This window comes from Schistocerca piceifrons, chromosome 2 (genome assembly GCF_021461385.2).
Source record: "Schistocerca piceifrons isolate TAMUIC-IGC-003096 chromosome 2, iqSchPice1.1, whole genome shotgun sequence".
Classification (NCBI taxonomy): Eukaryota; Metazoa; Arthropoda; class Insecta; order Orthoptera; family Acrididae; genus Schistocerca; species Schistocerca piceifrons.
This window is the reverse complement of record NC_060139.1, coordinates 560,181,354-560,318,598: the sequence shown is the minus strand read 5'-3', so window position 1 is coordinate 560,318,598 and position 137,245 is coordinate 560,181,354. Positions and strand designations below refer to the sequence as shown.

The 137,245-nt window shown below is 39.9% G+C and overlaps 1 protein-coding gene across 1 annotated transcript; it reads left to right on the top strand.

Moving 5' to 3' along the window:
• Window positions 1–37,621: 37,621 nt before the first annotated feature.
• LOC124776734 (dnaJ homolog subfamily C member 3) lies at window positions 37,622–112,200 on the top strand. Its single transcript, XM_047251854.1, has 11 exons — window positions 37,622–37,829; window positions 56,406–56,516; window positions 61,107–61,231; window positions 73,065–73,139; window positions 84,135–84,278; window positions 97,534–97,715; window positions 99,475–99,625; window positions 99,740–99,932; window positions 102,363–102,531; window positions 102,611–102,720; window positions 109,901–112,200. Exons 1-11 carry the CDS (start codon window positions 37,751–37,753, stop codon window positions 110,029–110,031), a joined length of 1,470 nt encoding a protein of 489 aa, XP_047107810.1. The 5' UTR covers window positions 37,622–37,750; the 3' UTR covers window positions 110,032–112,200.
• The last annotated feature ends 25,045 nt before the right edge of the window (window positions 112,201–137,245 follow it).

Here is a 137,245-nt window from a genome sequence, read left to right as displayed (position 1 = left end):
AATATTACCATGCTCTGCCAAACACTAGCAAAATTGGGTTAATGTTAATCGTGTCAGGTAAAGCACCACTTCAGCAGGGATTCATCCATCATTGGCTTGAGATGCTTGCGTTAATAGGTATTATAAAACCAGACTGTCTCACTTTGAGTTGTAGTTTCTTAAGCATTCTCATATAGTGTCCCAGGACACAAGATTGTTGAGTTTTTTAGCTGTATTGAGGTATATAAAATGCCTGGCATTTAGGACCATTTGTGTTGGATGTTTGATGTACAAAGGTGGTGCTTTTTTTGATTGGCTTATGAAAGAGATGAGTCTTGAATAAGAGTGAGAACAGTAATTGTCTATTTAAGAGGTAGTTCAAGACAGGCAAAACAAAGCCAATGATCTTAGTGATTTAATAAGAGCCGTATGTTTGTACACTTCCAGAAAAAAAGGCCACACTGTGATTATAGTCTTAAAACTACTTGATAGTTGATACCTTAACTGTTGTAGTGGGTTTCTTCCAATCAGAGTGCTCAGTGTCGTGCCCAAACCATTTGATGTTTGCAAACTGCCTCAACACTTGGTTCACTTCCAATGCCTTGTCCTGCTTGCTATCTTTTCTTTATGTGTTTGGATCCTGGGTCTCACCCTTTTTATTTTGTATTTCAAAAACACACAGATATATATATATATATATATATATATATATATATATATATCTAAAAAGAAAGATGATGAAACTTACCAAACAAAAGCGCTGGCAGGTCGATAGACACACAAACAAACACAAACATACACACAAAATTCTAGCTTTCGCAACCAATGGTTGCCTCGTCAGGAAAGAGGGAAGGAGAAGGAAAGACAAAAGGATATGGGTTTTAAGGGAGAGGGTAAGGAGTCATTCCAATCCCGGGAGCGGAAAGACTTACCTTAGGGGGAAAAAAGGACAGGTATACACTCGCACACACACACATATCCATCCACACATACACAGACACAAGCAGACATTTGTAAAGGCAAAGAGTTTGGGCAGAGATGTCAGTCGGGGCGGATGTACAGAGGCAAAGATGAAGTTGAAAGACAGGTGAGGTATGAGCGGCGGCAAATTGAAATTAGAAATTAGCGGAGATTGAGGCCTGGCGGATAGCGAGAAGAAAGGATATGCTGAAGGGCAAGTTCCCATCTCCGGAGTTCTGACAGGTTGGTGTTAGTGGGAAGTATCCAGATAACCCGGACGGTGTAACACTGTGCCAAGATGTGCTGGCCGTGCACCAAGGCATGTTTAGCCACAGGGTGATCCTCATTACCAACAAACACTGTCTGCCTGTGTCCATTCATGCGAATGGACAGTTTGTTGCTGGTCATTCCCACATAGAACGCTTCACAGTGTAGGCAGGTCAGTTGGTAAATCACGTGGGTGCTTTCACACGTGGCTCTGCCTTTGATCGTGTACACCTTCCGGGTTACAGGACTGGAATAGGTGGTGGTGGGAGGGTGCATGGGACAGGTTTTACACCGGGGGCGGTTACAGGGGTAGGAGCCAGAGGGTAGGGAAGGTGGTTTGGGGATTTCATAGGGATGAACTAAGAGGTTGCGAAGGTTAGGTGGACGGCGGAAAGACACTCTTGGTGGAGTGGGGAGGATTTCATGAAGGATGGATCTCATTTCAGGGCAGGATTTGAGGAAGTCGTATCCCTGCTGGAGAGCCACATTCAGAATCTGATCCAGTCCCGGAAAGTATCCTGTCACAAGTGGGGCACTTTTGGGGTTCTTCTGTGGAAGGTTCCGGGTTTGAGGAGATGAGGATGTGGCTCTGGTTATTTGCTTCTGTACCAGGTCGGGAGGGTAGTTACGGGATGCAAAAGCTGTTTTTAGGTTGTTGGTGTAATGGTTCAAGGATTCCGGACTGGAGCAGATTCGTTTGCCACGAAGACCTAGGCTGTAGGGAAGGGACCGTTTGATGTGGAATGGGTGGCAGCTGTCATAATGGAGGTACTGTTGCTTGTTGGTGGGTTTAATGTGGACGGACGTGTGAAGCTGGCCATTGGACAGGTGGAGGTCAACGTCAAGGAAAGTGGCATGGGATTTGGAGTAGGACCAGGTGAATCTGATGGAACCAAAGGAGTTGAGGTTGGAGAGGAAATTCTGGAGTTCTTCTTCACTGTGAGTCCAGATCACGAAAATGTCATCAATAAATCTGTACCAAACTTCGGGTTGGCAGGCCTGGGTAACCAGGAAGGCTTCCTCTAAGCGACCCATGAATAGGTTGGCATACGAGGGGGCCATCCTGGTACCCATGGCTGTTCCCTTTAATTGTTGGTATGTCTGGCCTTCAAAAGTGAAGAAATTGTGGGTCAGGATGAAGCTGGCTAAGGTAATGAGGAAAGAGGTTTTAGGTAGGGCGGCAGGTGATCGGCGTGAAAGAAAGTGCTCCATCGCAGCGAGGCCCTGGACATGCGGAATATTTGTGTATAAGGAAGTGGCATCAATGGTTACAAGGATGGTTTCCGGGGGTAACAGACTGGGTAGGGATTCCAGGCGTTTGAGAAAGTGGTTGGTGTCTTTGATGAAGGATGGGAGACTGCATGTAATGGGTTGAAGGTGTTGATCTACGTAGGCAGAGATGCGTTCGGTGGGGGCTTGGTAACCAGCTACAATGGGACGGCCGGGATGATTGGGTTTGTGAATTTTGGGAAGAAGGTAGAAGGTAGGGGTGCGGGGTGTTGGTGGGGTCAGGAGGTTGATGGAGTCGGGTGAAAGGTTTTGTAGGGGGCCTAAGGTTCTGAGGATTCCTTGAAGCTCCGCCTGGACATCAGGAATGGGATTGCCTTGGCAAACTTTGTAAGTAGTGTTGTCTGAAAGCTGACGCAGTCCCTCAGCCACATACTCCCGACGATCAAGTACCACAGTTGTGGAACCCTTGTCCGCCGGAAGAATGACGATGGATCGGTCAGCCTTCAGATCACGGATAGCCTGGGCTTCAGCAGTGGTGATGTTGGGAGTAGGATTAATGTTTTTTAAGAAGGATTGAGAGGCAAGGCTGGAAGTCAGAAATTCCTGGAAGGTTAGGAGAGGGTGATTTTGAGGAAGAGGAGGTGGGTCCCGCTGTGACGGAGGACGGAACTGTTCCAGGCATGGTTCAATTTGGATAGTGTCTTGGGGAGTTGGATCATTAGGAGTAGGATTAGGATCATTTTTCTTCGTGGCAAAGTGATATTTCCAGCAGAGAGTACGGGTGTAGGACAGTAAATCTTTGACGAGGGCTGTTTGGTTAAATCTGGGAGTGGGGCTGAAGGTGAGGCCTTTGGATAGGACAGAGGTTTCGGATTGGGAGAGAGGTTTGGAGGAAAGGTTAACTACTGAATTGGGGTGTTGTGGTTCCAGATTGCGTTGATTGGAATTTTGAGGTTTTGGAGGGAGTGGAGCTGGAAGTGGGAGATTGAGTAGATGGGAGAGACTGGGTTTGTGTGCAATGAGAGGAGGTTGAGGTTTGCTGGAAAGGTTGTGAAGGGTGAGTGAGTTGCCTTTCCGGAGGTGGGAAACCAGGAGATTGGATAGTTTTTTAAGGTGGAGGGTGGCATGCTGCTCTAATTTGCGGTTGGCCTGTAGGAGGATGCTCTGAACAACAGGTGTGGATGTGGGAGAGGAAAGATTGAGGATTTTTATAAAGGATAGGAGTTGATGGGCGTGTTGATTGGCTGAGTGGATGTGTAGGTGAAGGATTAGGTGGGTGAGGGCAATGGATTGTTTGATTTGGAACTGGTATAGGGACTGATGGAAAGAAGGGTTGCAGCCAGAGATGGGAACTTTAAGTGTGAGGCCTTTGGGGGTGATGCCAAATGTCAGACAAGCCTGAGAAAATAAAATATGGGAGTGTAATCTGGCTAGGGCGAAGGCATGTTTGCGGAGGGAATGTAAATAAAACTTAATGGGGTCGTTGTGAAGGTGTTGTGAGGGTGACATGGTACTAGAAGGTGGAAAGTGGAACACGAGGCTGAAATGAAAATGAAAATAAATATGAAAAAATATATGGGGAGAGATAAAGGTAAAATTAGAAAGCAAATCGAGATCTGGTGTGAAAAAAGGCGAAAAAGGGTTGGTTAGGGCTGGGCTATGTTGATCCTGTGGTGAACTTGTGTAGGTAGATAATGATGTGCATAAAGGTTAGGTGGTTGTGTTGCCGCCAAAACACGTTAAGGGTGGAAAAATTCGGGAAAATTTCGAAAAAACTACGTGAGGATGTATTAAAAGGAGTGGTTTGGTGGTGGCAGATTATAGAAATGAAGCTAACAATTGTTTGATGAAGAAATAATGACGTTAAAACCTGTGGGAAACGGCTAAAAATGATCGGTGATGTGAGAAAAACGGAAATGGAAATAAAGCAAAAGTTATTAAAACTGCCGAAAGGGTTGTTTAATAGCTAAAAGGAACTGTTTGTGGACTGGAAACGGTGGATTTTATAGCAGCAAAGCGGAAGGCCAGACATACCAACAATTAAAGGGAACAGCCATGGGTACCAGGATGGCCCCCTCGTATGCCAACCTATTCATGGGTCGCTTAGAGGAAGCCTTCCTGGTTACCCAGGCCTGCCAACCCGAAGTTTGGTACAGATTTATTGATGACATTTTCGTGATCTGGACTCACAGTGAAGAAGAACTCCAGAATTTCCTCTCCAACCTCAACTCCTTTGGTTCCATCAGATTCACCTGGTCCTACTCCAAATCCCATGCCACTTTCCTTGACGTTGACCTCCACCTGTCCAATGGCCAGCTTCACACGTCCGTCCACATTAAACCCACCAACAAGCAACAGTACCTCCATTATGACAGCTGCCACCCATTCCACATCAAACGGTCCCTTCCCTACAGCCTAGGTCTTCGTGGCAAACGAATCTGCTCCAGTCCGGAATCCTTGAACCATTACACCAACAACCTAAAAACAGCTTTTGCATCCCGTAACTACCCTCCCGACCTGGTACAGAAGCAAATAACCAGAGCCACATCCTCATCTCCTCAAACCCGGAACCTTCCACAGAAGAACCCCAAAAGTGCCCCACTTGTGACAGGATACTTTCCGGGACTGGATCAGATTCTGAATGTGGCTCTCCAGCAGGGATACGACTTCCTCAAATCCTGCCCTGAAATGAGATCCATCCTTCATGAAATCCTCCCCACTCCACCAAGAGTGTCTTTCCGCCGTCCACCTAACCTTCGCAACCTCTTAGTTCATCCCTATGAAATCCCCAAACCACCTTCCCTACCCTCTGGCTCCTACCCCTGTAACCGCCCCCGGTGTAAAACCTGTCCCATGCACCCTCCCACCACCACCTATTCCAGTCCTGTAACCCGGAAGGTGTACACGATCAAAGGCAGAGCCACGTGTGAAAGCACCCACGTGATTTACCAACTGACCTGCCTACACTGTGAAGCGTTCTATGTGGGAATGACCAGCAACAAACTGTCCATTCGCATGAATGGACACAGGCAGACAGTGTTTGTTGGTAATGAGGATCACCCTGTGGCTAAACATGCCTTGGTGCACGGCCAGCACATCTTGGCACAGTGTTACACCGTCCGGGTTATCTGGATACTTCCCACTAACACCAACCTGTCAGAACTCCGGAGATGGGAACTTGCCCTTCAGCATATCCTTTCTTCTCGCTATCCGCCAGGCCTCAATCTCCGCTAATTTCTAATTTCAATTTGCCGCCGCTCATACCTCACCTGTCTTTCAACTTCATCTTTGCCTCTGTACATCCGCCCCGACTGACATCTCTGCCCAAACTCTTTGCCTTTACAAATGTCTGCTTGTGTCTGTGTATGTGTGGATGGATATGTGTGTGTGTGCGAGTGTATACCTGTCCTTTTTTCCCCCTAAGGTAAGTCTTTCCGCTCCCGGGATTGGAATGACTCCTTACCCTCTCCCTTAAAACCCATATCCTTTTGTCTTTCCTTCTCCTTCCCTCTTTCCTGACGAGGCAACCATTGGTTGCGAAAGCTAGAATTTTGTGTGTATGTTTGTGTTTGTTTGTGTGTCTATCGACCTGCCAGCGCTTTTGTTTGGTAAGTTTCATCATCTTTCTTTTTAGATATATTTTTCCCACGTGGAATGTTTCCCTCTATTATATATATATATATATATATACACACACACACACACACACACACACACACACACACACACACACACACACACACACACACACACACACACACACACACACACACACACACACACCCATCCACACACGTGTGTGTGTGTGCGTGCGTGCGTGCGCGCACACTACTGTATACCTGTCCTTTTTTCCCCCTAAGGTAAGTCTTTCCGCTCCCGGGATTGGAATGACTACTTACCCTCTCCCTTAAAACCCACTTCCTTTCGTCTTTCCCTCTCCTTCCCTCTTTCCTGATGAGGAAACAGTTTGTTGCGAAAGCTTGAATTTTGTGTGTTTGTTTGTGTGTCTATCGACCTGCCAGCGCTTTCGTTCGGTAAGTCACCTCATCTTTGTTTTTATACACTCCTGGAAATGGAAAAAAGAACACATTGACACCGGTGTGTCAGACCCACCATACTTGCTCCGGACACTGCGAGAGGGCTGTACAAGCAATGATCACACGCACGGCACAGCGGACACACCAGGAACCGCGGTGTTGGCCGTCGAATGGCGCTAGCTGCGCAGCATTTGTGCACCGCCGCCGTCAGTGTCAGCCAGTTTGCCGTGGCATACGGAGCTCCATCGCAGTCTTTAACACTGGTAGCATGCCGCGACAGCGTGGACGTGAACCGTATCTGCAGTTGACAGACTTTGAGCAATGGCGTATAGTGGGCATGCGGGAGGCCGGGTAGACGTACCGCCGAATTGCTCAACACGTGGGGCGTGAGGTCTCCACAGTACATCGATGTTGTCGCCAGTGGTCGGCGGAAGGTGCACGTGCCCGTCGACCTGGGACCGGACCGCAGCGACGCACGGATGCACGCCAAGACCGTAGGATCCTACGCAGTGCCGTAGGGGACCGCACCGCCACTTCCCAGCAAATTAGGGACACTGTTGCTCCTGGGGTATCGGCGAGGACCATTCGCAACCGTCTCCATGAAGCTGGGCTACGGTCCCGCACACCGTTAGGCCGTCTTCCGCTCACGCCCCAACATCGTGCAGCCCGCCTCCAGTGGTGTCGCGACAGGCGTGAATGGAGGGACGAATGGAGACGTGTCGTCTTCAGCGATGAGAATCGCTTCTGCCTTGGTGCCAATGATGGTCGTATGCGTGTTTGGCGCCGTGCAGGTGAGCGCCACAATCAGGACTGCATACGACCGAGGCACACCCGGCATCATGGTGTGGGGAGCGATCTCCTACACTGGCCATACACCACTGGTGATCGTCGAGGGGACACTGAATAGTGCACGGTACATCCAAACCGTCATCGAACCCATCGTTCTACCATTCCTAGACCGGCAAGGGAACTTGCTGTGCCAACAGGACAATGCACGTCCGCATGTATCCCGTGCCACCCAACGTGCTCTAGAAGGTGTAAGTCAACTACCCTGGCCAGCAAGATCTCCGGATCTGTCCCCCAATGAGCATGTTTGGGACTGGATGAAGCGTCGTCTCACGCGGTCTGCACGTCCAGCACGAACGCTGGTCCAACTGAGGCGCCAGGTGGAAATGGCATGGCAAGCCGTTCCACAGGACTACATCCAGCATCTCTACGATCGTCTCCATGGGAGAATAGCAGCCTGCATTGCTGCGAAAGGTGGATATACACTGTACTAGTGCCGACATTGTGCATGCTCTGTTGCCTGTGTCTATGTGCCTGTGGTTCTGTCAGTGTGATCATGTGATGTATCTGACCCCAGGAATGTGTCAATAAAGTTTCCCCTTCCTGGGACAATGAATTCACGGTGTTCTTATTTCAATTTCCAGGAGTGTATATAATTTTTCCCACGTGGAATGTTTCCCTCTGTTATGTATATACAGGGTGATTCAAAAAGAATACCACAACTTTAAAAATGTGTATTTAATGAAAGAAACATAATATAACCTTCTGTTATACATCATTACAAAGAGTATTTAAAAAGGTTTTTTTCACTCAATAACAAGTTCAGAGATGTTCAATATGGCCCCCTCCAGACACTCGAGCAATATCAACCCGATACTCCAACTCGTTCCACTCTCTCTGTAGCATATCAGGCGTAACAGTTTGGATAGCTGCTGTTATTTCTCGTTTCAAATCATCAATGGTGGCTGGGAGAGGTGGCCGAAACACCATATCTTTAACATACCCCCATAAGAAAAAATCGCAGGGGGTAAGATCAGGGCTTCTTGAAGGCCAGTGATGAAGTGCTCTGTCACGGGCTGCCTGGCGGCCGATCCATCGCCTCGGGTAGTTGACGATAAGGTTTCATAAGTAACCTTTTTCGTAGGACTCTCCATACAGTTGATTGTGGAATTTGCAGCTCTCTGCTAGCTCTGCGAGTAGATTTTCCTGGGCTGCGAACAAATGCTTGCTGGATGCGTGCTACATTTTCATCACTCGTTCTTGGCCGTCCAGAACTTTTCCCTTTGCACAAACACCCATTCTCTGTAAACTGTTTATACCAACGTTTAATACACCACCTATCAGGCGGTTTAACACCATACTTCGTTCAAAATGCACGCTGAACAACTGTCGTCAATTCACTTATGCCGCACTCAATAACACAAAAAGCTTTCTGTTGAGCGGTCGCCATCTTAGCATCAACTGACGCTGACGCCTAGTCAGCAGCGCCTCAAGCGAACAAATGTACAACCAAATGAAACTTTATAGCTCCCTTAATTCGCCGACAGATAGTGCTTAGCTCTGCCTTTTGTCGTTGCAGAGTTGTATATTCCTAAAGTTGTGGTATTCTTTTTGAATCACCCTGTGTGTGTGTGTGTGTGTGTGTGTGTGTGTGTGTGTGTGTGTATATATATATATAAATAAATAAATATCTTTCCTTTCTCAGACCTTAGGTCTGGTTCGGAATGAAAGTGACGCGGACCTTGATCAAGCGTCACTTCCTTTTAACTGTACGGTATATGTTACATTGCGTTTAGGAACTTTCGGGTAATTGAACATGTATCAATAATTACGGATTTCTGAAGTTGTATATATATGTTTGGATGTAGCTGTATTGCATTGATGTACTGGTGGATATTGCGTGGTATGACTCCTGTAGTTGAAAGTATAATTGGTATAATGTCAACTTTATCCTGATGCCACATGTCCTTGACTTCCTCAGCCAGTTGGATGTATTTTTCAATTTTTTTCTCCTGTTTTCTTCTGTATATTTGCTGTATTGGGTATGGATATTTCAATTAGTTGTGTTAATTTCTTCTTTTTATTGGTGAGTATGTCAGGTTTGTTGTGTGGCGTTGTTTTATCTGTTATAATGGTTCTGTTCCAGTATAATTTGTATTCATCATTCTTCAGTACATTTTGTGGTGTATACTTGTATGTAGGAACGTGTTGTTTTAAAAGTTTATGTTGTAAGGCAAGCTGTTGATGTATTATTTTTGCGACGTTGTCATGTCTTCTGGGGTATTCTGTATTCGCTAGTATTGTACATCCGCTTGTGATGTGATCTACTGTTTCTATTTGTTGTTTACAAAGTCTGCATTTATCCGTTGTGGTATTGGGATCTTTAATAATATGCTTGCTGTAATATCTGGTGTTTATTGTTTGATCCTGTATTGCAATCATGAATCCTTCTGTCTCACTGTATATATTGCCTCTTCTTAGCCATGTGTTGGATGCGTCTTGATCAATGTGTGGCTGTGTTAGATGATACGGGTGCTTGCCATGTAGTGTTTTCTTTTTCCAATTCACTTTCTTTGTATCTGTTGATGTTATGTGATCTAAAGGGTTGTAGAGGTGGTTATGAAATTGTAGTGGTGTAGCCGATGTATTTATGTGGGTGATTGCTTTGTGTATTTTGCTAGTTTCTGCTCGTTCTAGAAAGAATTTTCTTCTTCTTCTTCTTCTTATTATTATTATTATTATTATTATTATTATTATTATTATTATTATTATTATTGGTGTTTTGCCCTTAAAGAGCGCATTTGGACTAAACTACATGGCCAGTTCCTTTTGCTGCCTTCCTTGCTGCCCAAACTTCCCTCATTCGCTCGCTGTGTTTCTGTTTCCGGTCCTCTGTCCATGCTTCTTGTCGGCTTCGTGTCTTCGGCTTCATCTTGATTGCCTTTTTGGTTGCCCATATTTCTTTCATCTTCTGGCTGTGATCTTGCTTTCATTCTTCGGTCCATTTTATGCCTGTTCGTTTGTCGCATTGTATCTCATGTAGTTTACTTTTCTTAATGATGTTTCTGAACTTTATTCTGTCGTTTATTGTGTCTGCTGTTATGTTGAGCTGGTTCAGGTCGTTTTCTACCTCTGCCACCCATTTGTTGTTTCTAGTGGTTACCCAGTCAAAGATCTGTTTGGTCAGCCTGTGTGATGGCATTCTGTATAGGTGTCCATAGAATTGTAGTCTGCGTTTTCTAATCTTTTCTGTGATTGTCTCCGTATGTTTGTACAGTTCCTCTGTAGGTTTCTTGATCCATATTCCATTGTTGTTAGTTGCGCCAAATATTTTCGTAAGTATTTTCCGTTCTACTTTTTCTAATTGTCTGATACGTGTATGCCCTCGGATTAGTGTGGTCTCTGCTGCATATAGTGCCTCGGGGAGCACCACCGTGTCGTAATGGCGTAATTTGGCTTTTTGTGAGATAGACTTCTTGTTGTAATGATTCCACACTACCTTTGTATGCCTTGTCCAGTTTAGTCTTTCTTTCTTCATTTGAGTCTGTTATGTCCACTCATTTGTAGTGTTTCACCGAGGTATTTGAAGTTTGCTGTTTTGTAAATCGTGCCATACTTTGTGTTCAGAGATGAGTTTCTTTGTGCTCATAAACTGTGTCTTTTTGTAAGAGATCTGTAGTCCAGTTTTGGAAGCGATTTCGTGCAGTTTTTCAATAGCGTCTTTTGTTTCCTTTATACCTTTCGTGACAATCGCCAAATCGTCTGCAAAAGCCAGGCATTTAATCTGTAGGTTTCCTAAGGTTATCCCCTGTTGTGATGTTTCCCATTCTTTTATGACCTTATCTAACACCAGATTGAAAAGGAGAGGTGAGAGGCCATCGCCTTGTCGGACACCTGTGCGAATTTCGAAGGGCTCTGATAGTTCCCCACAGAACTTTACTTTGGAGGTCGTGTTGGTTAAAGTTTGCTCTATGATAGCCCGTGTTTTGTTGTCTACTTTGTATTCTGCTAGAATTTTGAAGAGAGTTTTCCGGTCGATAGAGTCGTACGCCTTTTTGAAGTCAACAAAGGTAATGATCAGGTTCTGTTTGTGTTGTAAAATCAATTTCAGGTTCCAAATTTGTTCCGCACAAGACCGCCCTTTACGGAAGCCTGCTTGGTATTCCCCAATCAAGTGGTCGGTTAGGCATTCTAGTCTGTTCAGTAAAGCTTTAGAGAGGATCTTGTATGTGACCGGTAGTAGGGATATTCCTCTGTAGTTGTTCGGGTTAGTCTTGTCACCTTTTTTGTGTAGTGGGTGTATCAGGGCAGTTTTCCAGTCGTCAGGAATTTTCATGGTCTTCCAGATGTCTTCCAAGATCCTGTGGATGTCTTTGGTGATTTCCGCGATGATGCAATCTTCTCCTGGTGCTCTACGATTCTTGAGTGACTTTATTATTTCTTTAACTTCTTCTAGAGTTGGAGGTTCACTATCTGGATTGTATGTGCTTGTTTCTGTCATCATTTCTTCCATGGGGGGGTCCGTGTTGAGCAGTTTTTCAAAGTACTTTGCCAGAATGTCACAATTGTTTTTGGTATTGGTTTCTAGGGTTCCATCCGGTCTTCTGAAGCACAAGTTGACATCCAGTCATATTTTCTCTGAACGTTCTGTAGAAGTTTCTTGTATTGTTCTTCATGAAGTCCGATTCCATCTCTGTCAGTCGCCGTTTGTCATACTGTCGTTTTTCACTGCGAATGATTTTGCTTGATTGCTTCTGTGTTTTCAAGAAGTTCATCCAATTCTCTTGGGATTTATGGCAACTAAATTTTTTCCATGCACTGATTCGTTGGTCAATAGCTTGGTCACATGTGTGGTTCCACCAACGGTGTTTCCGTGTTCGTGGTGCTTGTGCTAGTTTCATGGCCTCTCGGATTCTTCGTGAAAGTTGTGTCCAGTCTGTCGTTTTCTCCATTTTAATTTTGTGTAATATTTGTGTCTGGTTTAAAGTAACGTATTCTGGATCTGGTCTAACAATTTTGTTGTTCTGGAGCTTTTTCTTGGGCAAAAGACGAATCCTGATCTGTAGTAGGTGGTGGTCTGAGTCGAAGTAGACTTTACGGGTGTCTATGTTCAAAATTTCTTTTTGTGAGTCTTTCTGCACTATTACGTGGTCGATTTGTAGTTCTTGCTTTCCGCTGGGGAATTTCCATGTGGTAAGTTTTCGTGTTGGTTTCTTGAATTTTGTTGACATAATGGCGAGGTCGTGGCTTTTGCAAAAGTCTATCAGATGTTTTCCGTTTTTGTTGGTGTCCTTGTGTGGAGTATGTTTTCCTGTGATATGTCTGTATATCTTTTCTTTTCCGAGTTTGGCGTTGAAGTCTCCCAGTATTATTTTGATTCTATGTGCAGGAATTTTTCTGATAGTTTCTTCCATTGTCGTCCAGAAGTCATCAATTTCGTCCGGGTTTTTCCTGTTGTAGTCATTAGTTGGTGCATGTGCGTTGATTATTGTGTAGGATTTATTGGCTGATTTCACTGTGATGGTGCTGATTCTTTCGTTTGGTGACGAAAAGTCGATTATGCTGTCCGTGATGGACCTGTGTACTGCAAATCCTGTGCCAAAAGCCTTAGGTTTTTCAGTTGTCTCGATGGTTTTCCTTTGTATATTCTGAAATTCTCCGTGTTGAAATGGTCTTCGTCTGTGAATCGTGTTTCTTGCAGTGCACATATTTTGATTTGAAATTTTTCGAGAGTGTCAGTTGTTTCATCTTTCCTGTCTTCATCAGTGTGTTCACGTTGAGTGTGCCGATGTAGTGTTTGCGTTTGGTCTTGAGGGAGTTTGAGAAGCTCCGATTCTTCTCATGATGTCCGTGAGCCCCCGGAATCCGATGCTCACGACAATCCCAGCCTATTGACTGGGGCCCGGGGTAATGAGATTTTTCTCGTTGTACCATCATGATGTTTAGTAGTTGGATGTATGGCATGCTGCCGAGTACAACCTGACTTGCCAGATCAGGAGGTTGGTTGAGGCCGCCACTGACATGTGGAGCAGACACCTTTTGTAGCTGCCCACTGTGGGAACAGACGCTATTAGTAGTTTTGGTCTGCCCCGAGTATTTCATTTCCTCGGTACCACCTATATCTAGGAGGCATTCCCCTATCCGCCACCTGGGGAGGCGCTCGGTTGCGGGTCTACTAACCGCCCCGATATATATATATATATATATATATGTATATATATATATATATATATATAAAACCAAAGATGAGGTGACTTACCGAACAAAAGCGCTGGCAGGTCGATAGACACACAAACAAACACAAACATACACACAAAATTCAAGCTTTCGCAACAAACTGTTGCCTCATCAGGAAAGAGGGAAGGAGAGGGGAAGACGAAAGGAAGTGGGTTTTAAGGGAGAGGGTAAGGAGTCATTCCAATCCCGGGAGCGGAAAGACTTACCTTAGGGGGAAAAAAGGACAGGTATACACTCGCACACACGCACATATCCATCCACACATACAGACACAAGCAGACATATATATATATATATATAAGCACTAACCACACAACACTGGCTCCATCTGCACAAGACAGAATTCAGCATCATTTATACAGTTGCTATAACCACTCAGATTGATGTGTTTTAGATAAGCTTTGCATGGCATTACATGAAGCCAAATTTCTTAAAGCTTTCAATAATGGGAATTGGGCACCACATTTATAAATTCAACTAACCTTGGGAGCGTAAGGGTATAGTGTAGTGGCTAGCATAGAAACTTGATGTGGAGAAGGATGAAGGTTCGAATCTCGTAAAGTGCAAAAATATATTTATTTTTTAAATCCAATCAAAAGATGTCATTTTTGTTCAATTTATTGGTTTAAATGTTTTTTTATATAGAATAATTTGCCATGTTATTTTCATGATTGTATTGATTTTTTTATTTGCTTTTACGTCCCTCATGTTATTCTTTGAGTTTGGAATGTGCTTGTGTCAAATATGATCGGCAACAAAGTGCCAACAAGGACTCCTCATAAATTGGTAATGCAGCATCCTTTGTAAACAATGTCAGAATAGTTTCAGGTAACCAATGACAGTGAGAAATAAGTACACTTTTACTGCTAAAACTGAAACTTTTCTGCAGAAGATACAAATGAATATGTAAAATTTTTCCGACTTGAGTTTGTAGATGTTAGCCGTAGATGCCATGAACACGCTTTTAGATGTTAGCCTTAAAAGCTGTGAACATAGCGATGGTGATTTTAGTTCTGCCGCAGATTGTCGACCACGTTTTATCGTATATGTGGGAAAATTGCGAGGTTGTGGTTAGGTTAGGACACAAGTTGAAATTCAGTGCTACAATACCTGACATCTTCTGCAGTTCAGTCATTGGTCACTCAAAATCAAGATGTAAACAGAACATCCGCTATTTCCATCATACCTCACGGAAGTTGCTTCCATTACACATTAACAGCATTTGGGAAGTGGCCTGCTGTGTTAATTTCTGCCTACTACTGAGTGGTAGCAGGCAGCAGATGCAGCAACACTGTAGCAGTGAATGACAGACGTCAAGTATCAAGTAATTTTGATTGGACTGTAGTGCTTATTGCAATGATAGATAGTAAGGCAATTGAAGCCTACCGTAGATTGAACCACCGAGTGCTTCTCTCAGTAGGGGTACTGAAATGAAATGAAATGTCGTGTGGGTAGGGCCTCCCGTCGGGTAGACCGTTCGCCTGGTGCAAGTCTTTCGATTTGACGCCACTTCGGCGACTTGCGCGTCGATGGGGATGAAATGATGATGATGATGATGATTAGGACAACACAACACCCAGTCCCTAAGTGGAGAAAATCTCCGACCCAGCCGGAAATCGAACCCGGGCACTTAGGATTGACAGTCTGTCGCGTTGGCCACTTGGCTACCGGGGGCGGACAGTAGGGGTACTGTTGCTCCTTGACAGCATACTACCCAAGATATTGCTTGCACACTTGGTCGTTGGCACCCATAGTGACGCTGTAGGTGTGAAATGGGTTTAGCCTGTAAAATGGATGTAGACCAATGTTTGTCAATTCTTTTTGCATAAGAGCTGATACTGATATTGTAGGGCAACAGCTTGGGGTGCACAAGAAGAGGGTGGTGGTAAGTGGACACCCGTAGAAGAGAAAATTAAATTTTCACCAAGCCACTGTAATTGATGGCTTACTCCTTACACATTTTGGATCTACATGTTATAAGGTATCACACCAAATATTTTTAGGTGAAAATATATTGAAAATTAATGCATTTTTCTGAAGGCTTATGCAGTGGAAAATTTTCCATACCTACGTGGGTACTTTGGTCAGTACCATTGCAACAGGAGCTCATGTTTGTTTTTCTGACTGCTGAGTACGTATTCTAGGCATCTTGATGACCTGTTACTTGAAAGAATACAAAGTGGCTGTTGTAGACTGTTTTAATTGGACTGTGTTTTTGTGTAACATAACATGTTTTGGAATATAACTTTATTAATTCAAAAATTGACACTAAGGGATAGAATGGCAGATGATTGCTTTGAATATAGAAAGGTTTAAAAGTCTTTTATCTGTTTCTCTCCAAGTAACTAGCTCTTATTGGGGTGAACACCTTGGCCACTTTTCCTGATTAGCGGTGTGGCCACTTTTCCTGATTGGGTGCCCTGTCAGCATTAGTGATCCAAGGAAGAAATTGTCAAACTGAAGTAAAGAATAAATAACATTTCTTGGGCAAAATTTGTTATTTAAACATTGATATTCGAGGAAAATATTCCTCTCCATACAAGTGAGGGAACAAGGATAATGTAAATTACTTGATTTAAATCAGACGACCCAAACAGAAAAAATTACTAAAAATATCAAAACAAGCTCCATCTGTCAAAATCACTGACAATGGCGTTCTAAAGGGCAGCTATGACTAAACGTTCGCTACTTGAGCTAGTTTAGATGCTCAGACTGTTAGTGTTAAACCTAAAACGGTGAGTTTCGGATCCGACCCAGCCATTGTTTTCACCTACACTGCTCTAGCCACTCAGTGCAGGAAGTAGAGCTGGCCAGGAACCCTGCTGGCGAGTCGTGTTCCGCCTATTGGACTGACTGCATTTATTGCGTTAGTGACCTTGGCTTGCTACGTGTATTCCTGGTCGTATCCAACCCGACCGTACCAGTAATGTTACTAATATTGCTGTACATATTTTTCAGTTGTTATACAAACATGTCTTCGAAACAAGTCACACGCATCTGAGGCAGTTCTTGCTGTGTTACGCTGCCAGGAGGATCCTTCAGACCAAGAGGACGGTGACGCCTGGAAGAGTGTCTCAGAATCTGACGATGGGAGTCTTCTCAACAGAGATATGTTTTCGACTGTGATCATGTGGGTAAGAAGTACAGGAGAGAAGGAACAGATAGAAATTTTGAGTTAGGGACGAGCAAACAATCTGAACCGACAAGCCTTCACGTTCAAAATATTCATGAACCCCTTCTTCAAATGTGATTACACGCCTGCCTGTACGTAAAGGGAAGGCGCGAGGGATTTCAGATGCAAAAACATTCACTTTATCACCGATGAAGTACAGTGACCGCTGCAATTCACTTTTACATCAGACAGACGTAACTGAGACAAAAGCTTTTATTGGTCTCTCGTTTATGAGCGGTGTCTTGAAAGATTGTAGCTTGTGCCAAGATGATATGCTTTGAGATGTATGGATCACCGATCTTTCGCTGTGCTATGTCGCAGAAACAATTTACATTCCTCTTTCAAAATTTGAGATTTGATGATAAAGGTACCAACGAGTCGAAAAGGCTAAAGATAAATTGCTACATTATGGAGATATTGGATACATTTGCAAGTCATTGTAGTGTTATAGCCCTGAGTTTCTGTGGTCAGTGTCCTTTTAGAATGTTTATACCGTCGAAATCTGATAAGTACGGTCTGAAAATAGTTTCATTATGTGACGCCAGAACGTTCTATTTCAGTCATCCCGTATATTGGAAAACGGACTGTGACAGAGAGCATTCGTAATGTGATAACTGGCCCACTTCGTATGAGCTGGCAGAGAAATTGTCTGACCGAAAACTTACGTTCCTCGGTACATTACATAAAAATAAGCGTGAGATAGCACTACGCGTGTTGTCACCGGCCACAGCTGTAACCGTAACGTTCGTCTGTCAAGACAGCAAAATTTTGATTTTTCACACCTGCAAAGATTATAAAAGTTATCCTAATGTCAACCATGCTCCACATTGGAACAATAAGCGATGAATCAAGCAAGCCAGAGATTGTTAAATTCTATAGCCTAACAAAAGGTGGAGTGTACGTTTTGGAGAAACTTTGCAAAGGCAAGACTACCAAATGAAAAATCCGAAGGTGGACATTGAGATACTTTTTTGAATTGTGAGACGTAGCAGCTGTGAACAGTTTCGTATTATTCAAATTTAATACGAACCAAAATTTATTCCCAGTATGTGAAGGGGCCACGTTTCTGAAAAAAATCCTGCGTAGGGTTTGACCACACTCCCGATGGAAAAAAGAATGCTCAGCCCGCCTATTTCGAGAGCTCTTCGTATGACAATTGCCAAGGTGTTCGGAAAAGGGGATCAAGCCATTATCTCACACACAATCAGAATTTGCGATCAAAACGATGATCCTTCGAAAGACAGAAAGGGAAATGAATGTTGTGTCAAATGCAACTCGTGCGTATGTGGTCAGCATAAGCATGTGTTAGGTGTGTGACTGATGATTCTATTGAGGAAACAGATACAGGACATGCCTTTCTATATCTGGAAAAAATTTCATTTTACTTTATATTACATTGATTTGTCTAAAAAGACAGCAATTGTTTCATTTCGTGTAGGTTATTTGATTTGGATGTGTGACGCAATTGAGTACCACTAAGAGCTAATGGTTATGTTATGTCTACAAAAAGGATTTTTGTCGTGTAGCATACTATAGTCAGTAATACTGTGTACCTATATGCACACAAACCTCATCGAAGAGGGATCGGATCCGACCCGACAGTACCATTTATTTCGTTACAGCAACCGTATCGTTTGAGGGTTAATGTTAGGACTAGCTGATAGGCGCCGGTAATAGTCTGTCTACATGGTCTTGACAAAGTGAGCAGGACTCACTCGTAATACTGTTTCGTCGAAACAGCAATAGTGCAGCTGCTCTTAACTAATATTGACGTATTAGATGAAAACAGATAGGCCCTCCTTCCGCACTGCGGTTGAACATGATTCGTAAGTTAGAATTCTTAATTGGCGGCTTGGGAATTGTCTCTGGGAGAGGCTGATGGCCAATTGCGTCACACATTGAAGTTACTTTTGCCACGGCTGAGAATGCTCGACACACTGTGCTTTCCAAGCAGTGCATGAGTTTTATCATGACAGCTAAACATTTCATGGTCCACCGTTCAAAAAAATGCTGTGAACAGTTGTGAAATGGTATCTCTAGTGCAATTCCAGGCTGTCGCGGATACATGTGATCGTCGCAAAGGTGCAGTGTTCGAAACCTGGATTGTAAACATGTTATGCAGTTAATAAATGCTGCTTTCTCATTTGGAAATTAAAATGCCCTATCAATGGTTTATTCATGATGTCTTCCATGTCCTTAGGAACGTTTCCACAAAGTATCATTGTTCCATTATCAACCGTTTCCTGTGGGGCTCTCTGAAGTAGCGAAAACCACACTATATATTAAAACTAGTCTGACCACTAACGCTCAGGCAACAGCTGTGTTCAGGGTAAAAAATATGCAATGGCCACTTTCGCCGTCCTGGCCAATTTACCATACCTTCCTGTACCGATCCTATTATTAATCGATAATCTACACAAATTAGTGTGTTATATACATTAACAGCAATATGAGACACTATCACGTTTTCTAAATGTTTTGAATATCATTTTCCTTTCACTCATTACACTGTGTTAAACACCTTTAATTTGATTTCATGGTACTTACTACAAACATGTACCACATTTAAAGATGACCGTCTCTATGATGTGCTTTCACGAATTCATATTATTACCGTTTCACACTTTTACTATAGCGGCTAATGGGTACTAGTCGTTGGACGACAAACAATAAAATACTTCTTCTCCCACTGCTATTAACCGCGCAGTGTCCACGCTACATATCACTCTGCCACTGAGGTAAGCAGCAAACATAGCCCGCGGTCAAATTCACGAGCGTTAATTACAATTAACCGCATCTTAAAATATTACAACCTCTGAAGTATTTTTGTTTTTTACTGAGCATGAAAGACACTATTAAGCTCTTAACGTTAGCGGAGGTCTTCGGATTGGCTGTTAATTGTTTGATGCATATTAATATAAAATACGACCGAGAACCGAAGGTAGCAGTTTGGCTACCACTGATGTAGCAGGGTGCTTAACAAACCAATGGGTGTGGCAGATCTCAGTCCAGCCGAGCCTGCTCTGCTTTCGGCTTGGTCCTGCACGCCCCGGTAGCTGAGTGGTCAGCGTGGCAGGCTGTAAATCCTAAGGGCCCGGGTTCGATTCCCGGCTGGGTCGGAAATTTTCTCCGCTCAGGGACTGGGTGTTGTGTTGCCCTAATCATCATTATTTCATCCCCATCGACGCGCAGGTCCCCGAAGTGGCGTCAAATCGAAAGACCTGCACCAGGCGAACGGTCTACCCGACGGGAGGCCCTAGCCACACGACATTTCCATTTCCATACCCCAACGATGACGCTGTCCCTAGCGATGACAGCTAACAACCCGGAGGACTTGGAATTGTGTGGCATAGTCAACGCTTCCCGTACCAGCACCAACGGACCAGAGGGCACACCGAAAAGTTTGCCAGCGGAGTAACAAGCCACTATCATGGCGGGGTAAGCAGATGCTCGACAACGGATAGAGCAACATGAACAGCCGACCACCCGGCCTCAGAATTGAAACTCATTAGTGTGCTTGCGCGTAGTTTGCCATATTCATACCGAGTAAACAGCTGCGTTCGAAGCCAAAGGCGAACGGATACGGGGTTTTATTTTATTTTATTTATTATTCGTTTTAGCTGGTGGGCTTATCTATAAGTAAACAGCTGTTTACTGTACAACAGTTGAACAGTAGTGAGAGAAAAGACTACACAGGAAAGTAACGAGCGATTTCCGTGAAGTAGCTAATAGTACATGAGGAAAAGTTTTCCCATATTCTTGCTGTAAACGATAAAAGTTAAATTGTAAAAAAAAGTTCTATATTTAAAACGCAACAAAGCAACATCCACACCTGTAGTAAGTTTTTTCAGTAGAGGTCCTCCTTTTCCTTGCAAAAAAATTAAGACTTCGCTCGCATTTGTGTGTCTACTTCACTGCTGTTCATATCGTCTCCCATTAGATCCTGAGGAAAATAATTGGCATCCGTATAAAACTGATATCTCCTATAGTTTCATACCACAGCTTGATGATGCAGTGTCTACCTTTTCGTTATGAGTCATAGTATAATAATTTCCAGGTACTCTTTAGCATAAAACTTGAATGGTTTGCAATGTAAGATGTGGTCCATAGCAACTTTGTTTCGTTCACTTTAGGTGATTCGTTGCTGTATACTAAATGTAGCTAGCATATAATTACTTTTAAAGGTGGAACACCATATCTCCCTACAGTATGGAAAAAATTGAAATTATTTTGAGTGTGCCGCACGCATGTAGCCTGCAGCTCACAAGAGAATCGTGCCTACTCGTCTTCACAGATTTCGTCCAGATTTACCATATAAGCCAGGCTTGATCCGAAATGAAAGTGACAGAAGTAGGAGCTCCAGGCGCCGAAAAGAAAACAGCAGTTTTGGTGCGCTAAGCGGAGGGATGAACCATTTATGGCGGCAAACCTCGTAAGTAATGGGTGGCACAGTGCAGAGAGGAAAACAGTAAGCTGAAGCCATTTGAGGAAAATTTTTCATATTTTAATTTTCAACTTTTACATTACTTATATTGCAAAATAAAAAATGTTAAATATATTGCATTTAGTAATACATTAAAGGCATGAAAAGGAAAAACAAACAAAATTTGGTGTTGGACATAATTTTCTGGGAAGTGGTTGTAAGCTGTACACAAGAACTCAGTATATAAAATTACATGCTTTCATTATTTTACAGTTGATTGACAATTTATGGTGTGATACTTATAATAAAAACAGGGAAGGCAGTAATTTTGTCAGCATGTTGCACACATTATAAACGTAGCATTTTTAGAATTACGTAAGTGTAAAAAAACACCAAAATCTTGGCTTAGTCATAAAATGTTCTGTCGGCGCACAGTTTGGCAGTAAACCACGCATAATGCCACAAAACATTGGCGAAGGTTGCTGGTGATGTACAGTAGAACGTATTTTGATGTAGTTTACTTGAGATATGATTTCCTTCCTTGTCCCAGTGAGGTAAGAGAAATTTTGAAGGTTTCTGATCAAATTCTTTACCTGCCGATAAAAAAAAATCGTAGTTTTTGCTAGCATAGTGCATTTGGGGAAATCCCTTTAACACTGCACAATGGCAGTCCTTTGTCTTGAAAAATGGGTTTGTTTGTTCTGAAGAGTCAGTTAACAGAAGAAATTAGTTCTCCTGCACGTTGGGCTTCAACTTGACAGTCAAACTAATTTTGTTGTATAGGGTTGTTATAAATTTCACAGAATTTTATGGGTATTGTTATATTTTGTTTTAACCTTTCATTTTCATGCCTTTTATGAAAAGACTGATAAATGTGATATACTGAGCATTAGTTAGGATTGTTTACAATGTAACTAACGTAAAAATTGAAAATAAAAAAAATAGTTTTCGGGTAGTGTCTCGTCCTTCTGATTACCGTTTCGCACTCTTTCCACTGCGCCAACCACTGTCTAGAAACTACGTAAACGTAAATGGCTCATGCTCACTATCTAGAGCAGGTAGTTAAGAACCCCACTCATGATAATATATTGGATTAATGGCAACAAATAGACCTGACCTCATTGAGGATGTCGACACAGGAACTGGTATCAGTAACCATGACGCAGTTGTGGCAACAATCATTACCAAAGTACAAATGACAACTAAAACAAGCAGAAAGATGTGTGTGTTCAGTAAACTAGATAAATCAGTAGTGACATAACTCTGAGGAACTTGATGTTTTGAGCACAGTGCAGGAGCATGTAGAGGAACTATTCCCCAAGTTTAAGAGAATAGTTGACCATGCACTGGATATTCATGTACCAAGTAGAAAATTTCATACTGGGAGGGGCCTCCATGGTATACAGTCACTGTACAGAAACTTCTAAAGAAATAGAGATTACTGCAGAATAGGGTAAAACAAAGTGTAGGGGTACAGGTAGGCAGATGCTGAATAAACTGCATTTGGCTATCAACAGAGCAATGGCGTGAGACCTTCAGAGACTACTGTAGCGGAATATTAAGTGATATTTCACAAAACCCAAAGAAAGTTTGGTCATACACTATGTGATCAAAAGTATCCGGACACTCCCAAAAACATAAGTTCTTCGTATTAGGTGCATTGTGCTGCCACCTACTGCCAGGTACTAAATATCAGCGACCTCTTTAGTCATTAGACATCTTGAGAGAGCAGAAAGAGGCGTTCTGCGGATCTCACGGGCTTCGAACTTTGTTATGCGACTTGGTGTCACTTATGTCATTCCTCTTGCGCGAGATTTCCACACTCTTAAGCATCTGTAGGTCCACTGTTTCCGATGTGATAGTGAAGTGGAAATGTGAAGGGACACATACAGCACAAAAGTGTACAGGCCATCTGTTGACTGACAGACCACCAACGGTTGAAGAGGGTCGTAATACGTTATATGCAGACATCTATCAAAGACCATCACACAGGAATTACAATCTGCATCAGGATTCATTGCAAGTATTATTACAGTTAGATGGGAGGTGAGAAAACTTGGATTTCATGGTCGAGTGGCTGCTCATAAGCTACACATCACGCCGGTAAATGCCAAACGTTGCGTTGCCTGGTGTAAGAAGCGTAAGCATTGGATGATGGAACAGTGGAAAAACGTATGGAGTGACGAATCACGGTACACAATGTGGCGATCCGATGGCAGGATGCGAGTGTGGCGAATGTTCGGTGAACAACATCTGCCAGCGTGTGTAGTGCCAACAGTAAAATTCGGAGCTGGTGGTGATATGGTGTGGTCGTGTTTTTGCACCCCTTACTGTTTTGCGTATCACTATCATAGCACTGGCCTAAATTGACGTTTTAAGCACCTTCTTGCTTCCCACTGTTGAAGAGCAATTCGGGGATGGCGATTGCATCTTTCAACATGATCTAGGAACTGTTCATAATGCACGGCCTGTGGCGGAGAATTTACATGACACTAACATCCCTGTAGTGGAATGACCTGCACAGAGTCCTGACGTGGATCCTATAGAATGCCTTTAGGATGTTTTGGAACGCCGACTTTGTGCCAGGTCTCACCGCCAACATTGATACCTCTGCTCAGTGCAGCACTCTGTGAAGAAAACTTCCAGCACCTGATTGAACGTATGTCTGTGAGAGTGGAAGCTGTCATCAAGGCTAAGGGTGGGCCAACACCATGCTGAATTCTAGCATTACCGATGGAGGGCGCCATGAAGTTGCAAGTCATTTTCAGTCAGGTGTCCGAATACTTTCGATCACGTAGTGTATGTAAACGCTGTTAAAGTGCGCGTCATTTATGTTGGCGGCCGAGTTTAGGTTCGTTCTGCGCATCTGACGCAACAAAACACAGTCAGCCAATGAACAGAGAACGACGTTGCCACATCTCGACTGCAGTGCAGAGCATGGACGCGAGTGTCTTCAGTTTTAGAAACGTTCAGTCATAAATAAAGTAATAGAACAAAAGCTTTTTATAGAAAGTTTGGAAAAAGCATTCTTTATACCAATTGCTTCATATTCTATTAATTAATTAAACCAAACAAGCAATAAGACTCCTAATTCAGGCGATAGCAAGGAAAGGTGTTTGTATCACTCTCACGAACTGCTTTTTCGCAATAAAGAACAGCGGTAATTGTTTATTTCCTATTGCACTTCGACGAAGTGTGAGTAATTCAGTCATACCAACAGTGTTTGTCAGTATTTTGCATAACGTGTTATAGTCCTCACGGTGTTATGCAGACAGATGAGGTGCGTTAGCGTAACGGTTAAGGTGTTGAGCTGCTACGTGAAAGGTTATGAGTTCAAACCTTGTGCGATGCTTAGTATTTTCATTATTTAAAAACAATATCGAAGTGCCTTACTTCACGAATTATATTCGTTTGAATGCAGTTTTTTGAAATTTCTAGTGCTTTGTCTCTTCATTAACCCTTTCGCTGCTACAGACACGTGCGCGCCGCATTCCACGCTGCGCGATTTTGACATCACTGCACTGCTCGCCTGTGCAGACACATGGTGTTCCCACTGCTTTGACACACTTATCATTCGATTTCACAAAAACTATTTGGCCCAAAAATTTGATTTTTATACGTCTTCTTGACTTACACCTTCCCCCCATAAATGACTTAATTTTGTTTCGATGTTCAACGCAGTTATTATGCAGCATTAAATGTAGTAAACCATTGTACGAAATTTTGAAGAGTTTGCAGAGGTAGAAGTCCATAGCGTATACTTTCCGTATGGTCGATTTTAGTTGCCACAATGTTTAGAATGAAATGTGGACAAGATACCTAAATTTCATATAAAATTTACTGTATAACGATATCTCATTTAATTTAAGTACGACATAGATGTCGTATGTAATATTGAGAAATATTCGGTCTTTCGTAACTGTAATAAAAGTATTATTTACACCGGACGCGTTTGGCTTTATTTTAAAGCACTTCAATCAAGGAAAGGTATGGCACATACACAATGGTACTCATGTTCTCTTTCTTTTTGTTCCACAGTCGCAGTTTTACCAATGGTACTGAAATATATTCCTCTTCTGCAACTGTAACAAGGGGCTTATTTAGATCAGACACGTTTCTCTCTTTTGAAGCATCTTCAGTGGACAGTATTTTGTCTCCTCCATTGCCAAGTCACCTTTCGTAGTTTTGTGCTGCGGTAACACAATATTCAACGTTTGTGTTGGCAGATCAGTGTTTTAGCAAATAAATGATGTTTGTGTGTGCCACACAAAAATTATATTTGACATAGCTCAGAGCACTTCACTGATAGACGGTATATTCAAGTCCTAATGTTTTTGTAAGTCCACAGTTTTGTTTAATGTATTTTGTCTACTTCCTTTTGATTGATTGAAGTGCTTTAAGGGGCTCCGGAAAGGCTCAAAATCATGAAAAGTTCAATTTTTACTTTTTTGCGTTTTCTGAATCTGCAGACTATTACCTTTTAATAGATATATAATTTATTCAATTCCGAAGACTACAACTATTTTTAAATTTTTTTTGAAATGTGTTCTACATGGGCGTGACCCAGTGTGGCGCTGTTAAACTGCTGTCAAACGGTGTTATTATTAACGTCCGTGTTCATCAGATACATTTTAGTGATGTGAGATAAAGTATGTGTTGTGGCTAACCTGTGATGGTTCAATATATATCGCTGGTGTGATTGTCGATTGTTTCATGTTTATTTACTCTGTTGTTATCTCGAAAATATTCGTAATTAATTCCGTTTCTTGAGTCTCTGTTTTGTTGAAGTATAATAATGAGTAAAAGTAAAGTTATTAGAAATCCTCTGAAGGCTTTTAAGAAAAGGAGAAATGTTGGAAAGCCAAAGGTATGTGTTATTACTGTAAACAACAAAGACGATAACCAAGTGAGTGAACCTAACCTCTCAAGTACACCTGCCCATAGCAGTCAAAGTGGGAAAGAAAATACTTCACAGAAGAAGCTTGGTTCAGTGAGTGAAAACTATGAATGTTTTATGGGCGAATCGGATGTGAATGAAATATTTGATATGTCGGTTCTCAAAGGAATTTTACACAGTTTGAAAAGATGTATTCATTGTAGTGAAGTTGGTCTGGAACTCTCCATAATAAAGCATGTAGGACTTGCTAGTGAAATACAACTGAAATGTGATAAGTGTTCATACATGACCACCTTTTGGAACAGTGTTGCAGTAACTGCAACTGAAGAAAATGGTAGCAAAATCTATGAACACAACAACGAGCGATGCTTGCTTTAAACAAGGAACGCCTTCGGGCTGCAGACAGGGCTGTAAAGAGTCTAGAAATACAAGCAAGAGTAAACAGGAGGAGGAACAAGAGGAAGCTGGAGGAGGAGTTTGCAGAGGATGAAGATAATCCATCCTATGGACCTGGAATGCACTAAAAAGTTAATCCAATCTTTGTCGCTCGATTCCCAAAACTTTTATTTTCTCATACTAATTACATGTTTTCTAAGGATCTTCCAAACATATTTGTTTCAAACTTTCAGTAAATGTTACACAGTACCTTCTGCATAATTTAACACAGCCTTTTTCCAAAAAACTGTATATTTTTGAATATATAAATAAAAAATTGCAAAAAAATGTTGTGAATTTTCATTACAATTGAAAAAAATCATCTTTAATAACTGAACTAAAATTTTGTAAAATCCCTGTGTTAAGTTGTAGCCCATATTCCAGTAAATAATCTGTAAAAAGTTCAACTTCCTACCTCAAATACTTTGTGAGGAAATATGTAATTTATAAGTGTTATTTTAACATTGCAAGTATAGGGCGTTCCGGAGCCCCTTAAAATAAAGCCAAACGTGCTCAGTGTACATAAAACTTTTGTTACAGTCGCGAAAGACGGAATATTTCTCAATATTACATACGACACCTATGTGGTACTTAAATGACCTATTGTTATACAGTAAATTTTATATGAAATTTAGGTATCTTGTCCACATTTCATTCTCAACATTGTGGCAACTAAAATCGACCATACGGAAAGTATACCCTGTGGACTTTTACCTCTGAAAACTCTTCAAAATTTCGTGCAATGGTTTACTGTATTTAATGCTGCGTAATAACTGTGTTGAACATCGAAACAAAATTAAGTCATATATGGGGGAAAGTATCAGTCAAGAAGATGTGTAAAAATCTAATTTTTGGGCCAAATAGTTTTTGTGGAATCGATTGATAAGAGTGTCAAAGCAGTCGGAACACGATGTGTGTGCACAGGCGAGCAGTGCAGTGACAAAATCGCGCACAGCGCGGAATGCAGGGAGCACGTCTTTGTAGCAGCGAAAGGGTTAATGCGGCCGTGGTGGCTTTACTTCATGAACTGCGCGCTCCCCCCTAAACGTAAGCTTCCGAACTACGCTATACTATGGCGCTGCTTCTATTGGCGCGTGCGTCGTGTGCAACTGGCAACGCAGCAATCTCCCGCATCTGGGCGGGCATGCCCGAGCCGCCAAGATAAAAGAATTGAACTATAGTGGCACCAAAGTTAAGTGTCCAGTTCATAGTGAATGAGACAGGAACTGAGATTGAGGGTAGCAAAGCAAAATGTGAAGTGCTCAACCTCGTTTTCAAATGTTCCTTTAAAAGGAAAACCCAGCAGAATTGTTCCACTTTAGTTTCGTACCACTGAGAAGATGAATGAGAAAAGTATTAGCGTCAGTGGGGATGACAAACAGCTGAAATCGTTAAAGTTGAACAAAACTATAGAGCCTGATGTAATCCCTGCCAGACTTTATACTGAATTAGCAGCTGAATTAGTTAACTATATCTATCGTAGGTCCCTCTAACGAGAAACCTTGTCCAGTTGTTGAAAAAAGGTGCAGGTCACACCTGTCTAGAAGAAGGGTAGTAGAAGTGATCCACAGAACCACTGTCCAAAATCTTTGACATTGATTTAGTGTAGAATCTTAAAACATATTCTGAGCCTGAACATAATGAGGTATCTTGAACAGAATGACCTCCTTAGTGCCAGTCAGCATGAATTCCGAAAACATCGATCATGTGAAACCCAACTCGCACTTTTCTCACATGACATGCTGAAAGCTTTGGATCTAGGCAATCAGGTAGATGCAGTAAACCTTGATTTCTGAAAAGCATTTGACTCTGCGTACCACACCTGCACTTATTGTCAAAAGTACGATCATATGGGCTATCAAGTGAAATTTGTGACTGGATTGGAGCTTTCTGATAGGGAGGACGCAGCATGTTATCTTGGATGGAGAGTCATCATCAGATGTAGAAGTAACTTCGGATGTGCCCCAGGAAGTGTAGTGGGATCCTTACTGTTCATGTATATTAATAACCTTGCAGACAATATTAATGGTAACATCAGGCTTTTTGCAGATGATGCAGTTATCTATAGTAATATACTATCTAAAAGAAGCTGCATAAATATTCGATCAGATCTTAATAAGATTTCAAAGTGGTATAAAGAAGATTGGCAAATTTGCTTTAAATGTCCAGAAATGTAGAACTCTGCACTTTCCACAACGAAGAAAAAGGAAAATAAAAAAAAATGGTGTCCTATATCAGTCAGTCACTGTTGGAGTTGGCGAACTCGTACAAATACCTGGGTGTAACACTTTGTAGGGATGTGAAATGGAACGATCACATAGGCTCAATTGTTGATAAGGCAGTTGACATACCTCGGTTTATTGGTGGAATACAGGTGCAATCAGTCTACAAAGGAGGCTGCTTACAAATCACCTGTGCAGCATGTCCTAGAATATTGCTAAAGCGTGTGGGAGTCGTACCAAGTAGGACTAAGTGGTAATATTGAACATACAGGGTGTTACAAAAAGGTACGGCCAAACTTTCAGGAAACATTCCTCACACACAAAGAAAGAAAGTATGTTATGTGGACATGTCCGGAAACGCTTACTTTCCATGTTAGAGCTCATTTTATTACTTCTCTTCAAATCACATTAATCATGGAATGGAAACACACAGCAACAGAACGTACCAGTGTGACTTCAAACACTTTGTTACAGGAAATGTTCAAAATGTCCTCCGTTAGCGAGGATACATGCATCCACCCTCCATCGCATGGAATGCCTGATGCGTTGATGCAGCCCTGGAGAATGGCGTATTGTATCACAGCCATCCACAATACGAGCACGAAGAGTCTCTACATTTGGTACCGTGGTTGGGTAGACAAGAGCTTTCAAATGCCCCCCATAAATGAAAGTCTAGAGGGTTGAGGTCAGGAGAGCGTGGAGGCCATGGAATTGGTCCGCCTCTACCAATCCATCGATCACCGAATCTGTTGTTGAGAAGCGTACGAACACTTCCGACTGAAATGTGCAGGAGCTCCATCGCGCATGAACCACATTTTATGTCGTACTTGTAAAGTCAAATGGCTCTGAGCGCTATGGGACTTAACAACTATGGTCATCAGTCCCCTAGAACTACTTAAACCTAACTAACCTAAGGACATCACACAACACCCAGTCATCACGAAAGGCACATGTTCTAGCAGCACTGGTAGAGTATCCCATATGAAATCATGATAACGTGCTCCATTGAGCGTAGGTGAACGAAAAAAAAAAAATGGCTCTGAGCACTATGGGACTTAACATCTATGGTCATCAGTCTCCTAGAACTTAGAACTACTTAAACCTAACTAACCTAAGGACATCACACAACACCCAGCCATCAAGAGGCAGAGAAAATCCCTGACCCCACTGGGAATCGTACCCGGGAACCTGGGCGTAGGAAGCGAGAATGCTACCGCACGACGACGAGCTGTGGGCAGGTGGACGAAACTAAAATGAGCTCTAACATGGAAATTAAGCGTTTCCGGACACATGTCCACATAACATCTTTTCTTTATTTGTGTGTGAGGAATGTTTCCTGAAAGTTTGGCCGTACCTTTTTGTAACACCCTGTATACAGAGAAGGGCTGCACGAAGAGTGATATGTTTGCTTAATATGCACGTGAATGTCACAGAGACGAAGGAACTGAACTGGAAGACTCTTGAAGATAGATGGAAACTATCCTGAGAATGTTTATTAACATAGTTTCAAGTACTGGCTTTAAAAGATGACTATAAAAACACACACTACAACCCTCTATGTATCACTTACATAGGGAGGGATCGTGATGATAAGAATTACTGCACACACACAGGCATTCAATCACTCATACTTTTGGTGCTGCAAACGTGAATGGAGCAGGAACAAATGGTACAATGAGACGTACATTCTGCCATGTGTCTCATGGTAGTTTGAAGGGTATAGATGTAGATGTGGTAGTAAGCAGCTATCATTTCGCATTTGCACATCGCTTGGCTTCATACAAATCAAAGAAGCCACCCTCCGCATTCCTTTCTGTATACACACTATTCTATGACCAGGCCGCAGAGAGGAAGCACCGCACACACCTAGCAGCATGCTGAGCCGCTACAAGGGGAGAATATGCAGCAGTGCAGAGAGCAGAAAGGGTGCCACAAGTACCCCGTGCATCAATAAGTGTCCATCCATAAATTACATCACTCCAATTTCATGTTTTTTTGGACCCACTCTCCTTGTCACAGGTGGCCACATTTGTGTGACCTCTTCCACTGGTGGGATGTAACACATTGTATAATTTCAAATTTAGAAATTATGAAATTAAAAGAACTTACAAAATTATTTATCTATTTCTATGTAAAGAGCTTTTTTTCATAAATTCAAGAATAACTCAACTGTTTTTGAAAATTTACAAAACAACAAAGCAAATGAACTACACAAAAATTTTATCATCTTGTGTTCAAGGATTTTGAACCGATTGCCTTTTATTGTTTGTGATTGGCACAGCAGTCACTTCATTCTCAATTTGGGTAATATTAAGAACATTCAACCATACAGCATCACTATCGTGTATCAAAGAACTCCCCTGGCACTTCTAGCTGCAGTTCTTTGAGGATGAATCTTCGTTATGGGCAAACCCTCTTGTTAGTAGCTCTTATGCTTGTGTTGGTTAGTGGCTTTGTATGATGAAAAATGCAGGCCACAGATGTCACACGATAGGTTGAATAAGTATGCATCGACACTGCGACAATAGCCATCATACGAACTTGCTTCAAATGTGATTATCCAAAATAGCTCTAGTAACAATGAAGCAAATTTACCTTCCGACTCATAATTTATTATGGGTACTCGTCTGAAGTCTGTTTAACCAAAACAGGTGGTGGTAAAATTTCCTCTCGTAGTAATCACCACAGGCTAGATCGTTGCACATCGGAAAGTGCGACAACGTCGTTTTTTATAATTTGTAAAAAAAATTGTGATTCACATATGTGATTTGCGTACCAAGTACCGTCATTTTCCAGTGTCTTAGCCTGTATGATATCCAGTCTGGTTTCTGTTGGCACAATGTATTCGGAAACCACAGGAAAATCGTCAGTGACAAATTGTCTCCAAATATTATATTTATATATCTTTTTTATTCTATCGAGTGAAATATATAAGAAATAGCGTATACCTTCATTGTTTTAATACAGATCTCAGAAAAACAGTGGAGTTTTAAATCAGAAACTTGCTTATATACATTTGTGAACAGGCTTAATTCTTGTAACGTCTTTATTGATTTTCGGTAATTTAATTGATTTATTCTAGCTAAAGTATTATTTTTGCCATGAGTGACAAGTGCCATAGAATTGTTAGTTCCGGGGTTTGGTATGATGGATGCAGTAGTTTTTTTCACTGGGGGGACTGCAGTGGCGTGGGTGTCGGGAAAGTGGATCAGTCTCATCAGTGGTTATGTAGGATTTGTAGCAGAGATAGGAAGATAGTGGAACAGGAGGGGAAAATTGCTGCCCTTCAGGCTGAGCTAGATCAGGCTAGGGAAGATCTGGACAGGTTAAGGAGGGAGAAGAGCAAAGAGAGGTGGGAAGTGGCAACAGGTAACAGAAGGAACAGGCCTGGAACTAAGTCTGACAGTTTTGCGGTGAATGTCAAAAGTAAGTTTGACCTGTTGCTTCAGTTAGAAACTGATGAGCCTCAAGCAGAGGCAGGACACAACAAACTTTCAATAGGAAATTGAAAAAGAATGTAGGAAAGTCATCGAAAAGGAAGAAAGTTTTGTTGTTAGGCAGTTCTCACGCCAGAGGTGTAGGCCAACTTCTGCAGGAGGAATTAGGACCAGAATACCAGGTCGCAAATGTTTTCAAACCAAGTGCTAGTCCGCATCAGGTGACAGAGGATTTAGGTTCACTCTGTAAAGGATTTACCAGGGAAGACACCGTGGTTATTGTGGGAGGGCCAGGGAACAGCATCAACAGAAATCCTGGGTACAGTATAGAGTGTGAGCTGGTAAAGATTGCGTCGGCATCGAGACACACCAATGTTGAATTTGTATCTGTCCTGAGACGCCATGACCGGCCTCATTTGAACTCTTCTGTTGGGAGAGTTAATTTGGAGTTGGAACGGCTGCTTGGGTCAGGTGCGGGGGCTCATATTGGTGTGGTTCCTGTAGATTCTCTCAGTAGGTGGGACTATACCAGGCACGGCCTACACCTCAACAGGAAAGGGAAGGGGAAACTGGCTGGGGTAATAGCAGGAAATTTAAAGGGGGAGGAACTGCCATGAATGGTAAAATACCAGTGGTTGCAGGTGTTGGAGCAGCACCTTTTTTAGGATAGGTAAGACAGAAAGATGTCAAGTTCTGCGAGAGGTCAGGATTGAATCAAATCTTCAGTTTAGGAAAGAAATTCAACAGCACAATTCTAGCACATTGGATCAACAATCACAGCTGTCAATTATAAATTTTCACCAATCACCAGAAATTTTATCTCCACCAAGTTGTATCTCAGTCCTAGGTAATTGCATTGATGAATTAAAGTCACCCAACCCAGTTGACATAATCTGCCTCTCTGAACACCATGTGACCACTGGTATAGGAACTAGGCCTAAGCACAATGAGAAACTCAGATAGGAGAGTACTGCAAATGTTAGAATAAGGAAAGGTTCTCATAAAAGTATAATTAAAAATAATGTAAGTATATTTCATCAAAATATTGGGAGTTTAAAGAATAAAGTAGATGAGCTTCTGGTTTGTTTAGAAGATTTAGAAGCTGAGGATTAAATAGATATACTATGCCTGTCTGAGCATCACATTGTTATTGATATGGATAAGGTAAATGTAAGTGGATATAAGCTCTCTGCACATGTAATGAGAGAAAATATGGAGAAAGGAGGAGTTACCATATATGTCAAAAGTTATCATTGTGCAAAAAGTATAGAGACAAAAAAGTTTTGTGTAGAGAAACATATAGAAGCATGTGCCTGTGAGCTTAAATTAAATAAAGGCACATTTATAATTGTAACTGTCTATAGGTCCCCATCAGGAAATTTTCATCTATTTCTGAAAAATTTGGACTCCTTGTTGTGCTATCTGTCAGACAGGGGGAAGCAAATTATTATTTGTGGGGACTTCAATGTAGATTCTCTGAAAGAGGGTAATAGGAAAAATGACCTTGAAGTATTTCTCGGTTCTTTCAATTTGACACCTGTTATTGGTTTTCCTACTCGGGTGGTAAAGGATAGCAGCTCACTGATAGATAACTTCTTTATAGACCAAGATTAGTTTAACCAGATAAATGCTCAGCCTGTTGAGAATGGTCTTTCTGATCATGGTGCACAGCTAGTTACAATATATGACATAGCTCCATTCAGCAATACTAAACAGTCCTCCAAAGTAGTATGTTCAGTCAACGATTTAACAATTGCAAATTTCAGGGAAAGCCTACAGCAGTTAGACTGGGATGAGGTGTACCGTGAACCTGATGCCAATTTAAAATATAATTTATTTCATGACATTTTTGTAAATGCATTTGAAAACTGCTTCCCCAAGAAAATAGTTAAATATACTCATAAGAAACCTTGTAACAAACCATGGCTTACTAAGGGTATAAAAATATCTTTTAACCGGAAAAGGGAAATGTATCTGACAGAGAGAAAGAGTAGTGACCCAGAAACTATCAAACATTATAAAAACTACTGTGTTATATTAGGAAAAGTTATTAAAAAATCCAGAAGTATGTGTATCATGTCTGAAATCAGCAACTCTGATAATAAAATTAAAACAATTTGGAATATTATTAAAAGAGAAACAGGTCAACCAAGAGCTGAGGAAGACAGTATTACCATCAAATTGAATGAAAACTTTACGAACAAAAAGTCACAAGTTGAAAATATTTTTAATAATCATTTTCTAAATGTTGTGGATATAGTAGGATCCAGGTGTTCATTAGAAGATGCTAGGCTGTTAATGGAAGAGGCCATACCTATACAATTTGATACAATTGAAATCTCACCCACTTCTCCCTCTGAAATTAGGAAAATAATAAACCTGCTTAAAAGCAAAAACTCACATGGAATTGATGGCATTTCCAGCAAAATACTGAAAGCTTGTTCTCAACAGATAAGCAAGATTCTCAGCCACCTGTGTAATAGCTCTCTGGAACAGGGCATTTTTCCCTGATAAACTGAAATATGCTATTGTTATACCTTTGCATAAAAAGGGGGATGGATCTGATGTCAACAATTACTGTCCAATCTCCCTTCTAACAGCTTTATCCAAAATTTTTGAGAAAGTAATGTATTCAAGAGTAGCTTCACATATCTGTAAAAATGAAGTACTAACAAAATGTCAGTTTGGTTTCCAGAAGGGTTTTTCAACAGAAAATGCCATATATGCTTTCACCAATCAAATTTTGAATGATCTGAATAACTGAACACCACCCATTGGGATTTTTTGTGATCTCTCAAAGGCTTTTGATTGTGTAAATCATGAAGTTCTGCTAGACAAGCTCAAGTATTGTGGCATGAGTGGGACAGTGCACAAATAGTTTAATTCGTACCTAACTGGAAGAGTGCAGAAAGTTGAAATAAGCAGTTCTCATAATATGCTAAGATCAGCACATTCCCCAAACTGGGGAACTATCAAGAATGGGGTTCCACAAGGGTCAGTCTTGGGTCCTTTGTTGTTCTTAATATATATTAATGACTTGCCATTCTATATTCATGAAGAGGCAAAGTTAGTTCTCTTTGCTGATGATACAAGTATAGTAATCACACCTGACAAACAAGAATTAACTGATGAAATTGTCAATACTGTCTTTCAGAAAATTACTAGGTGGTTCCTTGTAAACGGACTCTCACTGACTTTTGATAAGACACAGTACAGTGAATGGTATGACGCCATTAATAAATATAGACCTTAATCGGAAGCATATAGTCAAGGTAGAATATTCCAAACTTTTAGGTGTGTCCATTGATGAGAGATTAAATTGGAAGAAACACATTGATGATCTGCTGAAACGTTTGAGTTCAGCTACTTATGCAATAAGGGTCATTGCAAATTTTGGTTATAAACATCTTAGTAAATTATCTTACTACGCCTATTTTCACTCATTGCTTTCATATGGCATCATATTTTGGGGTAATTCATCACTGAGAAATAAAGTATTTATTGCACAAAAGCGTGTAATCAGAATAATAGTTGGAGTCCACCCAAGATCATCCTGCTGACATTTATTTAAGGATCTAGGGATATTCACAGTAGCTTCTCAGTATATATACTCTCTTATGAAATTTGTTATTAACAACCAAATCCAATTCAAAAGTAATAGCAGTGTGCATAGCTACACTAGGAGAAAGGATGATCTTCACTATTCAAGATTAAATCTAACTTTGGCACAGAAAGGGGTGGATTATACTGCCACTAAAGTCTTTGGTCACTTACCAAATAGTATCATAAGTCTGACAGATAACCAACAAGTATCCAAGAAGAAATTAAAAGAATTTCTGAATGACAACTCCTTCTACTCCACAGAGGAATTTTTAGATATAAATTAAGGGAAAAAATTTTAAAAAAATAAATAAATAAATAAAAAACACAAAAAATAAAAAAGTTGTTATATTAACTTAAGTATGTTGTTAAATTAACTTAATTACGTAATGTATTGGAAAATTTGACTCGTTCCACATCATTACGAAATATGGTATTCATGATCCATGGAACTAGTATTAATCTAATCTAGCTAGCACGACGCTTGCACTTCAATGTTCGGCTTTTGTAGCTCGAAGTCGATTAATGGAATCGAGATGTGAGGCGAAACTTTTATGTTTTGACACAACACCTATAATTTCGCGAGGAAGAGATGCCATTCGTTGCTCCATTCTGTTAAATGCATTTCTTCGTGGCAATGTCGATAGTATCTAAGTCAAAATCTGTAAAATGTTGTACAGTTGAAGCTATAGCTCGCACGTATGGTGGATTTTCGTTGGGACCATCATCGCAAGTGAAAATAAACACAGTTTTTACAAAACCTCTAGTTCTCATTAGCTTTTTGAAAGTTGGTAATTCACAAAGTCTACATACGTCTCCGGCACGAGTTTCTGTGATCGAAGGATGCGTTCCCCTACGAAAGCCGAGAGTGTGTCATAGCTTCGGGTTTCCCTTCACCATCTTTCTTTCTTACAATACCAACATAAACAGAGGGAATAAGTTTGTTTTGTTTTACCACGAAATCGTGGTACAATAATTTTATACAGTAGTCAAGATGCATTAATATTAGTGCTTGAGCGTTTGCTGCCGTAATACGCTATAGCACACGTGCTTTGTCATCCATAGATAAAAAGAATACTTGACCAGGACCAAAATTGAAGCGCAAAGATTCGATCTCGTGACGAAGCAATTGACGCACCACCACCACGCCACTGTGTCTGCGCCAGAAGACCAACAACTGAAAAAGGACCACATGGAGCAGCCACAACGAGAATCTGTAACCGATCACCAAGCATGCGTAACAAAGGTCTTCAGAGTTCTAACATTCCACCAATCACAGAGGCAGAAGGGGACTCCGAGAAGACACTCTTAGTACATCTCGAGATGACTGTACACACTGAGAAAGCGCAACGTGATCTTAGATTTTGGCAACTGAGAGTTTTTATTATTGTTCTTAACTAAACGTTTGTCACCAAATCTCTTTAGGCATCTTGAGTGCTTTCGAATATTTTGTACTGTCACTTCTGTGGTTAAGTCAGCTCTGCTTCAGAGACCATATCTTTGATGTGAAAAAACGTATTACATCCCAACGGAAAAAAAGTTATTAACCCTGTCTCACGAATAATAGAGGCACTGACGACTTTTACTATTGAACTTGATAATGGCGTAAAAAAAGACAGGCCTTTTCTTTACCTTATTTTAGTCAAGTTCTAGCGAAACGCTTGCGGGATGACACTGAGTGTGTGAACATGTGCACCCGTAAAAGAGTTAGCAGGTAGCACAGCATTTTCTTTCTAAGTTTAACATCTGTTTAATAGAACAACTTCACTCCGACTTTATGTTAGACCTTGGAGCTTGGAGACACGTATGACTACAGTGAATCGACGAAGTTTAACTTTATGTTATCTCGATTGTTGTGGAACGTCAAAACATACGTGACAGGTGGAGTCGTTCGAATCACGATCCATCGACTCATGTGTCGACCTTGAATATGCGCTACCTCCGCCAATGGGCAAAGACCACGATTGTCATGGAACCGTCCTGAGCTTACGTTTGTAAGAATGGCAAATACGTGAAGAGGCGGTGGCGTGTATCCTGAGCGTCAAGCGATTGCTTGAGGATTGAAGGAATGGAAGCTCTACAACCGTCTTCGATAAAAATCTGGCCTGCATGGTTATCGGTTTTGGTGCTAAGTTCTATGTACAAAGGTTTGTGTTAATATCATAACCTCTAATTTTGCAATTGTGAAACTGAGTGAATGACTGACAACAGTTGATACACGTTCTTTATTTTTATTGTAAAATTACTGTCTGTTGGATAGCATGAAATTCTTGAGTCAGCACAGACTTACTTACTTGCACAAAGTATTCAACATTGAATGTTGTGTATAAATAATTGAAAATTCTTAAGTTTGTACAGTGGTGATTGGACCCTAGCAGTCGTAAGGATTTGATGGTTCTAAAAAGACGATAGGCGACGAAAAACTGATATCATACCGAAGATGAATCAAAAGAAAAACATCCCATGTAGGTGCAGTTCAAGACTGTTGACAACTTTTGTACTGCTGAATGAACAAAATGTATACACTATTAGCTGTGAGAGAAGCCTTCAAAGAATAATGCAGAACATTTCATCAGATATAAAAAGCAGATGTCTTGAACTTGTTTTGTGTAAAGTTACTAATCATGCAACGAAAGCATATATATACTAAAGAGCATTTGTTGTTAATGGGACATAACACATCCTTTCTGAGTAGCATTATGTGGTGCATTAAAGAAAACGCATTCATTTTATATCCCCCTCCTGTGTAACAGAGATTAATCCACATTTGGTGTTATTAATGGAAATATTGTGGCTGTTTGTATAAGATTAATGTATTGCCAATCAAATTTTTTGGAATCAGTTAATATAAAAATACAGCAAAAATCATCTTATTTACTGTGGCGTGCCAAAGCAATACAGTGTCATTTTGTTGTTGTTGTGAAAAGCTTTTCAGTGTTTCACCTGTAAGATGTTTTAAGTCTTAAAAGTATTTACCATATTTATTATTGTGAATGTACATGTATAGTACTGACTGAGAAAAAAAACTTTTGTCAGTACCAGTGCAGCAATGTTTTTATATGACAAACTGAGTGTAGAAAGTGGGGAAGAAAGGTAGATAAGGGCGACTATGCTGTGGTGATTTAAAATGAAACAGTTTTGGTCTCATTTCGCTAGGGATGCACTTTCTGTCATCAGATTGTTATGATGTGTCTGTGTTACAGTAAACATAAACAAATATTTACATGTGCTATGTTGTGTATTGTTTTTTAATAGAAGTAGTTTGTCAGCCATGCATTTACAATCACAATTTAGCATTCCACTTTCTGTGTAGAGACTGAGAAAATCTTCATTATATAACATTTGTCAACGGGAACATCAAATTCCACCGGTCTGCTTTGACCCGTGATGTAATCATGTTGTGGTGTGTGACATCACTACGGAGCAGAGTTTTTGAGTTTGTTTTGATTGTAGACATTGTGTTGTTGTATTTCATGGTGTCCTCTGGTGGTAGATGTGGACGTGCTGAGTTTGATATGTGGTACTGAGTTCATTTAGGTTTTGGTTGTCATCATGCTAACATGGTTTTGAATTTACGTAGTTGGTGTGGGTATGTGAGTTGTGGAAGTATATTTGTGTCAACTGAAGAGTGGGATACAACCTGTCGGCTTTGACCAATGACTTTATAGTTTACTCATAGGTATTAATGTCTTTATTTTTGAGTCATAGATAATATATCGGTTATCTTTTGTGGTGAAGCAGCATCATCATAAATTAAAATATATGTTGTTGTTGTGGTCTACATTCCTGAGACTGGTTTGATGCAGCTCTCCATGCTACTCTATGCTGTGCAAGCTTCTTCATCTCCCAGTACCTACTGCAGCCTACATCCTTCTGAATCTGATTAGTGTATTCATCTCTTGGTCTCCCTCTGCAATTTTTACCCTCCACGCTGCCCTCCAGTACCAAATTGGTGATCCCTTGATGCCTCAGAACATGTCCTACCAACCGATCCCTTCTTCTAGTCAAGTTGTGCCACAAACTCCTCTTCTCCCCAATTCTTTCCAGTACCTCCTCATTAGTTATGTGATCTACCCATCTAATCTTTAGCATTCTTCTGTAGCACCACATTTCAAAAGCTTCTATTATCTTCTTGTCCAAATTATTTATCGTCCATGTTTCACTTCCACACATGGCTACACTCCATACAAATACTTTTAGAAATGACTTCCTGACACTTCAAGCTATACTCGATGTTAACAAATTTCTCTTCTTCAGAAACGCTTTCCTTGCCATTGCCAGTCTACATTTTATATCCTCTCTACTTCGACCATCATCAATTAATTTGCTCCCCAAATAGCAAAGCTCCTTTACTACTTCTAGTGTCTCATTTCCTAATCTAATTCCCTCAGCATCACCCGACTTAATTCGACTGCATTCCATTATCCTCGTTTTGCTTTTGTTGATGTTCATCTTATATCCTCCTTTCAAGACACTATCCATTCCGTTCAATTGCTCTTCCTAGTCCTTTGCTGCCTCTGACAGAATTACAATGTCATCGGCGAACCTCAAAGTTTTTATTTCTTCTCCATGGATTTTAATACCTACTCCGAATTTTTCTTTTGTTTCCTTTACTGCTTGCTCAATATACAGATTGAATAGCATCGGGGACAGGCTACAACCCTGTCTCCCTCCCTTCCCAACCACTGCTTCCCTTTCATACCCCTCGACTCTTATAACTGCCATCTGGTTTCTGTACAAATTGTAAACAGCCTTTCGCTCCCTGTATTTTACCCCTGCCACCTTTAGAATTTGAAAGAGAGTATTCCAGTCAACATTGACAAAAACTTTCTCTAAGTCTACAAATGCTAGAAACGTAGGTTTGCCTTTCCTAAATAAGTCGTAGGGTCAGTATTGCCTCAGGTGTTTCAACATTTCTACGGAATCCAAACTGATCTTCCCCGAGGTGGGCTTCTACCAGTTTTTCCATTCGCCTGTAAAGAATTCGCGTTAGTATTTTGCAGCTGTGACTTATTAAACTGATAGTTTGGTAATTTTCACATCTGTCAACACCAGCTTTCTTTGGGATTGGAATTATTATATTCTTCTTGAAGTCTGAGGGTATTTCGCCTGTCTCATACATCTTGCTCACCAGATGGTAGTTTTTTGTCAGGACTGGCTCTCCCAAGGTCGTTAGTAGTTCCAATGGAATGTTGTCTACTCCCGGGGCCTTGTTTCGACCCAGGTCTTTCAGTGCTCTGTCAAACTCTTCACGCAGTATCGTATCTCCCATTTCATCTTCATCTACCTCCTCTTCCATTTCCATAATATTGTCCTCAAGTACATCGCCCTTGTATAGACCCTCTATATACTCCTTCCACCTTTCTGCTTTACCTTCTTTGCTTAGAACTGGGTTTCAATCTGAGCTCTTGATATTCATACAAGTGGCTCTCTTTTCTCCAAAGGTCTCTTTAATTTTCCTGTAGGCAGTATCTATCTAACCCGTAGTGAGATAAGCCTCTACATCCTTACATTTGTCCGCTAGCCATTCCTGCTTAGCCATTTTCCACTTCCTGTCAATATCATTTTTGAGACGTTTGTATTCCCTTTTGCCTGCTTCATTTAGTGCATTTTTATATTTTCTCCTTTCATCAATTAAATTCAATATTTCTTCTGTTACCCAAGGATTTCTACTAGCCCTCGTCTTTTTACCTACTTGATCCTCTGCTGCCTTCACTACTTCATCCCTCAGAGCTACCCATTCTTCTTCTACTGTATTTCTTTCCCCCATTCCTGTCAATTGGTCCCTTATGCTCTCCCTGAAACTCTGTACAACCTCTGGTTCTTTCAGTTTATCCAGGTCCCATCTCGTTAAATTCCCACCTTTTTTCTGTTTCTTCAGTTTTAATCTACAGTTCATAACCAATAGATTGTGGTCAGAGTCCACATCTGCCCCTGGAAATGTCTTACAATTTAAAACCTGGTTCCTAAATCTCTGTCTTACCATTATGTAATCTATCTGAAACCTTCTAGTATCTCCAGGGTTCTTCCATGTATACAACCTTCTTTCGTGTTTCTTGAACCAAGTGTTACCTATGATTAAGTTATGCTCTGTGCAAAATTCTACCAGACGGCTTCCTCTTTCATTTCTTAGCCCCAATCCATATTCATCTACTACATTTCCTTCTCTTCCTTTTCCTACTATTAAATTCCAGTCACCCATGACTATTAAATTTTTGTCTGCCTTCACTACCTGAATAATTTCTTTTATCTCATCATAAATTTCATCAATTTCTTCATCATCTGCAGAGCGAGTTGACGTATTAACTTGTACTACTGTAGTAGGCGTGGGCTTCGTGTCTATCTTGGCCACAATAATGTGTTCACTATGCTGTTTGTAGTAGCTGACCCGCACTCCTATTTTTTTATTCATTATTAAACCTACTCCTGCATTACCCCTATTTGATTTTGTATTTGTAACCCTGTATTCACCTGACCAAAAGTCTTGTTCCTCCTGCCACCGAACTTCACTAATTCCCACTATATCTTACTTTAACCTATCCATTTCTCTTTTTAAATTTTCTAACCTACCTGCCCGATTAAGGGATCTGACATTCCATGCTCCGATCCGTAGAACGCCAGTTTTCTTTCTCCTTATTACGATGTCCTCTTGAGTAGTCACCGCCCGGAGATCCGAAGGGGGGACTATTTTACCTCCGGAATATTTTACTCATACATATGACTATGTTGAAATATATGACTGTCTTTTAAAGACAGTGCTAGACATTGTGTTTGTCCCAATTCATTCTGTTCTTAATTTCATCCTTAGTGAGTTTGAGATCTTTTGGAAGAATTATTTTTTCATTCTGGACAATTTTTGTTTTTTGATTTTCATTTATATAAGTGTGGATTTATCTATCATAACTGCAGTACAGGGCACAAATTTTACAGTTGTCACTTTTTTTCGCCTTCGCTAGCACTAGTATTACTATGATATTTTCAGTTGATGCTACTACTATCTAAGGCAAAAAGACCGACATAATGAAAAATTTGTATCACATAGTATACTAGTGCTAGTGCGGGATACAAATGTTATTTAGGATACAAATTTTTGGAATGTTGCTTTTCTTTGACTTCGCTAGCACTAGTATCCTGTTCTTTGGTTGCCTTAAATATCACAACTGAAGAACAGGATACTATCTTTGCAGTTCAACTGAGCTACAAGATGACAATGTTACGTATGTTGGTTTTTTCATTTTTGCTAGCAGTAGTATCCCATTCTTCAGTCGGCCTAACTAGATTAACTTGGAGTATGGAACATATTTTACAGTTGTCAGTTTTTTCACTGTTACTGGTAATACTATGATACTTTTCAGTCAATACTATTAGTACGGTATATTGATAAGTTTCACTTATGGACCGTCTGACAGCAACTGAATAAAACACAATTTTAGTGCCATACGCGTTTCGCCTTTATTTCCTGCAAGGCATCATCATCATCATCACACATAACACAGAAAAACCCACAAGCACCAACACTCCGCAGCCAACCGAAAGTACATAAAGACGGAATGCCAATGAGACCTGTTATCAACTTCAAGAAAGCCCCAACATACCGCATAGCCAAACACCTCCAAAAGTTAGTTACAAACCACTATAAAGTAGAAAACAACAGAACAGTGACAAACACAGGAAACCTAATAGAAAACCTACAGAACATACAGATACCACAAACAGCATCACTGATTTCATTCGATATAGAAAATATGTATACCTCCATCCCTATCACAGAAACAATAGAAATGATAGAACAAAATCTCTCGTCCCACAGCAACCTCACCACAGACGCAATAAAAGAAATAACAGATATGCTCAGACTGACAACTGAACAAAACTACTTTCAGTTTGAGGAAGAATATTATCTACAAACTGATGGACTGCCCCTGGGATCCCCAATATCAGGAACACTAGCAAACATTTTCATCAGTCACCTTGAAAATCAGATATTTGATAAGATAACCACAAATGAAAGTTTCAAAATCATATATTGGTACAGATACGTGGATGACATTATTTGTCTGGTAGACAAGCCAAGTGGAAAAATAGATGAACTCCATTCAGAAATAAACAAAGCGCATAAGAACATAAAATTCACACTTGAAAAAGAAAAAGAAAATCAAATAAATTTTCTTGACATTACAATTAAAAAAGAAAATGGAAAACATACATTTAACATCTTTAGAAAACCAACAGCCACGGACACAATAATACATTCCACATCCAACCACCCCCAAACCCAGAAACTTGCAGCACTAAGACACATGTTACATAGATTAAACAGAATCCCACTCAGCAAGAGAAACTATGAACAAGAAATGAACACGATCATACAAATAGCTAGGAACAACGGGTATGACACACATGTGGTACACAGGCTCAATCAAAAAATAAAAACACAAATAAAAAACAAACACAACATTTCCACAATACAAAAGAACTCACAAGCTGAAAACTTACAAACACACGCAATGACAACACCACACAGAAAAGAACCAGATGGTACACCATGACCTACACACATAAACTAACACACAGAGTTGCAAGCATCCTAAAGAGACAGGGCTTAAAAATAGCATATAAGCCTGGGCAAACCCTTCACTCACACCTAAGCCAGCCAGCTACCAAGAGGGACAAATTCCAACAATCAGGAATATATAAACTTGAATGTCAAAGTTGTGATGCAGTATACATAGGCATGACATGCAGGAATTTTGAAACAAGATACAAAGAACATATCAGATGTTGGAAGTATGAAACAAACCATTCCACATTTGCAGAGCATTTAAAACACTACAACCATCATCCTACAAACATGGAACACGAAATGAAAATAATGAGAATAAGCAACCATGACAAACACCTTATACAAATGCAAGAAAACTTCCCCGTCCAGAAAGCCATAGCAGAAAACAAACATGTGATAAATGAACTAACACACATTAGAACAGGTTCCCTACTACACTTAATAAAGGATATGATAACATGAATATATAAATACAGACACACACACACAGACACCACCACCCCCTCCCCCCAAAAAAAAGAAAATACACGAACAGACCACAGATACTTCAATAGTTACACTCATAAGTTTGGCAGTAATATTCGATCTTTGACAAAAACATTTGACAGTCGGCAACAGAAACCAAAACATTGCAGTAAAACAAGCGTTCAGTGCATAGTGCTGTGGAATGTGGAAAAAACAGCAAATTGGCACTCATAGGAAGAAGAACAACACAAAAAATGCAACAAGAGCGTAATATGTAAGAAACTGTCTACGCAACCTGTAAGTACAGTTCAAAACATTGCTACTTAATAGGAAATACCAACCACCAGAACTGTTTATAACCTATAGGCACAGTGACAAAAATGTAAATAAAATAGCTAACATATGTACATATTCCAGGCCACTGATGATGCCTTGCAGAAAATAAAGGCGAAACGCGTATGGCACTAAAATTGTGTTTTATTCAGTTGCTGTCAGACGGTCCATAAGTGAAACTTATCAATATACCGTAGTATTACGCGCAACTGAGGAGGACAGGATCACAAAAGTTGAAAATGTCAATACTACTAGTATTGAAGGCGAAAAAAGAATGTATAGGTCAAATGAAGTATGGGATACCAGTGTTATGTATGTCGCTTGTTTTCACCTTTGCATAGTTCAACTGAGGTACAGGATGCCAATGTTACATGCATCGATTTTTTTAATCTTTGTTAGTATTAGTATCCTATTCTTCAGTTGACCTATATAGGTCAGCTCGAATACGGGATACAAATTTTTCGTATGTCAGTCTTTTCGCATTTGATTGTACTAGTATCAACTGCACATTAGGATACTAATAGTAGCGGAGGAGAAAAAAGCAACAACTGTAAAATTTGTATCCTGTAATTCAGTTGACCTGTACAGATCAACTGAAGTTCACGGTACAACTCATATTTGTCAACTGAGGTAGTGCACACTAACGTTACTTCACTCCCTTTTCCTTCTGTTTTTCCACTAGTATCCCATTCTCTGGTTGAGCTCCGTAGGACTCAAAGAAGCGATATGCCTAACATTATGTTCGAAATATCGATGTACATGATATATGTCTACTATCTGTTTTCCCTGTCTTGCATTCCTTTGTTTCTCAACCATTCATCTTTGCTGTAAAATCTGTGCAATACATCATCTCTGGTAACTTCTGACGTCATTGGTCACAGCTGACTGGCTGTATCCCGTTCTTCAGTAATCCCGTATTTTCAGTGAGTTATTAAGGGTGTTTTGTATGTGTTTGGTATTGTTTTAGTCTGATTAGTTTGGTGTTTGTTATGCAGAAAGATGTCTAATCTTTTTTAATTGCTTTTGTGTTAGGTGTGGCTATGGCAGATGGATATGACAGTGAAATTCAGGGGTGTATCATTACATTCTGAGATGGGGGATGACATGATGGCTGCCATATGGTTTCTGCAGATGTTCGATCTTATTGCTGAATGAATGTTAGGTGTCATGTTTGAGGCAGCAACATGAGGTTGACAAAGATTTTGGCAGTTTGGACTAGGGATAATTTTTATTTTGCCTTTATTCTACAGTAATTCTGATGTTTTGCAAATATTGTATATTTATGGGATGTCAGCTATTTTTAAATTGATATAGTGCAGTTATGTCTTAATTTTTGTAGTGAATATGGAATATTTGGGTTTTTGAGTTGTTGGGTGTTGTTTCCACTTTTCGGAGTTGTAGGTGTTGGTTTTTTGGTATTGATAGCTGCGGTTGAGCTATACAGGTCAAGGGAAATGTCTGATTCCACTTTTGGGGGTTGGAGACATTGGTCCTGTTTGGTATCAAAAAGTTGCGGTTGAGCTACATATGTCAAGGGAAATATCCAATTTCTCTTTTCGTGGTTGTAGATGTTTTTTTTTTTCGGTAGCTGCGGTTTAGCTATATAGGCCAAAGAACTTTTTCAATTTTTTATTATTATTATTATTTTTTTTTTTAAATTGTATACTTAGTTTGTTGCGCACCCTAAACCCCCAGTTTCCCGCAGTTGCCGTAAATTTCATTTTGAGTGAGATGTTATTCTGTAATTTTTATTTTTGTTCACATTATTGGCATGTGTATGTAGTGATGTCATTGTTGTCATTTTGTATATGCTGGAAGTAGCCGTTTCTGCCATGTTGATGATCTCATGGGTCAAAGCAGATGGATGAAATCGGAAGTGTCTATAATGCCCAATGTTGAAAAAAATTGAATGTCGCAGTGAAGAGAATATAATTTATTTGTATTTTTCAGGCTACAGGCCCCGAAAAAGCTTGTGCTTGAGATACATTTATTGTAGGTGTCCAACAAGGAAAAAATGGAAAAAAAATGTCAGTTGCCTTAAGAACATTTCTCCTCAACCTGCTTGCTGCTTTATTGTAGGAAGGTCTCTCATTTTTTTACCATTCAGCAATAATTACTTAAAATAACAGTGCTCCATTTCCATTTGTACTTGTGCTCCATCAGTGTAATATCATGGCGGAAGTAATTGCTATCTTCTCATTCTACACTGCCATATTTTGGTGAGAAGATGCAATCAATATACATGTGCAATTGCAATGACATGTTACTTTACTTTCTGCAAGCTTGACATTGAGCAAAAGTCAAAACTTTTTTTCAAAGTCTCCTGTGGAAACCATTCAGAACATATCTGTACTGTTTTACTGTTGTTTGTTAGCACCAGTTCATACTGAGTGTGTGTATTTAAAAAAGAAATCAGATCTTTGGATCAGTGAAAACACTTGCCTTCATTTTTTCAGTACTGAGAATGCAGAAGTTTTGATGTAAGTGAATGCAAGCTATTTCCAGCTCAAGTTTTTACAAAATTCTTCGTAAGTGTAAATCTGTATGTAATGACAAAGCAAAACTTTGTTTGGCTCCATCAGTGATTCATGCAGATTTTGATTCCAAGAATTATTGACTGTTTTGTGAAACAACTTTTTATTGCTCGAACATTGTTTGTCCTTAGAATGGATATCACACCTACAAGAAATAACATACTTAGTGAAGTCGGATTACAGTCCAAATAATATGACAAATAACTTAAACATCACCGGCAGTCTCCAACCAATACTTAATACAGCCTACTCCTATCAACAGATTTCTCATATATTGAATTGCTTCTTTTGTAATGCTAGCATATGCCTCCGGAATGAAAGCAAACTTGTTATTGTTGGGTAAAAGTGCAACTTTGTCATTTCATTGAAGTGTCAGTGAAGGTCGTCATTGAGCTACACTAAGCATCACATTCTGTGCGTCAAATTTAATTTTGTCTATGTCTGTATTATCTGAAGATGCAGCCTGTTTTAATAATGATTGCAGTTCTTTAGTTACAATGTGGAATGTAGATACTTTCATATAGTCATTTAGGTAGCTCCACTGTTTTACCCATGATGCTGAAAGTTCTCTCTCTCTGTTAAGAAGTTCTAGAGCCCTTATGAATTCATTGGGCCTACCTTGTTATCTTGTAAATTTAATTTATTAGAGGTTACAAAAACCTTTGCTAGAGGTTTACAAATAGGAAGTTCTTTGTTGTGGGATCCAAGATAGATTTGCAGAATGTATAATTGGGTATACAATTGTTTTCATCCCTCTCACAGAGATTTTATTGTTTAGTGGGAAAATTGTACAAAAGTAAGTTGGGGTGAGGTTTAAGGGTTTGCTCCACGTGATCAGCTGTCAAGATTTCCTTTTATCCATGTGTTGAGGTTGCATGTACACACACTACAGCATTTAGATGGTGCCCTTTGTTGTCCTGATTTCTTATCTTACAGCCAGAAGTACAATAAATATTTTTATGCGTGAAATTCTGCACCTATAGAGAGATACATGATACAAACGAGTCTGGCGATTTACTGTCTGACTTTCGGAAAAAATATCATCCACACAACTCTGAAAATTTCAATAGCTGACAGGTGTGAGAATTATCACACAATCAGCTCTTCAGCCCATGCATCCAAGTTTCTGACACGGATAATATGCAGAAGAAAGGGAAAAATTGAGGACTTGTTGATGACAGTCAATTTGGCTTTAGGAAAGTGAAGGCACCATAGAAGCAGTTCTGACATGTGACTGATAATGGAAGCAAGACTAAAGAAAAATAAAGCATTCGACAATGTCAAATGGTGCAAAATGTTCAAAATTATGAGAAAATTGGGGTAAGCTATAGGGGAAATACGGTTAAAAAGAGTGTAAGGCAGAGATGCAGTCTTTCATCCAACCTGTTCGATCTGTACATCAAAGAAGCAGTGAAAGAAGGAAAAGAAAGCTTCGAGAGTGGAATTAAAATTCAAAGTGAAAGGATATCAAAGATATGATTTACTGATTACATTGCTATCCTCATTGAAAGTGAAGAAGAATTACAGGATATGCCGAAGGGAATGAACAGTGTAATGAGTATGGGTTGAAAATAAATCAAAGAAAGGCGAAGGTACTGAGAAGTAGCAGAAATGAGAACAGCAAGAAACTTATCAGGATTGGTGATCAAGTAGATGAAATTAAGGAATTCTGCCACCTAGGCAGCAAAATAACCCAATATGGATGGAACAAGGACAGCAAAATCAGATTAGTATTGGCAAAAAGGGCATTTCTGTCCAAGAAAAGAGTACTGGTATCAATTAGATCTTAATTTGAGGAAGAAATTTCTGAGACTGTACATTTAGAGCATAGCATGTTATGGTAGTGAAAAGATGGACTGTGGGAAAACTGAAACAGAAGAAAACCAAAGCATTTGTGATACGGTGCTACAGAAGAATGTTGAAAATTAGACGGACTGATAAGGTAAGGAATGATGAGGTTCTCTGAAGAATTGGTGTGGAAAGGAATGTGAGGAAAAGACAGAGGAGGAGAAGAAGGAACAGAATGGTAGGGCATATGTTAAGACATCACAAAATAACTTTCATGGCACTGGAGGGAGCTCTAAAAGGTAAAAACTGTACAGGAAGACAGAGATTGGAATACATCCAACAAATAATTGACGACATAGGTTGTAAGTGCTATTCTGAGATGAAGAGGTTGGCACAACAGAGGAATTCCTGGTGGGCTGTGTCAGACCAGTCAGAAGATTGATGATAAATAATTTAAAAAAACTTGTGTCGGTTTTTTCAGGCTTGGAAGGCCTTCTCTGAGCTGTAACACGAGCTTAGATGTTTTCAATTGTGTCCCTAATGCTTCCTTTCCAGACCTTCTTTTAAGTGAGGAACTGAAAAATGTCTTGGGGGAGCCAGCTGGGACTGTAGGAAGGATGGGGAAGCAATATGGTGTGGGTCCAGGTCAGAAACTCGCTGACAGTGAAGGTGCTGTGGCTTGGTGCACTGTCATGATGCCATTTCCACTCATCCTCCTATTCAGTTTGTTGAGCACTTTTGAGTAGGAAGCTGTGTTCACTGTTGTCCTGGTGAGTAAGAATTTATGATGAACAGTGCATCTGACGTCAGAGAAGACAATGTGCACGGTTTTGATCCTTGACTTGCTCATATGTCTTCTTGGGGCAGGGGGATGTGTCTACTTGAACTCTGCCTTTTTTTCTCCAGGTTGTGCTCAAAAGTTCATGACTATGATAATTGAGTTTAAAAAAATTAGGATAATTTACACACACATTCCAAGTGTTCTTGGTACCAGAGCATTTGTATGGCCATTTATTCATCGGTCAACACTTTTGGACCAGTTTGATGCATACCATATTCATGTCCAAATCCTCAGCTGCAATGCATTAAACAATTGTTTTCATTATGTTTAAAGTTTTTGCAATCAATTTGATGATCCAACTGTCAGTCAGAAAGTAAGAATTCAAACAATCTAGCTCACATGTCTCATTCTTGTTGATTCGGGATTTTGATACGCGCCCATTGCGGGGGTTCATTGGTGACGTCCTCTTGGTCCTCCTTGAATGACTTGTCATCTGAGAACTTGTGATTTGGACAGTCAGTCACTCCCAAAGACCTGGTGAATTAAAGGAAAAGTTTCAGTGGTGTAAGAGGTGGAGAGATTGAGCAGATGTTTGACGACATAAAGGAAATTATTCAGATAGCCCTAGTTAATGGAGACAAAAGTTTAATTTGATGGTTGAGAGGAAGTCAGTCGTAGGGAGAGTTGGAAAAGTAGGAGGAGGAAATGGATTGGGGAAAAGGAATGAAAGAGGAAGCTGCCTGGTAGAATTTTGCACAGAGCACAACGTAGTTATCGTTAAAACTTAATTTAAAAATTGCGAAAGATTGCTGTATATTTGGAAGAGACTTCAGGACTCTGTAGGAATTGTGAAAGATCACTGTATATTTGGAAGAGACTTCAGGACTCTGTAAGGTTTCAGAAAGATTACAAAATGCTAAGACAGATTTTGATACCATATTTTACACAGTAAGACACTTCCAGGGACAGATGTGGACTGTCACAATAATTTATTTTTTATGAACTGCAGGTTAAAACTAAAGAGATTATAAAAAGGTAGCAAATTAAAGAGATGGGGCCTGGGTAAATTGAAAGAACTGGAGGTTTTTGGGAGTTTGAGGGAGTGTTATGCATTGTTGAGCTGAAATGAGGAAATGGAAAGAAAGATGAAATAGTGGATGTAGCAGAGCATCACATTGCTTAAATCCCTAGATAACTGAGACGATATTGAATTAATTGACGAAAGGAGATAGTATAGAAATGCAGCAGTGCTACATGCAATGGTGAATACTTGCCCAGAAACTGAGATTGGCAGAAAATGCAAAATGGGTAAGCAGAAGTGACTAGAGGACAAATGCAAGGCTGTAGAAGTAAGCATGACTAACGGAAAGGTATGTGCCACCTATACGTAAATTAATGAGACCTTTTGAGGAAAGGGAGTATCAAGAGTTCGGGTGTCAACCAGTGAAAGAAGCAAAGAATAGAACACTGAAAGGTGGAAGGTACATATGGAGGGTCTGTATAAATGAAACAAACTTGAGGATTATATTGGAGAAAGAGAGAAGGAAGTAGATGAAGATGAGATGGGAGATATGATACTGTGAGAAAAATTTGACAGTATATGAAAAGACCAAAGTGAAAACAAGACCCCTATAGTAGACAACATTCCCTCAGAATTACTGAGATTCTTTGTAGAGCCAGACATGACAAAATTATTTTTTCAGGTGTGCAAGATATATCAGGCAGGTGAAACACCGTAAGATTTCAAGAATCGCAATAAGGCTGGTGCTGACATGTGAATATTACTGAACTATCAGTTTGATAAGTCATGGTTGCAAAATATTGACGCACATTGTTTACAGAAGAATGAAAAAACTAGAAGAAGCTGATCTTGGGGGAAATGAGTTGGGGTTCTGGAGGAATGAGGAACACATACAGCAGTACGGACCCTGTGGCTTGTTCTAGAAGATAGGTTTAACAAAGGCAAACCTACATTTATAGAAAGCTTTGGATTGCTCACTTTGAAATTCTGTAGATAGCAGAGATAAGGTACTTAGGGTGGAGGGTTACTTACAACTTTCACCAAAACCATAGTAGAAGGTTATTTGTGAATTTCACCAAAACCAAGACTGCAATGGTAGGAGTTGAAAGATATAAAAGGGAAGTTGTAGTTGAGAAGGAAGTGAAGCAGTGTTGTTGCCTATCACTGATATTATTCAGCCTGTACATTGAACAAGCTGTGAAGGAATCAGAGGAGAAATCTGAAAGATTTAAAGTTCATGTTTGAGGTTTGTCAGTGCCATTGTAATTCTATTATAGAGATGGCAGATAACTTGGAAGAGCAGTTGAACCAACTTGGTAATGGAAGGAAGGTTGAGGGATAAAAAATTGTAGGAGGTGACCAAGTTTTCAATACAGTAAGCAGGTTGGAATGGTTGATAGGACACATACTGAGACATTAAAAATTTGTCAGTTTGCTGATGGAAAGAAGTGTGGGTGAAAAATTTTTTAGACAGAGATCTAGGCTTGAATACAGAAACAGGTTCAAATGGCTGTAGGTTATAGTAGTTATGCAGAGATGAAGTGGCTTCCATGGATACACTGGCATGAAGAGCTGTGTCAGACTGTGGATTAAAGACAAGAACAACAACAAACACTTTAAGTGATCATCTTTTTTGTTGTGAACTATTTCCGTTTAACATCGATGGTCAGAAAGCTACCTAGAGAGAGAAAGTTATTAAGTGGAATCAGAAATAAACATTCTTTTGAACAGAACTTTGCAGACAGACTGACAGACATTGAACAAGCATTGTGACTGTGCTAGTTGAATGCAAACCAGCGATTGACAAACATAAAATGTATGTAATGAGTTATGGATGATGTTGTCTATAGAAGACCTTTTGAATACCAGGTGCTGACTGACTGCTCCTGTGTGTTGGACAGCTATTTATAGATGCGCTATTACAGAAATTACCATTGATTAAAAAATAAAGCAATTGCATTTTGGCTATTAATATAAAGACAGAAAAAGTAAAAGATGTGAACATACTGTAAGCAATGAAGTAAACTGAACCGAAAACGAAATAATTGAAAGTAGCCAGATGAAAGGTGCTCTATTATTTTCATATGCTTGAGAATTTACAAAGCCTGCCACGAATTTTCTGGAAATTTAAATTTTCTAGCTAGTGTATTTTCTTAACAAACATGTTATTTTCAGAAAATTATACATTTTTGAAATTAGAAGAATTTGAGCTACAAATTGATGCAATAGAATTGTGACAGAATCACATCTTAAGGTAGAAACATACTGGAGTATGAAAATTTTAAGTATGAAAAACTTTTGTAATAATAAGTTTTAAGAAAAAATGGGTATGAAAGACGTGATTAAGGGCTTTCAAATAAATTATGTCAGTCGAAAAACATAATTTTTAGCGGGGTTGAATTTTCAGTTGCACATGGTTTACAGGTATCGTAACTTTATATTATTTCTTTAAATAAAATGTTTCTACATGAACTATTTATATCATTGTCATCAGCATCAGTAAAATATATTGTGAATAATGGAAGTTTAGCAAGATAAATGTGTAGATAAGAAATTTGTTATTTTACATACAAGGTGTATAATTTTGCTTCTGCCATTTTTTCCCCAATAGTTGAGGCTTTAATGAAACAAATTAGTTACACATGTATCATTCAAAGTATTTTCCATCGCTGGTCTCCCTTTCTCCCATCTTTTGGGCAGTGTATGAATCCCGTGTCGAAAAACTTGATCATCTTTCGAAGCGATCCATGAATCGATCCAATTTGTGACTTCTTTATGAGATCGGAACTGTTGACCAGCCAGGCCATTCGCCATTGATTTAAACAGGTGGTAGTCAGAGGGAGCAATGTCTGGAGAATATGGCGGGTGGGGTAGGACTTCCCATTTTAACGTTTCCAAGATCTGGCTATTTGCTTCTGTGTGGGGTTCTTTGGCCGACGTTCGTCTGATGATTTTACTGACGTTTTGCCAGCACGAGTGGCTGGTATTGTCAAGCTGGTATTGTCAAAACTTCACTCTCCAATGCCGTTGGTGAACTGGAGCCGAGCTTGTGGCCGCAGACTATATGTACCTGGCACGCCAACGTCCGAGGGCTTCTCCGTGCTCATTTCCAGTGCGGTTCTCCTCTTGCTGCCTGCAACGGTTGTTTGCTGCAGTATGGGAAGCCAGGATCCATTTACCTTAAGGTTTTCCTCTTTCCTGTTGAAGCTATTCCCATGTTTGTGTATTTCTACAGCTTCTCCAAACAAGCTGGTGTGATAGTGCTTCTCTACAGCCAGAACTTCCGTGTTGGTAAATTTTATTACATGGTCGGTCTCACTCAGTGTGTGCTCTGCCACGGCTGATTTCTCCACCTGCCCCAACCTGCAGTGTTGCTTATGTTCTTTGATCCTGGTGTCGATTGATCGTCCAGTCATTCTGACATAAACTTTTCTGCATGTGCTTGGTAAGCAGTATATTCCTGACATTGCAAGTGGGTCCCTTTTATCCTTTACGCCGTGTTTGTGCGATATATGGCCGATTCTGTCAGTCACTCTGGGAATGTATAGCAGAAAGGCTGTACCTGATATTTCTTTTCCCGATTTCTTACTTCGCCAAGTGTGCGGCTCTGTTACGCTTCTAATATAATTTGTGGAGTATCCATTCTTCCTCAGAATACTTTCCAGATGTTGCATTTCACACTATCACACCTGCTTGTATAGAAAAGCTGTAGAAATACACAAACATGGGAATAGCTTCAACAGGAAAGAGGAAAGCCCAAAGGTAAACGGATCCTAGCTTCCCGTACTGCAGGGAACGACCGTCGTATGTAGCAAGAGGAGAACTGCACTGGAAATGACCGCGGAGAAGCCCTCGGACGTTGGCGTGCCAGGTACATATAGTCTGCGGCTGCGAGCTCGGCTCCAGTTCGCCACCGGCAATGGAGGATGAAGCTTTGACAATGCCAGCCACTCGTGCTGGCAAAACGTCAGTAAAATCATCAGACGAATGTCGGCTGAAGAACCCGAGACAGAAGCAAATAGGTGGTTTGTCAACAAGTGGCCATGAAAGCCTGAACAATTTTGTTTCCAAGTATGTTTTGACCTCTTTTGCAACATGGGGTCGAGTGTTGTCGTGCTGCAAAATCACTTTATCGTGCCTCTCGCTGTATTGCGGCCATTTTAATGCTCTGCTCAAACACATTAATTGTGTTTGATAATGAGCACCTGTGATTGTTTCACTTGGTTTTAACACTGAGCTGGAGCTGTGAGTATTCGGTTTGGCCGTCAACGTGGAAGCATGGTCGGGATATCCCCGCATTATTTTGCATTTAGAATTATTGGAATGAACCCATTTTTCCTCCCTGGTCACAATGCGATGCATAAATCCCTTCAGTTTTTGCCTCTGAAGCAACTGTTCACAAACACACACACGCCGTTCAACGTCTCTTGGTTTCAGCTCACATGGGACCCAAGTTCCTTCTTTCTGAATCATGCCCATAGCCTTGACATGTTTTGAAATGGCTTGCTGTGTCACTCCCACTAATCGTGTCAATTCTTCTTGAGTTTGATGCGAGCCTTCACTCAGCAATGTCTCCAATTCCGCATCTTCGAAAACATTCTCTCTTCCACCACTATGCCGGTCTAAGACATTAAAATCACTGTTCTTGTAGTGTTGAAACACTCGCGACACGTTCTTTCACTAATAGCGTCCTTACCATACATACTTGAGAGCATTCAATGAGACTCAGCTGCTGTTTTCTTCATATTGATACAAAACAGTAACACATCCTGCAAATGACGAAAATTAGGCTCTTAAACTGACATTTTCAATCAAGAGCAACTTTATGATGCAGACACAAATCGATCAATGTTTGAATGAGGTTATGTTGACCAAGGTTCAAGCTAACTGCCTGGCGTTTGTGATCTGTTTCTTTCGACCGCTACTTATCGTTGTCGCTACCTATTGGCAAACGGCAGAAGCAAAAAAAAAAAAATGTTTCCTGCAGTTGTAAATATGTATTTTCGTAAATACTCTAGGTAGATGAGTGACTGGTATCAAAGCTCAAAATATTTTTCTCCCTGTCATTGTTAGAAACTTTAAAGAATTTGTATGAATCTGTTGTCAGTTCAACTTGGAATCCAAATAAAATAATTAATGACCTGGAATAAGTGTTATTTTGGAAGAGAGCTCAGTTCGTATCTTATTATCCAAATTATTTTAACTGTTGTTACTCAGTTGTGCCTTATATTGTTGCAGACTGTGATGGCACAACACAGGCTGAAATAAACAAGCATTTGGAGATGGGGAGAGACTTCCTGGGACGTGGACAGCTACAGGATGCCTTATCGCATTACCATGCAGCTTTAGGTGAGGAAATACTGTTGTCAGCTATTATCAGATACTGTGGATAGGAACTGTCTTCTCTGTTTCCCCTCAATGAACATGATCAATATTTTAGACTGAGAGGCAGGCTTTCGAAAATGTCAGTTTGGTGTTGCACACGATCAAAGTCATCTATACTATTCTGATGATTTGTAAGTGATGCCCTCTTTCTGGAACTGAAGATCATTAGTGGAATTTAAAAATATGTGCCAGGGATATATAGTGACTGAACTTGCTTTTCTTTTTTTGCATTCAAAATCTGCAATATATATCATTTTTGCTTTGGAATCTAAGGAGCGTGGAAAAAGTGAAGTCCAAAGGTGGTGACATCATCATAGGTTTAGAGAGATATGAGAAGCAGAAGATATTATGCGTGTACTGTATTTCCCACTCTTTTTTAGCTGCAGAGTTAGCATGTAATAATTTTGATTCTGTTTCTTTTCTGTGTTTTTGCCTCAGCTCTGGTAAAACAATTTTGCCGTCATGAAGGTAAAATTTTTCTAGCTAGTTTAGATTTCTCTGACTTCATACACTTTTGTTATCCGAGAATAAATGTTAAAAGTGTGTCAAAGGGATATTAGATTGAGATAACAAACAAATTTTGAGATAGAATTGCTGGCTATTGATTACCTTCAGGATTCGCCTCTGTAACTCAGTTGTCAGTGTGTCTGGCTGATATGCCGAGGACCCAGGTTCAATTCCTGGTACTGCCAGGGATTTTTTCCTTGATGAGAGGACTGGAACAGGATACACTGTGCCTCGTGACGGCAATTGGGCAACACCTGGGAGATTGGTGTGCTAATCCCGTGCCCCTCTATACCATATCAAAGTGATGCCATTAGCAGTGGATGACATAGCAGTCAATTGGTTGGTCCTGATTGGACCAACTGAGCCGAAACTCTTGGCTTTGCATTTTTTTTTACTTTCCTCAAAGGGCGAAATGTGTAGGTGTATACAACTGATACACATGTGTAAAAGTAGAAGTGACACTCCCTGTCTTCGAGAACTAATAGTTCCTCCTTTGATGATTGGACAAGAGTACTAATACGAAACAGTAGCTCACTCAGACTTGCAGGTGAGAGGGTACCACTATTATATGTGGTTATTGATAGGGCTACACACTTCACATCATGAAGGTAAGTAGTGGTCAATGATTCTGTCACAATATAAGTATCATCCAACAGAAATCTGCATATTCCTTAGATTATTAGGTTTTTTATGAAATGAAGAGTATATATTGACAGTGCTGATGATAATTGGTCCATTATGATTGGGAGAGTTGTGTGAATGTACTAAAATACTTTTCTGATGAAAGCAGATAGTCACACATGTTGGAAGAATTATAATTATCTGAACCATGACTTTTTTTAGCATTTACACTTATTTACAGATAATTTATATTTATGATATCCAGCAAAGGGAAGTCCCATCATGTAAGGTTGCCTCCTCCCAACTCCCCACCTCCCCATTTCACATACAGCCCCTGTTTAGTGATCTGTGTAAGCAAAATTACCACTAAGAGATGTACAAAGGAACCCTGTACCACTACTAGTCATTTCTTTTCCTGTTCCAGTTGCAAATGGAAAGAAAGTAAAAAGACTGTCTTTATGCCACTGTATTAGCATTAATTTCTCTTATTTCATCATGATGGTCCTTAAATGAAATGTACATTGGTGGCAGTAGAATAGCAAATGGCGGTTCTCTAAATTTCTTGTATAGTTCTGTGCTTCACCACCATCCCCTGAGCAGTCCACCTCCCACTAAGTTTAAGAATCGGTAAGAAGTAAACATGACTGACTTCAGGAGCTGTCTTGGCAGATTGTCTTTACTCTTTACTGCCGATAGTTATATACTGTTATGTAAATGAAACGGTCTGTCTCAGCTATTTAATCAATGGTGACTTATCAGCTTTCTGCCAAAGCTCAAAAAAGTAGGTTGGATATAAAAAAGGGGATGGGGATGACAGTGTCTCTTTGCACCATGCAGTAAATCTCAGAAGGAATATAATCATTTCTACATTTTAATAATTTTGTGCTGTTTTCATAAATTTTTTTTTTATGATAGGTGGCTGTATTTTACATGATTACCAGTCTGTTTTTTTTCCAGTTAATTTGACAGTGTGGCCAAAGCCTGTAGGTTGCTCATTGTTCAATAATGATATTGTATATGACATTACAAAACTTTCTTCTATCAGTTACTCATAACTAACTTTCAGAAATTCAGATTTTAAATATATTGGTTCAGAGATTACTTAATTAATATTTTCAGTAAATGTTATTTTTCAAAATCCATTGTTGTGTGTGTCAAGGGTCCATTAATAATATATGCTTCAGTTTTGTCCAGAAATAAGAACTCTACGTTTAGGCTGTTTTCTGTGCTTACACATAATGTCCCTTAAATCTGAACATACAAAAACTGAAAGTAGTAAATATGCAGACTATGCAGTTACGTAGAATCCTTATTAGACATTTCAGTATTATTACTATCTTTTTTGATAGGGCTTCATTGTATTGACTGGTGTCTCATGGTTGGGATGCACTGTGAATTATTTTTGTGTAACATATAAATTTAACTTTTAATAGATCGCAAAGGCGCTGCAAATGTTTTCTGTACGGATACTCAAAAGCTCCCACATTAATAGGTGTTGTTGCATAAATGTACACCTTTTCATTGATGAACAGAGTTCATAAAAATCCAGAAATAAGTAATACAACAACATTCTTTATGTTATTGTGATACATATATCATAAATTGACTCTGATGTTCAAAAGCTCGGGTCATTGTTTTAACAAGTTCAGTCAAGCTAAAATCATAAAAAAAAATCTTGTTAAGCTGAAGTACAGAGACCTTGTCAACTTGTTATATTGTTCATTAACCTCCTCAGTGTTGTGAAAGTCTGACAAGATTGTCATTTATAATTACATCTTGATGCTCTTGTACTGTGTATTCTCCTCGGAGTATAACAGGCCTGTTATGGAAAGGGCATTTAGATACTTCATCTGTAGTTTGTGTGTTTGAGGATTACTGAAACATTAATTAAATAGAAATAGCTCCCAGTTGAATGATACTTTATGTATGTCCAGGAAAATGGTACAAATGGAGAATTATGCTTTCTGCTGTCACCTAGCAGGAAAAAGATTAAAAAGTGCTGGTATCGTGCATTTTATCATAACACAGTATTTGCTTTTCTCCATTGTACACTGAAGCAACAAAGAAACCGGTATAGGCATGCGTATTCAAATACAGAGATATGTAAACAGGCAGAATATGGCGTTGGGGTTGACAGCACTTATATAAGACATCAAATGTCTGGCTCAGTTGTCAGATCGGTTACTGTTGCTACAATGGCAGGTTAGCAAGATTTAAGTGAGACTGAACATGGCGTTATAGCCGGCACACGAGCGATGGGACACAGTATGTCCGAGGCAGTGATGAAGTGGGGACTTTCCCATACTATCATTTCACGAGTGTACCATGAATATCAGGAATCCAGTAAAACATCAAATCTCTGACATTGCTGTAGCTGGGAAAAGATCCTGCAAGAACAGTATGACAACAACAGAAGTCAATCGTTCAAATCTGACAGAAGTGCAACACTTTTGCAAATTGCTGCAGATTTTAATGGTGGGTCACCAACAAGTGTCAGTGTGTGAACCATTCAGTGAAACATCATTGATACGGGCTTTTGGAGCCGAAGGCCTACTCGTATGATGTCTGCGTGACAAAGACTATTGATCACTGAAAACAAGTTGCCTGGTCGGATGAGTCTTGTTTCATATTTTATCTAGTGGATGGATGTGTACGTGTATGGAGACAGCTTCATGAAACTGTGGACCTTCCATGTCAGCAGGGAACTCTTCAGGCTGGCGGAGGCTCTGTAAAGGTGTGGGATATGTGCAGTTGGAGTGATATGAGAACCCTTATACGTCTAGATCTTGTCTGATCACCTGCATCCGTTCATGTCCATTGTGCATTCCTACGGACCTGGGCAATTCAAGCAGGACGATGTGACATCCCATACATCCAGAATTGCTCCAGGAACACTCTTCCAAGTTTTAACACTTCCGCTGGCCACCAAACTCCCCAGACATAAACATTTTTGAGCATGTCTGGGATGCCTTGTAACATGCTGTGCGGAAGAGATCTCCATGACCATGTACTCTTATGGATTTGTGGATAGCCCTGCGTGATTCAGGGTGTCAGTTCCCTCCAGCACTACTTCAGACCTTTGTCGAGTCCATGTCATGTCATGTCATGTTGTGTGCTCTCGGGGGCCCTACATGATATTGGGCAGGTGTACCAGTTTCTTTCACTCTTCATTGTATATTGAATTAAATTAAACTGGGGCATTTCGTAACAGGCCATTAAGAAAAAAATCAGTTTGTGAAAATGGCACATTATTGCAAAATACAAACTGTATTTTTATTCTAGATTAAAAGGGAAGTGAGTTACAGTTTGGTTACTTTACAAAGAAGTAATTTAGACCAGTGTTGGCTGTGTATGTAATGATATATGTAAATGTTGCAGGGTGGTATGGAAACGTGATATATTGTTTACAAAATATTTGCTTTTCAGAGGGAGATCCAGCCAACTATCTGACTTACTTCAAACGAGCTACTGTCTACTTAGCACTTGGGAAGTCAAAATTTGCCCTTATGGATCTGGATAGGGTACTTGAACTGAAGCCAGATTTTACAGCTGTAAGTATCCAGTAGACCTACGATTTTAAGGTTACTAATTAGAGTTGTTGAGTGGTAATTTAAACTGAGAAAATACATCTGTTAAATGTTTTGTTCTTCTTCCTCCATATGTGTTTAGAAAATTGAAATATCCTTTTAAATCTGAGGGTCATGTGAAGAGTTCTGAAAGAAATTCCTTGTCAAAAACTCAATCTTATTAATATTGTATGAACAATGTCCACATCCACTCGCTAAATGCATCAAAATATTCACCCTTTAAAAGGTTAGTCAATTAGACATATCTTCTCTATCAAAACAATACACACAAATGATACATCACTTTTGGAAAGAGAAAGAATGTATGTTTCTATATTTGGACTGTGAGATTGTGTATGTATGTGTCTTCATTTGAAACACGATGTTTACTTCTCATGATATTTTCTACATTCAGTAGCCGTAACAAAAGCAAAGAACTGCACTGTTCTTTGGCATTTGCATTTCAAACAACAGAACACTACAGAGGTTTTGCCCTTGATGGGAAATTTAGTGAGCTTGACCTTTGAAGAAGATATTTATGGTGGTAAATGTCACTAGGTTATATAATGTTTGGCAGAAATTATCCCTTTAGGAATGACTGGGAAGCATGGAAGTATTTAGGCTTTAGGTTGTGGTCAGTCTGTCTTTAGCCAGTTATCAGCGGACAGGCAGCTACTGCTAGGCGTCTGCTGGAAGCACTTGCTCTGCGAGCCAGATAGTCTGTCACTTGGTGGTGTTGATACAGTGAATACTCTCTAGAGAAATTAAATTACAGCTAGTTGCTGTATTGGGAACATTGAGTCTTTCTATTTCCAAAGACAATACAGTAGTTTGGTGTATACACTTCGGGACAACTGGGAAACCTGGAGGAATTTTTTCATCTGTAAGAAAAAAAAACCTGGGAATTTTTTAGCATTTCAGAAATTTTTCATTGTTTTAGTTTTCAGTAAAATTTTTGACTGGCAGGAACTGATACTTTTAACAAAGAATTGCACTTTAACCTGCTTCTGCAGAATAATACTGCAGCAATAAAATATAAACAAACAAAAGAATAACACCTAAATAAAACTTAAGTTGCAAAGAAAATACGCCATTTACAACAACAAAACACAGTCCACACACTGGCTTGTGCCAAAAGTAAAATGTGTCAAAGACTTTAGAACGAAGACAGTGTAATACTTCGTAATAACGAGATGAACTATATTGCATGTGAGATCAGCCAATGAATTTCTTAAATAATGGAGCATCTGAATCTCATTCAAAACTTAACACTTGGAGGAACAGCTACTTAGAAAAATTTTGGGCCTTGAAATTCTTAAAGTGTAATGCACACTAAAAAAGACCAGGCTTCAAGGTTAGGTTTTTTCATATTTATTTTAGTTCTTTTATGTATTACAAATTACATTATAATAATGGCAAAAAGAGTAATAATTTAACAAAAAAAAATGTGAGGGAAGCTCTTGAGCAGTTTCACTTGTAATTGGCTTTTCTATGGAAAAGTTACATTGCTCGACAGAATGTTTATTTAGCCAGGCAACCCATGACATGTTGTGCACGGCAGTGAAATTTATAATTGTGCTAATCAGAAATATTTAACTGCTGCAATATAAGCTATGTTCTTAGGATTCTGCCTAACACCAACTTCAGGAAGGGAGGGTTGGGGGGGAGGGGGGGATGGGGGAGAAATACAACCAATATTGTATTTGAAAAGTTAGCTTTGTTTGTAGCTGTAATGTATGGTAAATTAATTTAAACCAGTAACTTCCCCTATTTGTGTGTTCATGCTCTGTAAGTGATGTTGCTATTGGCTGACTACATCACGTGTTCTATGCTCTGAATATCAGCTGTCATTACCTGGCGAGATCAAATGACATAGCTATGATTGGCTGACGAAAGCGCATTGCACAGTGCGTCTCAATTATAGTGCTTCAGAAGCTACCATGCTGTTTTTCATGGAATTTGTGTTTGCACTTTTGTAATAGAAAACATGCAGTGTTTTGGTGCTGTGCATAGATCTTTCCAAAATGCCTTAAGTGCACGGAAGCTCTACGGCAGTGTATAAATATTTATATTATTCAAAGAACTGGTAAGTTTACAGCTCTAAGGGAAAGTATATTGTCACTTAACTTGGAAAAATGTACTTTCGCCAAAGATAGTGTTTTTTCACCTGGGGAAAAGTGATTTTTAACCTGGGGAAGGTGTATTTTTAATTGGAAAATCCAGGATTTTTTTTTCTTATTCGTGTGTACACTCTGATAGTGTGTCTAGGATGCCATGGATTGTGTACTGGTAGCCAGTGTGACAGTAGAGTGCAAAATAGGCAAGCTTCATGATATCAGTGTATTTGATTATATTCATCACTTTGTGAACTTCATAATATTGGCCTCAATAACATTAGAAATTAACTACATTTTTCCATTTGAAAAATCTTTCCCTTTGAAACCAAATCAAAGAAACTGTCACCACCTCTCAGATCAGCGAGTGTAGTAGACACTACAGTCCACACGTTTTTGTGGTATGGTACAGTTAATAACTAAAGAACTACACTATGCAATTATGTGATAGATGCTGAAAATAGTCTCTCTCTCTTTCTCTTTCTTTCTCTCTCCCTCTCTGTGTGTCAAATTATGATTGTTGCATGTGTGTTTTCCTATGCTGTTTATGCATTTGATGTAGCTTTACATTTACATGGAAGTGTTTTCTTGTTGTTAAGATTCTGAACACTGAATAACATACCTGTGGTCAAGTAAGCAAGATATTAATTTGAAAAGTTTTAGAACTTATAAGCAAATGGCTGACAATTTTTCTGCTTTGTGAGATTCATCATGTTACTCCAAAGACAGTATCTTTCAGAAATGTTAGTTTTCAATACTGGATGATCAACAGTAGCAGTGATTTCATTGCTATTAAGTTGGACTGTATGTAAGTACGACCAAAATAAATTTTCTTTTTCATAAAAATGTTTATTATTTCCTTTATATTGTTGTGGAAACCACTTATTTATCATATTATTCCAATTAAGAAATAAGCCTCCTCCCTCCCCCCATGATGTGCTTCAAAATAGTCTCTCTTTCCTGGAGTGTATGGCGAAAGTGTGGAGAGAGGGGGCGGGGAGGGAGGGGGGGGGGGGGAGAGAGAGAGAGAGAGAGAGAGAGAGAGAGACAGAGAGAGAGATATCTTAACTGTAGAAATGTCATTTATCATATCATCATATTACTGTAAATTTGGATTGCAAAAAAAGTTTAGGGCTGCTTTGAATTCCTATTCTCCCATTAGCCATTTATGTTCTATTGCTATAAAAGCTAGGTAATCTGATGACATTATTTAAAATTATGTATTTTATGCTATGAACTTCCATTTAATACACTTGTTGTATGTTAGAAGGGAAAATCAGAAACTTATCAGACGCCTTTGTGCCCTACAGGTGCAGACCAGTGCACATACTGCATTACAACTTTGCACACTGTTATCTTGAGCAAAAGCTGTCCGTGCTTGTTGCTGCATCTCTGTCATCTGTTCTTCCTGTGGCTCTAATCATCAGCAGGGCTTAAATGAGAATTAGGAGCAACAAGAGCCATTGCTGAGGGTTAAAGTGAGTGCTATGCTCTCCTATTCATGTCAGCTTAGAAATAAACAATACAGTGGCTGCACTTCATATACAGTGAACTAGCAGCATTTACCACTGTAGGGCCCCAAAAGAGAATTTCATTTCAGTATTACAAATACGTTTGAATGTGATGCAGCTCAATCAAACCGTCAATTCCTAAAATGTCATGTCCCTGTTTGAGGCTTCATCCTGTGCTGTCTTGCATGCTTCGTGAAGAAACTCTCATCTGTTGAAAATTCCAGCCACAGTCTAATTTTTCTGTCTCTGAGAAGTTTCTTGTTGTACTATTGGTAACTGCAGTCTGCTAATAGAAACATGTTTTTTCTTTATTTGTGGTAGATACGTTCATACTCAAATTGTTAACAGTTTTGAATGGTCTTGTACCGTATCTTTAACTTTTGCGTTAACATTGTACACAAACATAATGTGGACAATTGTATATGTGTACAATAGTTGAACCAAACTGAAATCAGTGAGACATTTGTGAATAATCCCTATACAACAGCAATGTTATTCCTGCATAGTCCGATTTAAACTAATTGTTACTTGACATTCAAGCTCGAAAGTTGCGATGATGTGATATCAAGTACAGTCTGCGCCATAGCGCATCACTCTCCGCTGTGATAGAAAATTGCTTTATAACCTCTACATAAAATTCAAATAAGAAATTTCAGATTCACATATGATGTAGAGCTCTTTAGTATCTCTCAGCATGTCAAATATCTGTTGTACATTTTAACTGAGGAAACAGTTACATTACTTTTTTTAACAGATTAAATTTTTCCATTCATAAACAGCTTCAGACTTACCACTTATCGCAAAAATTAATGCTCTCAGAACAATACTTGTTTTGTTCATTACTAAAATATCTTGCTCAGCAACAAATCTTCTAAAATTTTTGTGCTGCATTAAGTTTCCTATAGAGGTTGAAGTGAAATTCATGCACTCGGGCTTCACAGCATGACTCCTCACATGCCAGTGATAAAAAAATGTCTCACACAAAATTTCATCTGGCTAGTACATCCGGCAGAAAAAGCACATTAAAGAGTGGCAATCTCGCAACACTACGAAAACGTGTAGGGTAACTACCTCTGTCAGCACATGTTACATGTGCTGTACAATTGGCGCAGGGCCAGAGTCTTGGGTTAGGATGCAAGAGGTCGATGGTTCGATCCTGGGTTGAGGTGCATATTTTTTATTTGATAAATGTTGTCCAGGTGGTACAGTATCTGGCATCTTAATCATCAACAGCGATTGCGGCGGGTCCTCTAGTAAACATTTGCACTTACACACTACAATTGTAGAAAAGGAAGATTGTCAGCTTTGAAAGAAGCCTTTTCCACATCGTGGGCTAGAATTTATCGCACCACTTCATTTGCCAGATTCAAATCCTGTTTTCTTTGTACCCTCCTCCAGTGGTCCCATAGATTAGTACCAACTATTATTCTTGCCTTGTTCAGGGCCATTACGTTTCATTAGGGCCTTCCATTACCGGTAGGACTAGCAACGTGCTTTGCGAATAGTGCTCAAACTCCGTTAATATTTGTTTTTATCACCATGGTCCCACCAATTATGCCTTTCAACATTGAGTCTGGTAATTGCATGCAGTATAGGCAGTATAGTATGTATCGCAATGCATTATTGTTGTTGTTGTTATTCTGCCGATGGGATTGTGGAAGCATCATGTCCATTGCCGTTAGGGAAACTGTGTAATTTGAAACCAAACATTTCACAATTAGTGGTATCAGGATGAACCATGCAGAACAATGTCTGTCAGAGGGGTAATGGGCGTTAGGTGGAACAGTGCGCAGGGCTGATGACGTGCTTATACTGTATGCACTGTCCACCAGACAGGGACTAGTTGCTAGCGGAGTAAAGTGCCAGTGACAGGCTCCATGTACATTTGTACACAAACGATGAATATGTATATATGCTTCTGGTCCATGGCGAATCTGATAGATGGGTTAGTGTTGCTACTCGTGAATATGCTGATAAATATCCTGGTCAAATTAATCTACATAAAAACGTGTTTCGTCATGTGGAGCTATGCCTTTTGGAGACAGATTCTCTCCTTCCACCATCACATGACAGAGGTCGTCTACTAAGGAAGCTGTTCTGGAGGTCATACACCAAAAACCTCAGTGAAGAACATGTAGCGTAGCAAGGCAGCTGCGTGTATCACAGTGCATGGTCGTTAATGTGATGTGCGAGCATGGGCTGCTCCACTATCATTATGCTTTCACACAACACCTGCATCCTGCAGATCACCATCAGAGGATGCAATTCTGTAAATGGTTCCAACAACTACAAGAAACCAATGATGACTTCATGAACACCATAATATGGTCAGATGAAGCAGCATTCACTCATGAGGGTGATTTCAATATGCACAATGCCCACCTTTGGTGTGAGGTTAACCTGCACATAACCGAGTACTGTGGCTATCAAGTTTGCTTTGGTTTCAATGTCCAGGCCAGAATATTGGGCGGCAGGTGTTTGGGCCCCTACATGTTGCCTGACTGGTTGGCTGCACAAAGGTATCATGCATTCCTCTCAAACTATCTGCCTGATGCGCTATAAGATTTTGCGCTACATGTTCAGCAGAGGATATGGTTCCAACATGATGGTACACCTCCACATGCTGAAATTAATGTGTGGCAGTATTTGGACAGAACATTCCCAAGGAAATGGCTCGGACGTGGAGGTCCAGTTGTATGGCCACCCCGTTCACCTGACATAAATCCCCTGGATTTCTTCCCGTGGGTACACCTGAAGAAGCATGTGTACTCTACTCTGCTGACAAATGTGGAAGAATTGGTAGCGCATGTTCATGCTGATCTTGTTACTGTAGGGTCCAGAGCTGTTTGATCTGGCGGGTTGTGCAATGTTTGGACATGCAGAAAAGTCGCTTTGAGCATCTGTTGTTCTGGGACAAGATATTCTGTTGTGAAGGTCTTGCGGTCACAAATATGGTTATTATTATTGTCACTGGTTGTTAATGTGTGACATCTGAGCACTCATATTACATATCGTATAAATGACAAGTAGGTGTTGTGTTCTTGTACTGAGCTATCATTTGTAGCATCTCGAAATTGATATTGTTTTTGTAGCTATTCTGTCCTATGACAGGTCATTTTTTTCAACTGTCTATTTTTTATTTGTCTAATCACATATTTGTTATGTTCAGTGTCACAAAATGTAAATTTAGGATACATGTCACCTAAGAAGTGGTGTATATTACAGTATGAAATGTCAGAATGAAATTAGCAAATAAAAAAAAAGTGCCCCAACTAAGGATCGAACCTTAGACCTCCTGCATGCTAACCCGAAACTGTATCCACTGCACCAATTGTACAGCACCGTTAATGTGTACTGATAGAGATAGTTACCGTAATTGTGGTTACAGTGTTGCCAGATTGCCACTCTTTCATGTCCTTTTTTCTGCCGGATGTACTCGTCATATGAAATTTTGTGAGAGACATTTTTTTATTGCTGGCATGTGAGGAGTCGCACTGCGAAGCCTGAGTGCACGTATTTCGCTTCACCCTGTATATATACTGCTGAAAATGGCATTTGTATGCAGTTGTGTTGGTATTTAACTCATAATAAGTATGAAGTTTAAAATTTTTATCTCCTACAAAAGTAAAGTAAAAATTCTGAAATGTATGTATAGTAGCGCTTTCAGTGGTATCTCAAAGTGTGTCAAAATTATTTTCTTGATTTTAAGTAGGTCCGGTGCTAAATTGATTATTATTGCAACAGGAGATATTTTTGCATCCTGGGAAGTTTCCTTCATATTACACTCATGAAATGATATCTTGGTATCTACACAAAATGAAATGTGTTTAAAATGCAGTCTGTCTTTTGGTAAGGAGGTGAAGGGGGGATGGCTGAACAACATTCCTTAGTCTCACAACATTAAAAATAAAAATTAATATAGCCACAAACACAAGATTTAATGGCAGGAAGACCTTCATTAAAATAGACTGTACACTACATACTAACCAGACAGACACCGCTTAATTCAGAGTCAGTGGAAGTACCAGTGTTACAGATATTATCAAGTCTTCGACATACTGTTGTAACATACCTTCACTGTTTCATGCTTCCTGTGTCACTCCTCACTACGTTTTGCCAGTCTTCTCATATCACTTTCTCAACTGCCTTCTTCAAAATCCATTACAGTTAGGTCAATGTAATTTTTTTTTAATTTTCTGCAGTAATGTGGTGTTCAACCTGAGCCCAAATCAATTCTGTTGCATTGAAGTGGCAGTTGTAGGGAGGCAATTTGAACACTTTATTCCCATATTATTTGCTGTTTCATTCGCGGTTTAAACTGGTTTCTTTGGCATGTGTTGTGATAGAAGTTCTAATAATTCTGCCCAAGTCAAGTTACTGTCAAACTGTATTTTACATTTCTCTAGCCAGCAAGCATTGTTGTTTCTCTTCATTGCCATTGTGGGTGCCTTGTCTTGTACAACCGAATGATGTGGGGCGTTATCCATGACAATTATAGTGTTTTTTGTTAAATTTCGAAGCACAAAAGAGGTGTGGTTCATCTCATTGTAGTGGTCAGAGCTCTTGTTTGAAATGAATAACAGCAGACAATTAGAAATAAAATCTTTTGAATTCCTAGCGTGTGCTACAAATACAGGGTGTACATAAAGTTGTAGAACACTTTAAATTATTTATTGCACGAGAACCAAACATTGTACAGATATCATACGTATGTCATTTTGAAGAGAAATCCTGAAAGCTTTTTTTTTATTTTATTTATTTATTTTTTTTTTTTTTTTTATGTATACCGCCACAGCATAGTTAGGTAATTTGCCAATAGTCAGCACTAGTCGCAAACATGGAAAGTTGTTGTTTGACAAAAACAAGTGTGCTACAGCTGTCCAACGGATGTTTAGAACCAAGTATGGTAAGAAGCCAACAAGGAAGGCCATTTACCACTGGCACAACAAATTTGTTATGGTGGGTTGCTTGTGCCCGGCAAAGAGAAGCAGATGTCCCAATGTGAGTGAAGTGAATGTGGAGCATGTACAAGAGACATTAATAAGGAGTCTAAAGAAATTGGTGCGTCATCCATCCCATGAACTCGAAATGTTTGTAAAAAAACTTTCAAAGTTTCTCTTCAAAATGCAATATGTGTGACATCTGTGAAATGTTTAGTTCTTGTGCAATAAATAATTAAAAGTGTTCCCAGACTTTATGTACACCCTGTATTTTTTCTCCTCTGCTGATCGGAGCTGCCTTATTACTGCTGATGTTATTGTCTGTCCAGCCCTTTTTCAAACTGTGTTCTACATTCAGCCATGTTTCATCAAGCCATATGATACATCAAAATTTGTATCTAGTAATTTTCTAAGAAAGTGGCATCATTAGGCTGCAATATATTGGAGAGCCAGTACTAACTCGCAGCCAGAAAGGGATTTACAGGGAAATCCCAGCTTTCTCACGATTCGTAATAAGGATGATTTACTACCCTGAAACAGGTCTGCTGCTGTGAGGGTAGCATGTAGCTTTCTGAGTATTGGATACTCCTCCTTTGAATATATCTGATGTTATTCCTGATTGTGACGCGCTTCTCAAGGCGCCTCTTCGTCCCAGGTGTCTGGAATTTATGTGCCTCACCTGATTATTTTTTTCATGAATTTCTCGTTGCAGACTCTTATCACTCGCTGATTTGTAGAGCAGCTGCAGTTCGCCCAACCACTTTATCTAAAGGAAGGAGAGGTGCTCTCCCCTCTCCCGTAAAATACTCCCTCATGGAACATACAAATTCAAGCAACTGAGTGTGTAATCATGCCAGGCTCAATACTTTTTGAAACTTTCTTAGGATGTGCAGCCTGTCTGCCTCTTTCTTTTGCTTTCACCATACATTAAAAATAAGATATGTGAAGCTGACAGTCACTCAAATCTCTCGCTACAACAGATTGCTGAGGAATGGTTGGCTCAATGATTCAGGCAGTGCAGTGCAGTGCACTGGAAGTGGTGACACAGTGGGAGCTGACATTGCCAGGCTTCCATAGTTTTAATGATGGCCAGGGCTATGCAGCCCACTACCTATCAAGTGACAACTAGTTTAAATCAGACTGTAGTAACTAGTTAGTCAATTTTCTAAGCATAATTTGATTATATTGTGCTATGTTGTGTGTCCCATCAGACTGTCATAGTTACTAGTATTATAGTTTTCATTGTTCTTTCAGACAGTTATTTTCAAGATTTCATTTTTAAACACGGTGCAGGGTTCAAGTGTATGTTGTTTTTCATCATATGGGTTTTTAATAAGAAATTCAGTTGTAATATTATTTTTTAACAGCAGTTCGTGTCATTTCTAATGTATTTTTGTCACTATTATATACCCTAATTTTTCACTTCTAATATTTGCCTTTCACTTCCAATATTTGCCTTTTCCTTTTTCCTTATCACATTGAGCTTCTTTGTCCATTATCACTACAGACAGAAAGTCAAAAACCCCAACAGCAGTGATACATCGGAAAATGGATTTGTATTTATGTTAATCGAGAACACTGACATTGAAATTACTACTTCTGGACAGTTTATTCCCGCAAAGCAAATATGATAGTGATGATGCCAGATAAGAATAAAAAGTAGCCTCAGAATATACAAACAGTGTTAAATGTTAAAACACTTGATTACACACACACACACACACACACACACACACACACACACACACACACACACACACACACAGTGATGATAGTTCAGTAGTTGATGCTTAACCATTGACTTTATATTAATACTGTCATTGATTCTTTCTGTGGTATCAATAAGCAACACAGTTTACAGTGTTGAAATATGGTTTCACTGTTAAGGGTAACATAGTTCATACTCTTCTGAATACGTTGGCCAACCGCCTCGTCCATCCTCAGTTCTATGTCGAGCCTCATCTTTTGGCATGAGATAATGTTAAATAACACGTAAGAGTGACTATTGTATAGTTAACCAGACTTAATTTTTATGACTAATTATTTAATGTATCAAATGATTTGTATCCTTCGGTTTAGCAAAAGCTTTTTGATATTGTGATATGCAGTAAATTTCTCCTGCTTCCATTAGAGCTGCAATTTATAATATATTTAATAAAAGTGTGTATTTTGAATAGTTGCATTAAAATCCAAAATATGAGAAATCAAAGAACATCAAAGTGTTCCGAAAATTTCTGACTACAGTATAACCAAAAATTTTTTTAGAAATATGACCTGATATGAAAATGGATGATGTCTTGAAATTGAATCTTAATTGATTAATAACTTTTGAACTATGGAATTTTAACATAAATTTATTTTCTTTGAATCAGGAATAATCGGTCTACAAAACTGACTAGGTGATGAGCTAAAAACACACACAAACAAACAAACACATACACACATGCGCCTGCTTGCACTTTCTAGCTCGTCACTAGTTCTTCCAAAAGCTAGCAAGTTTTCATTCTGCACTTGTTGGTATTTCAGTGTTTCTGCTATTCGGTGAGTGGTCTTCTTTACTCGTTATTTATTTGCAGTGGGAGGTAGAGGCATTGGTAGCATTGACGAAATAATACTGTATATTCCAGTCAGTTGTTTAAAGTAATCAACTTGTCACAGTGGATTGGTGTCTAATATAAGGAATTATTTAAGGAACACTGGCCACCTGAAAATGATCATTTTAATGTGAGAGATGATTATTCCACTGAAACTGGTAACCAAATATACAGAAGAGTGACTTTGACCATTTTAAGATCATTTATTTTTATCTAATATCATGAATGGTTTTGACATCTTTGTACTGTCAATAGTCAGTAAAAATTGGTCTCTTTCTGTTATATGTGGTAGTTCTTACATGTATTTTAATGCATCTATATCAACAAAATAATTACTTGCCTAATTTTAAATCAGGACTACCAAAACATGTCAGGGTACTTGTATTAAAAAAGTTATGCTTTGCCAAAAATGTTCGTAGAAAATCAGTATCCATTAAACGCATCACCTTGTCATTTATACTTTTTTAAATTATTATTTTTGTAGTTATTTTATTGCTGCGCACAGTCTTCACAATGAAGTATAAATTTCAAGTTTTTCCCCAAATTTTGACATTGTTGTGACATTGCTCCATTACAAAATGAACATTTGATAATGCTAATGTGCTTTAGGGAAAAATTTAACATGGGTAACTGTAACTTGTTTAACAATTCTGTTCTAGGCCCGTTTGCAGCGAGGTAATGTCCACTTGAAACAAGCCCAGCTGCAAGAAGCTTTAAGAGATTATACAGATGTGGTGAGTTACTTTGTCCTAACTGCTTTTTAACTGAGTTTGTGACATGTGAAGAAAAATCATGGTTTAACACAAGTTCCAGTTGTAAGTGAAAAACATTTGTAACACTGTCTAATAGAAGTTGGACAAAATTAAGACAGTCTTTTATTACGGTATATTGATAATTTTTACTTATGGACCGTCTGACAGCAACTGAATAAAACACAATTTTAGTGCCATACGCGTTTCGCCTTTATTTTCTGCAAGGCATCATCAGTGGCAGGTTGCGTGGACAATGCAAATGCATTAAAACAAGCGTTCAGTGCATAGTGCTGTGGAATGTGGAAAAAACCGCAAATTGGCGTTCATAAAAAGAACAACAACACCAAAGATGCAACAGGAGCGTAATATGTAAGAAATGTCCACACAACCTGCCACTGATGATGCCTTGCAGAAAATAAAGGCGAAATGCGTATGGCACTAAAACTGTGTTTTATTCAGTTGCTGTCAGACGGTCCATAAGTAAAAATTGTCAATATACCGTAATATTACACGCAACCGAGGAAGACAGGACTACAAAAGTTGAAGACAGTCTTTTATCATTTTTATCACTGAAAGTACAACAGTTGTTACTTATAAATTCAGTGTATCAGTTGTGTGTGGTATTGAAATTATACAGGAGAAAATGGGACATTTGGGTAGCATAAAAAATACCTGTTGTCACTGAGCTGTTGCGTGCTGTTGAGGAGACTGCTGTGTCGAAATTTCCAATTAAGATGTAGTGTTTCTAAGGTCAGCATCACAAAGGTTGGTTGGATGTAGCTCTCCATTCATGCCATCCTGTACATTTGAGCATAACTGATGGATCCCAAACCATCAACAATCTGACTTTTATACTCATATCTAGGCATATCCCTGCAATTTTTGCCCCCTGGCATCCCTTCCTTTACTGTTTTCAGCAACAACTTCAGTCACAATATGTGCCCGACCATTCTGTCTCTTTGTTTCATTATGTTGTTTATTAGATAGTTTTTCTCATTGATTTGTTGCAAGACATTTCTTCATTCCTTACTGAGTTAAGTCTTCAACAGGCCATTTTGTTGTATTCACTAAAGCAAGTTTAGCACCCAATTTTCAGGGTAGCAGGATGCGAACCTTCTACCATGGAATATTCACTCAAGTACTAGGTAGCTGGCTTGCTCACTTTGCAACATACATGGTCACAAGGTATAACCTCTAAAACAGTTAGCATTGGTAACACAATATGAAACAAGTAATAAACATTTATTAAAATGAAACAAACACACACACATCTGAATTTCACTAGAAATTCAGTGTTTAACTGTCCAACAGTCACTTGTAAATAGCACCTTGTTATTACGGTGGCATCTGTTGATCTGCATCTGTAGCAATAACTGTATACTGGAGCTGTTGTATGGAAGAACCACAACTGTATCTGCAGGAACTTGAGTGCAGTGGTGTGTTAAAAAATTTTCTGCTACCGATGGAATAATCTTGCAACTGCAATCTTGTTGGCGAAAGCAGAAAGCTAGTTGTAGGTTTCGGTGTCCCCTTGTTGGCTGATGGAACTAATGGTGGAGGAATCTGGTGCTTCCTAAGGCCTATAGTGCAAGCATAAATTAGTTCTGATATGAGAGTACCATTGAAGTGGAAGTAGCTTAGAACTTTGAGGCACCTAGCATGAATAGTGTGTTCTTGGTGATGGCCTCTGGTGATTTTGCTGTGTTGCTATTGTCTGCATACACAGCAGCCTCAACACTTCATTTCAAATGTAATCCCCATACCACAAGAATCATCAAGAATGTAAGTACCAGTATATAATCATTTCAAATCTGTCTTTTCCATTGTCTCTTTGTCACATACTCTTACAGAACTTTTCTTGATTCTTCTTATGGCTTTATCATGTATATTTTTGGACATTGTAGTAACCGTTTCTTCTTATGTAATGCTCTTTTGTGTCATGCTATTCTTTCTACTGTGTCTTTTTTGCAACTTTCTTGTTTATGTGATCTGCTTCTGAGATAGTAAAGTTTGTCCATCTCCTCTCATTTAGTCATCAAGCATGTCTACCTGCTTCACAGCATTGAATTAGATTTCTTTTTGGGTATATGCATGTTATTACTATCAGCTGGCATACACCAAATTTCATTAATCCCCCATCTGACTTTTGATGGACATTCCTATGACATCAATAAACTACGTTATTGCTAATTTTTCTGTCCATGGCAAACAACCTAACTCTCCTCATTGCTTCATCTGTGCACAAATAGCAGTGGTGACAATGACCAACCCTGGCTTTTAACTTTTCCTGATTTTCTGCTTCCTATATCATTCCATCAGTGCTGACTATTCCACTCTGCTTCACATAGAGAGTGGCTTACCCTTCTCTATCTCTAACTAATATGACACTGCCATTCTGTATTGTCAACAGCCTTCTTCAGATCTATGAATGCAATGCAATGATGTTTCCTTGCTTTTCCTATATCCGTCTTCTGTTATTAACCACAGTGCTTCTAGAGTATCCCAAACGGTCCCTCACATAATCTACTTTAAATTTTCTATGCTATTCTTTGATAAAGTATGCTAGTTAGTATTTTTGGAGCATGTGGCAGAGACAGATTGTACAGTAATTTTCAACTCTTATCCCAGGGGCGGGCAGGAATCCTGCACATGTGCAGTGCATTTGCCCGTGTGCAGTTAACGGAACAAAATTTCTACATACAGACAAACGCAAACAGTTACGTAAATTTTCATCACTGGTGTTTGCTCTTAACCGAGGCTTTTTAATTTTCACAACAGAAAAAAATCTCTCCGAAAGCTATGTCGAGCCAAACATTGACATTATCTTCGCGGCTTCACGATGGAGACGAGGAAACTCTTGCTGGGGAAAGTCGTGATAAAAGTCTATTACATGTCTTGCCAAAAGGAACTTGTCTCTCAGGTGAGAGTTACACTGTAGATATATTAATTCCATTTGCAAACTGGGATGAATATCATCTACAGAAACAGCAAATGGTCTCAAGAACCATTCAAAAGCTTGGGATAAATATTATATATCCTCAAATCGCTTTTATTGCACTAAGTACAGAAACAAATTCTTTGCAATTCTGTTCTCGCACGGTAGACAGAGTGGGGAAACACACTGCGTTCCCTGACGAGAGCTGTCGTTCCCACAGCTCAAGCTTGCTAGTGAAAGCTTTCACCTTTACAGCCATTTTACAAATTAGCTGATTTTCTCCTTGCAAACTTATGTTCAGTGCATTCATGTGTCTGGTAATGTCCACTAAAAATGCAAGGTCGGCAACCCTCTCTGGATCTTCTAACTTGAGATCGTACCTTCCTTTATCGTTTTAAAAACTGATTTATTGGTATTCTCAGCTAAAAAAATCTTTTGAGTGCATTACCGCAGCTGCGACAGCGCCCTTCACTGTGGTATGGTATGTCACCGTACTCGTCCCCAATTTCAGCTAAATATGTGTGAAACTGTCTATGTGCAGGCCCGTGGGATCTCAAATAATCAACTGCCTGAATAACCACTTGCATGACGTCCCCCAGTTTTGCTGCTTTTGCACAGAGTACTTCTTGGTGCAAAATGCAGTGGATGCTGTACAATGATTCTTCTGTACGCTGTAGCTTTTTTCTTAGTAATCCAACAAATCCCATTTGTTCCCCTTTCATCGCAGGTGCTCCGTCTGTTGTTACTGACACCAAACTTTCCCAGTTTAAGCCAGCTGAATCGACATCTTCTTCAACAGCTTTTAGGATGTTTGTGCCGGTGGTCGTGCTTTTTAAAGATATCATATCTAAAAAATCCTCTTTTATGCGCAGAGCAGTGTCCACACCACGGACATAAATCACTAATTGCGTTGTGTCTGAAATATCTGTGGGCTCATCAAGTACAATGGAAAATGCAATTAACTCCTGCACTGCACTCCTTAATTGACGGTAAATGTCACCTGCCATGGCACTTATACGATGACTTACAGTCCGCCGAGAAAGAGTGATAGCTCGAAACTGATTTGCATTCAGTGGACAAAGTAAATCAGCAGCGTCATTGATGCACTCCTTCATAAACTCACCTTCAGCAAATGGTTTTCCAGCTCTCACTATATTAAGCGCAATCTTATAACTTGCACGTACCGCTGGGCTATCATTGTTGTCGTCCTGAAAAATTGAAAACAGTGATCCATAAAATGTTAAATCAGTTAGATGAGAGACATGATGAAAGAAAGTCGCAGATCTCTCGTGACAACAACAACTTATGTCAGATTCATCTAGTATTGTCAGATTGCTCTTCTTAAGCTCAATTTCCCCATCCTCTCAGAATCAGACAATAAATTGTACTCGTCCTTCTGAAATTTATTATAATGGGGTTCAATACTGAACTTCCGCTGACCAGCGAGAATACTGCCACATATTAAACATTTCGAGTTTTCACGTTCTTGCACAAAGAAAAAATGATTCTCCCACTCCTTTTTAAAAGATAGCGAATCTCCACTTGTCCATTTCCTTGGTTCACTCTCCATTTTCCGGTTCTTGAAATACAGTGTTCACTAAGTAGCGGTCGCTTCGCATCAACGTCCGCAGCTTAGCCTGGTACTACACTACCGCAACCTGCCGGCTGTTGCCACTTCTCCGGTCGACGATTGCACGCGAGCAGCACACGTGCAGCACTGTGCGCTCATGAGCTGCGTGTAACGTTTGCCCGCCTCTGTCTTATGCTGTCTTGTTTTCTTCAATTGTGCATGAACTGCTAAAGAACATAGCTGAAACAAGAAAATAAGTTACTCACGCGACTGATCTACCTAAAATTCTGCTTTTCAGCTAGTGGATTTTTAATAAGGTACTCTCTTTTGTCAGTGTTTGAAACAGAAGTGAATGAAACTTCATAATTAAGAATTTGATTGTGTTAACATTTGTGGAAATTTTAGGCATGAGGGCAAAACTTCTTCGGGTTATTATCACCTACGGTCATCGTCAAATGACATACTTTGCTAAATCATATGTTCAATCACATACAGTGCAATTTACAATTTAAACAACTTGTTACATTACAGACATCAAAAATCCAGGGTGGAATGTAACAATGCTATGAAAAGGATAGTTGGTACTCACCATATAGCGGAGATTTTCTGTCGCAGCTAGGCACAACAAAAAGACTGTCAGAAAATGAGCTTTTGATCAAGAAGGCCTTTGTCAAACGCACACACGCACACACACACACACACACACACACACACACACACACACACACACCTACCTCTCCTTCACTAGTGTATCTGTCTTATGACAGGTTCCAGCTGGAGGCTCTCTGCTATTCTCAGAGAATTTCTTTCCCTTAGACTTGACTTGCAACAAATGCCCGATTTGATGTCGAACAAGCCATACCTCTGGTCTCTGCTTTTTATTATCCAATCTTGAATTTTTATTAAATTCAACCCCCCCCCCCCTCACCCCTCCCCAAATTCATCTGTACACCTCTCCAAAAATTGTCTTAATGTAGGACTCTGTAGTTTTCACAAAGGAATTCCAGCATCAATAAAAGCTTTTCATAAATCAAATAAAATCTTTGTTTTTTTGACTTGATGCTGCAATTGTTATAGAAGGCAAAGAAATCCTCTTCCCTGGAGCCTTGGAACGTGCATTTTTATGTTTGGTTGTACTCATATTTAGAGGAAATGAAATACTTCTTTTTGCAGTTCACTGGCTCCTCACATATTTTGCACATAAGTATTTTACCATCAGTAGAAAATACAAAGGTTCTGAAAGTGTTACTGTAATATATCAGTTTACTGCATAAAGGAACACCGAATTTCAGAATCGTACTAGCTAACCTGCACAATGACGTAGCTATGAAAACTGAAGTAAAGTAAAATTTAGAACAATTATGAAATGATATTTAGCTCCAACATTTGTTGTTGGCTCTGAATAGATGTATCTTATTGTTGGTTTTGTAGGGAGATATGATCTGATAGGAAGTCAAGTGAGTCTGTCCAAATCTGCAGGGATTCTATGAGCTAACATGTTGTAATCCATCATTATTTCCAGCATCCACTGGTCACATCCTTGCAAAATCCCCTGTTAGACCTCCATGATAATGGGAAGATGATAGTATCCTTCTGATCCCCCTTGTCCTAGGAAATGAACTCATGGATTGGCATTCAAGGAGGGTACTGGGGAGTATGTGCTAGAAATAAGGGCACCAGGGCCTGACATTCAGACGACATTGTCTCACTTACTCCTAGCAGTGTGGAAAAAGAATGGATGTCACGGCGACAACCAATAAGTTACAGACTATAAAAGAGTCTAAAAGTGTGTGGTAGAGTTGTTTTTGATCACCTCAGTGTGTATTCACAGTTCTCTGCCCTCTCACTTTTGATCACATCAGTATGACTAATGGATACATCCTAGAAGAAGCTGCCCCACTCTTTTGTAATTGCGGCACTTCACTGATAATTGCACATTTCCTGTGCACCATCTTCACTGCTGCTTCGCGAGATTCGCATATGGTTGAGGATATAGATAGAGAGATAGGAAAGGAGTGCATCATGATCAGTTTATGATTAGCACATTTGGTGCAAATGTTGCATCCCAATTAATGGTATTTGTCACTCAAAAGAATTAAATATTGTTGGTGGGAAGTTTATCAAAATCAATCTGTGCCTGGCAGTTAAGAAACAGTGAGATTATTTACTTGATTATTAACGAAACCATTAATAGAACTTTGCAGTTTTTTGGAGTGAGTAAGTACTAGGCCATTTCCTGAATGAAATTTTAGTCTGAAGTGGAATGTGCAAACTTTTAGTTTAGTTTAGTTTAGTCATGTCATGTTCTGTAGATCATTTTCATGATTATTTTATCGATATGATGTGGAACAAATCGGATGACACACACACACACACACACACACACACACACACACACACACACACACACACACACACACACACACACACACACAGGCACGCACACGCACGAATAGTGTTAATATTAATATTACTGAAATTTTTAGTTCTACACGTGCAACTACATTTAGAGGTACAATTTTTTTACCAGTTTTGAAACACAAATTTGTCCATGGAATAGAAGGAGCTGTCCAAAAGAAATGATTTTAAGCAAGATTTAAAACTACCTGCCAGCCACTTTGTTGTTGGGTAAATAATCAAAGATTTTTATTGCTGAATAATGTACTCCTTTTTGAGCAACTGACAGCTGCAATAATGGATAGTAAAGGTCATTTTTCCCTAGAGTGTTTATGTATGAACATCACTGTTCTTCACAAATTGAGATGGATTATTTGTAACGAATTTCATTAGCGAATGTGTATACTCTGATAGTGCAGTTAAAATACCTAACTCCTTGAATAGGTGCCTACATGACATCCTCGGGTGAACACCACTAATTATTCTCACTGCTCTCCTTTGTGCAATAATACTTTGTCTAAGTGGTGAGTTACCCAGAAAACTATTCCATAAGACATTATTGAGTGGAAATATGTAAAGTACGTAAGGAGGCTGATCTGTTTATTACAAAGACTAGTGATTATACGAAAAGCAAAAGAAGCTGAACTTAATTGTTTGAGAAGCTCAGTAATATGCTTCTTCCAGTTCAAGTTGTTGTCAATGTGAACACCAAAAAATTTGGAGAAATCTACCCTGTTAACTGAGCCCTGTTCATTCACTACATCAATTATCATTATGACTCTATTCGGTGTACAGAACTGGATATAGTGTTTTTTTTTTTTTTTTTTTTTTTTTTTTCAAAATTAAGGGAGAACTTCCTGCCAGATTATAACTGTGTACCAGACTTGGACTTGAACCTGGGATCTTCGCCTTTTGCAGGCAAGTGCTCTGCAGACAGCTGTTTAAGCATGACTTATGACTATTACCTCTCAACTTTATTTCTGCCAGTACTACTTCTCCTACCTTTCAAACATTACAGAAGTTGTGCACCTCCTGTTGGACAAGCACTCTTCAAATAAAGGATGTTGTGGAGAAATGGCTTAGCTGTGGGCCTTGTCTGCGAAAGGCAAATATCCTGTGTTCAAGTCCCAGAGTGGCGCACAGTTTTGATCTACCAGGACATTCAAACATACCATTTGTTGATACTGTTAGACAGTTGAGGGATTGGGTCATTAGACAAGCAGACCACTTTGTGCTTTATAACAAGAGAAGTTTGTGTCATATCGTCATTACCATTTTGTATTGATAATCTCTTGTAATAAAACAGATACTAACATTATTTCAGGGCAGCAAAACTGAGATAATTAAATAAATGGAAACCTGTATAAAATTCATCACTATCTTTTCAATATTGTGTTTGTTTCACGAATGTGCATTCAAAAGCGCGCGTGCTCGCTCACACACACACACACACACACACACACACACACACACACACACACACACACACACACACCCCTTGTGGTCTTATTTGGTTGCTAAAGGATGTTTGTCGCAAAGTCTAAACGCCACATTGCAACGAATGCCCTTCCATAACTAAATGACACCCTCATGATGATGTGCTTCGAAATATATGGTGGCATAGTAGAAATGATATTGAAAACACAATGGACAGACTTCATAATTAAGTTTTCCAACTAACATAATATTTGATGTACACAGTTTCGCATTGACGCGCAAGTCGCTGAAGTTGTGTCAACTAAAAAGACTTGCACCAGCTGACTGGTCTACCTGGCGGGAGGCCCTAGCAACATGCACATTTATGTTTACAGCATGAGCAGCAACAAATTACAGTGCCTGTTCACATAATGCACCTCAATTTTCTTAAGAGTTAGAATTTGATGACACTATCAGTCAACACTTCTTTTACAAGTACTACTTTCCTACATAGTCTCCATCAGTTTCTATAACCTCACATCAGTGTTGTGTAACAGTGCATATTTTATTGGTGAAAGCTCTCGTCCTGTGGTCATTGCCATGTTTTGACTGCATTTAATTATGCTATAATCATCTTCAAAGTGTGCCCCACATTGAGAATCATTAAATGGCCCAAACAGATGAAAGTTGGAGGATGCCAGGAGTGGACTATAAGGGTGGATGAGGCAGTGATGGCCAACCAAAATTGGCAATATGTTCTTGACCCCTGATACTTGTGTGTTGGCATGCATAGTTGTGTTGAACCATGATTTCTGTCAGATTCTTTTTCAGACCAAACACATCAGAAATGGTTTCAAGTTTGTTCAGAGGCTACACATATGCTTATGTATTGGTCGATCCTTTTGACAACACATGAATGAGATTTACTTCATCATTATCCCAAAAGATATCATCATGACTTGCCAGCAGAGGGAGCTGGCTTGAAATTTTTCCTTTTTTAGTTATTGGGAGTGGTGCTACTCTAGTGGCTGACTTTTTATTTCTGGCTCAAAGTGATACACCCAGGTTTCATCCGTGACAGAATGATCTCTCCAGTGGCCTCAAAATTCTCCAACAGGTCGTATGAAATGGTTTTTCTTTTAATCTTGTGGTCTGTTGTGAGCAGCTGCAGAGCCAGTTGTCAACTTGTGGTGCACCATTCTGCATGAATAATGATATCTACACGATTCATCATGTTGGGAGCAGTGGCTATGAAGGGGATCGTGAATGTCGCTGATCGTGGGGAGCAGTTTCTGTACTTCCAGATGCTTTAACTCTCTGTACCCATTTCCAAACAGTATTTCTATCAACACTGTACACAACAATTTATGACTGCTCACCATGGCAGCCAAGAATTCAATTACAACCTGGTGCTTGTAACTGGTGTCTTGTGTAGACACCATTTTGGTGGTTCCTTATGCTCTACACTCTGTTGGAATTGTTCAAAACTTCGCTTATGTGCAGAGGAAACATCAAATTTGAAGTGCCTAAAAGGAGATTTTTTTTCTGTATGTTAATGGCTGTAAAACAGATTGGGGAATTACTGAACGGCCCTCTTATAAGAACTGATTTATAGTACATCTTCTAAATTCCTCTTGTGTGGCAGTAGGAAGACAATCTGGGCAGTGCTAATTTTTAAGTTTACTTGATGAAAATAAGAATCTATTTTAGAGATGACAGGGGTTGTACGGAGTGAAAACTAGTCTTGTTTAGTAACATTGCCTCCAGTGAAAGATATAATTGAGGTTAAGAGATGAAGTAGTAGTGGTTAGTGCCAAGGGAACAAGAGGGTAGGAATGTGGTAGATGAGAGAGAGAGAGAGAGAGAGAGAGAGAGAGAGAGAGAGAGAGAGAGAATTCAATCACTGTAGAGATGATGAGAATTGTGGGGAATGGGTGGGTGGAAGAGAGAGAATTTTTGTTTGTCAAATAATCATCTATAAAATGGTTATTTTATAGAACATCACATTCCATGGTGTTAGCTGCTTGTCAGTGACCAGTAATTGTTATTGTGCCATTTTTGGTGTGTATGAACGACAAATTGGGTATATGTGCAGGCTTTGTATTCATCTTTAGCTACTTGAGCACACACTGACCTTCAGCATTTGGATTTCAGTTTTAATTTCTGTAATTGTAATTTTTGTATTGTATTGCTTCTCTGCAGATTACTTTCACCTCTTGATTAAGGAATGCGATGTGATTACATTGGTGACCATTATTTGCTGCATCTTAATCGTATTTCTTTCCATTTAGGTTCTTGGCATTTAAGGTCCATTATTCACCTGCTGCTGTTTCATATATGACATCAGAGTTTCTGCTTTCATTGTAATCATTATTCTTATTGATTTTATAACAATTTTTAATTAAAGGGCATTTGTTAGATGACTTATTGACATTCCACAGCCACATTTTCTATTTATTTTTCTAAGTGTGCATTCCAAAAATACGTTTTTCAAATATTGATAACATCAAATAAGATATATTATTTTTTATAAAGAGGTAATGTTTTAAAACATTTTTTTAAAGTGTTAAGTTGATGAAAGGCAATGATCGTATATTTCGTAACTTCTTTTGTTGGAGATGAAAAATCATGCTTGTTGTTAAATGACAGTTTGTTTCAGCTCCAGGAGAATCCATTTAATGAAGAAGCCCTTCTTGGACAGAGTAGAGTGGAACCTGCAATGTATGACATACAGTTAGCAGAGAGATATGTTGAAATGGGTGAATGTAGTGCTGCGATTGACACCATCACTAAAGTAATAGAGGTAAGTCAGAAGCTGAGTGATGATGTAATTTAAGACCAATACACACAAAATTACAAGAGAGCCTGTGGTAACAATAAATAAATTAATTAATTGTAATGGATTAGTAGAAATTGAAATGTTACAGGAAGTAAAACAGCAAGTGGAGATGGTAACAAGAGAACAGATTAAAGGCGTAGTCAGATTGGAGAGAACCGCATTTAAGGAAATGGGCGAGAGAAAAAGAGGGAGGGGGATGGGGGACATCAAACTAATAAGTGTTGATGGAGGGAGGATCTTTTTTTAATATGAGTTTATATCTCAATAGTTCTGTTGCTAGTTTGAAAATGCCCAGACATTTGTTGAGAATGAATGAAGATACAATTTAGTGCTGTTCAGTTCTAGAATTGTTTGACAATTTTTCTAAAGTTATGTGATGATTGTAGAAGTAAAGGATTTTTTTAAAAAAAGGTGGATGAGCGTATAAATAATTTAAATAAATGTTGTACATAATGATCATACATGCTTTTGCAACTGTCTTGCAAAATATTTTTATGAGCATTATATATAAAGTCTACACAGCAGTGATATTGATCATATTGATACAAGTTACTAGGTAGGGAAACATTTTATGAGCAGCTTATTAAAATCTGGAAGATAATTGCTCAGTGAAATAATGAAGTGTTAGACTGACAAGGGGAAGGCCTCGGACACATCCAACTGATTCGGCTCAAATTTGGCAGGTCGCTTGTGTACAACCTAAAACAAAGGAATCTAAGATATTTCGGGTAAAAACCTGCGTTTTTGAGAAAATCACCCCTAAAGGTTATGATGAGCAATCAACTCAATATTGGAGGGATCGATAGATAATTGTAAATAGAGCATTTTTCATCATCAGGTTTGGGGTCCACAAACGCATACTTTCCCAGAAATTGAGGTAACGAACTTTTACAACTTCCTCTTCTGTACCCACATGCTAAACGCTTTTCACCAACAGCACTGATAGCACAACAGCCAAGGTAACTGACTGAGCATTAGAGAACCCGGGTTCGAATCTCGAAGAAACCTAGTGAATGTTCTTCTTTTCGTATGTATTTTTGCAAATCTCAATTAATAGGGATAGGAGGGTTAATAAGGTAAGGAAATCAATAAGTAATGATAATAGGTAGGCAGGCAAATAAATTTCTCAAACCTCTTGGGATAGTAAACAACTAAAATGTTACTCCAGGTCACTTTCCAATGGCTCTTCCAGTTACTGTTACGCGTCCTCACTTTTCTTCTAACAACTAGATGGATGGTACTTGCCATGTAAACATTCAAAACAAATATACTCACGGCACCAAGAACATCTAATGAATGCTATCTTTTGACAGTTACACTGTTCCTTCCGAAGAGTCACCGGAAAACAAACTTTGTTTACATTTAAAAATATGTCTTTGTCGGGAATTAATTTTGATGCTGTAAACAAGTGTCTCACGGTTGGCTATCTGTGATCCCTCATGAGGAATTCGCAGCACTTTTACTTGGAGTTCTTTTCATGTGACAAGGCTTGAAAGTTTAATGCTTTACTAACTCATGGCGTTTGGGAAATTAGTTTGCCTACCGTATTATCATCATTCCTTATTGATTTACTTACCTTATTAATCCTGAATATGGAAAATATGGAAAAATACAAACGAAAAGAATAACATCCGTTAGGTTTCTTCGAGATTTGAACCTGGGTTTTCTGGTTCTCAGCCATTTACCTAGGCCGGTGCACTATCGGCGCTAAGTGTTTACCATGTGGGAACAGAAGCGGCAGTTGTAAGTTTCTTTCCTTGATTTCTGGAAAAGTTTGCATTTGCGGACCCCATACCTGATGATGAAAAATGCTCTATTTAAAATTATCTATCGCTCCCTCCAATTTTGAGTCGATTGCTCATCATAACCTTTAGGGGTGATTTTCTCAAAATTGTTGACCCAAAATATCTTGGGAGTCCTTTGTTTCAGGTTGTACACAAGCGACCCACCAAATTTGAGCCGAATTGGTTGGCTGTCTCTGAGGCCTTCCCCTTGTGAGTGGAAGTCTGTTCAGAAAATGAGTGAAAAGTCTTGGACAATCTTAGCTGTAGGAATAATGCTCAGATCACATCTGGATGATGTAATAATAATAATAATAATAATAATAATAATAATAATGGTGATGGTGATGGTGATGGTGATGGTGATGATGATGAAAAAGAATAAATTGGTCCAGAGGATTTTTGATGGTTGTTGTCGAGATTGTTTCTGAGAACATATTCGTTTCCCACTAATGTTGTTGTGGGAGAATATTTGACTTGAAGGCAGAAGCAGCTATTGAATATTATTGTCGTTAATGTGTGGATTTATTGTTTAGGAGAACCAACCTCAGAAAGTGACACGGTGAATCTGAATCTAGGCAAACGCCCAGTGAATTTAAGTGTGCATATGTCCTGATGTGAACAACTACAGCAGGTACAGTGCACGCATTGACCTGTTGTAGTTGTTCATGTCTCAATAGCCATTAAACAGACATTCCTTTTGCCTGACTTGGTGAAATTGTACATATTAATTTCTTAAAATTTTCTTATTTTCAGTAAAATTTAATTATAGAAAAAAGGTGAAGTTGTGGCAGATTTCTAAATACTTAAGTTGAAGCTGCAGCAGAATTCTAAAAACGTTTGGCACACAGTTATTCTGCATTGATATAATATAATTAAGTGTAGTATACTGTGTAAAGAAAGAAGTGGGCAGATTCTCAGCTGAAGGTGCATCCCATGGGACTGGCTTGCAAGATTTCACCTACATTGTAATACAAGAACTATGATTTCTGTCATGAAAATGGTTAATTGCCTGTAATTGCAATGTAGAAGTGCAAAATGTGCTGATTGAAAATAGTCGTAAGTGGCTTAAAGTGAGCTGCTGCAGCAGACTGTCAGAAGCTAGGTTGTGTAACTTTTTAAAATAGGAAACTGTATTAATCTTTAGAGATGAGTGTTGGCGATTTCAGATAAACCAATGTGCCTATTTTGAAATGATAAACAAACGTGCTAGTAAGGAAATTGTAATCGCTGGGTTACTGGAAGGATTTACAGTTGTTATTGTTGTTGTCTTCAGTCCTCAGACTGGTTTGATGCAGCTCTCCATGCTACTCTATCCCGTGCAAGCTTCTTCATCTCCCAGTACTTACTGCAACCTACATCCTTCTGAATCTGCTTAGTGTATTCATCTCTTGGTCTCCCTCTATGATTTTGACCCTCCACGCTGCCCTCCAATACTAAATTTGTGATCCCTTGATGCCTCAGAACATGTCCTACAAACCGATCCCTTCTTCTAGTCAAGTTGTGCCACAAACTCCTCTTCTCCCCAATTCTGTTCAGTACCTCCTCATTAGTTATGTGATCTACCCATCTAATTTTCAATATTCTTCTGTAGCACCACATTTCGAAAGCTTCTATTCTCTTCTTGTCCAAACTATTTATCGTCCATGTTTCACTTCCATACATGGCTACACTCCATACAAATACTTTCAGAAACGATTTCCTGACACTTAAATCTATACTCAATGTTAACAAATTTCTCTTCTTCAGAAACGCTTTCCTTGCCATTGCCAGTCTACATTTTATATCCTCCCTACTTCGACCATCATCAGTTATTTTGCTCCCCAAATAGCAAAACTCCTTTACTAGTTTAAGTGTATCATTTCCTAATCTAATTGCCTCAGCATCACCCGACTTAATTCGACTACATTCCATTATCCTCGTTTTGCTTTTGTTGATGTTCATCTTATATCCTCCTTTCAAGACACTGTCCATTCCGTTCAACTGCTCTTCCAAGTCCTTTGCTGTCTCTGACAGAATTACAATGTCATCGGCGAACCTCAAAGTTTTTATTTCTTCTCCATGGATTTTAATACCTACTCCGAATTTTTCTTTTGTTTCCCTTACTGCTTGCTCAATATACAGATTGAATAACATCGGGGACAGGCTACAACCCTGTCTCACTCCCTTCCCAACCACTGCTTCCCTTTCATACCCCTCGACTCTTATAACTGCCATCTGGTTTCTGTACAAATTGTAAACAGCCTTTCGCTCCCTGTATTTTACCCCTGCCACCTTTAGAATTTGAAAGAGAGTATTCCAGTCAACATTGACAAAAACTTTCTCTAAGTCTACAAATGCTAGAAACGTAGGTTTGCCTTTCCTAAATAAGTCGTAGGGTCAGTATTGCCTCAGGTGTTTCAACATTTCTACGGAATCCAAACTGATCTTCCCCGAGGTGGGCTTCTACCAGTTTTTCCATTCGTCTGTAAAGAATTCGCGTTAGTATTTTGCAGCTGTGACTTATTAAACTGATAGTTTGGTAATTTTCACATCTGTCAACACCAGCTTTCTTTGGGATTGGAATTATTATATTCTTCTTGAAGTCTGAGGGTATTTCGCCTGTCTCATACATCTTGCTCACCAGATGGTAGTTTTTTGTCAGGACTGGCTCTCCCAAGGTCGTTAGTAGTTCCAATGGAATGTTGTCTACTCCCGGGGCCTTGTTTCGACCCAGGTCTTTCAGTGCTCTGTCAAACTCTTCACGCAGTATCGTATCTCCCATTTCATCTTCATCTACCTCCTCTTCCATTTCCATAATATTGTCCTCAAGTACATCGCCCTTGTATAGACCCTCTATATACTCCTTCCACCTTTCTGCTTTACCTTCTTTGCTTAGAACTGGGTTTCAATCTGAGCTCTTGATATTCATACAAGTGGCTCTCTTTTCTCCAAAGGTCTCTTTAATTTTCCTGTAGGCAGTATCTATCTAACCCGTAGTGAGATAAGCCTCTACATCCTTACATTTGTCCGCTAGCCATTCCTGCTTAGCCATTTTCCACTTCCTGTCAATATCATTTTTGAGACGTTTGTATTCCCTTTTGCCTGCTTCATTTAGTGCATTTTTATATTTTCTCCTTTCATCAATTAAATTCAATATTTCTTCTGTTACCCAAGGATTTCTACTAGCCCTCGTCTTTTTACCTACTTGATCCTCTGCTGCCTTCACTACTTCATCCCTCAGAGCTACCCATTCTTCTTCTACTGTATTTCTTTCCCCCATTCCTGTCAATTGGTCCCTTATGCTCTCCCTGAAACTCTGTAAAACCTCTGGTTTAGTCAGTTTATCCAGGTCCCATCTCCTTAAATTCCCACCTTTTTGCAGTTTCTTCAGTTTTAATCTACAGTTCATAACCAATAGATTGTGGTCAGAGACCACATCTGCCCCTGGAAATGTCGTACAATTTAAAACCTGTTTCCTAAATCTCTGTCTTACCATTATGTAATCTATCTGATACCTTTTAGTATCTCCAGGATTCTTCCATGTATAGAACCTTCTTTTATGATTCTTGAACCAAGTGTTAGCTATGATTAAGTTATGCTCTGTGCAAAATTCTACCAGGCGGCTTCCTCTTTCATTTCTCTCCCCCAATCCATATTCACCCACTATGTTTCCTTCTCTCCCTTTTCCTACTCTCGAATTCCAGTCACCCATGACTATTAAATTTTCGTCTCCCTTCACTACCTGAATAATTTCTTTTATCTCATCATACATTTCATCAATTTTTTCATCATCTGCAGAGCTAGTTGGCATATAAACTTGTACTACTGTAGTAGGCATGGGCTTCGTGTCTATCTTGGCCACAACAGTGCGTTCACTATGCTGTTGGTATTAGCATACCCGCACTCCTATTTTTTTTTATTCATTATTAAATCTACTCCTACATTACCCCTATTTGATTTTATATTTATAACCCTGTATTCACCTGACCAGATGTCTTGTTCCTCCTGCCACCGAACTTCACTAATTCCCACTATATCTAACTTCAACCTATCCATTTCCCTTTTTAAATTTTCTAACCTACCTGCCCGATTGAGGGATCTGACTTTCCACGCTCCGATCCGTAGAACACCAGTTTTCTTTCTCCTGATAATGACGTCCTCCTGAGTAGTCCCTGCCCGGAGATCCAAATGGGGAACTATTTTACCTCCGGAATATTTTACCCAAGAGGACGCCATCATCATTTAACCATACAGTGAAGCTGCATGCCCTCGGGAAAGATTACGGCTGTAGTTTCCCCTTGCTTTCAGCCGTTCGCAGTACCAGCACAGCAAGGCCGTTTTGGTTAGTGTTGCAAGGCCAGATCAGTCAACCATCCAGATTGTTAGCCCTGCAACTACTGAAAAGGCTGCTGCCCCTCTTCAGGAACCACATGTTTGTCTGGTTTCTCAACAGATACCCCTCCGTTGTGGTTTCACCTACGGTACGGCCATTTGTATCGCTGAGGCACGCAAGCCTCCCCACCAACGGCAAGGTCCATTGTTCATGGGGGTAGGGGATTTACAGTGCACAAATTGATTTGAATTTAAGACATTGTTGTCTAGGTTGTGAGTTGCCATTACATTTTATTGGTGACCTCTGTCCCATGCATTGGAATATACATAGTGAAGGAACAAGTGCAGGTTCTGGACACATGAATGATGACAAACGGAAGTTTTGGTCGGGTCATGAAGCATGCTGGGATAGCTGCAATTGCTAAGGTGATCACCCACGACAAGCAGGAAATCCAGAGTCAAGCCTCTGTCCGGCACAAATTTTCGATGTTGTTATTTCATTATACAGCTGAAGATTGTCAATGTTCACTATTGCGAATTCATTTCACGTGTTCACTTCTTCATGGAATGAGTGGACAGCGAAAGATAATTTATTACATAGATTTTTCCTGTGATGACGTAAATAATGTGTATACTAAAGATGATAAAGCAACAGAAGCAAAGTATTTGTTATGCTCATATGACACATGGTGACTTCAGTTCTCAAGCAACCGGCTGGTAGGTACACATGTACAATGTTTGGCAGTTGCATAGGGAAGTATGTGGTTGTAACATACATTGCTGTGTTCAGCAGTGTATTACGTTGAGGCAATATTTAATGGCAAAAGGCACTGGCAAGTGGTTTGTCCAACAACACATGCCACAATACTAATGATGGCCTCCAGAGCTAAAAGGCCATCATTAATTGGCCCAATATAGTTACTGATAGCTGCTATGTCTACGAGGGCAGTTCAATAAGTAATGCAACACATTTTTTTTCTTGGCCAATTTTGGTTGAAAAAACCGGAAATTTCTTGTGGAATATTTTCAAACATTTCCGCTTTGTCTCGTATAGTTTCATTGACTTCCAACAGGTGGCAGCGCTGTACGGAGCTGTTAAAATGGCGTCTGTAACGGATGTGCGTTGCAAACAACGGGCAGTGATCGAGTTTCTTTTGGTGGAAAACCAGGGCATCTCAGATATTCATAGGCGCTTGCAGAATGTCTACGGTGATCTGGCAGTGGACAAAAGCACGGTGAGTCGTTGGGCAAAGCGTGTGTCATCATCGCCGCAAGGTCAAGCAAGACTGTCTGATCTCCCGTGTGCGGGCCGGCCGTGCACAGCTGTGACTCCTGCAATGGCGGAGCGTGCGAACACACTCGTTCGAGATGATCGACGGATCACCATCAAACAACTCGGTGCTCAACTTGACATCTCTGTTGGTAGTGCTGTCACAATTGTTCACCAGTTGGGATATTCAAAGGTTTGTTCCCGCTGGGTCCCTCGTTGTCTAACCGAACACCATAAAGAGCAAAGGAGAACCATCTGTGCGGAATTGCTTGCTAGTCATGTGGCTGAGGGTGACAGTTTCTTGTCAAAGATTGTTACAGGCAATGAAACATGGGTTCATCACTTCGAACCTGAAACAAAACGGCAATCAATGGAGTGGCGCCACACCCACTCCCCTACCAAGAAAAAGTTTAAAGCCATACCCTCAGCCGGTAAAGTCATGGTTACAGTCTTCTGGGACGCTGAAGGGGCTATTCTGTTCGATGTCCTTCCCCATGGTCAAACGATCAACTCTGAAGTGTATTGTGCTACTCTTCAGAAATTGAAGAAACGACTTCAGCGTGTTCATAGGCACAAAAATCTGAACGAACTTCTCCTTCTTCATGACAACGCAAGACCTCACACAAGTCTTCGCACCCGAGAGGAGCTCACAAAACTTCAGTGGACTGTTCTTCCTCATGGACCCTACAGCCCCGATCTCGCACCGTCGGATTTCCAAAAAAAAATGGCTCTGAGCACTATGGGACTCAAAGTCCCCTAGAACTTAGAACTACTTAAACCTAACTAACCTAAGGACAGCACACAACACCCAGCCATCACGAGGCAGAGAAAATCCCTGACCTCGCCAGGAATCGAACCCGGGAACCCGGGCGTGGGAAGCGAGAACGCTACCGCACGACCACGAGATGCGGGCGTCGGATTTCCACACGTTTGGCCCAATGAAGGACGCAATCCGTGGGAGGCACTACGCGGATGATGAAGAAGTTATTGATGCAGTACGACGTTGGCTCCGACATCGACCAGTGGAATGGTACCGTGCAGGCATACAGGCCCTCATTTCAAGGTGGCGTATGGCCGTAGCATTGAATGGAGATTACGTTGAAAAATAGTATTGTGTAGCTAGAAGATTGGGGAATAACCTGGTGTATTTCAAAGCTGAATAAAACAACCCCTGTTTCAGAAAAAAAATGTGTTGCATTACTTATTGAACTGCCCTCGTACATTACTAAATGGCTAACTTGGTTCATGTTCGCATATCCCAGTTGCAGGTTGCCTATCTGATGACACCAGAGGCAACAAAAATTTGATTTTAAATATTTCATATAATTATTGGCTGAATTTAAACATTTATAATGTAAATTATAAAGGTGGCAGTGGTAAAATACAGAGTGAAAGGCTATTTGCAATTTGTACAGATACCAGATGGCAGTTATAAGAGTCAAAGGGCACGAAAGGGAAGCAGTGGCTGAGAAGGGAGTGAGACAGGGTTATAGCCTATCTCCGATGTTATTCAGTCTGTGTAATGAGCAAGCTATAAAGGAAACAAAAGAAAAATTTGGAGTAGGAATTAAAGTCCAGGGAGAAGAAATAAAACCTCTGCCGTTCGCTGATGACATTGTAATTCTGCTAGAGACAGCAAAGGACTTGGAAGAGCAGTTGAACGGAATGGTCAGTATCTTGAATGGAGGATATGAGATGAACATCAACAAAAACAAAATGAGGATAATGGGATGTAGTTGAATTAAATCAGATTATGCTCAAGGAATCAGATTAGGAAATGACACTTAAAGTAGTAAATGAGTTTTTGCTATTTGGGAAGCAAAATAACTGATGATGGTTGAAGTATGGAAGATATAGAATGTAGGTTGGCAATGCCAAGAAAAGTGTTTCTGAAGAAGAGAAATTTGTTGACATACAGTAGAAATTTAAGTGTCAGTAAGTCCTTTCTGAAAGCATTTGTATGGAGTGTAGCCATGTATGGAAGTGAAACGTGGACAATAAATAGTTTGGACAAGAAGAGAATAGAAGCTTTCGAAATGTGGTGCTACAGAAGAATGCTGAAGATTAGATGGGTAACTAATGAGGAGGTGTTGAAGAGGATTGGGGAGAAGAGAAGTTTGTGGCACAACTTGACTAAAAGAAGGGATCGGTTGGTAGGACATGTTCTGAGGCATCAAGGGATCACCAATATAGAACTGGAGGGAAGTGTGTGTTTGGGGGAGGGGTAAAAATCATAGAGGGAGACCAAGAGATGAATACAGTAGGCAGACTCAGAGGGATGTAGATTGCAGCAGTTACTCAGAGATGAAGGGGCTTGCACAGGATAGAGTAGCATGGAGAGCTGCATCAAACCAGTCTTTGTACTGAAGACAACAACAACAACAACAACAACAACAACCTGCTCATTAAGAGTTAAAGGTTTACCAGAGTAGCACAGGTATTACAGTTAGAAACTGTGTATATGTTTTAAGGCAGCATAACTAACTGCCTGCAGGTACCCAGACTACGTTCATCCAGTATTTGAGAATGAGAGCACTTAGTGACCTGCAACAAACTTTACAAATAATTCCAAACCTTTATGAAACTTTTTCTTGCTAACATCTTCCACAAAAAGATGAAAGGAAATTTTATCGCTTACTACATTTTTGCTGTTCATGCAGTAAGGCATGACATTTTTATTTATTACTTCTTTACTGCTAACTCCGTACCCAACACATTTTGCAGACATCCACATATACCACTCAATTTAACTGCAAAATTATGTCGTAGTAATACAGATAGTTCAGGAGATATGACATCATAGACAATGAGATGTGTGAAAAAGCTGCTATTGGTGAAAGCAGAGTGCAGGTTGCGCAGACTATACTTGTCCAAATGTTTGAAGCTGTTTCATATGTGGGAGTTTCATTGTTTAAAGACTGCAGGGGAGTGTGTTAGTAGTATTTGGAATATATGCATATCATAATTCATCCTCTCAAAAAATAAAATATCCTCTGCTTTTGTTAATAATTGGAATAATGTAATAATGGAAATGGAGTTGATTGGCTTGAGGTATATCAGTGTCACCACCATTTATAGATGAATGGTAGTGGAAAGACTGTAGTTTCACAAGAGAAGAGCAGATATTACCAGGAGTGTAAAGAACAAAAAATATTGTTGTAGGTTTATATTTCCACACTCTCTACATATATGTTGAAAACACAAATGTAGGTATTTTTCTGCCTGTTGAATAATTTTTTGTTACAGCTAGTTTTGATTTACATTGATCATCTTGATCTTAGTAAGAAATGGAAAAGCTTTCTGACTTTTGAGTGTTTCAGGTAACTGGCAGTCAGTTACGTAAAACACTTCATAATGGCGTCAGAGATGATGGCTGCAGGAGTCTCCAATCTTCTGGGCTTCATCAAATGATAAAAACTCTGGGAGCACCGTTTAAGACATTGGTTGTGCGGCCACTCAGGTTCATTATCATTGTCTAATCTGGTCTTCAGACAACAATTCTCCATCTCTTTTTCCTGCTTGCAATTGCTGTTACTGCCTCTGCCTGACTACACCCACTTGCAGTGCTCCCTCTGTTCCATTCCTTCTTGTCTCTTTTGGTCATCCTTGTCCTTTTGTACAATATCCCTAGTCTCCCTCATTAATAGCAAGTAGTCTTTTAACTTTTGCTGGATGTACCCGAAATACTTCCAGCGAATCTTGGAAGAACATACGCCTACATTAATGATGGAGAAAAGAGAAGAAGGTGGTTTCATTGAGATGGAGATATTTCTGAAGCAGACACAATTGTAAATTCATACTCTAAAATAAATGGTCCTAGTTTTCATCACAACAAAGATGGGTGCACGAGTTGTTGGAGACTATTTCAAATGTTCTCACTTAATATTTAAATCCATCTTTTCTTCCTAAGCCTACCGTGTTGCAGTAGTTAAGACACTGAATTGTAATTGGGAGGAGATGTTTCAGCATCTGCTCATCCTTATTTAGGCCTATTTTGGTTCTCTGAAATCACCTCAAGGTGAATGATGGGACATAAAAACTCAATTTTCCGTTTTTCTTGTTGTATTCAATTGTTTTTAGTTTTGATGTAACACTATTGATCTATAGTATGTACTGGAACCAGAACTTAAGAGTGCTGTATCAACTGCCATGATAGCCTGTGCCAACCTTACAATGAGTGACTTCAGAGTTTTATGATCTCGAGGCTGAACCTGTTACTAAAATGGTTTCACAAATTGAAATCACTGTATTGTTTCAAAGCCATTAGGGCTGCCACTGTCAACTTTGTCTGCTGCTTCATCCATGATAGTAATAATTATTTTGTGTCAAATCCTTACAGCAAGGATAACCATTTCTATCACTTGGCAACTCTGCACTAGACTTGACAAGCATTGTACTGGTTACACAGCTCCTATGGCCTTACACAAATAAGTGCTGCACCTTATGAATTTTTCTTAACAGAAGGAATATTTTTTTCTAAATTTCATTACTGTTGTAGGCTTTCTTCAAGTAATGACCCAAACAAATATCTGTTGCCTACTCCTGTTTCTGTCTAAGGCTACTCTTTATTCAGTCCTTCTTAGCACTCAATTACTTGCTGTTAGTTACCAAACACTCAACTTTGCATATTCCTCCTCCTTACAGTCTATCTGATTATTTTTAGGTGTCTTCCCTTTGCACATGAAGTGCCATCTGATAAAAGAGAAGCTTGAGAAGACATTACATCAGAATACATATTTTCATTTACTCTTCTGTTTACACTCCTGATTATGTTACATACTCAGCAGTGCTAGAAGCAGCTTATGTGCCTCAATATATAAGCTACTGTGCCCCAGCCTGTGGGTCTCAATACGCTGTATTTTACAACTACCTCCTTTTCATTCATGGTTGTGTTTTACGAACTAAATTGAAAATTAAATCAGTATATGTTAAAAAAGATGGTTTTATTTCAGCAAATTTAGTATTGGGACAAAATTGGATACACTAATGAGAAACTGTTCTCATTGCATGCCTTCCCCTCCCACCCGCTCTACACACACCTGCACGTGAAAACATTGAGCAGTAATGTAACAAAAGAATGGAATTGTCTCTACATAAAACAGTCCGCTTTGCTGAAATGTCTTACATCCTTCGATAATACTACTTCCGTTGTACAGTGTTTAATTAGAAATGGGATTCTATACATTGATGTCTTAAGTGTGTTAGGGAAAGTGAGAAACATTTAATATTTTACATGCAGATGAAAATAAGGTGGTAAATACCACTGTGGGATGTGGTCAGTATATATATTGTTTGGAAACACTGCTGATATTCAGTTGTATTATTAGGTTTTTGTTGTATCATTGAGTAAGACTTAATACTCTAGACTAACATTTGGGAGGAGCCTCCATACACTCATCTAAATTTAGGTTCTTTGTAGTTTACCTAAATCAATTAAGGTGAATGCCAGAATGGGTCCTCTGAAAAGGACATGGCTGATTTCATCCCTCATCCATTCCCAATTCAAGTTTGTATTCCATCTCTAATGGCCTTGTTGTTGATATATTAAAACCTAAGCTTCTCTTTGTCTTTATTTGTGATTTAAGTAGTAAGATTGTTCTATTAACATCTCACTCTGAGTAGGATTCATTCTGTGTGCTTATTTAAATTGTTCGATACTCTTTTGTGAAAAATGAATACGGTATAAGTGTATTATTTTGAGGGAGAGGTATTTTTTTAATATGTTCATAAAATATTGTATTATAACAATATTTTCAGGTTATATTTTCATGATACCACTTTGGTATGTACATTGCTGTTGACTTTCAAGCTTCTGTTGTCAAACAAAATCATTAAATAGTCTTTTGCATTTCAGGTTTGCCCATGGGCATCCCATTTGCGAGAGTTGCGAGCCGACTGCCATGTTGCACTTGGTGACACAATGTCTGCTATTTCAGATATCAGATCAACAACAAAATTGGAGTCTGACAACATAGTTGGTTTCCTCAAATTGTCTCGTCTTCTGTACCAGCTTGGACAAGCCCAGGAATCTTTGAAGTAAGTATGAGTGAGATCTGTGTATAAAGGGTGACAGATATTTGATTTTGGAATGAATGTGAATGTGAAGGAGCATACAATTTTATTTGGTAACTTATAAAAGTTGCAGAGAGAACTTCCAAATTGTCTGTTACAGGAAAAGCTTGAAGTGACATTTCATGTGAGCTATTTACTTCATCTAAGTGAAACATTTTCTTGTGATTAGGGTGAGTTATGAGTGAGAGAAATTTCTTTGTGCAGTTGTTTTTCCCATGTCTGTAAGTTAAGAAATAGCTGCGTAACTTAATGTAGCAAGATTTACAAATGAGAGATGTATTGGGTGCAGCTGTTTCTTGCATGATTCAGTAGAAGCTGAGTAGAAAGTGTGTAAACCTTGTGTGTTGTGATATTGTCACACATGTAATGATGATTATTAGCACCCAGGCCTGAGTCAGCTGTTTGCTGTGTGATCATGTTCTCTCTTTTAGGAAACCTGTCCCAAAAACTTGGCAGTTTCAACTGGAGACTGTTGTGCACACTCAAACTCTTCTAGATCTGTGTGCAGCCCATTTGTTCCAGCTGAATAGGAAGACACATACAGATTTTTATACACCCATTCATCATGTTGTTCTGATACTACTGGTGGAAACACTGCAAAAAAAACATTGCACTCAGATTGATGTATACTGGCGCTGCCAAGTGGGTCAATGTACGTGATTGGTCCCTCTTCCATAATTGCAATGTTTTCACTACTTTTGTTCTGCAGTTTGGCCAGTTCTTGTGTTGTATCATTGCTGTTTCCACCATTTCCATCCTAAGCACATGGAAGTGTCTATGGAGACAGTAGATATCTTTCAGTATGCTGTCAAAGTGCATACTATGAATGCTCAATAGAATTTGAATCAGAGGAGATCCATCCATTCATTTCTTGCATGTGATATCATTTGTTTTTAGTTATTAAGCCTCAATGGCCAAGCTGTATGCATGTGGCTATTTGTAAAGATGTGTATTGATTCTGTTGCATGCTTGAACAGATGAACATTTTGAAGCTGCATGATATTACCTGAGGCGTTAATTCTTCCAAACATACAGGGAAACATTCATGCACCAAATGACACCTGCCACATTAGACCAGTCCTGTGTAAAGTTCTTGCTGTGGTGTGTTGTCAAAGTTGTATCAGCTGCCAAATTCTCTCCAATCTCTCCATATACACATTGTTTCAGGGGCTTTGTCATGGGGCATGTTTTCTGTTTCTATGTGTAAGAGACACTGAGTTGGAAAATTCTTTATGAACTGCAAATGATTCTGATAATATTATGTGCTCTGACTATGTTGCAGATGCCGTTTTTTCATTTGCGTGTTTAATTTTTTCAATTTGCTTGTCACATTATTTAGTAATTGTTAAGTAGTGGTTAATCTTTTGAAATTATTTAGGTCAACTTTTAACACAGATGGTGTTTTCAATCTGCAGTTTTGTTCATGAAGCAGATATTTGTAAGGTTTAATTTAAACAGTGAAAAGAAAAAAAAGGATAGTGACACCTGTTATTACTGTTGTGTATGTTTGAGATTGATGTAATGTAATTCAAAATTTGATATTTGTGTGTAAGGACTATTTTCAACACTTGCAGTACATATGTAGATCAGTTTCAATCTTATTTCAGCTTTGACAGTCACACTTGTATGAACAATGCAGATAGAAAATCATACTGTCCATTTTTATTTCAATTATTATAATGAAAAGAATATTGAAATATTTTATAAATGTTTTCCTTTGTAGGGAGATCAGAGAATGTCTCAGGTTAGACCCTGAACATAAAGAGTGCTTCCCTTTCTACAAAAAAGTAAAGAAAGTGGACAAATTTCTTCAGGATATGGAAACAGCAGCAAATAACAAAGATTATACAAAATGCGTTGAACAAGCTAAAAAGGTAAACACTTAAAATGTGCTTCTGTTACCAGTTTTAGTGGTACATTGATAACCAAATTTGTGAATTGTATTTAATATATAAAAATTCCAATGGCTGATGACTTTCGGCTTACAGGTGCTGAAAGAGGAGCCTACCATTCAGATGATTTCTTTTCTTGCAAAACAGAAATTGTGCCATTGTTACTTGAAATCAGATCAATTGTCCCTGAGTATTCAGAGTTGTAGAGAGGCTCTAGAACTTCAGAAAGACCCATATGTACTTTGTGACCGTGCTGAAGCCTACATCAGCAGCGAAATGTATGATGATGGTGAGTTGGATTAAACATTTGAGGTAGTATCTGTGTGTTCCAAAAATCTACATACATAATAAAAATCGTATTGGAAAAATATGTTGCAATACTTGATCATACAACTGCAGTTCTCGAATACTTAATATGCCTTTAGGTTTTCAATAATTTTTAGGCTGCTTGTAATTAGTTTTGGTATTGTTCACCAGTTACATACTTGGAACAATTTAAAAAGTCATTCTTCCATTCACAGAAGCTTTGTTTTGGTATCAGGAGATGTTCAAAGGTATGGTTATATTGTATTGTTGTATTGCACCTGAACACATTTAATAGCCCATTCTTCTTCTTCTTGCATTACAGCCTCTGTAGGACCATGGGTATCCCCTTCTTGGACTGCATTTTCTTCTTCTTCTCCCAGAACCTCTTCATTCTTTCTCCTCTTCCCTCTCTCTCTTCTTCAGAGACCTTCAGTGTCCGTTTCTCCTGTTGGCTCCACTGGTGACACTCTAATCTTTTCTTGTATTCTCCTCTGTCATTGATCTCCGGCATATTGGTCAGTGTATATTTGTTCCTCCAATTTTCCTTTCCTTCGACTTTGATCCCCAATTCCAACCAGTGCTTCTGAAGTTCAACAACCCTCTTGGTTCCTGTCTTTCCCCTTGTCCTCCCTGTTGTTTCCCACACTCTCTTCGTCATTCTGTCCACACTCATCCTAACTACATGTCCAGCAAACCTTGCCCTTTTGAGTCTGATTTCCCCAGATATTGTTCTCATTTTCCGGTACAATTCTTCCCTAGGTCTTCGCATCCACCTCTCTCCACCTCTTCTGGGACCTAGTATTTTTCTCTAGTTGTTCTGCCCCATTTCTTCCTAGTGTCATCGTCTCAGCAGCATATAATACTGCATTCCTCACCGTTGCCTTGTAGTGGCTTGTCTTTGCCTCTGTGGATATATTATTTTTATTGTATATCTCTTTCGTCATGCAGAAGGCTGACCTCATCTTCTTTATACTCTCTGTTATTCCCTCCTTGCTCCTGTTCCTTCCTGTTATTAATTCTCCCATGTATTTAAATTTGTCCACCATTTGCACAGTGCCTTCCGGGGTTTCCCAATCTGCAGTGGTATTTAATGTCTTTGTCTTGTTATAGGCGATCCTCAGTCCCACCTTTCTGGCCACCTTACTTAAGTTGTCGAGTTGTGTCTTTGCGTCTTCTTCTGTCTCACTTACTATTGCTGTGTCATCTTCAAAGGCTAGGCAGTCCACTTGAGCCCTGTTGTCCTTTTTGTCCCCCACATGGGTCTTTGGTATTCCCATTTCCTCCTTTATTGCTCTCCACATCCATCTCACTGTTTAACACCAGTCTTGATCTCAAATTCTTCTGACAGTGCTCCTCTGAATTTCACCCTTGCTTTTGTGTCTGTCTGAATTTCTTTTATGAGTTCTTGTGCGGTTCCATCAATTCCTCTGTTCTTCAGGATCCTAACAAGAGTCTGTCTGTCACTGGAGTCATATGCCTTTGTGAAGTCCATGAAGGTTATTACTGTATTTTTGTTTTTTAAGCCCCTATGTTCTATCAGTTGCTTAATAACCCATTGTCAGCATTTATTAATTTGTAACTTGTTACAAGTGCTGTGACAAGATGAAGGAATAGAGTAGATTGCAAATTGGAGTGGGAGGGTAAAGGGGGGTGGGGCTGGCTCTAGTTAGCTCATTACTCCTTTGTTGCTGTTCCTTCCAAACTTGCTTCATCTGATACTTACAGAAAACTGTATTTTTGGAATGGAATGGCTTATTGAGGTAATGTTGGCAAAATAACTTATCACATGTTATTTATGACATTCAAATGCAGAAATGTGTATTATTAAGTTCATATATGTATGTTTTCCCTGCAATTGGCATCTCATTGTGTGCTTAGAAGAACAGTAACTGTTTTATCAGTTGAAGTACGGAGCAACATTTTCTTGTGAATAATAGCATCAGTGTACTACATATAATCATATGGAATAAGGATTAAAAACACCAGTGTCAGTTCAGCCATAATTGCTGCTAAAAGGCTTCCCTTGCAGGGTTATTTTAGATTCTAGAATTAAAATTAAAGCACATTTTCTGTGATATATTGTAACGTCTGTAGACTGTAACATGAAGCTGCTGGTGCTTATACGTAAATAAATTATAACCGTTTTCTTTGTTTCTTTCACAATAACCACTCACCTAACAAAGCTGATTTTGTTGTGGGTTCTTATATTTAGGACACTTTAGGATTTTCAGTGACTTTGAGCTAATATTCTTTCATTGTGTGTGTGTGTGTGTGTGTGTGTGTGTGTGTGTGTGTGTGTGTGTGTGTGTGTGTGTTTTACAGAGAGAGAGAGAGAGAGAGAGAGAGAGAGAGAGAGAGAGATATCGATTAATTGAATTAACCTTCGAATTTAATAGTTGATTAACTTTTTCAGCTATTCATGATTACCAGGATGCTCTTGAAATGGATGAAAACTTGCAACGTGCTAAGGAGGGCCTACAGAGAGCAAGAAAACTCCAGAAGCAAGCGGAAAAAAGAGATTACTATAAAATCCTTGGTGTGAAGAGGACAGCAAGCAAGCAAGAAATTATAAAGGCTTACCGGTATTTATTGTTATTAGTCTTTGGGTTCTGTATTGTGAATCCTTTGCAGAATCTGTAGCTTTGTTGTATTTCATTACAGAAAAATGGCACAGAAGTGGCATCCAGATAATTTCCAAGGGGATGAGAAGAAAATAGCAGAAAAGAAATTCATTGACATTGCAGCTGCTAAAGAAGTATTGACAGATCCAGGTAATTAATATTTTTTATACTCAAGATCTTCATTTTTTCATTGCTTGTACAACATAGTATACATCTTATAAATGAAATAATGGTGCATTTTCAAGAATAAAGAAACCTAATTTTTTACTTAATATGACTGCAGTATTTGCCTTTAGCAAAGCAGCTATCCAGTAGTTTGCACCTTTTGCATTATAGAGGACTGTGGAGCCCATGTTAAAGATAGCATTGTAATAGGGAAAGGTTTCTAATGTGCTCAATTGTGTGGCCTCAAAACGTGTGATTAGAGGACTGACAAGGGTTTTACCTGGTTCAGTAAAACCATGTGAGACAGAAATAGCATTTTTAGCATGTGATAACTGAATTCTTGTTTACAGGCAGTTGTCTTGGCTATCCTTGTTTTTACTAGCTAAACTAGATAAGCAGTACAAAAAGTTTCAAAGAGGCAGAGGAAGTCTGTATAAACAAATGTAAATGTTCTTGTGTACAAAATTGTAAATTTCTGAAAGTTTTTCACTGATTGTGTTGAAATTCTGACACAGTGTTGCAGGCAAATATGCATGTGTTCTTTTATACCTATTTTTAAATGTATGTAATATATCAATAAACATGTAATACATAAAGGGGAAAAATAGCTATCAAAAATCTCAAAGTTCTTGAGCAATTTACTTCAAATTTTAAATGCTAGTCCATTAAACATTCAGATGAGTATAGACTGTAAATTCTTTGAAAAACAATGTACTAGTTTTCTGTTAATATAGACTGTGAGAAGGAAAACGCTCTGCTGTAAAAATGCGACATTCTGTTTCCTTTGTCGCAGTCAGTTTCAACTATGAAGTGGAGCATTTGAATCATTAGAAAAATTCTTCCTCACAAACATAAAAATTGTACACACAACAATGTGCTCTTTTGTTTTCTTACTTCCTTTCACAGAAAACAGGAAAGTTGTATTTCTGGTATATCAGCTTATACTACTACAAAATGTGAATTTGCAATAACAAGAAATAAGGTTCAAGGAGGGATGGGGGGGGGGGGGGGGGAGATAGAACAGAGGATTGGAAGGGAATGAACATAGAGAGTGGAAAGGTGGTGGTGAACAGACAGAGAGAGAGAGAGAGGGGGGGGGGGGGGGGGGAGCAGGAGGAGAGGATGGACAGAAAAGGGAGAGAAGAGATGATGGACAAAGAGACAGGTAAGGAGGAGGAGGGAGGAGGAGATGGACAAAGAGGAGGGGTGAGCTGTTAATGTAGGATACAGTTAATTATTTCTTACATTAGTAGAAATAAATATCTACATTCAATTTTTGTTATTTATTAGAATAACAGTGCAAAATTTAAAATGTCACCAGTTTTAATCATTAGAAAAATTCTTCCTCACAAACATAAAAATTGTACACACAACAATGTGCTCTTTTGTTTTCTTACTTCCTTTCACAGAAAACAGGAAAGTTGTATTTCTGGTATATCAGCTTATACTACTACAAAATGTGAATTTGCAATAACAAGAAATAAGGTTCAAGGAGGGATGGGGGGGGGGGGGGGGGGAGATAGAACAGAGGATTGGAAGGGAATGAACATAGAGAGTGGAAAGGTGGTGGTGAACAGACAGAGAGAGAGAGGGGGGGGGGGGAGCAGGAGGAGAGGATGGACAGAAAAGGGAGAGAAGAGATGATGGACAAAGAGACAGGTAAGGCGGAGGAGGAGGCTTAGCCCCATTGAGTTTTAAGAAATTATGACCATCAGTTGTCGTATAGGGTGGTGGACACATGAATTTATTTCTGGCCAGAGATTAGGGTTGTTTATTTGAGTGCTCTGGTATTTGGTCTCTGGGTCAAAGTGATGGATCCATTTTTCGTCTCCAGAGATACGTTTCAGGAAACTGCTACTTGCATTAGATGAAAGTCCAACAAGCACTGACAGATTCTCTGTCAGTTGCTTTTGTGCTCTTCACCGATTTGTTTCGGGCTGTGTCTTGCACAATCTTTATGAAAGTTGAGTCCGTTCTGCATAACTCAACCAAGACTGCTGTGCATATTGTTTACCATTTTGTCAATAAGCAGAAGTGGACACAAACAAGCTCAATGTTAGTATCAGCAGTGGATGTGGTTTTACATTCTATGTTTGTTTGTTAACATTGTCTCTTACAGTTGTGATCAACTGCAATTAGTGTTTGTGTTCATTTAAAAGGTCAGCAAACTCTCATACAAGTGGCAACGATCGACAGTTAATATAGCACTACTATAGTAAGTTCAGAATTACTTTAGGATTTACATTTTGCAGGAATACTTGCGGACACATGTGGAATCTTACATTTTCTTGAACTCATTCAAACTTGCAAACTATTTGACAAATAAAGATGAAACTCATATGTGTTTTCTGGAAGATTTGCACTATCTTCTTATTATAGTTTCATTTGTGGTCTGAAATTTTTAAGACACCATATAAAAAGTGTACAAAAATGCATTTCTTGATGATGATATTGAATTTTCGCGAGCAGGAAACTTGTCAATTTGAATTTAGGTGAACACATTATGTGAACAAAATCTTAAAAATACATCACATTTTCATTTGCTCCATCGGAACTCTGTTAGAGATCTGTAACATGAGATAATTTTAGTTAAAGGCGGGACATGGTGATGTACTCCCGTGCGAAACACATAATAGTTGCTTGTTTAATTTTATTGTGAGAAACAGAGCACTAGGTTTATGATTAACATGTTGTTGTGTTTTCTGATAAAACTTTTTACTTATTTGTAACATAAATAAATTTTTTCACCTCCTGATTGGATCAAGGAAACTTGTCTTAATGGCTTGCAAAACAGAAGAATAGTGATAAAAAAATACACTAACTCAGTATTTTAACAGTTTTAATGCAAAGAGTGAGAGGGATTTCTTTCGTGTGATTAACACATTCCCTTCGCTATCCATAGGAATTACATGTGTGTTGTGATTTCCGTAACAGTCAGACAGTCAGTACTGGAAGAATCTCTAAATGTGGCTTTCCCAGTTGTTACTAAATGATGCATTATTTTCAAGCAATGATAGCTTGAAGTCAGTTGTTAACTCTTTTAGTACTTTGGAGAGGTGCTAAATGGATGTTCCTGCTTTCACAAAGTGCTATGCGGCTTGAAAAAACATATTACAGGAAAAATCAGTTCCTGCACATTCGTTGCTGCAGTGGGTTTCTGTACTTATCTGGTTACAAAAGATTCCCATAAAATTCGGGGCAGTTTGAGTGATCAAGAAGAATCTGGTTCCAGAATTGATGATGATGGTTTTAAAATTGATAACAGTATTTCTGAAACGGGCAGCAGTCTGCTTTCCTGTTTCATCTTATAAGCAGGAGCTACACAAAGAAGTTGAAAAAGTTTCCCTCTTCCGACCTCATATTCCCTGGTCAAGGGAATGACGCTACCACTGAATAACACTCGACAAATGTGTTTCGAACATTGTTCAGTATCACACAACAAACAATAGTAGTAGCAGAAATATGAAAATGAACAAGATCTCAGCAAGCAAAACAGAATGCACAGAACAGCAAACGTTGCAGTGTAGTGGGAGCGGGAAGTGTTGTAATGGTGGGGGTGATGGGGAGGTTATCGCAGGTACTGTATTTACTCGAATCTAAGCCGCACTCGAATCTAAGCCGCACCTGAAAAATGAGACTCAAAATAAAGGAAAAAAAAAAATTCCCGAATCTAAGCCGCACCTGAAATTTGAGACTCGAAATTCAAGGGGAGAGTAAAGTTTTAGGCCGCACCTCCAAGTCGAAACAAAGTTGGTCCATTGCAATACGAGACACAATTTAGGTCGAATGAATGATGATACAGCTACAGTAGTTTGGTTAGAGTCGTAAGCTTAGCAGTTAAGCTTTACCAGGTAGCCATTGCTATGCGTCAGCCGATCCGTCCATATTTATACGGGTACCCTTCCTTTTTCACGTGCTTTGTCTGGTTTGAATCGATTGCTTATTTTGCTTCGATCTGATAAGTGCCGTTTTCTTCATTATAGGTGTTTACGTCACTCTAAGCTGAAAATGCATTACTGTACTGTGTCATGCATTGTTTGTCGCATTCTGATAGTGCGTGTTTACGGCCTGTTGCCGCTCGCGGCATGGCTTGCTTTTGTGCACGCTACCGGCCGCTTACAATTTAAAAAAAAAAAAAAAAAAAAAAGAAGAGAGAGAGAGAGAGAGAGATGAATCGTCTCATTAACGAAACAATGGCAAGAGACTGCTATTTGTTGTTACTTACAGTGCTGCTTTCTTTGATGATTATCAACAAGAACCAAATAATAGACTGCATATGATAGAACAGGTTCTGAATGAGAGTTAGGCGAAAATTTTTCTCCGTTTGAAAATCTTTGCGGCCGCTTCTTTAGTACATCAAATTCTGCACAGAAATTAGTCATCTTAGATTTAAAAATCTAGTCAGTTGCCGTGCTTCATTTCTGACTGTATCACTATTAGGCATAAGAATAATACGAATATAAACATGACACGATACGTACATTCTTCCGCGTTTGTTGTTGTCTCACTCTAGTTTTGTAGTTTATTAGGCAGACAGGATTTAAATGAGATAGCAGCAAACACGAAAGAATACATGGCAAAATGTTTATATTCGTATTATTCTTATGGTGAAGAGAATACTGCATGTGATTCACATTTCATCAGGTTCCTATTAGCAACCATCTCTTCTCAGAGGTAGGAAAAAATTTCGAACGTAGAGTTGGCCATATTGACAAACATCCCAAACAGTCTTGTCAGTCGGATTTTCATAGTACATTGAAATTCTGCTACATTCGAAGATGAACAATACGGAATTTGTATTTACTTCGTTGGATAATGTATGAAAATGCAGTGGTCGAAACTCGGGGTGCAGAAAAAAAAGCTCGTCTTTCGCCTATTTTTAATTTATTTACTGATGCAGAGGTTTTGGCCCCAGTATTTATCTTTGTGCCTACAACGCATGCCTGTGTAGCGCTACATATATTCGATGGCAGAAGTTAGTTGTGGCGGCACCTACCAACATTTTTCAGAACTTCCGCTTGCTTTGCACTCGATTCTAAGCCGCAGGCGGTTTTTTGGATTACAAAAACCGGAAAAAAAGTGTGGCTTAGATTCGAGTAAATACGGTAGTTGCTACAGCTACAGGTCTCATTAGTTTAGCTGAATGCATGCTACGCCTTTTCCCTACTTCCTTTGTAGCTGCCAATCTTAAGTAATTCTAACAGATCACTTGAGAATGTGAGTGACATAACTAGTGGACACAGGCTGACTATGACTTTGCTTGCGACACCTATTTAAAGACACATATAGGACAGATACTACCAAATGCTTCAGTATGAAGTTGTTATACTTTAGATGTTAGCGTAAGACAGAAAATTTATAGCATATAGATTCACATCAGACAAATTCGTTATTCTGGTTAACAATTTCATGAAGGTCCTTAAATTGGCAGAAATAATGGTTGTATATTATAAGGTGAAAGCTTGAGCATAACTGATTTACAAAGCCTACTAAGATTTTTCTAAAAACTCAAAATTTTAATTACAATCTTTCATAAACTAATGTGTTGAACTGGTGAAATTACACTTTTTTTGGAAAAAATACAAGAAGACAATAACACAAATTTTGAAACGATTGCATTTTAAGACTGTGGAACAGCCTATAAGCTGACAGTTTTGAATAAAGGTAGCTAAAATGTTATCCAAAAAGGTGATGAGGGTTATATATATAGTACATCAATCCCATCTTCTTCCTCATCATATCGTCCTCAATCATATCTTCTTCCTCTAGCTATCCATTAATGGATGTTGGCAACCACACAATGCATCTTTATTCTGTGACCTGCAGTAAGTAGCAATTGGTCGCACTTTTTAATTCTGTCCATTGCTTTGTTATATTCTTTGCCCTTTACTTCTTTTACGCTTGATGTCCCCTTCTGCTATAAAGTGTAGAAATATGCATTTGAGCTTAAGACATGCAGTTTTTCTTATTGTTAAACATTGATAAAGTTTCTTGCTGTTAGTGTATTCTTTGCAGTACTTCGGTGTTATTCTTGCTGTCACAGTACTCTAAGCATTCTGCTGTATATTCCCATTTGAGAGGCCTTGATATTGCGTGCTGACGCCATATTTAGCGTCCATTCTTCAGAACCATGTTAAAGTACAGACCAGGTATAGCATCTTACAAATAGAGCTCTGCTGTTTTTATTAAGCTGCCATTGAGTTGTAGTTCTGCATTTGTAAAGGGGTCGATTGTTGTGTGACAATCATAAAATGTGTCTCTCTGGTGTTGATAATGAGACCCAGATTACTACTTTAATCTCCTGCTATGTTGACACGTTGTTGAAGATTATCTAAATTATCAGCATCCATACTACGTCATCAGCATAGCAAATGTTGTTGACGAAGATTCCATTAACTTTTTTCGTTTTACATATTGCCAGGTGCATACTCTTGAGTACAGATTGAATAACGGGTGACATTGTTTCAGTGAATCTTAAATTGTTAATATTTCAGTAAAGAAAATGTTTCTACACGAACTACTTACACAGTTGTCATCACTACCTAATTATGAAATATTTGAAAAATACTCCTTGAATAGAAATTTAGAGAATTCATAGACAAATGGTACATATATTACACATAGAATAATGAGTGCAAAAAGGAAAATAAATTATATTCATGCCAGGAGTGGTATCACGCAAGTAAAGTTATTCCACCGTGCTACATTTCCAGCACTGTGAAACATTGTCTCCTCATAGTGCTGAAAGTCGTCCATGACTTTTGGTTGCTACTATACTGGACCATAAAAAAACAGATTACTGAACACTTTTCTTCTTTGACTCATATGGAGAGTGATCAACACTGTTTACTTCATAGTAAAGCAAAGTGAACTGATTTAGTAATACTGTAAACTGTCATAAGTGAACAGCTTGGTGCCAACTAGCATGTGAGCACACTAAGCCGTTCAGCTATCCAATGGATGATTGCAACAAAATTAATAGCCTATGCAAGTCAGCAGAGGAATTTAATGAGGGACACTATTTTATTTTAGTAGCAGAATCAATTTATTTTGTTTGTGTTTGTATTTCTGTAAACATTTGTGGCTACTGGTATGATGTGTTTATAAAGACATTTATTGCCACTGATGTAATTTGTTTAGTATTCTGTTCTGCTTCTCATTTCAGATAAGCGTAGCAAATTTGATATGGGCGAAGATCCATTAGACCCAGAGGCTCCAAATCAACATGGATTTAATCCATTTCAGCACACCCATTTCCACGGCAGTCCATTTCAGTTCAAGTTCCACTTCAACTGAATGATGCGAGGCTGGTCCTACACACACAGTTGGAGAAAAACAAATCCACAACACACTGCTTGAAATGTGGTGTATTATTTCAACCAACAGCTGCTGCATGTGTGTGTGTGTGTGTGTGTGTGTGTGCAATATCAGTTTTAAATTAATCCAACTTTTGACTTATTTTCCATACTTTGAACGGTTTTCCAGCAAATTAATTACTGAACTACGAAAAAGATATTTAATTTTCAGTTTCAAAAGTCCTACTTTTTCCTCACTTCAGAAATTATTTTATTTTTGCAGTGTTTGATACACAGAACTACTGGTGTATTTTTTGACACCAAACAATGTTTTGAAATGGTCATATTGCTATGTGTTATGGCTAAAGTAATGTGCCTTGGTTCATGAATATATGAATGTCAGCTTACTTCTGTCACAACATGTTCAGTTGTAAATGTGACTGACACTGCGTGTGGAAATATTTGTAAAATTTCCCTTTTGTGTGTGTGTGTGTGTGTGTGTGTGTGTGTGTGTGTGTGTGTGTGTGTGTTTTTGCACACGCGCTCGTGTGTGCGCACTTGTGCACTTTAGTGCAGGCAAGTGCTTGTAATAATTGTGTGCCAACTTTTGGTTTTTGCACTGCAGTCACTTGTTGTACTGTGTTCATTGCAAAAATGAAATCAAAATAATTTTTGACAGTGTGTAGACTGCAGTTAAGTGATTCATTTTTATAAATGCATTTTCCACACTTGGTATGTTGTTTTGCAAAGTAAAATATTGTTGCATGTTGCCATTTTTTCATTATGCCCTACTTAAATATTAATGTAACACGTGTAATTTATGTTACTGAAAATAAAATATGCAGAGGAGGCATAGCTTTAAGATACTGTGTGCCCAGAATTGTGCAGGCCATACATGTTTATGTAGTTCTGTTAGTCACGAAACTGTGAATAATGCAATAAAATAGTTACCATAATCCTGTGACTTCTGTTAAACATTTGTTTTTTGTTTTGTTTTATTATAATAAATGTTGCAATGTGAAAAAGTGTCATGACATTATTAAAAATTCTGAATCCAAGTAATGTTGACAGTAGGTATTGCTGCCAGAGGTATTGTATTAATTAGAAACACTGGAATTTTTTAACAAGACTATATTAATTTCTTTAATTATAAAATTGTATTTGTAAAATGAATTTAACAAGTTGTCTGCTGAACTCCTAGTTGAATTAACAAATGAGTTTAGTTTCCGCAGTGTTATGCCTGCTCTGCAAAATGAGACTGAAACGTTACTGGTTCTCTACGTGTTTTTGATTAAAGATTATTTACTATCGTTAATTGTTGGAAGTGATTAGACTATTTTAAATACTTGAGTCTATCACCATTACCATGTCTTATAAATTTGGTTTCTTCAGATTATTCCATAACTTAACATGGTATTAGTTGCTAGGAATAAAGGAAATTCATCAGTGCATTATCTAAAAAAGTGTTCGAAGTCCGACTTGAGCAATTTTAATATGAAACTATATATACATGAGTGTTTATCAGAGTGTGGAATCATGTGATTTATTATACATTAACAGTCAATTCATTAATGACTGTGCTACTTCTGTGAAACAGTTGAATGGAGAAACATATATGACATATCATCTGTCTGTAACAAATGAACAGTTTTATTTGACAAGTGCTTCAATATTTTAGTTTTAAATATTGTGTAGCTGCATATGGCTGCCGCACATCTGTACTGTCGTAACTGAGTGGCCTATAAGGCATATACGAAACAGACGTCGTAGATGTTCTGCCAATAGTCATAACATTGGTGAAGGAAAGCTTATTTCCTTTGTCAGCATGGGAAACTTTTTTTTTTATTGAACGTTGAGAATGGGTGTCCGTGTTGAATGTGTGTCATATTACTCGACTTATTGTGTTACATGTGTGTATGTGACTACAGGAAAACTGCAATGTGTGTCTGCGTGTGTGTTTTTAATCCGTGAAATGTATGCCCACATTGTGGCTTGAAGAATGATCTTCGGTAAATTATTACACTAGTATTGTTCTGTATATATGGACAATGTGTTTTATCAGTTCCTTGTGTGTTCTGTAACCCATGACTGGTTACTTCAGTCTTGATTTGTGATATAACAGACTGTGAAACTTAAGTTACAGAAAAATAAAATGCTATATTGTTAATAATGTTTGATTTAATTTCTTTTTTAGGTTAGAAATTTCTTTCATTATCTACATTCTTGCCTTTTAATTGCAGTTTGTGGCTTTTACAAATGACACTGTTCCCTTAACTGCATATTTTCCACTGTAAATAGTGTGTTGTAGTTCATGTTGACATTATACAACATGGTCTTAAAGGAATTACAGTGTTCTCCCAGATTATTCTTGTCCAGATTATTCAGTTTGCAGAGTATTTGTGCACCTTAAAAGAAGAAGAACACTCATTATGCAAATTGAGACCAACAACTCATGTTTCTGGCTGCTAGGGGCAGTGGTAGATGCTAAGCCAGACTTGGAGCAGAAAACGACTAGGCCGAATCATGCCTGAGTGCGCGCAGACGTCAGTTGCTGGCACTGACACCAGTACCCACCCAGTAGACATCTTCCCGAATACATATTTGAAAATATCTCAGATATTAATATGTTTCAATTATTCATGCATCTTCTTTGCTACATTACCCCAGATAATTGAGAGTATACTGTAAATACCTGTTAGTCAGGTCCAGGAAGGCAAAACATTGATTCATCATTGTATTCGTTTAAGATTTTCTCCAAGAAGCTCCATCTATCTTCTGATTCTCAAAAAACTCTCATTTTGTTTCCATGTGGAATGTTCCTTGTGAGATTTTGATAAGTTTTTTTGAAAACTTTTAATGTGTGGGAATTCCTGAGTGTATGGGAATTCGTCTGAGCTAAATCTTGAGACTGAGGGAACCACAATGCTTTGTAATGCATATTCCTCCCTTCGACCACCATCCACCTCCACCAGGAAATGCCCTACTACCTCATGCATTATTTTCATGGGCTGCTTGCTGTGAGCATGGTTAAAATTTCTTTCTGATTCCAAGCATGGGCTGCTTGCTGTGGGCATGGTTAAAATTTCTTTCTGATTCCAAGCATTCTTAATTTATCAACATTTAGTTCTCTGATGAACTGGTATAGAATGGGAAAAAAGTTGTTTGTAATTTGTTATTTCTGAGGAATACTGGGTGACTATTTGTGTAATGGATGTGGCAGTGAACACTCCAATTTTCTGACAGATGAATTTAGTTGGTTGCACAAGAGTTGTTGGCATACACAAATGTGAATTTTGTCTTTGCACTTACCATGATAAATGGAACTGTTTTTCATCTGTAGGTAAAGAAACATAGTCAGAACTGTACTAGAAATTGAGATTGTTCACATTACTGTATTCAACCTGGACACACAAAATGTACTCAAGAAAAAATATTCTCCATACTATTATTATGGCCTGCTCATCCAATAGTGGACCTTTTCCTTGTCTCATGGGTATCAGCTGGACTGATGGGCGAAAACAATTTGCACCCAAGTTCCTCTCAACACTGTATTTAAAAACATGTTCCACAATGTCTTTTTGTATAACTAGCACACTGTCTCAACTTAGCCTACTGTCACTTTTCAGTTGTTTACCTCACCTCCCCTTATTTCTAAAATTTACCTTTTTCCCCATTTATAGCTTTGTACTAGCTGGATACCCGGTGTTGCCTGGGTATTTATTTATTCCAGTCTTCCTCCCCTCTCTCTCTGCTCATTTTCTTCTCCCCCACCAAATGAGGTTGCACAGTGGTTAGCACACCGAACTCGCATTCATGGTGACAAAGGCTCAAACCTGTATCCAACTGATTTCTGTGATTTCTCTAAGTAGCTTCAGGCAAATGCTGGGATAGTTCCTTTGATAGAGCATGGCTGATTTGCTTGAAACATTCCTAGCTCGTGCTCATTCTCTAAGGACTTCCATGTCCACAGTACATGAAACCCTAATCTTCCTTCCTCTCCCCTCTCTCTGCACATCTCCTCCTCCCACCTTGCTCAGTCCATTTCCTCATCCACCCCTCTCTCTGTTCAAGCTCTTCTCCCACTCTTTCTCTCCTCAGCTGTGCACATTGTAAGCTGCACTCAGCGTTATTATCTGAAGATCATATGTGTTCTTTTAAGGCACAAGTTATGCATGGTAAAATCCCGATGTTGCAAGATGGCTGGGTGGCTATATGTATGTAGGTAATGTTTATACTTATCTTTTGCCGTTTCAAATTTTTTTTTCCTCCACTCCCGTGAAGTTTCCTTATAGTAATTTTCTCTGTCATAGTTTCATAAAGTAAAATTGCCTTTTTGCGGGTATATAATGAAGTTTATTAGCTGACAGCTATATAAGTACCCAGCTTATACATTGCATCACTTTTATCTGTGTTGCTCAATAATAACTTTTAAGAGGGAAGTATACAAACATTTGCTTCCTAATATAACCATATTGTAAGTGTCTTCTGCTTGAAAAATGCTTGAGGTCTCTGGAACCTGTCTGATTCAAAGGACCAATTACAGTATTAATCTCAGATATAAGTGTTGACTAAAACTCAGTATTAGCATAAAAATTAGTACATATGTTGAGGTTCCTTTTACATAAAACAGTTGTTATACTATCAATGTTTAAATATGGAAATATGATTTTACAATTTCTTTCTAAATAGTAAATGTAAATTGAATAGCATCAGACACTTTGAGTGATCTTGTGGACATTATGATTTTACAACATTTTCACAAACCTATGGTGTTTCTTGTGTTATGTAATTCATTTGACAGTATAAAATTACAAGTGGAGTTTTGAACATTGCAACAAAATGGATCAGTTGTATTTTGTATAAGTCATATATGGTGCAGTATGTATTGATTACATATGTCAAAAGATCCACAATCTAGTAAACTTGATGAAAAGTGGGAGTTTTACCGGGTTCTCCATCACCTGAGCTTTCTAATGAGATATAAATTTTGGAACAGATAAGTAGTTATTGATGTATGAATTTTTGTAAATTTTGTGTTACTTGAAATTCAATGTTGCTTCCATGTTTTGGAGAGTTTGAATGTTATTTACTAGATGTGGTTTATAATAACTAGATTGAATGTGAATATTATGAAAAGGACAGATTGCTACTCACCACATGTGGAGATTTTGAGCTGAAGACAGGCACAACAAAAAGAATGCTAAACAAGGAAGCTTTCTAGCAAAAGGCCTTCTTCTGAAGTTGTAGAAAACACACACACGTGTGTGTGTGTGTGTGTGTGTGTGTGTGTGTGTGTGTGTGTGTGTGTGTGAAACATTCCACGTGGGAAAAATATATCTAAAAACAAATATAATGTGACTTACCAAACGAAAATGCTGGCAGGTCGATGGACACACAAACATACACACAAAATTCAAGCTTTCGCAACCAACGGCTGCTTCATCAGGAAAGAGGGAAGGAGAGGGAAAGACGAAAGGATGTGGGTTTTAAGGGAGAGGGTAAGGAGTCATTCCAATCCCGGGAGCGGAAAGACTTACCCTAGGGGGAAAAAAGGACAGGTATACACTCGCGCGCCCCACACACACACACACACACACACACATATCCATCTGCACGTACACAGACACAAGCAGACATTTGTAAAGGCAAAGAGTCTGGGCCAAACTAGGAAAGAGGTTGTGGTCTGGAATCCTTATGGCATTGGTAGAGTTAAGTAGCAACAAGGCTATGGGCATTAGGGATGCTAATGTAAAGGGAGGTGGCATCAATACTGATGAGCAGGGCAACGCATGTTCAAGGACCAGGAACTGGGAGAGTCAGTGGAGGAAATGGTTGGTATCTTTCGAACAGGAGAGCGGGTTGTGGGTAACAGGCTGAAGATGTGCGTCTACAAAAGCAGAGATTTTTTCAGAGGAGGCACACTAACTAGCCACAATATGGTGTCCTGGGTTTTTGGATTTATGGACTACAAGAAGCACACAGAAGGTGGAATTGCGGAGAGTGATAGGGGTCATGAGAGAGAGAGAGAGAGAGAGAGAGAGAGAGAGAGAGAGAGAGAGAGAGAGAGAGATTTTGGGGGATGGTTCTGGGGTGGGCCCAAGACTTTTCAGAGAGACAGGAGATCCTGTTGGATTTCTGGAAAGGTGTCACTGTGGGTGAGTTTGTAGGTGGACGAATCTGAGAGCACCAAGTAATCTTTGTGGTACAAAACCATAGCCTTTGTCAGCATGTAGGATTATAAGGTCAGGATCAATTTTTAGATGGTAGATTGCGATTCTTTCTGCAGACGCAATGTTAGCTTATATGTTGAGGGATATGGGGAATGATGGTGAGGCAAGGTTCAAGGTTAAGAAACTGGAAAGTTAACAAGGACTGATTTGGTAGCAGTGGGGGAATATCATGGTTGGTGGAGGGGTTAACTGTGTCAGGCAGGGTTCCACATTGGTTTTGGGTTGAGTCTCATTGGTAAGGTTGGTGGTGAAAATGTGTTTTCTCTGTAGGAACTGGGAGAAGGAGAGAAGATCTTGAACAAGTCCAGTATAATTGAATTGGGAGCAGGACAAGAGGTAAGGCCTTTGGAAAGGACTGATATTTCTGTGGGGCTAAGACTTTTGGAGGAAAGGTTTATGATAGTGTTTCACGTCTGTTTAGGTTCTGGAATCTGTATGGTGGTGGGAGTGAGTTTGAGGGTGTGGTAAATTTGCTAAGTATGTTAGGCAGGGTTTGTCAGTTACGAGGGGATGTGGTGGAGGTTTGGAGGCTGTTGTAGAGGTGGTGGATATTGGTTGTCCAAGCAAGAGTGGGAGAGAAACAGATTGGAGAGTTTTTTGAGGTGACATTGAGCATACTGCTCTACTTCCTGGAGGGTAAGAGTTTCAGTGAGAGATACTGGATACAGGAATTTGGAACTGGACAGTAGGAGAATTTTATGGATGGAGAGAAAGTACTGCAAGGAGGTCTGGGCCTGATTTACATGGTTTTGCAGGACTAGGTTGGTGAGGGTTAAGGGCTGGCAGAATGCAAACAGATGGAGGTCATTTTGGAAGGAGGGGTTGCAGCTGGAGACAAGGTAATTTAATGGTAAGACAATTTGGGGTGGATTCCATAAGCCAGGCAACAATGTGGGAACAGTATGTGGGACTGGGTTCTGGCTTGAGGTTCAGAAATTTTCCAGTATTGGCGCAGATGGCAGGAGCAAGCATCCACAGTGAAGGATAAACACTTGTAAAATCCATAAATTACGTAAAAATATGTGCAAAAAAAATTGCAGAAATACACCAAAATATGTGGGAAAAATAATAAAAAGGCCAGAAAAGATGAAGTATGGGGGAACAAGATGAAACCTGAGGGAGTAGAAATGAAAGGCAGAAACAAACTGAAATTGATGAGAAAACACATCAAGATTGTAGATAAAAATAAATAAAAAGTCCGTAAGGTGAGTTGCAGGTTGGTGGGCGGATATGTATGAAGAAAGGGGACAGCAGATATGACTAGATTAGGTGACTTTAGTTTGTGCAAACTGGAATAAGAGTGGAGGTGGGGGCGGGGTTGATAGGATGAGGTATAAGTGCATGTAGCACAGAAAATAACACACGAAAATACAAGGTGCGATTCAGAAATTTCTAGACTGATTCATTTCTGAGTAGGGGAGTGCGTGCGGACCGGTTCTGCCGGGTGGGGGAAGTAGTGGGGGGGGGGGGGGGGGTCTCAGGGAACGAACTGACACTGCTGCAGTTGCCTCCGGAACCCTGGAAAGTGCACATTGCTTGCAGCATGAGTGTGTATCATTGACCTCGGTTGACAAGTGGGAGAGGCGAAAATAGAGTAGCACTTGGATCAGCGTTATGCAATTAAGTTTTGCGTGCGACTGAACAAAACTGCCACGGAGACTCTTGGTATGATTCAAGAGGCCTTTAAGGAAGAAGCCATGTCCCTTGCAATGGTTTTCATGTGGCACAAATGTTTCAAAGATGGCTGCAGGAATGTTGAAGGTGACGACCGCTCTGGGAGGCCATAATCAAGCCGAACGGATCAAAATGTGAAGAGAGTGCGGGAACTTTTAAACAGTGACCATCGTCTTAGTACTAGATTAATTGCTGATGAACTGGGACTCCGTCAGAGTACGGTGTTGAGGATTGTGATGGAGAATTTGATGATGCGAAAAGTGTGTACCAAACTGGTGCCAAAAGTTTTGTCAGTGGATCAGAAGAAACGGTGCATGACTGTTTGCCAGGAAATGATCCAGCAGTTCAGTGTTGATTCAGACCTTCTGGAGAAAGTGGTTACTGGTGATGAGGCCTGGGTCTACAAGTACGAACCTGAGTCAAAGCTCAGAATGGCACACTGCTTCCTCGCTGAAGCCCAAGAAAGCTCGCATGAGCAAGTTGTGTGTAAAGTGCACACGGATTGTTCTTTAAATGGTAAAGGAGTGATTCACAAGGAGTTTGTTGCTCAGGGACAGACTGTCACAGGTGACTTTTACACTGAAGTGCTCTGCCGCTTGAGGGATTGAGTTCGCCACATCCGCCCGGCGGTGAAGGGTGATTGGATTCTCCACCACGACAACGTGCCCGCTCACATGTTGCAAGCCGCCACTGAAGTTTTGGTCTAGTTCAATGTGACAACACTGCCGCAGCCATCCTATGGCCCTAACTTGGCTCCAAGTGACTTTTTCCTCTTCCGACGACTCAAGACAGGCGTAAAAGGGAAGCGATTCGTCTCCATTGACACCATCCAACAGGCTTCGACGAGAGCCCTTGACAGCATGATGCCCGAGGCCTTCCAGAAGGGCTACGAACAGTGGAAGGCGCACTGGCAGTGCTGTGTTGTTGCGGAAGGATCATATTTTAAAGAATTTTAGTCTGCTGTACTTAAAAGTCCAATAAATTTCTAGTTCTGAGTTAAGTCTTGAAACTTTTGAATAACATCCTGTGTGTAAGAGTGTTGCAGGAAGAGTGGTCAACTTGAAGGCCTAAGATTAATGTAATCGGTAGGAGTAATGTGTGACATAAAATGCTGCACCAACAGTCAGTGTGATCATGTAGCCATGTGCTATGCACGGATGAGATGGCTGATACAGTGTAGCTTGTAAGTTGGAGCAATTTGAAATTCAGGAAAGAAGAAAAAGAATTGTGTGGATACTGAACAAAGTAATGTATTAGAAAATAGTAGTAAACACAAACAGCACTGGTTTATGAGATGGAAGAAAAGTCATTAGGCAAAACCAAACAATACAAAATCCATGATGTAATAATGACAACATTATGAAAAGGGTAGATTGTTACTCGCCATACAGGAGAGATGCTGAGTTGCAGATAGGTGAACAAAAAGACTGCTAAACAAGTAAGCTTTCAGCCAGAAGGCCTTCTTCAAGTAGACTCGCCCCCTGCCCCCCCACCTCCAACCCTCCACACACACACACACACACACACACACACACACACACACACACACACACACACACACACGACCAATATCTCTGGCCACTGAGGGGGGGGAGTGTTAGTGGGGTAGGGGTGGGGGACGGCAAAGTGTTGCTGGCGGAAGCATACAGAGACGTGGTGGGGAGAGTGCAGGGCAGCTAGGTGCAGATGGGAGGTTACACAGTGGGCTGTGGAGGGAACAGGAAAGGAGAGAAGTAAAAAAACTGTGCGTGTATTCACAGAATAGAAGGCTGTGTAGAGCTGGTGTGGGTCACTGCAGTAAAAACACTTTTCCACCACCAACCCTACCAATCTGCCTCAACCCAAAACCAATGTTGAACTCTATATGACTCATTTCACTCATCCATCCAACCGTAATCCATTCCCACTGCCCCAAATCAGCCCCTGTTAACTTTCCAGAATTTCTTAACCTGGAACCTTACCTCACTAGCTCTCCCCACATCCGTCAACGTGCACGATAACATTACATCTGCAGAAAGAATTGCAATCCACCACCTAAAAACTGATCCTGATCTTAAAATCCTAACTTGACAAGGGCTACACCACTGTGGTTTTGAACCACAAAGATAACGTGGGGAAAGGACTCTGCCAGCTATCATACTCGTCCACCTACAAACCCAGCCAAAGTGACCCCATTCTGGAAATCCAATAGGATCTCTTGTCACTCTGCAAATCCTTAGTCTCACTCCAGAACCACTACCCTGAGTCTGTACCTCTTGTGACCCCTACCACTCCCTGCTCCCCTGCCTTCTGCATGCTTCCTGAAGCCCATGAACCCAACCACCCAGGACATGCAATTGTGGCAGGTTACTGTGCCCCCACTGAAAGAATCTCTTCTCTTGTAGACCAACACCTTCAGCCTGTTACCCACAACCCACCCTCCTATATAAAAGATACCGACCATTTCCTCCACCGACCCGATCAGTTCCTGTTCCTTTACCATGTATTGCCCTGCCCATTACCATTGATGCCACTTCCGTTTACACCAACATTCCTAGCACCCATGGCCTTGTTGCTATTGAACACTACCTTTCCCAATGCCTGTCAGATTCCAAACCTACAACCTCCTTCCTTGTTGATCAACTACATCCTTATCCACAATTATTTTACATTCAAAGATATCACCTACAAACAAATATGTGGTATGGTTCAGGGCACCTGCATGGCACTGTCCTATGCCAACCTATTCATCGACCATGTAGAAGAATCCTTCTTAACCACCCAGAATCCCAAACCCCTCACCTGGTAGAGATTCACTGATTACATCTTTATTCACTGATTACATCTTTATGATCTGGACTGAGGGTGATTACACCCTATCTACATTCCTCCAGAACCTCAACATCTTGTGACATTCGCCTGTTTTATTTCTTCATTGGTAGTCCTCGGTGTTGATGTACTGCATTGTTATACTGGATGTGGGGTGGAAGTTCAATACTGACTACTGTAAATGATGTAGCTGGCAGTTGCCTTTCACAGTTCTTTAATTTCACTGTTCACAACCCCCCCCCCCCCCCCTCCCGCCAATATTACACAGTTATATGGCGAGTTCACTATTGGTAAATATTGATAAGCTCATTAATAGGTTGCAGGCAAACATCAACATACTGCTACAATAGTTTGCTCTTGGATATCTATGAGCAGTAAAAACCTAACCACACAGTTCGTAGTTCTTGCAGAATCATAAAGTATGTGTGACACTACTTCTAAAATAAATTGAACAGACATCCTCGTCACTTGATCTACCACATGGCCTATTTGTGTTACACCAATTCCACTGTTAACTTGAGTTGCTACTTGAAACAGTACATACAGTAATTCCCCCCTGGAAATAGGCACTGGACTGACTGTCTCAGGACCAAAATTCCGTCCTTTATATATCCTTACAATAATATGACACTGAAACTACATATTGTTCAATGTTTACATTACAGAAATTACAATTAAAACATAATTCATTCAATTAACTGAATACATAAAAAAATTCCTCCTTTTAAACAGCTACTTCTACTACAAAGGTTAGGCCGAATTATTTGTTTAAATAATGAAATTAACAGATATAGTTGTAAAACAATGCATCTGACAAACCTGGTAATTATTTTTGAATTAATTAAGGGTTGGCTTTGCTAATATGTTTTTGAATACAGCCAAATAAATACTTTAAGCATCCTGGTAGTTCTTCTTCCAAATGTTTATAATTAGTCACATTTATATTTGTTTATAAGTCAACAATATATTCTAAGCCACGAAAGAATTACTAATTTCACTGTATAACAAAATGTATTAACTAGGAATGGTCAAAATAAATTAGGAAATTAATTATATACACAAAACAAAGCACAAAATTAGACTTGGTGCTATATTCCTTAAGACTGAGGGTGAATCTCTCTCTTTTTTATGGAAATGCAGATTATACTCATGCATGTTAATGGTAATTAAGCAAAAATGAAAGTAAAATGAATTTGAGGAGGCAGATGGCAAAACGAGAGGGAGTAAAGAGCTTGATTCGTCACACCCTTCTCCCCCATTCACTTCACCTGGTCCTCCTCGAGGAAGTTACCTTTTTCGATGCTGACTTCCATCTCAAAATGACTAAATCAGTACCTTTGTCCATATCAAACCCACCAACCACTAGAAATATCTCCAATTCGATAGCTGCCATCCATTGCATGCCAAAAGCACTCTTCCATACAGCCTAGCCACTTGTGGTAAGCAGTCATGGTTCTTACTGAGGCATTCAAAGACCAAAATTACCCTCCCAACCTTGTACAGGGACAGATCTGTGCCTCATCTCTCCAGTCACCCACCACCTGCCCACACTGTGGGGTCTCAAAGGAGCATTCCCCTCATAACTCGCTACCATCCAGGACTGGAGCAACCGAATCAAATTCCTCACCAGGGTTTCAACTACTTCTCATTGTGCCCTGTAATGAGGAATGTCCTACCCAACATCTTTTCCACTTGTCCCACAGTCGTAGTCCACTGCCCACCGAACCCAAACAATATCCTTATCCATTCCTACTCCTCCCCTGTTCCCAAAATCTTGCCTTATGTCTCATGTCCCTGTAATAGGCCTATATGCAAGAACTGTCCCATACATTCTTCCACCATCACGTACTTCAATCCAGTCACAATCATCACCCATCCCATCATAGACAGGTCTACCTCTGAAAGGAGGCATGTAATCTAAAAGCTAAGCTACAAACACTGTGCTATCTTCTATATAGGCATGACAAACAAGCTGTCTGTCCTCATAATGGCCACCAGTAAACTGAGGCCGAGAAACAGCTGAGCCAGTCAGTTGCTGAGCATGCTGCCCAATACAACACTCCTCACTTCAATGACTGCTTTGCAGCCCGTGCCATCTGGATCCATCCTGCCGACATCATCCAATGTTCTCATAACTGTTGGCCTCAGCCTTCTGTAGTCATTGTCCTCCACCCACCTATTCCCTTCCCTGTTCCCATTCCAGCACTACACAGCCTTGTTCTTTAACAGTGCACCTACAGTCTTTTTACTTCTGTCCTTTTCTGCTCCCTCCTCCCTCATCCACCATCTAACCTCACGACTGCTTCTGGCTTTACTACCCTGTCCGCACGATGTCCCTGTATGCTCCCACAACCAGCACTTTACCGTACCCCACCCCTACCCTGCAATTCCTCCCCCTCCCTGCACCAGATCCCTCTTTTTTTCAATACTAGATTGAGGATCATTATGCTTTGCTGTTGAGTGGTATTGTTTTATTATGTGGTTTCAGTCATGGCAGGCTTGTCATTAAATGTCATTAACTGGAAAAGACTAATTTGTCTACTACATCACTAAGCACATTTCATCATTGCAGATCATATTGAGAAACTGTCAATCGAACTTACTGATACCAGATCTGGTGAAAATTGTTGCTCAATTTCTGGTCTGATAATGAAGTGCAAAGATCAATACAATGCAAAAAGTTTTAGAATCCCACTTTAGAATTGCATTCATATTCCACTATGAACAGAATTTTAACAAATTTGGCCCTGATTTAAGTTAAGACTGTTTTAATTACTATATGTCACTACCTTGGTTGTTGATGTACTAATCAGGAAAATTCCTCCCCCTCCCCCCAACTTTGATAGTTTCTTTAGTGAACATGTACTTGTGCTGAAAAACATAGAGCAATATTTTGAAAATATAAACATGTAAAATGTGATGTTCAAACTGATGACTAACAAAGTGGTACTAAAATTTGGGTGTTTGGTATGGTACTTATATCAGTACAGTTTTTTGCTGGTGTTTCTATTGATACAGAGAAAATTTCAACAGGTGTTCCATACTGTTTTTTTTTTCCCAGCATCATTCGTTTCTGGAAGCTGTGGCATTTGTTTCTTGACTCTTCCTGGTGTGCAGTGTTTCCTTCCATTTTCTTCATTCTTATTTGCTTTAATTTGAGTCGAGAATCCTCATCAGATTGATTTTCCCATGTATAAGGCTTTTGTCCTACAACAGTGGAACCTTTTCAGCTACAGAATGCAGATTATCCTAACCAAATACATATTTTAAAAAAAATTATATCCATATTTCGCAGCTTCAAACATGACTGTATTCAATACACTGGAGGCATGAATTAAAAAATGTTTTCCATGTTTTACTAATGAAATTTGTAAACTAACATCAAACATTTTCATGACAGGAGTATGCATTGCACCTCATTCAAGAGAAAAAAATAAAGCATGTATTAAGTCAAATTACACCTAATGATGGACCCAAAGGGTCCGAAATGCATTGTGCACTTGATAAAACATGAAAAGTTGTGACTGAAGGTGTGTTTTTATTCACACCTCCAACATATGTAATTTTTGATCTGTTTAGTACTGGAAGTGACTGACAGAGTGGGATTTTATCCATGAGTAAAAAAGATTTCTCCTGTTTCATTGCTAAGCTGAGAAATAAAATTCTGAAATTGTGTATGTAGAACCCTCTTCAACGTTGTGTATGGGTTTGCAGTGGGCCACAATATGTAAATATTTTGTGAACATACTATTAAAGGAATTCAAGAATACAAATCAGTCTTTTATAAGTGAGCAGCAATTTTCATTTTAAAATGGTGATACTGAAATTTTAGGGAATGATAAGCTATTAGGTAAATAAACAAATATGAATGGGTAGAGAATCATTTGAGACAAATTATATTTAAGATTAAGGTTTGATTAAGATGATCTCATATGTTTTTAGGTAGTTTCCAAGAATGATTGTCTATTGAAGTCGCAGTGTCCAAGCGATCTATATCGAACATGTGATTGTAAATCGATCATGTGACTCTGGTGGCGGGTGTTATTAATATGTTTATGGTGGTCAGCAAAAACAAAGGAACAGCATTACAAAAATACTTGTAGTTACAAAGGAGATGACTTACATTGTTCAAAATGATGACCTCAGATGTTAAGTCCCATAGTGCTCAGAGCCACTTACATTGTTCGTTGTTGGTGTTGTCATGTGAAAGTCCAAGTGATATGTACGATATGGGAACAATTCCCTTTTGGCCATAGCCAAGGTAAACTCTGCCAATATCACGCAAAAATATGGATAGAGTGTCACATACATTAACTTTTCCCTGCGAATGCAAGTTGTGGAAATAGAGGTACTGAAACAAATATAGTTCGTCTCTCTGTCTTGGAGACCCTTCTCTTTTAATGGAAGACTTCGCAGATTTCCATAGTTGCTCGATGTTCTGCATGTGCACACTGGGGTCATCTGAAGACACAAACTCTACAGAGTGGTTGATGAACTTGTGGTCAAATCATTTTGCTTTGAGTGTCTTGCAGGGCTGAAATCCATCTGTAATGACTTTACTACCAGGCAGTATGAAGTGTTTTATTAGACGCACTGAAGTCACCTTGTCTCTGGACAATACTGTGACAACGAAACACTTCCAGGATTCTCGTTCTATTCCACTGAATACCCAAATATGATTGATTTCACTCTTTGAAGGTCATCCTCTCTGGTTCTTCCTTCTTGCTATGTGAGATTCGACCACTTTCACAACATTACTTGTTCACCAACAGGTACGCTGTCGTTCATCACTACCACATAACACACTTCTCTGCAAAACCTTAAACAGTTGCACACAATAGTGGCAGATAAGTCAGCTTCCTATGCTGTTGCTTGCAAGGTGCAGTCTCGAATCCAGCAAGATAGAAGAATTATGCTGGTCTGGATGGATAATCTGGAAGAGTCGAACCATTTATTCTTCTTGATACTTATTCATTTTCGATACTTATTCATTTTCCACACTGTCCGCACTGAAATTGTAACGATATTTCAGCATTGAAACTGAGGAGAAAGTTCGGGTCGGTTTCACCAAACAACACTCCCATTTTACAGTAGTTCATTTATTCACCTCTTTACACAAACAAGGCTTACACAGAACAGAATGGCAGAACTGCACAAAGATAATGTTTAGCTTAGTTCAAAGACAATACTCAGATCGATACTGGTGTCAACCTCATCGGCGCCACATAGATGCCCCCCCCTCCCCCGCAGTACGGAGTACTCTTGAGAGGCCAGGGAGGGAGGGGTGACTACGGTGTCGGCAGGAGGGTGGTCTGCGGGAGCTGGACCAGGGTCAGCTCAACAGCGTCATCGGGTAGCTGAGTGGGTAGGTGTCATGACGGAAGGTCCGGCCAGCAAACCTGGAAGTCGTTGAAACGCACTGGGCATCGTACTTGGTGTGCTGGTCGAGCAGCGACAGGTAGGCCGGTGGTTTATGGGAGGAACGGAGTGACAATGACGATGTCTCCAGTGGGAGTGGCGAACACACGAAGCATGTCCAGGTCGACGTCGGGCGAGAGGGGAACACATTTCACCAGGTGGCAGGGAATGGCGGAGGTTGTGTCATGAGCACTGGATGAAGGGAAACACACGCCGAACAGTCTATCATCATGTAGTATTATAGATATGTCGTGGATTATGTCCGGGGGAACAGGCACAAACACCTCGAGGAGGGCACGTTCAAGATGGGGGGGGGGGGGGGGTGAGAAACCTCGAAAGGGCGAGGCAGGTGAAGGGGGAGAGGTTGAAGGGATCAGCGAAGGGCCCGGCGGCGAGGGCGTGATCGTAGGTAAGGTCGACGTGGGGAGCATGTGATCACTCGACGGAGTGCGTGAGACCGGAGTAGCGGGCGAGGTCGGAGAAGAGCTTGACAATTAGAACTGGAAGTCACTCGACCGAGTGTGTAAGTCTGATGTGGAGGGAGTGGTCGGAGTGTCATGAGCCACGACAGTGAGTGGCGTGGTCGTGGCCTGAAGACAGGTAGAAGCGGGCTCAACATGAGCAGGCTTAAGTCTGTTGAGAGAGACTGTAACAGCTGAATCTTTTATCTGGATGTCATAGGTGTTGGCTGAGTACCAGAGAACTAGGTACGGGCCGGTATATGGAGGTTGGAGGGGAACACAGACAGTGTCATCTTGGAGCATGACGTACTTGCAATTGTCCAGAGATTTCGGGACCTGAACCTTAGGGCGGGAATGGCTGGTGGGTGGAGGGATGTGGAGGTTGATGAAGTGGCATCAGATGCGGTCCACTAAGGAAGATAAGTCAGACTGAGGGAGAGAAGGGCTCACAAGTTCGCCAGGGAGAACAATGTTCTGGCTATATATGAACTCGGCTATTGTGCACTTGAGGACTTCCTTATAGATCGCATGAATGCCAAGTAGCACAAGGGGAAGGGACTCCATCCACAGAGAGTCGTGGCATCGAAGAGCCGCCTTGAAAGTGCGGTGCCAGCTCTCAACTAGCCCATTACTTTGTGGGTGCTATGCTGTGGTATGGATGCGCCGGATGCCGCAAATGTTACAAATCTCATAGAACAGGACCGACTCAAATTGTCTGCCCTGGTCAGTCGTGATGATAGCTGGACATCCGAAATGCGATATCCATGATTCGACGAAAGCTCAAGCAACAGTTTCTGCCGTGATATTGGGGAGGGGAACAGCCTCGACCCAGCGAGTTGTTCGGTCGATAGACGAGAGAACATAATGAAAGCCGTTAGAGGGGGGGAGAGGGCCAACAATGTCAATATGAATATGCTGGAAACGCCCAGGAGGGATCGAAAAGGCGCCGAGGGGAGGGGGGGGTGAAGTGTGCTTGTGTACTTTGCAGCATTGGCACGCAACACAGGAGCGTGTCCATTGCTGGCAGTCCTTGTTGACATTTCTCCACACAAAGCGCTCCGCTATGAGGCGGGCGGACGCACAAACGCCAGGGTGGGCTAAATTATGCAGTGCGTTGAAGACAGCTCGACGGAGCATGGTTGGGATGAGGGGGCGTAATGTGCCCGTACTGTAGTCGCTCCAGATCTCACCAGAAATGCCAGGGAAGGTGGTGCGGATGAAGTGTAGTGAAGAGGTAGAGTCTGAAATCAGGTTTTGCGTGTCCTCATCAGTGGGTTGGAGGTTAGGCAGTTCAGAGAGGTCTAACAGCGAATGAACAGCGTCGACTCGTAAAAAGAAAATCAGCAACTATATTGTCAGCACCCTTTATATGTCTGACATTGGTGGTGAACTGAGATATGAAGTCCATGTATCTGAAGCAGTGAGGAAGTGGGTCAGCTGGCGGGTTTGTAATGGCCACAGCCAAGGGTTTGTGGTCTGTTACAAACATAGAACGGGTGTCCCTCAATGTCAGCCTTAAAATGCTTGATTGCTTCGTAGACGTGAGCAACTCCCTGTCGAATGCAGAATATTTCCACTGTGAATTGGTGAGCTTGCGCGAGAAGAATTGCAGAGGCGAAGTTTGGCCATCGACTGTCTGGCTAAGGACAGCGCCGATGGCACTATCGCTCGCATCTGTGCTGATGAAAAGCTGTGCATTGGGATGAGGATGCGCGATGGTGCAGGCTTCAGCAAGAAGATTTTTGAGGGCAGTGAAAGAGGCAGTCATAGCAGGGGTCCACGGAACAGGCCGAGATCCAGAAGTCTTGGTGCCTGCCAAAGTGTCTGTCAGTGGAGCCTGAATGGGCGTAGACCAGCTACTGGCAGAGGGTTCAATGACGCCGGAGCTTAGAAGTTCAGAAATCTGCTTTTTAAGGTCGGAGAGGCGCTCAGGACAAAGCTGGAGCTGTGTTTCATGGAGGCGGAGGGAGAGCTCGCAGTTTTCCTTGCGTAGGCGAGCGACGTTTTCAAGCTCGACAAGGCACTTATGAGTGATTTCTTGTAACGTCGTTGACAGAGACAAGCATGTACAGATGACATGAGCCCCGACGGATGTGTCACGGGGTGGGTTGCTTGACGGAGCACAGGGGAAGCGAGACTTGGACGGGTGATGAAACACGGTGTTTTGCACTAGGTCCGGTGAAAGTTTATGGTGTTGCAAGAAGTCAACGCCTAGTATAGGTTCATCAATTTCGCACACTAAAGAAGTCCACTCGAGTTTGCAGTTTGCGGAGAGTGAGATGACGTGTGAGGTTGAACTGGAGCATTGTAGTTTAGTGGAATTCATGGCTTGCAGTGAAGTATGATGAGGACGGATGTTCGACGATGCTAAGGACAGGGGCAGTAGTGAAACATCGGCGCCTGTGACCACTAGGAAAAGGTGTCCTGACGAAATGTCTTTAATGTAAAGTCATCCACAATTATCTGGTCGTTCCCAGACAGAATAGGGCACTGGGAGGGGGGTGGGGGTGGGTGGGGGGGGGGGGGGTGCCTGTCATGTTGTGCGCAGGAGGCGGCACCCAACCTACCTGCAGTTGGCGTTTGGGAAATAGCAGGGTGGTCTGCAGTTCCGTGCTACCTCACCAAACCGTATGTGGAAGTAACAGTACGGGTAGTGTGGTTGCATTTCCTGCGGAAAGTTCATTGCCAGTAGCGGTGGCCGAGGTTTGGTAGCCACAGCAGGTTCGGTTGCAGGAGGGGGCGTGACCGCGGGAAGAGCCGTTGACGTCCCAGTTGCTTGTTTACTGCTTCCCGGAGAGAGCGGAACAGTCGACACAGTACGGCCCCGACCGCGTCCAGCCACAGGGCGATTTAGCCTGAACCTGAGACTTGTCAGGTAGGCAGTGGCTGACGAAATGGAGCAGTGATGCATCGTGTAGCTTGTCAGCAATCGTCATTCTTTGCTCGACAGGTTCAGGAGGTCTTTGAGCCAGAGCAAAGCGGATGTGAGGAGATAGTTTATCTGACCATATGGCAAGGAGAGCTGTGTCAGAGAATAGATCGACGCTGACCAGGGCACATAGCTGTCTCCAGAGCTGGGAAGGTTTGTCGTTGCCTAGATGCTCGATGTGAAGCACTTGCTGTATTGCTGCCTCAGTTGAGCGTGCAAGCTGACATAGAACTGTCTCTTTGGCTAGAGTGTACCGGGTAGATGAGTCCCAGGCATCGACCAGGTCAGCAATCAAGTCCTCCTGGTCGTGCAGGTGGGTGATGAGGCACAGAAACCTGGTTGACTCATCGAGTTTGTAATGGTCGAACACTTCGTCCACAATTTTGAACCAGGTTGTTGCCCTGTCGGGATTAAATGGCGGCAGCATCGGTAAGCATTGTAGAATGTTCGGGAGAACAGGTTGAGTTGAGTTCGTCCGGGCACTGCCTGAATCAAGCTGTTGTTGCTGTAGTATTCCAGGAGAGTGTGCCTCCAGGGGATGTGGCAACAACGGCTGTTCAGGTGGCAGCATGAAGGTGAGATGATGTGGTTGAGTGCGATCTGTCACGACGTGGAAAGCCGACATGGGTGCGACACCGTAATGTGTCGATTGTGGTTTCGGAAGAACAACATGTTGTTGGTGTGCTTGAATAGACGCGTCGCAAAAGACCGATGCGGATGAGGCACCGAGATGTGCTGAGAACGGTAGCGGAAGCTCGACTAGAGCCGGCACGTGGGCGACAGGTGAGAAAAAGTTCAATGTTTTAGTTCACGGAAAGCTCAACATTTGATCAGAGCCAGGGCCACCTGAGTTGCAGGAAGGCTGCAGAGATGCGGGCTGTCCAGAAGCACAGTGTGGGAAATGATGTCGAACATAGGACGGAATGTGCGAATGTTCACTGTTCATAGTCACTTCACTCAAAAATGTGTGTGGATAATGTGCATGTCGTGGCACAAAACACTGAGGCGTAGCAGTGGGCACAGATAACAAGTTATTGTTCGTGTTGCAGTCTGAGGTATCGAAGTAGGAAGGCATGTGCTGATGCTCAACCGAGGCAGGCGCAGGCGTGGTCAGATGCTGAGGAGGTTGACCTGTGAACGAAGCATTTCCGGCCACGTGGCAGGTATCCGCGTGGTACGGCACGGATTGTGGCATAGCAAATCGTTGTCCTGGCGGTGGTAGGTTGTCCCATGAAGCATTTGTAGAAATCGGCATTGGTCCCACACTGCACGGAGATCCGTAAGAGGTAACTGCACATGTGGAGGGAACAAAGGCGTTTGATAGCCGGAGTCATGCACACTTCTAACCTCACTTATTATTGCAGGCTCGAAAACGTCTGGCGAAATTGTCGAGTGAGAGGTATCGTGTTGCAGTCCTGGCGGATGTACAATCCCCACAACACGATGCATGTCGATCACAAAATCCAGCATTAGGCGTTGGGCCGAAGTCATTGTTCGAATGTTATGTTGATGTAATACACGCGAAAATAACCGACATGGAGGCTGCAGACACTGTAAAATGGTGAAAACGGAAGATGTTACAACTCGGGGTCACCAGTGAAGACGAAGTTCGGGTCGGTTTCACCAAACAACACTCCCATTTTACAGTAGTTCATTTAGTCAACTCTTTACACAAACAAGGCTTACACAGAACTGAATGGCGGAACTGCACAAAGATAATGTTTAGCTTAGTTCAAAGACGATACTTAGATCGATCATGGTGTCGACCTCATCGGCGCCACAAAACTCTTCTTACAAAGTTTTCGCACCACCACAGTCTACACAGTCTCTCCTTACCTCATCCGATAGTACTCCATATTTGTGACAAAAAGTTAAGTATGGAATTAGATTTTTCCATGTGAGAGAATCCACCGAAGAAGCGTCAAGAACATCAGGCATCCCACTCACTACTGAAATAAATCATCTGCGTTTCCTTAGTGACTCACAAATAATTCGTGGACGTATGTAACTTAGAGCAACTAAGGGAATGACGGAAAACAGATAAAAATGACAATCACAAATTACTGATCATAATGTCCGCCACCAGAGTCACATAATCCATTTACAATCGTGCACGTTCGATATGTATCGTTTGGACCCTGTGACTTCGATAGGCAATCATTCTTGGAAATCAGATCTTTTTAATTTCTTCCGAATTGTAATAGTGGATACATTAGGCATTGTATTAACTGTGAGGGTCAGCCAATTATTATCCGCAATTTAGTTATATTTTTGTTTATTTTAGTAGTACTGTCATTTTACATTGATGAAGCATGCTTTGTTTGTTTGTTGTTATATCTTTGCAGTTTTCAAGCCACTAAAGTCTATTCACCGAGAGCTGGGACGAAACATAAACAGTGTCACGTGAGCGACTACGCTCGTTTCCAGAGAAAGCATTTTGTGTTCACGTGATACGTAGGGGTATGGAAAATCCTTGGCGCACGCTTTGCACCTGGCGGCGTTCGACTGGCTGCCGAGCTGTCACAGCGGACCGTGAGAAACCTGGGCAACAATGTAGGAAATAAATTTAACAATAATGTTAAAATAATGTTAAACTGAGTTCATTCTATCGAAGCAGATTTACTTTCATTCAGGTTGCTAAAAAAACGCTCCATTCAAACACAATTAATTGTTAATTTTAATAACAGTACCAGTAATAATAGCGCTAAAGGACGAAACAAGGTTCACTCTGTCGAACTTGGACTGTTTTCATTGAGGTTTATAACAAACCGCTCCTCTCTCTCCTCTATAATGCAGTCTAATTTCCACATTTGAGTTTCCAGTTTTTCTACGACATGGAGGACGCACTTGTTCCAATCCTGTACAGTCACTGTTCTTACTGCTTCTTCTAGCAGTACTTTAACTTCCGGCATTTTGTATGTTTTGTTTTTCGCTGCAACATAGCCTTTGATTCTGGCCCACACTAACTCGATGGCGTTTAATTCACAGTGGTACGGAGGAATTCTGAGAACATTCTTCGCCATTTCATCTATTGCGTATTTGTTGTGCACTGTTCTGTGATTTTTAACTGTATCTATAAGTTCCTTCTTCAACAAACCGGACTGATGACCATAGCTGTTAAGTCCCATAGTCCTCAGAGCCATTTCAACAAACCGTCTTCGAAATCGATGTTTTTAGATTTTAGCCACTCTGATATTTCGTGCTTATTGGAATTCGCATTGGGAACTTTTTCTTTTCTCCGAAAATGGTACAGCGCGTTATCAAGAACAATAACTGCATTTTCCTGAAGCCGAGGAAGAACAACTTGAAACCGCTTCTCGAAGGTTTCGGCGCACATCTCCTCATGATAATCTCCACTTTTCTTGGATTCGAAAGTCCACAAACATCCGTCAACGAACCCTGCTTTGCTGCTAATGTGTGCGATAATCAGACGTTTCCCTTTACGTGATGGGCCCTTGCTTCTGGTGGATAATACGGACAGAGACGCTTGTTTTGAGGAATTTATAGTGTCATCTACCCTGACGTAACTTCGGGTATGTCCTGCGTTCACCCACGTCTCGTCCAAATAGTAAATGGGTCTGCCTTCATCTCTCAACCGTTTAATGGTTCGAAGATAACGCTGCCTCCATAAAATGATGTCATCCCTGTCTATTAGCATGCTATCGCGCCCACGCCGGACATATTTGAATTTAATTTCTCTCAATAACTTATAAAATGTAGTTCTCCAAAAATTACCCAGATCAGCATCTTCGTTCACGACTGTAAGCACTTTGTCAGTTGTTGGCAATTCGTTACGATAAAAAAAAATTCATGTACTTTCCTTCGTATCGCATTTCTGTCGAAGTCATCAACACTTTCAGAAAGTTTCTGTCGCAATTTTCCTTTCTTGGGAGACTTCACAGAGTGTGTGGCCTTGTACTCACTTATCACACGATACACTGAAGAACGTCCAACACCTGTAGCTGCAGCTGTTTTCGAAACAATGTCACTTATCGACTGCTCTGGATGTAACATTAGGTACCATGTGCTTCTCAGAAGAACTTAATGATTTCTTCTTTGCTCGCTTCTTTGGTGGACTCAGAACTGACATGTCGACCTCGCTCGCTGAATCCATCGATGACATAATGAGGACAGCCGAATGTGATGCTAATGAAATAAGTGTATATATACAAAATAAGAAACCATGTGATGCTATTGGATGCGCACATAAACAGTGAATGCTCAGCGTGACTACAAACACATATACTTACTCTAATAATCAACAACTAGTCTTTCAAGCGTCTTTACAGATGAACTTAAGATATCCTGAAATCGCCGCTGTACAACACCCACTAATGAGCTCACACCTGCAACTGAGACGGCCACACTTACTGAGCGCCGCGCCTGCGAACCGCACAATGCATCGCTGATAAAGGACAAATGGTTGCACCCATCGCATTCAAACAAACTACAAAATTAAATTCAAACCTTTCTGAAACTTTTCTCACTTACATCCCCCACAAAAAATTTAAAGGGGAAAAGTTTGTCGCTTACTATATTTCGGATGATGATTTGGTAAAAGTTCTGCATCAGACGTGAGATTTTAATTTATTAATTCACTATTACTGACTCTATTTGGCAGAAAATTTGCAGACGTCATCAAAATATAGTACTAAGGCAATTATAAAATTATTTTGCTGTGCGACACAAAGTTTAGGAGATATGGCGTAATAAATATAGAGTAACGCGAAAAAACATCTTTTCCTGAAAGCTTAAATATTTCTCTTTTTCAGTGAAAATAAATTTTAAAGTAATGTAAAAAAAAGGTGTCGGAAGGTAGTTCTCGGATCACTTTATCATGTTTAGGTGCCAAATTATAAAAAAACACGACTTTCATTTTTTTAATTTCTGACGCACCTGCCTTGTACACCCCCGACGGCAGTGCTGTGGTCACGCGCCTTGCCGTGTCTACAGTACGTATCTTGTTTCGGTGAATGGAGTATAGCTTAGTTTCGCTATCGATGCCGTGCTGTTAATCATAGCTGCTCTGCTGTCTATTTGTACCAAAGAAGAACAACGTTCAGTGATCTGTGATTTGTGGTCGTAAGGCATATCGGACTGAAATTCGTCGAAGACTTTCGGTTCAGTACGGGAACAGTGTTTTGCCACAATGGAGTGTGTACAAATGGATTGGAAAATTCCGAAATGGTCGCACAACTGTTACACACGATGAAGGAGCCGGACGACCGTTTACCGCCACAAATGAAGAAACCATTGAGTGTTCACGTGAAATAATTCTCTTAGACAGACGATTAACTACTGATGAAGTGGCACATCGTCTGCAAATTAGTCACAGTTCTGCCCATGAAATCATCCATAAAAGACTTGGGTTTCATAAAGTTTGTGCAAGGTGGGTCCCAAAAAAACATTTGATTGCTATGGTAACGAAGGGGACAACTTCTTTGACAGGATCATTACTGGTGACGAAACACAGATCCATCATAACGAGCCACAGAGTAAATGACAGAGTATGGAATGGATACAGATGCTTAAGGTTTGTTGGGACGCACAAGGTCCGGTAGTGGAACATTATCGGGAAAGGGGCACAACAATAAACAGTGTACGTTACAGTGAGATGCTTATGCCAGGCTAAAGCGTGCAATTCGAAGCAAACGCTGAGAATTGCTGTCAAAAGGTGTTGTGTTGTTGCACGACAATACCTGTCTGCATACTGCTGCCCACACTGCTGAAACACTCCAGAAACTCAAATTTGAAGTACTGGATCATCCTCCATATAGTCCTGATCTTGCCCCTTCTGACTATTACTTGTTTCACTTGTCTGGTCCATCAAACAGGCATTAAGGGCCATCGATTTGTCTCAGACTAAGCAGTGAAAGAAGCGGTGCACACCTGGCTTGCAGCTTAACCGAGAACCTTCTTTTATGATGGCATCAGGAAGCTTGTACAATGATGAAACAAGTGCATTGAAAAGCAAGGAGACCATTTCAAAAAATTATGTTGTTGTAAGTTTCCTATTTGATTACAATAAAATTTTATAACTACTTTGTGGATAATAATTGACTTGTCCTCGTATTATTATGCCTACAATCTGGTGTTGGGCACAAGAAAAGAAAAAAAAAAAAAAGATAAGATCTATTAACGCTAAGTGTGTCTATGTAATTTTGAAGTTAAGTTCCTTAGCAAGTTTTAAGAAGGCCTTTGTAATTCAAGTACAGACAAAATTGTTAAAAGGTTCATTGGTGTATTTTATAGGAATTCAGTAGTTTTCCTGAAGTTAACAGAGGTTAGTTCTATCTATATTAGTACAACAAAATTATTAAGTTTGTTAAGTAGCAAGGTATACAAGGTGTGGCTAGAAAAAAACCGGACTAGTACTGGTGAAACAATAAAACGAATGCAATAAGGCTGAAAGTCGCGTGGCCTGTCACGTGACTCTCGCTCCGCCTACTGCTCGAGTTTCATCTGCCTCCTGCACTCAGTCTGCCCGTGGCGTCTGTTTTAAGTAGTTGACGTTTTGTCTGTGCGTCGGAAAATGTTGAGTGTACAGAAAGAACAGCGTGTTAACATCAAATTTTGTTTCAAACTAGGAAAATCTGCAAGTGAAACGTTTGTAATGTTACAACAAGTGTACAGCGATGATTATTTATCGCGAACACAAGTGTTTGAGTGGTTTAAACGATTTAAAGATGGCCGCGAAGACACCAGTGATGACACTCGCACTGGCAGACCATTGTCAGCAAAAACTGATGCAAACATTGAAAAAATCGGTAAACTTGTTCGACAAGATCGCCGTTTAACAATCAGAGCAGTGTCTGAGTTAACAGGAGTTGACAAGGAAAGTGTTAGGCAGATTCTTCATGAAAGTTTCAACATGAACAAAGTGTGTTCAAAAATGGTTCCAAAATGTCTCACAATTGAACAGAAGGAACGCCGAAGAATGATTTGTTCTGACATCCTGGAAAACATTGAAAGTGATCCCACCTTCTTACAAAATGTTATTACTTGCGATGAATCGTGGTTTTTTACTTACGACCCCGAAACTAAACGCCAATCGATGCATTGGAAAACTCCTGGTTCTCCACGACAAAAAAAGCACGAACGTCAAAATCGAAATTCAAGGCAATGATGATTGTTTTTTTTGACATCAAAGGGATTGTGCACATTGATTGGGTACCAGAGGGACAAACAGTGAATCAGCATTACTACATTAGCGTCCTGGCTACCCTACGTGAGCGAGTACGGAGAAAACGGAACGATTTGTGGAGAAAAAAGTCATGGATCCTTCACCAAGACAATGCCCCAGCTCACAGTGCGTTGTCAGTGAAGACGTTTTTGGCAAAACACAACATTCTCATCTTAGATCATCCACCCTACTCACCTGATTTGGCCCCCTGTGACTTTTTTCTTTTCCCTAAAGTCAAGTCAGCTTTGAAAGGAACTAGATTTGAGACTGTTGAAGCAGTAAAAGAAAAAGCGACGGAAGTAATGTATGGACTTACCGAAAATGATCTGCAGCATTGCTATGAACAGTGGAAAATACGTATGGAGCGGTGTAGAGACCGAGGAGGAGAGTACATTGAAGGAGATAACATGAAATTGTAAATAATTGTAAATAAATGTTTTTCCCAGCATCAGTCCGGTTTTTTTCTAGCCGCACCTCGTATGATGTTCTCGGCATCATGGTCCTTTTTTATT

What these genes read in the sequence shown, in the direction of transcription:
- LOC124776734 (XM_047251854.1), top strand. Translation starts at nt 37,751, where the DNA reads ATGGAAGCTCTACAACCGTCTTCGATAAAAATCTGGCCTGCATGGTTA. An exon ending in TAAGAGATTATACAGATGTG is followed by an intron (nt 73,140 to 84,134) that starts GTGAGTTACTTT and finishes AGTTTGTTTCAG; the next exon opens with CTCCAGGAGAATCCATTTAA. An exon ending in AGAAGTATTGACAGATCCAG is followed by an intron (nt 102,721 to 109,900) that starts GTAATTAATATT and finishes TTCTCATTTCAG; the next exon opens with ATAAGCGTAGCAAATTTGAT.